The sequence below is a fragment of the Corythoichthys intestinalis genome, chromosome 3, assembly GCF_030265065.1.
Source record: "Corythoichthys intestinalis isolate RoL2023-P3 chromosome 3, ASM3026506v1, whole genome shotgun sequence".
NCBI lineage: Eukaryota > Metazoa > Chordata > Actinopteri > Syngnathiformes > Syngnathidae > Corythoichthys > Corythoichthys intestinalis.
Window position 1 is genome coordinate 39,164,386 of NC_080397.1, and position 144,179 is coordinate 39,308,564.

The 144,179-nt window shown below is 38.4% G+C and overlaps 4 protein-coding genes across 8 annotated transcripts; all 4 read right to left on the reverse strand.

The window, feature by feature from the left end:
• Window positions 1-4,564: 4,564 nt before the first annotated feature.
• LOC130912853 (vesicle-associated membrane protein 5-like) lies at window positions 4,565-13,522 on the reverse strand. Its single transcript, XM_057830939.1, has 3 exons — window positions 13,368-13,522; window positions 7,820-7,963; window positions 4,565-5,564 (listed from the first exon to the last, which is right to left on the reverse strand). The coding sequence occupies exons 1-3, from the start codon at window positions 13,368-13,370 to the stop codon at window positions 5,409-5,411; spliced, it is 303 nt and encodes a 100-aa protein (XP_057686922.1). The 5' UTR covers window positions 13,371-13,522; the 3' UTR covers window positions 4,565-5,408.
• Window positions 13,523-17,174: 3,652 nt separating this feature from the next.
• Window positions 17,175-44,383, reverse strand: LOC130913723 (vesicle-associated membrane protein 5-like). 2 transcript variants are annotated; one of them, XM_057832535.1, is made up of 3 exons: window positions 43,871-44,383; window positions 27,189-27,332; window positions 17,175-20,660 (listed from the first exon to the last, which is right to left on the reverse strand). In XM_057832535.1, the coding sequence occupies exons 1-3, from the start codon at window positions 43,871-43,873 to the stop codon at window positions 20,517-20,519; spliced, it is 291 nt and encodes a 96-aa protein (XP_057688518.1). In that variant the 5' UTR covers window positions 43,874-44,383; the 3' UTR covers window positions 17,175-20,516. The 2 variants fall into 2 exon arrangements, with proteins under 2 accessions (XP_057688518.1, XP_057688519.1); XM_057832536.1 differs by having other exon boundaries at window positions 17,186-20,660; window positions 27,189-27,329; window positions 43,871-44,373.
• A 26,299-nt stretch (window positions 44,384-70,682) lies between these two features.
• vamp8 (vesicle-associated membrane protein 8 (endobrevin)) lies at window positions 70,683-92,773 on the reverse strand. The gene is made up of 3 exons (XM_057832764.1): window positions 92,378-92,773; window positions 77,105-77,272; window positions 70,683-71,826 (listed from the first exon to the last, which is right to left on the reverse strand). Exons 1-3 carry the CDS (start codon window positions 92,390-92,392, stop codon window positions 71,641-71,643), a joined length of 369 nt encoding a protein of 122 aa, XP_057688747.1. The 5' UTR covers window positions 92,393-92,773; the 3' UTR covers window positions 70,683-71,640.
• A 9,911-nt stretch (window positions 92,774-102,684) lies between these two features.
• ncaph (non-SMC condensin I complex, subunit H) lies at window positions 102,685-116,764 on the reverse strand. 4 transcript variants are annotated; one of them, XM_057832088.1, is made up of 18 exons: window positions 116,617-116,764; window positions 115,865-116,079; window positions 115,437-115,527; window positions 115,244-115,336; window positions 114,981-115,098; window positions 113,525-113,664; window positions 112,977-113,166; window positions 112,767-112,849; window positions 109,025-109,215; window positions 108,665-108,810; window positions 108,299-108,405; window positions 108,106-108,225; window positions 106,256-106,363; window positions 104,398-104,535; window positions 104,189-104,299; window positions 103,985-104,061; window positions 103,159-103,234; window positions 102,685-103,076 (listed from the first exon to the last, which is right to left on the reverse strand). In XM_057832088.1, exons 1-18 carry the CDS (start codon window positions 116,617-116,619, stop codon window positions 103,017-103,019), a joined length of 2,067 nt encoding a protein of 688 aa, XP_057688071.1. In that variant the 5' UTR covers window positions 116,620-116,764; the 3' UTR covers window positions 102,685-103,016. The 4 variants fall into 4 exon arrangements, with proteins under 4 accessions (XP_057688071.1, XP_057688070.1, XP_057688069.1 ...); XM_057832087.1 differs by lacking the exon at window positions 116,617-116,764 and adding an exon at window positions 116,314-116,498; XM_057832086.1 differs by lacking the exon at window positions 116,617-116,764 and adding an exon at window positions 116,302-116,498.
• Between the last annotated feature and the right edge of the window lie 27,415 nt (window positions 116,765-144,179).

The following is a 144,179-nucleotide window of genomic DNA, read 5'->3' on the forward strand; positions in this document are numbered from 1 at the left end:
CCCTCTTTTTCAATGTTATTTCAATGCAAAAAACACTGTTTATATTCAGGCCAATACGGGAATAAAAATTGGAATAATAATATTAATAATAAACAAACCCGGGTCTAATGTGGCGGACGCTTTTTGATGTACCTGAACGCACCGCGTGGCTGACTTGACAAAGCCATTTTACTTTCGTTTCGTTCATTTACAGAAGCCTGTTGTGTTGTACAAGATGATGGAATAAATAATTAGAAACCTGACAAAGCTGGTGATTTCTTTGGCAATGTTACCACAATAATAATTGCCACCTTAACTTATAAAGACTGGCGAACGGAGGGGGACCCCCGAGTTCATAGACCGTCTACGGCTGTGTTGTTGAGCCATATCACGAATGCGCACTCCACGCTCATATTTTTCTGTCATATCCATCATATCCATCTTCATGTCACTGGTAAGCATCACTTTTTTCCTTTTTTTCACCACCTGCACTGACATGGTTGGAACCAATGTTGATTTCCCTCACATGAAAATATGCCCTGCGTCCGTCTTGTGGGCAAACAAAGAGACTGCGGTGCTGTCATAGATCGTCGTATTTCGAGCATGTCGTCGATGTAGAAACAAATGGCGAGTCAAATTTTACGTCGGATGTCGAAAAGATCGTGTGTCGAAGTGATCGTATGTCGAGGTACCACTGTATGTGCGGGCCCCTCCACTGTTTCGCAGGCCCCTCAAGAAGAATGTCCAACCCCACCTTATGCCCGCAAACCAAGTCCCTTGGGCTAGGTTCATACCACAGGTCTTAATACACTAATCCGATTTTTTTCATGTTTTTCCGACTCGAGTGAGGCATTAATTTGATGGTCTGAACGGGAGAAGTCGCATAAAAGTGGACCATTGCAACTCTGATCTAGGTCACTTTCGTATGCAGTTAAAATCCAATCTGGGCCACATTTTTCCAAAATGTGGCTGCGGTCTGAACTGTCAATTCACCCAAATCGGAATTTATGCAGCAATTACATCAGCAAAGAGCGAGACGCACGGAGGACCGTTGCGTTGGAGCTGTAAATTAGTGTTAGCGCCTAGCATAAACTTAGCTTTCTGGGAAGAGGCTGGCTTGACAACAGTCATGAAAAAATAAAATGGGGGTGAATCAGGATAAGCCTGAGAATGCTCGGTTTTCTGTCTGCGCTCCAAATGAGCAATACTGTTTTTGAAGATTGGTTACACGGCCAAGAGGCAGCTAAGATTTGTTGCTATTTCAGACTATTTATGTTGCCCTCCACCCTGCAGATCTCTCGCACACTCCCATACTGGATGTAACCCTTGACCATGGGTGTCCAAACCTGTCCTCAAGGGCCGCTGTGGGTCCTGGTTTTTGTTCCCACCAATCGAGCAGAGACAGTTTAACCAATGAAGTTTGTGCTAAAACAAGCAGCACCTCACTGCAATCAACTGATTACACTTGTGAGACACCAGATTGGTAAAAGGCTGTCCTTATGATGGGTTTGAACAAAAACCTGCACCCACTGCGGCCCTATGTGGAATAGTTTGGACACCACTGCCCTAGACCATGATTTTGCCACCACCAAACGTCACTGTTTTCTGAGTGAATCTCGGATCCATGCGGGCTCCAGTAGGTCTCCAGCAATATTTGTGGCGACTGTCGTGTAATTCAGTGGAAGATTCATCTGAAAAATCCACCTTTTGCCACAAAACAGTGAAGTTTGATGGTGGCAAAATCATGGTCTGGGGTTACATCCAGTATGGGGGTGTGAAAGAGATCTGCAGGGTGGGAGGCAACATAAATAGTCTGAAATATCAACAAATCTTAGTTGCCTCTTACATTCCTATCCATAAAAAGGGACAAATTCTGCAGCAGGATGGTGCTCCATCGCATACTTCAATCTCTACCTCAAAGTTCCTCAAGGCAAAGAAGATCAAGATCCTCCAGGACTGGCCAGCCCAGTCACTATACATGAACATCATTGAGCATGTCTGGGATAGGATGAAAGAGGAAGCATGGAAGACGAAACCCAAGAATGTTGATGAACTCTGGGAGGCATGCAAGACTGCTTTCTTTGATGTTCCTGATGACTTCATCAATAAATTGTATGAATCCTTGCCGAACTGCATGGATGCAGTCCTTCAAGCCCATGGAAGTCATACAAAATATTAAATTTGGATCCCATGCACCACTACTTAATTCGCTTAAGTTATGCAACATATTTTTGTATCTGAAGTACATTTTTTGTTCAATTTTCACACTACTTTCTGTAGGAGACAAAACTTTCTTGCCAAAATTCGACCTTTATATCTTCATTAAATGATAAATCTTTTTTCAGTGAAACAAATATATTTTTGAACATTCAACATCATTTGGGAGGATCTTAGCTTTCATATGAGCAATTTATGGAACCAATTGATTAATTAAATGTCAGGTTATTAGCAATTGTTTATACAAAATGGATAAGCGACAAGACTTTTGGCAGGGACTGTAGTAGTTCTTCTTGTCATATTTCACATCTAGGTCTACACTTCTATCATTCGTGAACTGATTTCTTGCATGGAGAAATATCCATCGACCCACATGCTGTTCTAACCTACAGAGGTTGCCTTCTATTGGTTAGCTTAATGGCGGATGGCAAGCAACTATCAGGTACATACCCCCACAACTGTACAAGAGTGTTCAGCCCCCATCTGAAGGCTTGCTGCTCTCCCTGTTATTTTTTTCTCGGTCAATATCTTTTTCGCCTGCCTAATCTTGCTTGTACTCATGTTGCTGCCTCTCGTGCTGAATTACAGTATAGTTGCACAGGGCTTATCGCTAGAGGCATGAAAACGAAACTATCAATTCACAATGAGAAATAAACAAGCAAAAGTAATGTGTAACACAGGCTAGGCAGCAATTTGAAAAGTGGTGCAGTAAAAAGTACATATACAGTGCCTTGCAAAAGTATTCGGCCCCCTTGAATCTTGCAACCTTTCGCCACATTTCAGGCTTCGAACATAAAGATATGAAATTTAATTTTTTTGTCAAGAATCAACAACAAGTGGGACACAATCGTGAAGTGGAACAACATTTATTGGATAATTTAAACTTTTTTAACAAATAAAAAACTAAAAAGTGGGGCGTGCAATATTATTCGGCCCCTTTACTTTCAGTGCAGCAAACTCACTCCAGAAGTTCAGTGAGGATCTCTGAATGATCCAATGTTGTCCTAAATGACCGATGATGATAAATAGAATCCAAATGTGTGTAATCAAGTCTCCGTATAAATGCACCTGCTCTGTGATAGTCTCAGGGTTCTGTTTAAAGTGCAGAGAGCATTATGGAAACCAAGGAACACACCAGGCAGGTCCGAGGTACTGTTGTGGAGAAGTTTAAAGCCGGATTTGGATACAAAAAGATTTCCCAAGCTTTAAACATCTCAAGGAGCACTGTGCAAGCCATCATATTGAAATGGAAGGAGCATCACACCACTGCAAATCTACCAAGACCCGGCCGTCCTTCCAAACTTTCTTCTCAAACAAGGAGAAAACTGATTGGAGATGCAGCCAAGAGGCCCACGATCACTCTGGATGAACTGCAGAGATCTGCAGCTGAGGTGGGAGAGTCTGTACATAGGACAACAATCAGTCGTACACTGCACAAATCTGGCCTTTATGGAAGAGTGGCAAGAAGAAAGCCATTTCTCAAAGATATCCATAAAAAGTCTCGTTTAAAGTTTGCCACAAGCCACCTGGGAGACACACCAAACATGTGGAAGAAGGTGCTCTGGTCAGATGAAACCAAAATGGAACTTTTTGGCCACAATGCAAAACGATATGTTTGGCGTAAAAGCAACACAGCTCATCACCCTGAACACACCATCCCCACTGTCAAACATGGTGGTGGCAGCATCATGGTTTGGGCCTGCTTTTCTTCAGCAGGGACAGGGAAGATGGTTAAAATTGACGGGAAGATGGATGCAGCCAAATACAGGAGCATTCTGGAAGAAGACCTGTTGGTATCTGCACAAGACCTGAGACTGGGACGGAGATTTATCTTCCAACAGGACAATGATCCAAAACATAAAGCCAAATCTACAATGGAATGGTTCAAAAATAAACGTATCCAGGTGTTAGAATGGCCAAGTCAAAGTCCAGACCTGAATCCAATCGAAAATCTGTGGAAAGAGCTGAAGACTGCTGTTCACAAACACTCTCCATCCAACCTCACTGAGCTCGAGCTGTTTTGCAAGGAAGAATGGGCAAGAATGTCAGTCTCTCGATGTGCAAAATTGATAGAAACATACCCCAAGCGACTTGCAGCTGTAATTGGAGCAAAAGGTGGCGCTACAAAGTATTAACGCACGGGGGCCGAATAATATTGCACGCCCCACTTTTCAGTTTTTTATTTGTTAAAAAAGTTTAAATTATCCAATAAATTTTGTTCCACTTCCCGATTGTGTCCCACTTGTTGTTGATTCTTGACAAAAAATTTAAATTTTATATCTTTATGTTTGAAGCCTGAAATGTGGCGAAAGGTTGCAAGGTTCAAGGGGGCTGAATACTTTTGCAAGGCACTGTACGTGATGTAAAATGTAGTGAAGTAAAAGTAAAAATTACCACTTCACATTCGTACTCCAGTAAAGTACACATACACAAAAATATACTTAAGGACAATAATGAAGTACTTTTACTTCGTTGCATTCCACCGCTGTGTGAAAAATGCATGTTTATCAATAGAAATCCCTGTCAAAGTACAACTTTAACAATATTTTCCAGAGCCAATTCTGCACTGCATCCTGGGAAAGTATTTCTATAGAAATGAGTGTCAACAGCAGAAGCAAACCCACCTGTCAGAAGAAGTCACGCAACACACACAAAGAAGTTACAGTGCATCTATTGCTTTTTAATGTTATGTAATTTTGGAATGTGTGCCGAAAAATCAGAAATTACATGCAGTTTACAGTTTATGCTTTGTGGGGTGCTAAAAGGCCAGTTTAATGCATGAGCGTGAATATATAGGCTGCTGTAAACAAGCAACTGGAACCTGCCTAATCTGGCAACATTGAAAGTGAGCAAAAATTTAAGATTTGGTTGTCTAAAATGTGTTTTGGTTTAAAACAGAAATCTTTTTCATTCACACATGCACACAATCAACGGATGTCCATACAAAATCATGTTCAAATCAACCAAAAAAAGGTTTGGCGCTGTTCAAATTCTTTAATGTGGGATGGATGCAGCATAACAAATTCACAATTTCATAATCTCTAACAAAGGAGTGAGACTGAAAGATGGTCCTCTAAATAGAGCTGAACAAATAAAAAGTACAGATTTCACTATTCATGCAATAACTTTTTTTTAATTTTTTTTTTTAATAAATGTTAGTACAGATTGTATAGTCCCAATAGTTTACTGTGAATCTATTCATGCAAGGTGGGTTATTTTTTTATGACAAAGGAACAGATGATTGCTACAAGTGAGATGATGACTAAAACAACTACAACTACAATGATAATGATGATCAACTTCTTACATTTTGCCTTCTTCATTCTTGATTCCTTCACTTGTCTGGTTGTCTTTTCAAAGACTTTGGACTGGATATACAAAGAGAAACAGAGAATATTACATTTATGACGCATTTTACTGTAGCATGCAAACTCGGTTAATAAAGAAACAAATGGTGCTGGAAAGGTTGTAAAAGCACAGAAGACGTGGGTTTGACCTAAAAGAGCTTCCTGTTGCAAACTTTAGTCAGAAACAGTCTAAGACAGTTCAACATGTTTAAGGCTTTATAGGGCATTCATTGAGTGCAATTGGGGGCAATCAACAGTGCATTAGTCTGTATTCGTTTTTATTTGTTTTTTAAAATTGCATTAGTTCATAATCTTATTATGAAATTTAAAAAATATATGTATACCCTACCAACTTTTGAGTCTTATTGGGTCAATGACTTCATCTAGATTTCATTTAAATTGTTTTTATTAACATTTTACCAAAAAAAAAAAAAAAAAAAAAAAAAAAAAAAAAAAAAAAAAAAGGATTGTAATGTTATAATTCATATCTATAAATTATATTATTATTTTGTATACATTAAATTATTATAGCTAATGATATATGGATGACTTTTTTTTTTTTTTTTTTAAATGAACAAAGACTTCATATAAAAGGTTCAATTGTGTGTATTAGATAATGAACAAAATGCTCCCCTGCCTTTTGAGGTTCCACAAGGTACCATTTTAGGGCCACTTGCTTTTCTCTTTAAACTATCCCAGGGTATACCCATACTTTTGCTTGCCCCTCGATACCTTGATTTAGGGGTGCTCCAACTTGCAAGGTCTTTGAGCAACAACCTGTTGCTTGGTCTTTTTTGTTGTTGTTTAATTGGCCATGAACATTCAGCCATTTACTGACTTTGACAAACAAACACCCAAATACCAAAATGAGACCACCCAAAAGGATCCACTTCAGGAAACAACAATCGGCCAGACATAGACTTTACAATGTATTGACGTGACACATTCGCCATTCACTGCATCATGCCTCCCCGAAGGGGGCCGTCCCACACTCCGCTTCATTTATTAGCAGTCGGTCACATGCACCGATCTAACGCCGGATTTAGTTTGAAAAAGTACTAAAGCTGTACTGCAGGGTTCCCCAAACTTTTTCCTGTGAGGGCCACATAACTTTTCCCTTCTCTGATGAGGGGCCGGGGTCAGTTTGTAACAGAAAAAGTGTGACGATTGCAGAAGTGCCTAAATGTAAAAATTTATTGTTTTTCAGAAAGCCACAATCAAATAACCCATTCTGTATTCTTCACGGAACAAAAGTAAATAAAATAGAAATAATAATATAATATAATAACACCATCAATTAAACAGATAATAACCAAATAACCCTCTCTGGGTTCTTCACAGAAAAAGCCAGAAAATAAATAACACTATTGAGAAAAAAAAAAAAATCAAAATGCTCTCTGGTATTGTTCAGTGGGCCGGACCAAATGTGGAGGCGGGCCGTATCTGGCCCCGCGGGCCGTAGTTTGGGGACCCCTGCTGTACAAACAGGAAGGATTGTCTCAGGAGTGGTTTGTTCGAGGATTCAAGGTAATTATTATATTTTTCGTACCATGCATGCATTCTGAAATGTGAAAAAAATCAATTGAAGAAATTAGCCGCTACAGCATTGGCATTATATTTCACAATATTTACGTAAAATAAATGCTACCTGCATGTTTTTTTTGTTGCTTTTAATCAAGAATCGAGACTGTCTTATATCCATATCCATTAAGAATTCAGGGATTTAAGCATTTATTCATAAGAATTTTCAACGGAAAAAGCTCTGTTTACATATGGCGGCCGCTAATTTCCTTACTGACTGGCCTCATAGTTCACAACATTTTTGTAAAATAACTGCTTCCTGCACGTTTTTTTGCTTTTAATCAAGAATCTAGACTGTTTTACGTCCATATCAATAAAGAATTTAGAGATTTAAGCATTTATTCACAAAAATTTTCAACGGAAAAAGCTCTTTGTTTACATATAGAGGCTGCTAATTTCCTTACTGACTAGCCTCATAGTTCGCAATATTTACGTAAAATTACTGTTACCTGCACGTTTTTTTTTGCTTTTAACCAAGAATCGAGACTGTTTTACATCCATATCTGAAAAAAAAAAAATTATTCACAAGAATTTTCAACAGAAAAAGCTCTTTGTCCGTCTTTCCACTCAGTCACCTTTGACGGAGATAGGCCCCCTAATGAATCGGCCCCGCGCCCCGTGTCCCGTCAATATGGGCCAGACACCTACACAGTACAAGCGGATCGATCCTCTAGTGTCACACCTCATGAAGGTACCTTTTGTAGAAGCGCTTCAGCTCTTTCATCCAGGTCATCCAGTTTCCAATGTCGCTCCTGCGCCTTGTTCATGTTATCCAGCATGATGGCCCCCACCTCCTCCGCATCCTCCTGAGCCTGCTGCAATTGGCTTTTCCCGTTGTGCTGTCCAAACACGCAGCATGGATTTTGACGCAAGGTAGGTTAGTCTTCTTTACTAGACAGGTTAGGCAACTATTAAGGTAGTTCGGGTAAAAAAATATTGGCATATGTTTCTTTCGTCCACATAAGGGTCATTCTAAAAAAAGTAATTGATTTTTTGTAGCAAACAAAGAGTTTCAGAATGGGGAGTTTTCGCATGATTACGATAAAGACCAAGACGAAAATTTTTATTTCTTTAAATGGAACCTCGGATTTAGGGACTTGTGGGCTCTAATAAGCCACAATTGTTCTCGTTTACTAAAATATGTTATGAGAAACACATAAAATATAACCATTTATTTAAAAATCTATAATATTTAGTACATGTTGTGACCTAGGGAGGGCGCTGTTTTAAGCACGTAATGGACGCTCGGGGTGATGACGTAGAATAATCAGTGGTGTCCAAACTATTCCACATTGGGCCGCAGTGGGTGCTGGATTTCATTCCTACAAAACAAGATGACATCTTTTCACCAATCTGGTGTCTCCCAAGTGTAATCAGTTGATTGCAGTCTGGTGCTGCTTGTTTTAGCACAAACTTCATTGGTTAAACTGTCTGTGCTCGATTGGTAGGAACAAAAACCAGGACCCACAGCGGCCCTTGCGGACAGGTTTGGACATGAAGATTGTCACTGTCAGTCAGTGTTGTTTTCGTCAACGATGACTATAATGAAAATATTTCGTCGAACAATTTTTTCATGACGATGACAAGACGATAGCGAGCTAAAAACGTGTCTTGGGAGACTAAAACACAATGACACAAATGCCAGTTTTCGTCTCACGAGACAAAAATGCGCCATAGTTTCAGTCAAATGTGTGACATTTATGTGTGGTTAGCCTGCATATTTGCAGTGTCTGGTTGTGTCACTCATGCGACGTGCTGCGACCCACCAACTCACCCACTAGTGTCCTCTTCAGTCTCCCCATTGATTGTTTTGAGACACACACGGTACAATTTCTCTTCTTATCTTGGCAAGAGAGAATATGCAATGCTGCTTTAGCCTTTAAAGGTCTGTGCTGAATGATCATCACACTTAATGTAACTTGTAGCATTAGCATAGCATGCACGTTCGTGTTTGAATTAGGCTATTGCTAATGGCCAGCGTCCTCTTAAACTCTTGGGCAACTTTATTTTACATACAGTTCGTGGCGTCCCGGTGGGTATAACTAATTGAAAATAATGCACTGTTTTCCTGCTGAGTGTATGTCATCACGTAATGGATTTGTCAATGCTCCAATATGTGCTTGACTGTCAATGTTCATTCAAAATAACTGTAAACCTTTTTTAGCTTATTTATATTGGAGCAGAGGTTGCGCTAGACCTTTTCGTTGTCTGTCATTTTGACTGACAGGGTCATAAAAATCCGGTCATAATCTATTTTTACCCGTCACTTAAATTTTTAACATGATAATAATGACATATTAAATAGTATTTAGTTTTCATTCATTTTTAATTAATATTGTAATGCTTGCTTGGCGGCGAAAAATTAGACAAGGAAGTCGTGGTATTTTTCTCCCTCTTTTTACTCTGCTTACCACCAGCAACACCAACAAAACAACAACTCCGCCCCCAAGGAAAAAGAGGCAACTATATACACAGGCGGCAATCTAGTCCACCAATTGGATGACGCGCTGGCACACCGGGTGCACCAATAAGAACCTTGCGTTGATGTGTCAATCATGGTGCCGCCGCCAGACCCCGGTGACGCTACAGTATTCTGTCCGAACAAGCTTAACAGAATCCACACCGTGCCATCAAGCATATGAATATGTAACTTTTTCTCTGCAGTGACAAAAACAGCTGACTGTGGCCCCAGTAGGTAGGCTACATATGGAACAATGAAATTAACAGTTCACCTGCTATGGCCTGAACGCAGTCTTCCTCCTGGTGCGCATGGACTTGAATTGCGTGCCCGCTTGTGCATAATCAAATGTCTCAAGTGGGATTCCTTCAGAGGCTATTGTCATGAGGTTTTGGACTTTTGCCTCGGACAGACGACTTAGTTCGGACACTCAGTTGCCTTGACATTTTTCCGAGTAAGGCCAACGACGTCATGCATTAAGAGAGACAATAGCTAATGAATATGCTCACTCGCCACCCTGTGGTCTGGGGTGTGAATTGCAACCTGTCAAAATGACAGATGGACTTCAGTTTTTTCCGTCACTGTTTTAAAAAACTGGTCAACGACGGAAAATATTCGGTTAACGCGACCCCTGTATTGGAGTGAAAATTTCATATTTTACAGACGAAAATATTGCATAAACGTGGACTAAAACTAGATGAAATTAGTCTTGAGTCTTTGTTAACAAAAACTAGATGAAGACAAACTCATTTTGAAATGACTAAAATAGGACTAAGACTAATAAGTATTATCGTCCAAAAGACTAAGACAAAAATTGAAAGGGCTGCTAAAAACAACACTGCTGTCAATCGACGAATGTTACCTGGTTACTGCAATTCCTTTTATGGGGCGAGACATCCAACACATGCGCTCATCGGTTAAAAGCGGCGAGAACTTATTATTCGTGTTTTTAATGAGTCTTTCATTACCTTTTCATTGCCTCAAAATACTTTTTGCATGTGTTTCCCTCTCATACTTTTTAGCATTCTCGTTTCTTGTGTTATTTGATCTTATGATGTTTAAGGCATCTTTAGTATGTTCTGTCTGTATGCATCGATACAAAACAAGCTGAAAGTGCACGGTAGTACTTTGGGTATCAAATTTGCCTATTGTAGGATATTTCGCCGGTATAGCACATTTTGGCAGAACACCGTTTTTTTCCAACTCTCGTCTCGTCTCATCCCATCTTTCCTGTTTATTTTGCTTTTGCTGTCATGCTCATCAATGTTCCTCTCGGGTTCAAATTGAAAGGGTTGAACAGATGACATGTTTATGTTGCTAGAGTCAAACTCTGGAAGCCTGACAGCATAACCATGTGACGTCAACAACAATGGTGACGTAGTAGTTAAACTAATTTTACAAATTGTATAAAACCAAAATCATCAAGAGGGGTTTCAATATCAAATTATTCTAACTTATAATAACGTTTGTCTTTTACGAACTACAAGTCTTTCTATTCATGGATCCCTTTAATTTAAGCGCTCAAGCTATCAATTGTTGAAAAAATACCAATACTAAAACGATGAAGCACATTCTTGATTGGTCCCTGATTATTGGTATACCTTGGTTGTAAAGGAGTATATTACTGCAGAGTAGAAGAGTGGATTGCTTCATCATCCTAGAAATCTGAGGTTCTGCAATCGCGGAATTTACAGCAGATTTCAATGCATTCAGTGGAAATCAAAACAGCTAGTGGAATATAGTGCCAGGTGCAGAATGTTTCATTTCACAGTAAAATAGCCCCAGCCACTCATCTGGCTTGTTTTTTTTAGTGCTGTAGCTAAAAAAAAAAAAAAAAAGGAAACGCTAATACATGTTTGGACTTGGAGGCAGACAAGAAGGAATTTAGATTTGGCATGAAAGACTCAAAGCAGTTTTCAAGCAAGTTGAGCATATTAAAATTTGTCCGATAACATCTCAGTTTCTCTTAACTCATTTGATCCCAAAAACATATAAAGACGTTGTATTTTTAATTTTTTCAGTGTCCCAAAGACGTATTTATACGTCTTTTACGTTTTTTTTTTCATAACAGACATCTCTGGGTTCTGATTCAACTGAGCTCCAAAGCACAAAGCGTAAAATCTATTTTAAAGCAATAAAACTGGCCACTGGAAGGCAGTAGCGCATTGGGTACAACCCGCAACCCGATTCAACGGCAACGAACGGCCGGGCAGTACGGCCGGGGCGCCAGCGGAAGGACTGAGCAGAACAACCAAGAGGACGCTTTAGAGGCCAGGCGCTGGACGACCGAGCAGAACGACCGGGACCACCAGTGCAGCGGACGATGTTGTTGAGTCCGTGCTGCTCGCCGAGCAGACACCGGAGAGACTCAAAAAAAAAAAAAAAATCCATCTTTATGAGACAGGCGGCGATGAGGGAAAAGTCAACCCGGCTGTTGCAGCCAAAACAGCGTCATCTCAGTTAGTTATGTGTAAATAAATTGTTACTTTGCTATCAAAAGCTCTATTTGTCTTGATGTTTATGTTATTTTGTAAAAGGAAAACATTATTCAGATGTTTGGGATGTAACTAAAGCAAAAAATAGCTGTGTTAAAGTCAAAGTTATGTTTGAAATGTATGCTTTCACAAAAAGCTCAATTTCTGTTTTTCCATCAGAAATGGGAAAACTGCTCAAACTAAGCTATTTTCTAATGCTGATTTCTAAAGAATGGAAAAAGATAACTTACTTTTTTTCCTGCTGAAAGAAGAGAGTGTAATCTTTTTTTTTGGTGGGTTCCATGTTGATAAGCAATAGAAGAGAATTTTCAGTTGGCCTTGCAAAATCAGTCAAAAACCAGTAAAATGGCCGGGAGCGAAGGGCCTTGCTCCGGTGAAAATGGCTGGGAGTGAATGAGTTAAGAAAATTTTGGCAATGTACAGTATACTGTATATGACTAAATCTCTGAGAGACGCAAGTTTGTCAATAGTTTGTGCAAATTAGGAAGTTAAAATGTAGTGGTTGAGCATACTCAACATTGGCAATAATACAGTGGCTGAGTGAAAGGTATTGTGTGAGTTTAAAATTTCGTGGGGATTAATTACGTGAATCCCTGTTGTTGAGAACCCGAGACAGTTTAAGTAGTACTTTAATGGCTGTGAGGTACTACAATCCCCTAAAAGACGGATGAGAAATGTGTATGGTCAAAGAATTGAAAGCATGTCATTGTTAGTGGAGTAACCTGCCCCCCCCGATCATTTATTTATTCGCTGTATGAGTTACCCAGTGAGGGAGTACATTCCCCATCTGCTGCATTGTTATAGGTGTCAGAGATATGGACATGTCACATCTGTGTTCAGAGGGAGTCAGTGATGTCCCAGTTGCAGGAGAGTAAACACAAATTTGGAGAATGTAAACATCAAATGGTTAACAAATGCTGTAACTATGGTGGAGAGCATTCAGTGATATTTGGGGTTGCGAGCTGAGGAAAAGAGCTGCTGAAAGCCTAAAAAACTGAAAACTAAAACTATTGTCTCTCATGCAGAGGTGGTAAAACTAGTCCAGTGGCAGTGCTTTTGACAGGTATTTAGAGGAAAGGTAGTGACAGAACAGAGGGCAGGTGGGCAGATAATTACATTTTAATAGTTGATGTCATGGTGCTTAGCGTTTTTCACAATAAAAAATAAATAAATAAAAACACGAAACACAGTTAACGTGACTTTCCCTAATTTCCCTTTTCACTACGTAGTACTAAATTCAATTAAATCTACAATCAGAATAGCCAATAAAAATTATAGTCTGCCACTCACCATTTTAGTCTGTGGATCTGAGGCTTTGGCAGGCAGCTGTCACTGGATCTGCTGCAGGTACATCTCACTAGTAGCTTTGCAAGAGCTCTGGGAACAGGAAGCAGCGCGCAAGACAAAGTTCTTCTGAGGTTTCACTTTGTCCAGGTGGTGCAGCAGCCTTCTGTCGTCTGAGGCTTGTGCATGCTTTTTGACAGGCGTGAGAAATTGGGCAATGCTTGTCCAACCTCCTCTAACCAAATACAGTATTACGCAGTAGAGTTTTTTAGTTTTGGTTTCATAATGCCACCATAATTTCACCACAGAAAGGTGGATACACTTGTATTACTGCATTTTTAGGACTGTAAGTCGCAGTTTTTTTTTCATAGTTTGACAGTTAGGTGCGATGTATAGTCAAAAAAACATGGTAATGGGGGACAAGTTAAAACGTATCATTTCCAATATGGCGGAAGATACCTGAAGTAAATATTTTACCCAAAAAACTCAAAACAACTGAATATAATTGGACAGAGATTTAGAAACACCAATAAAATTAGCCCTAGCTTTGTTGGGGATGGAGGGCTTTCTGCCATTTTTAGGGAATTAATCAATCCAAAGTGACTTGTCCAGAAATGAATGTAAATTTATAGGAAATTAGTGACCAAAACAGTAAATATTCAGGAGAAAAACTGTTTAAAGGGGCAATTTTCAGGTTTTTCAATCGCAAGGTATGCTTTGGGCATCTTTATTCCTTATCAGTATTAACAGAAAACAGGAATATTACTAGTCTATCGCATCAAATTAGCTTTCATTTGTGTATAAATCCTATGAAAGTATGATTTTGGATGTCAAAATAGAGGAATGTCTCTCAGCACAATGATTAAAAACGAAGACCAGTCTGTACTCGCAATGGTTACCTGTGACACGTTATCATGAATCATGATGCGAGGGTATTTCATGGTATTCATAATTACTGAATGCAACGACATAGTCTGTCCCACTCTCAGGTTATCGGAATTCAGAAATATTCAGTACTCAGAAACTGTGGAGTAACTTTTATATACAATAATACATACAACTAGGCCTGCAAGCAGGACTGAACGGGCCCTCGCAATCTAGCGCAACTCGGACGTCACGCAACGCGGACAGTGTGCAGGTCAGGGTGGTGGCAGATCGTCCTCTCCAATCATCTCATTAGAACCTAACATGCTTGAAAGTCGCCTCTTTACATTCACACACCTAAGAGATAAAAACCCCTATTGGAGAGAGTACTACAAAAAAGGAGCGAATAAAGGGTCGTCACGGCAACAAACAGAGACATGTGGACATGGGCCGTAAAATAAGTATTTCAAAAGGTCTTGAAACTACAATGACCAACCTGAAAAGAACTGGACATATATTAGAAAAATGAGTGACTTTCCATTGCCACCAGTTGGAGCTGTAGGGTTGATGCAAATGACCCTACAGGACCCTTCAGAGTATGACTCAACAAGCACGAGATGTTTGGCGCAGATATGTTGGAGAAGTTATGACTGTTCAAAACTTGTGGAGAGATGAAATGGCTTCAGTCATTTTCACTTCTCCTGTTGGACTCTTCTGCTTCAACCAAACCTCAGTATTTTTCATCAGGCACCTGAACACGTGTCTTATGGCTCCCCTGATGTAGGTTTCAGGTGAATATATTTCTTTTCTTGGAGGAGGAGCCTGTTTAGTAAAAAAAAAAAAAAAAAAAGGCATTTCCTGTTCCCAATAGGGGGCGCTAGGCCTAATGGGTAATGTTTCAATGCACTCGTGTTAAGGGTGGGATCCCGCACATACATGCCAGATATGAAAAAGATTGAACGTTGTGTCAAGGGGTTATTAGTCTTTTACTGAATTTGTCATTTTGCCGAAAAAATGGCCGACTTTGGCACCACGCCCAGGTCAGACCCATGAATGAAACTACACCATTTTGAAAATTTTAGATCTCCTATGTCTCCTGAATAGTCTCACCAATTTTGAAGATGATCCAACTAACTTCCTCTGTGACAAGGTCTCAAATGTGCACCCTGTTAATTGATAAAAATTTCACATTCGATCAAAATACCTGATTTCCTGTTGGGTTTGGAATATTATTTCAAGAGACTTTTTGGAGCAGTTTTGCACAAGGTATCGACTCCCCAAATTTCATTGCTCTACGTTAAAAAAACCTAATAGGAAACGCCTTTTTGAAAAATTCAAGGGGGCGCCACTGAGCCATTTTGTTACTTTTTTTGTAACGTCACAAGATTATCGAAATCCATGCAAAGCCGCATGTATGTGCAAAATTTGGTGAGTTTTCGTGCATGTTCAGGCCTCCAAATGTAAACTGTACTACAAATGGATAAAAATTTCACATTCGATCCAAAATACCCGATTTTCTGTTGGATTTGGAAAATGGGTGCAAGAGACTTTTTGGAGCAGTTTTTCATAAGGTATGGACTCCCCAAATTTCATTGCTCTACGTTGAAAAAAATCTAATAGGAAAGGCCTTTTTTAAAACTCCTTTCTGTCGCCACTAGTTGGCACGGTAGAGTTGATGCAAATGACCCCTATACCCTTCAGGGTATGACTCTCAACAAGCACGGGAAGTTTAACACAGATATGTTGTATACCTGCCGAGTTATGACTGTTCAAAATTTTTTGCGAGAAATTGTTGACGGTCATTTTCACTTTCCTGTTTGGACCCCTCCGCTTCAACGAAACCTCAATATTTTTCATCAGGCACCTGAACACATGTCTTAAGGCTCCCCTGATGCAGGTTTGAGGTCAACAGATCTTTTTCCCTTGGAGGAGGAACCGGTCTCGTAAAAAAGGCATTTCCTGTTCTCACTAGGGGGCGCTAGGCCTAATGGGTACATTTTCAATGCACTCCTGTTAAGGGTGGAATACCACACATACATGCCAGATATGAAAAAGATTGAACGTTGTGTCAAGGAACTATTAGTCATTTACTGAATTTGTCATTTTGCCAAAAAAATGGCCGACTTTGGCACCACGCCTAGGTCAGACCCGTGAATGAAAACGCACCATTTTAAAAACTTAAGATCTCATATGTCTCCTGAACAGTCTCACCAATTTTGAAGATGATCCAACTAACTCCCTCGGCGAAAAGGTCTCAAATGTGCACCCGGTAAATCGATAAAAATGTCATATTCGATCCAAAATAACCGATTTCCTGTTGGGTTTGGAATATGGGTGTAAATGCTTTTTTGGAGCAGTTTTGGACAAGGTATAGACTCCCCAAATTTCGTCGCTCTACGCTGACAGACCCTAATGTTATAGGCCAATTTTAACATTTCAAAGGGGCGCCACTGAGCCATTTTGTTATATTTTTTTGCAACGTTGCAAAATTATTGAAATTTAAATTTTTCGTCAATGAAATTTTTTTTTAATGATGACGTCACGATGACGCGCTGAAAACGTGTCTTGGGAGACTAAAACATAACGAGATGGATGCTAGTTGTTGTCTGACGACACGAGAAAGAGAAAATCCGCCAGAGTTTCTGTCAAAAATTCACAATGTTTGATATGTGAGTTAGCACGCATTTAGCAGTGTTTGGTCGTGTCACTCATGTGACGTGCTACACCTCCTCCCTGCCCCCCACACACTCATGCTTACTCAAAGGTGAGTAAGCCTGTGCCCCTAGATATGCCATGTTGCTTTAGCCTTTAAAGGTCTGCGCCGAGATATCCTCATAGACCGCACAGTTATGTGCTCGTCTGTCATGTTCATTCGAAATTGTTGGAAAGCTTTTATTTGTTTATTTAAGGACTATAAACTTTTGAAGTTTATCGACGAAAACATTTTGAGAACTGTAGACTAAAACTAGGCGAAATTTGTCTGTTTTTATTGACTAAAACTAGACGAAGACGAACACATTTTGAAATGACTAAACTATGATCAAGACTAATAAGTATATTCATCCAAAAGACTAAGACGAAAATTAAAATGGCTGCCAAAAACAACACTGCTTGGAAGCCGAAACTTAAAAGCGCCACATGCGTCTATCATCATTTAACTTGTTAAACTGTTGCTGTGGCAACTCATTGTGTGTAAGTGGGCAGCTTGAGCAGATTTGAGTGGACTCACTCAATGAAGCATTTAATAAAGATAAGCATTTTTCTACTTTATTCTTTTTATAAAAATAATTCGGTGGGACAGTAAAATGTTAAAAACATTATTATTACATTTGAAGAGCTTAAAAACCGTTTATTAAGATATGTTATAATAATAAATATTAAAATAATTATAATACATATATATATATTTTTTTTTAATTAGTTTGGGGGGGAGTGAAAAACAGGTCTTATATGTACAGTATCTCTTTTCAATGCTAAATCTCAATAAATACATTGAACACACATACAAATTTTTAAATTTTGTTTGGGGGGGGGGCTACTTCGCGTTTTTTACTTATCACGACGGGTTCTGGTCCTATTAACCACGAAAAATGAGGGATCCCTGTATACCAAAATCCTGCCTTAAAGATAACAATTCCCAAGTTGTACGTTTTATTTCTCCGCTTATTCAGTTGATATTGTGTGTAGAGTTTGCATTGAATCAATGTCGAGGGGGAAAATTGTATAGGTTTCCCTAATGTGCAGCTATTTATTATTATTATTATTATTATTATAATCTGATATTTATAATTTCAGGCAAATTCTAAGCCCGGCTTTAATGTCTCAATTTACCGATCTGATCAATGACTCCATTGCTATTTTAGTGACCTGCTATTTTGTCAGTGGCTAAATGTGCGAAAATGTTTATTGAGTTATTTTTTTTTTTACAACAGATGTTTCCTATTTGTTAGGCTTATAGAAAGTCTACACGACCTACAGAAGGTTAATGTGGTTTACAGTGTAGATGCAGCATGTAATAGAGAATTAATGTGGTTAGCAGTCAAACAGAAAGTTGCAAAAGTTGATGTGGTGAACAGAGTGAAATGGGAACTGGCAAAACAACATGATAACAGAACGGAATTATAGAATGATAGTCATTTTCGATTTGAATTGTCAAGGTGATGATCACTCAGATGTATGAGAGAGCTAATCTTTTCCCCTTCCCTCTAGAAAAGGGGTCCTCAACCACCGGGCCGGGGACATTTTGGAGGGAAAATGTGAAGTAATACTCAATTTGGACATTTAGGGATGCAGTGTCTAAGGGGTGTACTCACTTTTGTGGCCAGTAGTTTAGATATTAATTGCTATATTTTGACTTGTTTTGAGGGGAAAATAAATTAACTCTATTATATAAGCTGCACACAGACTACTTCTCATTGTGTCAAAGTGTCAGTCAGGGTTGTCCCATGAAAAAAATATACTTAAATATACGTATTATTTGTTTTTTCATATCCCCACAATAAACCTGGTGCAAGAATTTTCACTATTTGCTCGAACACTGTTTATAAGGGTAACACCGTTTCCAACCACCAGACGTCCTCAGACTCCTCACCCCACACCCAGGTCAAAGAGGAACAAAGTGCAGGGGAGCGGGGTTATGCAGCGGCTTAGTGGCAAACATATGGCTTTTTTCGGGGGTTTTTTCGTTTCTTTTGCTTTCGGTGTTCAAGTAAAGTACTTGGTGGCGTGTCTGCACAGTCGGCCAGAACACACATATGCACAACAACAACAAAAAGCCCAGTCAAAAGGGGTACTTTGGGCATGTAGGGGCAAAGGGGCAGGTGCTCAAGCACCCCCCCGACTCTGCACGTGCCTGTCGAGCTATGCTTCACGTCTAAAGGATGTTATCGTTGCAAAGGATGTTGTGCAAAGTGCCAAATTTATACATACTGTACCTAAGGTGTTGAATAATTTTGTCAATGAAATAATAACAGAGAGGCCGTAAATTTGAATATTCCAAAAAATATTTTTGGTTTTTCAGTTGTAGTTGTCTATTTGACATGTCATTAATGAATATGATTATAAACAAGATGAAAAATAAATGTCAAACTTGCAAAAAAAATCTACTGTGGGTGTTGGATAATTTTAACACTACTGTATCTCTTCGATGATGACGTTAACCAATCAACAAATTTGTCTTGAAATGAATTCCACTTGAAATATAATGCGTGAACTTGACATTTTTTGTAACTGCAGTAATGCTGAAGACAATAAACCTGTGACATGCTCGTGACCTAAAATCCTCTTTATATGGTGTCTTCATAACATTATACTAGTACATAAGCCTTCTGCTTGCATGATTGATCAACAAATTTTGTGTGTTTTTAGCATACTTAGCTAATAAAGATTCATTCTGAATTGGGAAAGTTACTTGACGTTTTGGGGTCGCAGTGGATATAATTCTGGTCAGCAACATCAGCATATCGATACATGGAAGAAAGGCCAATCTAAAAAGAGGAAAACAGATCAAATAAAAGCAAAAAACAGTTCAGACAGAAATATTAATGAAAAACATCACTTGCAAATCTACACAATATTTTTTTCTCTGCCATTTTGAATACGGTTTACTAAAGCAATCACAATTTAAAACCAACAAACTGCAATGCCATAAAAACACTTTTGAATTGTTGAAAATGGACCTTAAAAAAAAAAAAAAACTATTTTCATGTGGTTACCCAAAGCAGTAGGGCTCACATGTCTAGAATTTTGACAATTATGTAAAATGTAGAATGGTCATCAGCCAGCAGGGGGTACTGCAAATGTGTCCTCAAAATTTAACATAACTGGAAATGCGAAAAAAAAAACACAAAAACAAAGCAGGAGTTGGTATCAATATTTTATACAGCGATTCACTCGATAAATTACAAAACTCTCAGTAAAGTGAGTTACATTGAAAACAGAAATCTATTTTTTTTCCCATAGATGTAGACGAATGATTCAGGTTTATAACAAACTGTGTAAATTGACCAAAATGTGTTTGCAAAGTCAAAATAATAATAACACAAAAAAATCTTTCTTTTCCAATGTGGGCTGGATGCAACAAATTCTGGAAACAAGAAAAGCAGCTATTAATGGTACCATTATCTCATACAAAGGGTCGAGACTGAAAGATAGTCCCATAAATATTGCTAAATTCAGACTTCAACATTCAGGCAAAAATCATCCTGGATTGTTTTTTTTTTTTTTTTTTTTAAGTGTTAGTCCACATCAGGTTGTCGAGTCCCAATAATTGACTTTCCACACTGGAATCTGCTATGATGCAGTGAGAAAGATGATGAGTCCAACTACGACAAGGGCCACAACGACTGCGACTGCAATTAAAATAATTTTCATCTTCTTATTCTTCCATCTTTTTGTTTCCTTTACTTGATTGGATTTCTTCTCAAAGGCTTTACTCTGTTGGGGGAAAAAACAAAGCACAGCAGAATGTTAACTGTTATGATGCATTTTATTCACCATGCAAATGATCAATTAGTGCTAGAACACTTGCATAAGACTACAAGCTGGGCTTTTGACCAAAAAATGGCTTCCTATTAAAACTCCTAACCAGAAACAGTCCGAGTTCGTTGAAGGGAAATCAATTTGAACTTTTATGACCACTCAGACCAGGAATTTGTCCTGAATTGTATAGTTGAGAACCATGAAAAAGCTCTAGTGAATCACAGGACAGTATCATAATGTAGACTTATCAGCTCTTAGTTACAATTTGTGTTGCAAGGATACCAATACTCATATCGGCAAAGTATTGAGAAATAATGTGTTGATGCTGAGCAATTTGTACTTTTCACAAGAACGTAGGTTTGCATAGGGAAAGTCGGGACATAACACTACCAACTTTTCAGGGTGCTCAAATTGTCCCCAAAAACTTTTAAGCCAACTTATTTGCATTATATTATGAGTTCAGTTATATACAGTGGGGCAAATAAGTATTTAGTCAACCACCAATTGTGCAAGTTCTCGCACTTGAAAAGATTAGAGAGGCCTGTAATTGTCAACATAGGTAAACCTCAACCATGAGAGACAGAATGTGGAAAAAAAATAAAACCTGAAAATCACATTGTTTGATTTTTAAAGAATTTATTTCCAAATTAAAGTGGAAAATAAGTATTTGGTCACCTGCAAACAAGCAAGATTTCTGGCTGTCAAAGAGGTCTAACTTCTTCTAACGAGGTCTAACGAGGCTTCACTCGTTACCTGTATTAATGGCACCTGTTTTAACTCATTATAGGAATAAAAGACACCTGTCCACAACATGAATCAGTCACACTCCAAACTCCGCTATGGCCAAGATTAAAGAGCTGTCGAAGGACACCAGACACAAAATTGCAGACCTGCACCAGGCTGGGAAGACTGAATCTGAATCTGCAATAGGTAAAATGCTTGGTGTATAGAAATCAACTGTGGGAGCAATTATTAGAAAAAAGGAAGACATACAAGACCACTGATAATCTCCCTCGATCTGGGGCTCCATGCAAGATCTCACCCCGTGGCGTCAAAATGATAACAAGAACGGTGAGCAAAAATCCCAGAGCCCCACGGGGGGACCTAGCGAATGACCTACAGAGAACTGAGACCACAGTAACAACGGCTACTATCAGTAACACAATGCGACGCCAGGGATTCAAATCCTGCACTGCCAGACGTGTCCCCCTGCTGAAGAAAGTACACGTCCAGGCCCATCTGCGGTTCGCTAGAAAGCATTTGGATGATCCAGAAGAGGACTGGGAGAATTTGTTATAGTCAGATGAAACAAAAATAAAACTTTTTGGTAGAAACACAGGTTCTCGTGTTTGGAGGCGAAAGAATACTGAATTACATCCAAAGAACACCATACCCACTGTGAAGCATGGGGTTGGAAACATCATGCTTTGGAGCTGTTTTTCTGCAAAGGGACAAAGTCGACTGATCTGTGTAAAGGAAATAATTAATGGGGCCATGTATTGAGAGATTTTGAGTGAAAATCTCCTTCCATCAGAAAGGGCATTGAAGATGAGATGTGGCTGGGTCTTTCAGCATGACAATGATCCCAAACACACAGCCAGGGCAACAACAGAGTGGCTTCGTATCACATTGTTTGATTTTTAAAAAATTTATTTACAAATCATGGTGGAAAATAAGTATTTGTCAATACCAGAAGTTCATCCCAGTACTTTGTTATGTACTCTTTGTTGGCAATAACTGAGGCCAAACATTTTCTGTAACTCTTCACAAGCTTTTCACACACTGTTGCTGGTATTTTGGCCCATTCCTTCATGCAGATCTCCTCTAGAGCAGTGATGTTTTGGGGCTGTCGTTGGGCAACACGGACTCTCAACTCCCTCCACAGATTTTCTATGGGGTTGAGATCTAGAGACTGGCTAGGCCACTCCAGGAACTTGAAATGCTTCTTACGAAGCCACTCCTTTGTTGTCCTGGCTGTGTGTTTGGGATCATTGTCATGCTGAAAGATCCAGCCACGTCTCATCTTCAATGCCCTTGCTGATGGAAGGAGATTTTCACTCAAAATCTCTCGATACATGGCCCTATTCATGCTTTCCTTTACACAGATCAGTTCTATTTTGGTTTCATCTGACCAGAACACATTCTCCCAGTCCTCTTCTGGATATCCAAATGCCACTAGCAAACCATAGGTCATTCACTAGGTTCCCCCGTTTGGTTGTGGGATTTTCACTCACCGTTCTTGTTATCATTTTGACGCCACGGGGTGAGATCTTGCATGGATGTGTATGTTTTCCTTTTTCTAATAATTGGTCCCACAGTTGATTTCTTTACACCAAGCGAAGAGTTACAGAAAAGGTTTGGTCTCCGTTATTGCCAACAATGGGTACATAACAAAGTATTGAGATGAACTTTTGGTATTGACCAAATACTTATTTTCCACCATGATTTGCAAATAAATTCTTTTTAAAAAATCAAACAATGTGATTTTCTGTTTTTTTTTTTCCACATTCTGTCTCTCATGGTTGAGGTTTACCCATGCTGACAATTACAGGCCTCTTTTCAAGTAGGAGAACTTGCACAATTGGTGTTTGACTAAATACTTATTTGCCCCACTGTACATGCAGGTTATGCTGTTATATCGCCCCTTCCAATGTTGGGACCAAAACTACGACGTTGATTTTTCAAAATCTAGTTTCCAACCGCTGGTTGCCCTGGCCAAGATGATTGCCAGCGACGCACGCCCTCATTAAAAAAAAAAAAAAACTGCGGGGGGTCCCGGTGCCGGGATTGGTGGTGGGGCGGCGCAGGGTCGGTCGCCAATGGGCTTACACTCACTAGGGATTCACACGATTACTGGGTTCTATATCACAGAGATGATTTGTATGCACTCTACCCCTTTCTATCACTTAGCTTATAGACTCCCCGACCTTCTTCCCCCTCTTTCCCTGGTCAACAGGCCCCCCACATGGTGTCAACCGGAAATACATTTAGCTGACGTTAGCACCAACATATTAGTAGTTAGTGTAGTTAGGCGTTCAATGTATTTCTTGTTGTTGTGTTACTTCTCTTTCTTCTGTTTTGTTTCTTTTCTTCTGTTCCCCCATAACCCCTTCCTGTTCGCCGTTTTGTCATAATAAATGAGGTGTGTTGAATGATCACAAAGGGAGTATGTCAAACTCTCAATGTGAAACATTAAAACTGTTCAGACTATCCGGGCACTTAGACTTCCATTCTCCGTGTCAAACAGCTGAAGAGGACAGGTTAAAAAAAAAAAAAAAGATGATGAAAGGCCTTCAAACGTGTACTGTCCAATCATCATTCTGCTTTGAATTGAATTAAGTTCATTACTAGTAGACGTCCAATCCATTTGAAGCGGCAGCGAATAAACATTCGTTCATTCATTGCCAACCCTCCTTCTTAAAATGGATTGGACGTTTAGCGTCGTCAGTGACAGACAATTGGTTAAGCAGTGTCTGACCAAGCCATGATAGCAATTAAGTTTAAGCATTCAAGTGAGTATGAATTAATTTAGTATTATCGTATTGGCCCGAATATAAGACAGCCCTGATTATAAGACGACCCCCTCTTTTTCAATACTCAAGTTTGAAAAAAAGACTTTTTGAACACCAAATTAATTTTTATACAGAAAACAATTACAGTACAACTGAAACAAATGATTAGAACAATATATTTGAGAGAAAAAGCATGTTATTTTGCCTCATTCACATCTTAATATCTGAACATTTAAATATGTAAACTGAAGTGCAACCACATTCGTAAATGAATGGCTTCTGGTTTTTGAAATGTACATAATCCAATCTATTGTGATAAAACAACAAAATTGCAATAACTGCATTAACCATCAAAGTGAAGTCTAACTGTAGTCTTGAAAGAAATCTGAATAAGAAAAAACACTGCAATAAAATAACGCAAACTGGTTAAACTTGAGAGTAACTGAGATCGGTCATGACAGAACATCGCTTCAATGATATCCGGCGCCATCTAGCGTCGTGAATGGGTATAATGTCTAGACTGCGAATATAAGACGACCCCCACTTTTTCAGTGTTATTTCAATGCAAGAAACACTGTCTTATATTCGAGCCAATTCGGTATAAGAAAAAAAAACTTTTTCAACAAACTTAACTAAAAACTAAAGTACAAAGGATTTGCATTAACTATTTTAAAACTGTCTTTTTTCCAATATTTAGGAACAAATTCTGAGTTTAATACAACTCAATCCATGAGTACATTTATTTTTAACTAAAATATAAGCAAAACATTTGTGGTTGTACTTGCTGTGTAAAATTTTTGAGAACCACCATAAAGCAGAAATGTGTAGAAATATCTTATCTAAAAACGATGCAGAAAAATTAATTCACGCGTTCGATACATCTAGATTGGATTACTGTAACTCCCTACTTGCAGCTTGTCCTTAAATTCTCTAAAAGGTCTTCAGCTAGTCCAACACGCAGCAGCAAGACTTTTAACAGGAACTAATAGAAGAGAGCACATCACCCCCGTGCTCCAGGCCCTTCACTGGCTTCCAGTCGAGTTTAGAATTAAATTTAAAATCCTCCTTCTTACATTTAAGACCATTAATGGGTTGGGGCCATCTTATCTTTATCAGTCGTCTGAATGGTTCAAAAATGTGATTGTGTTGGGCCTGACCAACATTTAGTACTGCTGTACACGCTACTTGTCACGGTTTTGGAGGCACTGGTATACGTGCCTTCTGAATGTGGGTCGCTAGGAGACCCAGTGCTGTGTTATTGTCTTACTATTTCTTCATTCTTATTTTATTATTATTATTATTATTTTTTTTAATCGATTACTGTGTTGTGTTGTTGGACCTTGAGTCTGCTAATAAAAATCTATCTATCTCACCGATGCTCTGGTTCCATACCGCCCCAACAGAACACTCTGCTCTCAGAATGCAGGTCTACTGGTAGTTCCCAGGGTTTCTAAAAGTACTGTCGGAGCTAGAGCCTTTAGCCACCAAGCCCCTGTTTTAAGGAATCAGCTTCCAGCTAGTATTAAAGAAGCAGAGACAGTCTGCACATTTAAGATTAGACTAAAAACGTTCCCTTTTCGACAACGCTTATGGTCAGGCTAGTTGAAGTCTAGGACTAGACTCACAGTTTAGTCTAAATAGTAAATGGTGTTATACTTGTATAGCGCTTTTCCACCTTTCAAAACTGCACTAGAAGCTATAATGCTGGGGGAAGTACAGCCACTGAGTTCTCATTTTTCTCACTCTACCTACCACTTGTCTTACTTTATTTCTATTTTCCAATGTTAATATCTAGTTGACTAGTCCCTTCATCACTAGTCACCCGGTGTCCAAGGGGCTATTTTTCAGCTGCAACCTCCTGACTATCCGGACCCCTGGCTGGATGGACGTCCTCGTTGCCACCCCCGTATCATCTGGCTAGATGGACCTCTTCTTGTTCCTTTACTCTACTGCATCTTTACAAACTGTAACCCCGTCTGCTAATTCCCATTAGCAGTTCTGGTGCATCCTGTCTATCCGTCCTGGGAGTGGATCTCTCCTGACTGTGGTACTCCCCAAGGTTTCTCATTTTCTCCCAAAGAGCTTTTGGAGTTTTTCCTTGCAGACATGGAGGGTCCAAGGATGGGGGATGCCCAGGACTTGAACTTTATTTATTCATCTTTATTTACTTCATTTGCCGTTTCTGACTGTGTATCATATTGCCTCTGCAAAGCCCATTGAGACAACCTTGTTGTGATTTAGGGCTATACAAATAAAATTGAATTGAATTGAATAAAGTACTAGGTCAAAGTCAACTTTATTGTCAATCTTTCAGTCCCCACATTTAATGTATTGACTTAGCATTTTATTAAAAACATGTTAATCAAAAGCATTTTTTAAGCTTCAAGTTGGTGTAATACTTTCTGGTCATGTGATTATTGTAAGGCAATAATACTCATGAAGCAGAGTAATTGGAACCACTATTGACGGGAGTTAAAAAAACTAACTTCAGTGTGAACCCCAGGAGCAAAGATTTGTATACGTACATATGATCCAAAAGAATCTTTAAAGTAAAACCTGATCTTCCCTGTCCTATATAGTGACATAACATTGTCCATCAGAGCGATGTGGGAACGCCGTGACCCCCGCAATGACCTCCGGACAAACACTGGCCTCATGGCATGTCCTGCACTCGCGCGGTTATACCCAGGGACACCCGCTTACTTCATTCATCTTAGGAAACAAAAGGAAATACCTCTCCAAAAATAGCACCATAAAACACAATCAGGATGTAAATTGTACATTTGTTTTCCTATTCAGCTCCACCTATGGTGTATTTATAAATAATCAATTTGACATGTCCCTTTTTTAATCTTTGGATGACTGTGGAAGGAGCTCATTACTCATTAGGCCACTAACCGATACAAGTTCGTGAAAGAAAAATGGAAAAACTGAGAAATAGTGTGGAAGCCTTCCAATGCTCCATGCCAACCTTTCTCAGCAGCTCATCAGCTCTGTCTTCCAGGTCACCCAGTTTACCAGATCGCTCTTCCGCCTTGTTAAGATTCTCCAGCATGATGTCCTTCACCTCCTCCGCATCCTCCTGGGCCTGCTGCAATCGGCTTTTCCCATTCTGCTGTCACAACACACAGAATCGGGACAAAAAAACACAATAGGTTAGTCTGCTCACTAAATAAGTTACTATCCTAACTGTAAAGGTAGTAAACTTTTTGTTGAAGTCAACAACTTTAGAATTGAAAAAAAGCGGCATGAAGCTCTCACTCAAATCAGTGTTGTTTTCGTCAACAATGACGACAATGAAAATATGTCGTCAACGAACACTTTTTTCATGAAGATGCCGAGACGATAACGAGCTAAAAATGTTTTTGGGGAGACTAAAATGTAACAAGACGAATGCCAGTTTTCGTCTGACAAGACGAGAACGAGATGAAAATGTTCACAATGAGTGACATTTGATGTGTAGTTCGCCCGCATCGTAGCTGTGTCTGTTTATGTCTCTCGTAACATGTTGCACCCGCCCCCTTCCCGACTCATCAGTGTGTCATCTCCTGTCTCCATGAAGACTTGCACACACGATTTTCTTGGCCAAAGAGAATATGCAATGTTGCTTTAGCCTTTAAAGGTCTGCGCTGAGCGATCATCACACACTAAATGTAACTCGTAGCATTAGCATAGCATTCACGTTCACATTAGACTAATGCTAAAGGTGATTGACCGCTTAAACTCTTGGACACTTTTTTAAAGTTACAGTTCCTGGTGTCCAGATCGGTATAAGTAGTTGAAAATAACAGTGATCACTCGTTTTTCGCGGTTAATGGGGACGAGAACACGCAGCGATAAGTGAAAATCTGCGAAGTTGCCCCCCCCCCCCCAAAAAAAATAGTTTTTGTGTGTGTTCATTGTATTTATTCAGATTTAGCATTGGAAAGATACATATAAGACAAGTTTTTTCCACTTTTCCCCCAAAGTACTGTTTAACAAAAACAAAAAAAACTTATTAATATGTATATTTTAACAAATGGTTTTAATGTTTTTTAAGTTTTAAACATGTTGCTGTCCCACTGAATTACAGTGGGGCAAATAAGTATTTAGTCAAACACCAATTGTGCAAGTTCTTCTACTTGAAAAGATTAGAGAGGCCTGTAATTGTCAACATGGGTAAACCTTAAACATGATAGACAGAATGTGGAAAAAAAAAAAAAAAGAAACACAAAATCACATTGTTTGATTTTTAAAGATTTCCAAATTAGTGTGGAAAATAAGTATTTGGTCACCTACAAAAAGGCAAGATTTCTGGCTGTCAAAGAGGTCTAACTTCTTCTAACGAGGCTCCACTCGTTACCTGTATTAATGGCACCTGTTTTAACTCATTATCGGTATAAAAGACACCTGTCCACAACCACAGTCAGTCACACTCCAAACTCCACAATGGCCAAGACCAAAGAGCTGTCGAAGGACACCAGAGACAAAATTGTAGACCTGCACCAGGCTGGGAAGACTGAATCTGCAATAGGTAAACCTAAAGATGTCGTCGATCGATCGGGTCCGATCACGTCATTTTCAAAGTGTCGGAATCGGCAAAAATATATCAGACATTCCTTTTTTAAATATATAATTTTTTAAAAATTAAATCGTTTTCTAATTGTATTTAACATTGCAGACAAAATGTCTTACACTCATCCAGAGTCTTTAGTTTTGGCTTAGAGTAGGGCTATCAAATTTATCGTGTTAACAGCGGTAATTAATTTTTAAAAATTAATCACTTTAAAATATTTAACGCAATTAACGCATGCGCTGCACGACCTACTCACGCATTGTCGCGTTCAATCTATAATGGCGCTGTTTTACCTATATATAGAGCTAAAACGCAGCGTAATATGAGTAGAGTGAATTTTGGCAGTCTTTGGAGCCTTTTTATAATTGGCTAAAGCCTTATAATCCCTCTCTTATCAATTAGAAATATCGTAGGAAGCAATGTGGGGAAGTAAGGTAGTAGTTGATCCCAACGCAGAAAAGGTATATCAATTGGTGCCACTACGGACAGTCATGGTTGCACTTCCCATCATGCATTTGGGCAGAACAGTTAAATGGCTACAGTATCATTTACTGAAAGCTCAATAAATACACTAGATGGCAATATTTAGTCACAATATACAAAGTCACATTTATCCTTTAAGAATTACAAGTCTTTCTATCCGTGGATCCCTCTCACAGAAAGAATGTTAATAATGTAAATGCCATTTTGAGGATTTATTGTCATAATAAACAAATACAGTACTTATATACTGTATGTTGAATGTATATATTCGTCTGAGTTTTATTCATCTTTTTCTTAATGCATTGCCAAAATGTATATGATCGGGAAAAATTATCGGGAATGATTGGAATTGAGTCGGGAGCAAAAAAAAAAAAAGAAATCGGATCGGGAAATATCGGGATCGGCAGATACTCAAACTAAAACAATCGGATCGGGAGCAAAAAAAAACATGATCGGAACATTCATTCATTCATTTTCCATGCCGCTTATTCCTCACGAGGGTCGCGGAGGTGCTGGAGCCTATCCCAGCTAACTTCGGGCAGTAGGCAGGGGACACCCTGAATTGGTTGCCAGCCAATCGCAGGGCACAAGGAGACACACAACCATTCACAACCCTAGGTAAAACGCTTGGTGTAAAGAAATCAACTGTGGGAGCAATTATTAGAAAAAAGGAGGACATACAAGACCAATGATGATCTCCCTTGATCTGGGGCTCCATGCAAGATCTCACCCCGTGGCGTGAAAATGATAACAAGAACGGTGAGCAAAAATCCCAGAACCATACGGGGGGACCTAGTAAATGACCTACAGAGAGCTGGGACCACGGTAACAAAGGCTACTATCAGTAACACAATGCGCCGCCAGGGACTCAAATCCTGCACTGCCAGATGTGTCCCCCAGCTGAAGCCAGTACATGTCCAGGCCGGTCTGCGGTTGGCTAGAGACCATTTGGATGATCCAGAAGAGGACTGGGAGAATGTGTTATGGTCAGATGAAACCAAAATAGTACTTTTTGGTAGAAACACAGGTTCTCGTGTTTGGAGGAGAAAGAATACTGAATTTGCGATTGCTACACAAAATGTAACAATATAAATTACCCCCAAGAACGGTCAGAGATGTAGGACAACCAATGGATATAATACATAAGAAAGACAGTACTAGTGGTAAAGGATAGCTTGTTGAAACAGGAGAATGTCATTGTCAGTCACGTAGGAAAAAGGTGTCGATAAAAAAAGCTAGGTTATGCTAAGGTCGGCTCGTTTTTTGTTTTTTTTTTGTCTTTTTCAGCCCTCGACACTCAAGCCATCTCTTTAACTGAACATTTTTATGTTCTTCACATCTTTGCCAGTGAATTTGGCACCAGGGTCATCATTTTCGGAGAGAATTTGTAGGTTTAGCTCTGTAAACATCTCCTTCGTACACGATTTCCATTCATTTCCCATTGGGGACAAACGGTGGCGTGTTCTCCCTTAGCAACAGTAGCTAACGTCATGAATATTATTGAGCGGAAGTGACGTGTTGCTTGCGGTACGCCATTCCGCTCCATCTCCTCTCTTACACACAAGGAGTTGCCACAGCAACTGCTTAACAAGTTAAATGATTATTGACGCATGCGGCGTTTTGATGCTGAGGCTTCCAGGGATCTGTGGCCAGATCAAACAGAAGACGTCCATCAATCATCGTTAACTTTCATAAGCAACTCCAGTGCATTGCCTGAACAACAAAAAGCAGGGAGAGGGAAGGAGGGAGGAAGGGAAAGTGAGACTTCGTGACCGGCTCGGGACAGCGCATTTTTTTAATTGAAAAATCCGCAATGGACTGAGGGCGTAAAGTTTGAACCGCGAAGTGGCGGGGATCACTGTTTTCCTGCTGAGTATGTATTATCACCAAGTTGGCGTTGTCCTTGTAGACAGACGCTACAATATGTGCTCATCTGTCAATGTTCATTCAAAAAAGTTGGAAACCTTTATTTTATTTTTTTAGAGTAATTTTTAAAAAAGTTTTTACAGATGAAAACATTTTTTGCAAACGTCAACCCTAGACGAAATTAGTCTACAGTTTAAGTCAACAAAAACTTGACGAAGACAAACACATTTTGAGATGACTAAAATATGACTAAGAAGTATTATCGTCCAAAAGACTTAGACGAAGATGAAAATTAAAAGGGCTGAAGCACAGTGGCGCCACCAGGGGGTGGCCAGGGGTGGCCACGGCCACCCCTATAAATTGGTTGGCCACCCCACTGGCCACCCCGCTTCCCAGTATATCATTAGATTGTTGTAGCATCAGTTATGCATTTCATCCCAAATGAATGCATTTATTTTGTTTAGTCAAATGTAGGGCTGTCAAATTTATCGCGTTAACAGGAGGTAATTAATTTTTTAAAATTAATCATATGAAAATATTTATCGCAATTAACGCATTCGCGGTACGTCTCATTCACGCATTGCCGCAAACAGCCTACAATGGCGCCGTTTTACTTTTTACTATCCAGAGATAAGAGGCAGTGTCAAGTGAGTGCAGTAGATACAAGCATTCATTGGGGCCGTGCATTTAATTGGCAAAAGCTTTGTCATCTCTCCCACAGCAACTATAAATATTGTGTGAAGCGACATGGGGAACAATGACAGGAGTTGATCTTTTTTCTTAACACCCTGTAGTGTACCCAACGCAGAGAAGATATAGCAGCATTTGCAGCCACCACACACAGTCATGGTTGTACCACTTCCCATCATGCATTTGGGCAGAACAGTTAAGTCGCTACAGTATCATTTACTGAAAGCTCAACAAATACACAAGATGCCAATATTTAGTCACAATATACAAACTCACATTTATCCTTTAAGAATTACAAGTCTTTCTATCTGTGGATCCCTTTCACAGAAAGAATGTTAATGTTAATGCCATCTTGTGGATTTATTGTTATAATAAACAAATACAGTACTTATGTACAGTATGTTGAATGCATATATCCGTCTTGTCTTTCCATTCCAACAATAATTTACAGAAAAATATGCCATATTTTAGAGATGGTTTGAATTGCGATTAATTACAATTAATTTTTAAGCTGTGATTAACTCGATTAAAAATTTTAATCGTTTGACAGCCCTAGTTAAATATACACCTTATGCCTAATATATACATAACACAATAAAACAGAATTGTTGTGGAACTCAAAATGTTGTCTGGACAGTTATGGACTATGCATATTAAATCATTAATAACATCAAATATTACACAATACATCAAAATATATCAGTAGCTGTGTCCTTAAGTCTTTCTGATAGTTTTCCCCTGATCTTTTTACTGCAATAATATGATGTAAACCTGAAATTATGGCTTTTAGTTTTGGCGACCCCAAGATTTTAAGTGGCCCCATCTGGCCACCCCTATGAAAAATTTCTGGAGGCGCCACTGCTGAAGCACTGATACAAATTTTTGGCCCTTATAAAGCTGCTAAATTTCGTTGAATGCTACATCTTTATCTTAATTTAAGGCTTCTGTTACTTCCTGGCAATATACAGAAGTTGTTTACTAACAGAGAAGGTCATTACAGTTTGAGAGGGGAGCTTCACTTACAGCATCAGAGTACGGACTACATTAAAAAGCTTTTGTGTTTCTGTTCGTGGAGTAAGGCTGTGGAATAAGTTAGATGAGGGGCTCAAGCAATGTCCAAGCATGACCCAGTTTAGGAAGTGGTATAAACACATGGTTTTCACAGGGTATAGGGAAGAGGAAGGGTTTTAATATAGGGGGTTTTCACATATTTGTTATTGGCTGGTACTTTTTATTTCATTTCATTTTTATTTTGTCTTGCATCTTATGTATGTGGTTGCATTATTTCTTTGTTGATATGAGGCCTAATTAAATAAGGTGGACTGATATTATTGAGGAATAGAAAAGGGGGGTAGGTTTTAATAAGCAAATGCTTCATCCTACTCCTTTTTGGACAAAATGAATAAATTCTAATATTTATTATTATTATTGTCTTAAATATTGTTGCTGTTATCTCAAGCATTATAATTGGTTTGTCTATTTTTTTTTGTTTTGTTTTATTTGTTTATTATTTTTATTTACTCATGTCCAAAATAAAGCATTCTCATTCTCTTCTATGATATACAACAGCAAGTGACTTTAAAAATGATAGTTGTATTTTTTTTTTACACAAGTCCATTTAAAAACATGACAGAAAATGCTTAATAATAAAAGATCCTAACTAGTCTTTTCTCAGCTGCTTTCACCCTGCCTACTAAAAAATCTCCAAACAGAAGTTGATGTTACAACCAGAATGCAGACTTTTGCAGTCTATGAGCATGAGATCCAAAAGCTTTTTATTCTGTTGTTGCACTTTGAGTCACACACAACCATCGTTTGAAAAAACTGGATCGTCCCATATTCAGAAACAAAATTACGCCTCCCGTATTGAGCTTTCAAGGGAAGCGCTTTGTAGTTCTTCTCTGCGCATTATATTTTCAGTTATTGTATTATATCTTTGTGATCTGTCAATTTCATTCGTATTTCCACATACATTTGGAGTGATCAAATGTAGTTGCTGATCGGACTTTGAACCCGAAGTTGTTAAAAAAAAAAAAAAAAAAGTTTACCTCAGAGTTTGTTTGCACTTAAAAATAATAAAAAAAACACACACACACAAAGGCTCAGGGTTAAAGGGTTAAATTATGCAGTTTGAAATTTACCAGGACAGTTGTTTTTATTCTAGTATTTTTTCTTATTAAAAATACATTACTGATATTTTTTGTTTTTACATGTGCTTATATCACTTAAAGCAGCACTAGGTAACTTTTTCACCTTAATAAAATATTTTCATAACATTTGTGATGATATATTGACTGACTAGTTGAATGACACCTCTTTTATATCTTGAGGGGGTCTGTATCGCTTTTACCGGCACTACTTAACTTTGAGGAGGGTGGCAGGAACCCTGCCACACAAAAAAACTACAAATGTGCCGACTGCTTTACAGCATACGTCTCTTCCCCCTTTCCCGATTCATTACACAGACGGAGGTCGATGAAAGCGCAAATTCTGCAAAGATGGCAGAGCAACTAAAGAGACAAAAAGTTTTGTCCGAGGAGGAAAAAAAAAGGGCTACCAGGATATTCGAGAAAACATTGGCCCGGCTTTCACTCGCTGGTGTGACGAAGCCTGCCCCCCCACTCAAGCGAACTCCTCAGGAGGGGGGGGGGGTAGCCACACTAAGCCACACGGTTGCTATCCGTCATATTCTATTGTTTAGAAAAAACTGGATTCTTTGCCTTATTACGATTCATCCTTCACACAGCCGCTGGGTAGGTAGAGCCAGATAGATAAATTCCGCCAAAACTGAAAAGTTACATAGTGTTGCTTTAAATATGTACCCAATTAATTCGAGTTTGACAAATTATAATATAATAATGATTAATTAAAAAAAAAAAAATGTCACTTTTACATTGGTGCAATCATGTTCATTTTCTGACATGGCCACCATTTCTTAGGACCTTTAATCAAAAGCTACACCTTTAAAATGAAAGTGTCACTGTGTGTAGCAAGACGTCAAAATGAAGTCAAACCGGTTTTCTCACACCGCAACTCCCCCGCACGGTGTCAACAACAACTGTGACTTCCAAAAACCTAAGATCGTTGCACCGAGAGTGCAATTAGCATGATGACCCTTTTGACATTTGCATTGTGCGAAAGAGGGGAAGTCAACATCTTAGAAGTTGACAGTCACAGGAAACTAGAGCAGCAAAACACTTCATAATTCAATGTCATTTCCTGCTACAAAAAGGGGGGGAAAAAACGGAATTGACAACATGGAAACCCGACGCTTATAAAAGTCAGGATGAAGTAAATTGACGCCTAAATTGTGCCATTTTTCTGGATGATGTGATTACTGCCAAATGGTCATAATAAAAGAACAATAGCCTGTTTTAATTGCAGCTGGCAACTTCTTAACATAGGAATGAACTGCCCATTCCAGTTCCCTTCCTTGCTTCCTTCCTTTCCTCCGTCCCTTCGTCCCTCTGCCCAACATTACCTGACATTGAGCTGTGTATCCAGGGAAACCACACCCTCATCATGTTATTACATGCCTGGGTCAAAATGGAAAGTTACAATCTTTGCACAATTTATATCATCACTGCTATTACCTTAATAGTAAAAAGTGTTGAGTGAAGGCTCTCCCTTACTGACTTTAAGTAAACTACAGATAGCTTGCTTCAATTCCTGTACTTAAACACACGTTAAAAAATAACATGAAAGACCTTTTACTGTTAATGACATACAATAATACCATTTTGATAACCTGCTACAAGGTCACTACACACAAAATTCTTGCCCTCTTTTATTAACATCAGACAGAAATAACATGTTGTTAAGCGCTAGCTAGTGTTGGCTCAACTTTTATGCTAGCAAAAAAACACGTGCCCATAGCTTGACAAAAAAATGTTTCTTATTCAATTATACGAACCTCACTTTTTTTTTCAGATCATATTTGCCATAAATAGCTGACAACAACATCAAATATTATTTGCGCCACTAACTTCTGCTTTGGTCAAAACAGGTGAAATTACTTCCTTCCTCACCTGACATGACAGAATTGTAGTACAATGTATTTTATTTGACACAAGATGCCACAATAGACCACCAAAGATGAAAATTGCCAATGTGTTGGCAAAATTTCATGCTCATATATTTGTATTCGGCGGAAAACACCGACAGGGCTAAAAAAGCACTTTCTGCTCTTGCAACCCCTCTTTAAATTAAACTGTATTTTAAGCCAAAAGAACTGTTGTGTTTGATAGAACAATATTTTTATATGCTGCCATAGCAGTTTCATGACGCATTATGCCCCCGGACTATTTTTAGTGTGTCCATTTTACCCTGGAGACCCCAGTTTACAGACACTGCGCAACCGCTTTTGTTTCAACCCTGCCATAAAAAGAATATATTTATTAATCGAAATTTTTATCATTTCCAGCTTAGTATCATTCATTGATGTCTAATATTTAGTTGGAAAAAAAAAAAAAAAAAAGACTTTAAAAAATTATTCACTTGCATATTTTAAACTTTTACAAATTACGTCACAAAGAAAAAAAAAGTGTCTATAAATAGGTCACGGATATCTACCTCATAACTATCATTTAATTGTATTCTTTTTTTTGTTACTGTCGCATTTCCCACGACATTTTAGATGATAAATAATCAATCCAAACAAAGAAAAATAAAAAAAAAGAAAAATGTTCCAAAGGGTAAATTTTTGAAAAAGAAAATCTCGACCACTCCTTGTTGTCTTCTGCATCATGACCCTTGTTATATTACTGTGTTTCACCCATAAAATCCCCACAAAGTCCGGCTGTGGTCATTAATAGCTGTGTCTTGACAATCGGTGATACATGCTACAAGACGTTTTTGGATGGAACAAGGTAAGTACGCGATAATATCTCGTTAAAGTCACGGTGTCTTTAATTATGCTCTCACCTTGAGTTACCGGAAAGCCACAAAAAGACATACATTGCAGTTGAACGCTAGAATTATGGACACAGCACACCAGCTGACTAGCATGCTGTCCATTATCTTTTCGACCCTTGTTGCCATTTGGATTGCTTATTATGGGATGATATAGATGTATTAGATACATTAGATGCTTAAATCTAAAAGCCCAGGTCCTAGGCTTCAAGGCTTAATACAATAAATAGTGTTATGTACTCACACTTATATGTTCCCGTTTATGCATATGGAATCTTTTATTCTGAGTATTTTGCATTCACATTCCTTAAAAAATATTTTAAATGCCCACTGCAAAAATGAAAATATTATGGTATTGGAATTTAACCCCTAAAATTCCCCTGGAAATGTTTTTTCTTTGCAGATTAAAATCAAGCCAAATCAAAAACTGTATGCAGTAAAGTTATCATTAGCTATCCAGCTAATTCCCTGTTTAGCCATGTTTATTTACAAAATAAAACACAGGGCTACATTACATCTACATTTACTCACATACCAATTTCCTTTATTATTGTACACCCACACACGTGTTAGTGCATGCATATTGATTATCAAAGATTTGAGTAGACAAAGGGGGATCATCTTGATGTGTTCGTTATTTATTAGGTACTGGGATGAGAAATTTTAAGAAAACTTCAAAAGGTTTAAAAAAATGTCTATTTTTCACACACCTGATTTGACTTACTTTTAAGGTGTCAAAAAATGCCCTCGTGTTCAAATTTGTTTTCCCACCAGAAAAAACAGATTTTAAGCCTTCCAATGATCTACCACACATGCATATAGGACAATTTTGAAATTTGGCCACATTGGGGACTCTCAGATCGGAACTTCAAGTCACCTGAGTGTTTTCAACCATATAAATGAATGTATGAATTTACTTGTCAAATCACCCCGAATTTTAGTTAAGTTGATGGTTTGAAGCCAAACCAAAACTATCAATCTGTAGTTACACTATTTTGAGAAACAACTACAAGTTTTGTTACAGTGCTGGCCAAAAGTATTAGCAACCCAGCAATTCTGTCAGATAATGCTCAATTTCTCCCAAAAAATGATTGCAATTACAAATGCTTTAGCAGAAATATCTTCATTTATTTTGCTTGCAATGAAAAAACAGAAAAGAGAATCGAAATTTTTTTTTAACCATAATCATTTTACACAAAACTCCAAAAATGGGCCGGACAAAAGTATTGGCACACTTTGAAAAATCATGTGCTGCCTCTCTAATTTGTGTAATTAACAGCACCTGTTACTTACCTGTGGCACATAACAGGTGGTGGGAATGACTAAATCACACTTGCAGCCAGTTAAAATGGATTAAAGTTGACTCAACCTGTGTCCTTGTGTGTACCACATTGAGCATGGAGAAAAAGAAGACCAAAGAACTGTCTGAGGACTTGAGAAGCAAAATTGTGAGGAAGCATGGACAATCTCAATGCTACAAGGCCATCTCCAAAGACCTGAATGTTCCTGTGTCTACTCTGCGCAGTGTCATCAATAAATGCAAAGCCCGTGGCACTGTGGTGGATAAAGAACCTCAACTAACATCCAAATAAGTTCAAGCGGTCCTGCAGTCCGAGGGTACAACAGTGTCAATCCGTACTATTCGTTCCCGTCTGAATGAAAAGGGACTCGAGAGTAAGATACCCAGAAAGGCCCCACTTCTTACCCAGAGACATAAAAAAGCCAGGCTGGAGTTTTCCAAAACTTACCTGAGAAGGCCAAAAACGTTTTGGAAGAATGTTCTCTTGTCAGATGAGACAAAAGTAGAGGTTTTTGGGAAAAGGCATCAACATAGAGTTTACAGGGGAAAAAAGGAGGTCTTCAAAGAAAAAGACCACAGTCCCCGCAGTCAAACATGGCGGCGATCCCTGATGTTTTTCGGTTGCTTTGCTGCCTCTGGCACTGGCCTGCTTGACGGTGTGCATGGCATTATGAAGTCTGAAGACTATCAACAAATTTTGCAGCATAATGTAAGGCCCAGAGTGAGAAAGCTGGGTCTCCCTCAGAGGTCATGGGTCTTTCAGCAGGACAATGACCCAAAACACACTTAAAAAAGCACTAGAAAATGGTTTGAGAGAAAGCACAGGAGATTTCTAAAGTGGCCAGCAATGAGTCCAGACCTGAATCCCATAGAACACCTGTGAAGCAATCTGAAAATGGCAGTTTGGAGAAGGCACCCTTCAAATCTCAGAGACCTGGAGCAGTTGGCCAAAGAAGAATAGTCTACAATTACAGCAGAGCATTGTAAGAAACCGGAAGCGGTTGTTCGCAGTTATTTTCTATAAAGGTTGTGTGTCAGGTATTAGGCTGAGGGTGCCAATACTTTTGTCTGGCCCATTTTTGGAGTTTTGTGTAAAATGATAATATTTTGTTTCAGTCTGTTTAGTGTTTTTTCATTGCAAGCAAAATAAATGAAGCTATTCCTACCAAAGAATTTGTAATTGCAATCATTTTCTGGGAGAAATTGAGCATTATAGGACAGAATTGCAGGGGTGCCAATACTTTTGGTCAGCACTGTACATAACATTACAGATATAACATACTCTCATGACCTTGGCCACAGGATCTTTATGATTCAAACTCAAACAATCAAAATCGTAGATTTAACAAAACCGATTATATTTTAAAAAGAAGGACAAAAAAGTGGCCTAAAGATAGCATATTTCAAACGTAGTGTGGTGTCTATAAAAAAGATTCTAAGCTAATGTACAGACAGCTGAAAGATCTACTTTAGTACTACAGTTGCCAGAAATTATTATATTAAGAGTTGACTAATAAATCACCAATTAGTTTTGATTTTACCTGACTAATCGACTTGCATATAAATCGCTTGTTATTTCCTGTTAGATTACTCCGGAATCTAAACTCTGCGAATTTGGTCCAAAAACTATCCACAGAGTAAAGTTAAGATTATGCATATTACATAACTGAAACTGTATCATTGTTTTCCAAAGTAAAAGCAGATGTTTACAAATATCTTATTTTATTCATGACAAACTAAAATACTCAATCTGCTTTCAATGACTACAGAAATCAAAGAAAATTTACTGTTATGAGGTTCAAAGATGATTTGGACAAGTTTCAGGTAAACAAAATCTGCAAAAAAAATAATCAGTTATCAAAATAGTTGTTCATTTGATATTCCATTTGTTGTCAATTAATCGCGGTAGCCCCATTTAGTACTGTAAGAAAGTATTTTTACTTCATTACTTCCCACGACTGAATGAAAGCTAATGCTCAATATAACTACATGACACAACCCTTAGTGTTTTTTTTAAATTTATTTTTTACATTCTAGAACAGTAATTCTCAAAGCGTGGCATGAGTACCACTTGTGGGATGTGTAAGGTTCACTTAGTTCATTCATTCATCTTCCATCCTTGCTAACTATGGGCAACAGTTATGGGACACCCTGAATTGGTTAACAGCCAATCGCAGAGTACAATGAGACAAACAACCATTCACGCACACACTTGTATGGACAATTTGCTGTGTCCAATCAGCCTTCCCTGCATGTTTTGTGGATGTTGGAGGAAACCGGAGTACTTAGTGAAAGCCCACAAAGGTATAGTAGACATGTGCCAAATACCGGTTTCAAGGTATACCGTGGTATGAAAACGTCAAGGTTTCAAAACCGCAAAAATTTTTCAGTCATACTGTTGCTAAGGTATTAGCTATTTGTTATGTCCCAAAAATGCATGGAGAAATCCCTCGCTTGCAGCTGCAAGGCTCAACCCTCCCCCACCGGTTGTTGTGTCCACGAGTCAGCTGTGCTACTCTATGCTGGAGAAGGTGAAACTCCTGAAAATTTTTTCCCCCCATCGAAGAAAACGAAATCGCTGGTAGGGGAATACTTCGGCTACAGAAAATTTACAGACGGCCGCGGCATAGAGGAGGAGTGCCAACCGACATGTAAAACATGTTTGCTGAGGGTGGCTGCCGAGGAGGCAACACCTCCAATATGATTTCGCATTTATACAAATTTAAAGGTTAGTAAACACTGTAATGAATGTTTCCCATCAGCTTCAAGAGTTAACTCTAGCGTTTTTAGTAGAGGTGGAAATCTTGGGGCACCTAACGATTCGATGACGATTCAGAGGCTACAATTCTATTATAAATCGATTATTGATGCCCCCCCCCCCCATATTAGCTGCCCTTAATGTTTTGTACATTAGTTACAAAAATTGTAACTCTCAGGCTTAAACAAACGACTATTTCAGTGTCAAGTTAACTGTTCAAAACAGTAAATAAAATACTCAAGTCCCCATTCTGTATCAGCGGCTTTAAACTACATTCAATTAATTTAATGTTGTGAATCAACCGTTAAAGTTGTTAAAATTGCTCCCGTTATTCCATAATTTCCCTTCTGTCTACTTTCAACATATGAAAGTTTTAAAACTGTTTCATCATTTAAAGATAGATTCAAGTCAAGATTTCGCCGATTTAGGAGTATTTTAGATAAAAAGTTATTTAGGTTCATTTGGAAAGTTCACTACAACAGCCTTCCAGGGAAGTCTACTGCTTTAAGATGGCAGCTGTTTACTAACGCCGGCAAGTCTGTCATTTTGCATCAAGTTTTCTATACATGTGCTGCTAACGCCGCCGAGTGTCATTTCGAATCTAGTTCTATATACATGTGATATCTACCGTAGCATTATGTGGGCGTAGTTTGTAGCATCTGTCGACAGCAGTCAGGTATTATTGCTTTTTCATCTAGCAGAACGAGTTGAGCCAGAGCCGTGAGTTGAGCATTGTCATTACCCGGGTAATGACAAGCATTAAGTTTACTCTCTGACCGTTCCTCATTGCGTCCCGAAGACCGCGCCGACTGTGTTTTAGTTTAGTTTATAATCGGAATTTGGATGTTTGTGAATCGCGAATAATCCAAGAATCGGAAATTTCGCACACTTCTAGTGTTTAGTGTCTGGTACGTGGGTAGGCAGGTGGTGTGGACCCAATTGCAGGAAAAGAGAGAGGGTAGGCAGACCGGTAGTGGAAAATGATTTAATTAAGGCAAATAAAAAAAACAAAGTGCCAACCAATATTGTGGACATCCCAAAAAAACTAAGAAAAAAACAAAACGCAGGTCACTAACAAAAGGCATGGTATGAAAAACTTACTTCAAGGAACACAAGGGCTTGGACGGAGAAAACTGCTGAGAACAGACGCTGGCGTGCACGTGGACAATGACATAACAAGGAGTGAACAGAAACTTGGCGTTTATATACACACAGACAAGGGGTAACGAGAAAACGAGGAACAGGTGGGGGACACAGTAGGATGCAGGTTGGAGGATACACTAGGAGCAGACACGACAGGTGAAATCAATGGGCAATCACAGGGACACACTAGGAGGGAACCAACACAAAACTTAAAAGTGTCTAGCGGTGGTAAAATCAGGTGTTTTTTTCTCTCTGGTAACTGTCTGTGCTGAGAAAGAGAGTGTGTATAATGTAAACATGATTCGAGTCATACACGCGTGTTTTTAATGGAAAATAATTGAATTATTTTTGTTCTGATGGCAGTGGCGCCACTAGGGGGTGGCAGGGGTGGCCACGCCCCCCTATAAATTTGATGGCCATCTCACTGGCCACCCCGCTTGCCAGTATATCGTTAGATTGTTGTAGCATCAGTTACTGTCACATTAACATTGTGTAGGGAAATATCCAGTTAAGATATGATTGCCTCTGTACTTTCTTTTATTTGTATCTGCCAGCACCTGCATTTCCCCAGTAATTATTTTGTTTTGTTAAATGTACACCTTATGCCTAATATATATATAACACAATAAAACAGAATTGTTGTGGAACTCAAAATGTTGACTGGACAGTTATGGACTATGCACATTAAATCATTAGTAACATCAAATTTTACACAATACAACAAAGTATATCAGTAGTCGTGTCCTTTCTGATAGTTTCCCCCTGACCTTTCTACTGCAATAATATAGAGAAAACCTAAAATTATGGCTTTTAGTTTTGGTGTGCCACCCCAAGATTTTAAGTGGCCCCATCTGGCCACCCCTATGAAAAATTTTTGGAGGCGCCACCGTCTGATGGTAATAATGTTGAGCTATGGCTGTGGGTTTAGGCTCACCTAAAGGACTGCGTTTATTTTAATTTTATTTGGATTTTTAAAAAATATATATTTTAACTGAACATTATACTTATGTTCCATTTTGCTAATATGTTTTGAAGAATGAAAATACTTTTTTAAACCCAGATATCTCAAAGTAACACATTTTAGCAGTTACAATACCGTGAAACCCTGTTATTTTGGTTGAAGGTTAGCAAACCGTCAGAATATCATACCAGCACATGCCTAATAGAGAGAACATGCAAAATCCACATAGAAAGGTCAGAGCCCGGGATTGAACCCTTGACATCAGAACTGTGAAGCAGATGTGTTAACCACTCGAATGAACTGTGAAGCAGATGTGTTAACCGCTACAATCTACTGTGAATTAATTACAAAAAATACAACATTGAAATATTAAAGGATGAATATATAAATAAATACAAATTAAAATGACGCTTGGAGTTATTAATACAGAATGTTAAACTTTTTTTTTTTTTTTTTTTTTTTTAAATTCAGAGCAGCAACCGTTTCACTTTTCTTATGCAGTAATTTAAAAAAAAAACTGTTTTATATTCCCTTCTATTTTCTTGTAGTTGTTTGTATGTGACTTTTCAGTACAATGCAATTCAACCTAATCTTTAACCAATGCAGTTTCTTTTCAAACCCTTTCATTGAACCATTTCAGTACTATTTTTTCTTTTGCCATATTTAGGGCAGCATTATTGTTACGGTGGCTTACAACACTAATCAATATAGACTAGCACTAAGAAATACAGTAAAAGAGTTGACCTGTGTTTGCCATGATACCTGTAGTTGTTGTCAACTTATTTTAAGGTGTTAATTGTTGGAAAAAGTTTGAAAAGGTCTATACAAAACTGAGAGTTACAGTGACTTTGGAAATCTCTTTCAAATCAGCATTTAAACACCTAAGCATGCCGACAGAGTGAAAGTCATTCAGGTGACCTTTGGGACTGGAAAAAAAAAAAAAAAAGTAAGATAAAAAAGAGGGTTGGGTAGCGTCAAGTACTCACCATTTCGGTCTGTGCGTCTGTGGCTATCAATACTGGTGAGACAGGCAGGCAGCTGTCAACGGATCCACTGACTGCATGTACAACTCGCCACCAGCTTTATAAGAACCCTGGCAACAGGAAACAACGCACAAGCCTTCGCGTTTTGTAATGGTCGCGCGAGGTTTGAGAACTTTGTCTTGGTCTCTTCTAGTTTTTAGCTTCTTTTAGTTTGTTCGGTTCCCGCACGTCTTCGACAAGTCTGTGTTCCTTTAATAGATGAGTTCAAAGAGCGCAAGAAAATAGGATTTTTTTCCCCCAACGTGACTGTCCAACTGCCACGAAACTTGTAAATTATCAGCTAATTATGTGTTTGAAATTTCAGGTGTGGCCGTACAAACTAGTTCGGTTTATTCCAAGCACGATGTTGTTGAAGACTGTCACCCCGATTTAAAATCTAAATGTAAGTAGTCCGTCCTGACAACCCAAGAGGGTGGGTGTGTTGTGTTGCAGGCGTGACTCAGTGACGCTACAAACGCCATAAAATCGCGATTGACTAACTGAACACGTCACAGAAGGGTTTTGGTGGCCTTTCCCACTCTTATCTACCCTCTTCCGCACATAAACTGACAGTTTAACCAAAGCAAATGTTGACACGGGAATTTCCTGGGGCACACCAATGCATCAGTATGACATTCTTCTAGCACACGTCGTCTTCCTAACTCAAGATATGACACGCCACTTTACTACTACTTGTTTACTTCATCTTACTGGCTTGGCAAACTTTTTCATTTTTTTAAAAAACCCGTTATAGAGCACTCATTGAACACATTGGCTGCCATTGACGGAGCTAGACGTCCAAATTATTTTGACTGGACTGCACTTGCGCCATCAATGGCACTGAAACAGTCAGTCCTCCCAGTTTAAATGAATTGGACATGTATCGTTGTTATTGGCAGACAATGAAAAAACAAATAAGTTTTGATTAACAGATTTCTATTAACATTCCAATAATCTATACAGTAGTTTGATTTATTCATAACAAAAACTGGTATAAAAAATATCTGAACCTTTTGGAATTTCTCACATTTCTGCATTCAATCACCATCAAATGTGATGTGATCTTTGTCAAAATCACACAGATGAAAAAACTGCTTTAACTAAAACCACCCAAACATTCATAGGTTTTCATATTTAAATGAGGATAGTAGGAAAACAATGACGCGCGGGGGGGGGGGGGGGGGGGGGTAAGTAAGTGAACCATCACATTTAATATTTTGCCTCCCACTTTGGCAGCAATAACTTCAACCAGACGCTTCCTGCAGCTGCAGATCAGTCTGGCACATCGATCAGGACTAATCTTGGTCCATTGTTCTCTACAAAACTGCTGTAGTTCAGTTAGATTCCTGGGATGTCTGGAATGAATCGCTGTCTTTAGGTCATGCTACAGCATTTCAATGGGGTTCAAGTCTGGAGTTGGCCACTCCAGAACGTGTATTTTGTTCTTCCGAAACAATTCTGAAGTTGATTTACTTCTGTGTTTTGGATCATTATCTTGTTGCAGCATCCATCCTCTTTTTAGCTTCAACTGTCTGACAGACGGCCTCAGGTTTTCCTGCAAAACATCCTGATAAACTTTTGAATTCATTCTTCCATTAATGATTGCAAGTTGTCCCGGCCTTGAGGCAGCAAAACAGCCCCAAATCATGATGCTCCCTGTACCATGCTTTACGGTGAGGATGAGGTGTTGATGGTGGTGAGCTGTTCCATTTTACTCCTCTTGTGACGTTGTGTTTTACTCCCAAACAATTAAACTTTCGTTTCATCGGTCCACAAAATATTTTGCCAAAACTTCTGTGGAGTGTCCAAGTGCCTTTTTGCGAACATTAAACGAGCAACAATGTTTTTGTTTTTTTTGGTTTTTTTTGACAGCAGTGGCTTCCTCCGTGGAGTCCTCCCATGAACACCATTCTTGGCCATAGTTTTACATATAGTGGATGTGCGCACATAAATTTTGGACGGTACCAGTGATTTCTGTAAGTCTTTAGCAGACACTCCAGGGTTCTTTCTTACCTCTCCGAGTATTCTGCGCTGAACTCTTGCTGTCATCTTTGGTGGACGGCCACTCCTTGGGAGAGAAGCAACAGTGCCAAACTCTCTCCGTTTGTAGACAACTTCTCTGACTTTCGATTGATGAACATCCAGACTTTTAGAGATGGTTTTGTATCCTTTCCCAGCTTTACACAAATCAACAATCATTGATCACAGGTTTTCAGACAGCTCTTTTGACCAAGCCATGATGCACATCAGACAATGCTTCTCATCGAGACAATTCTCACCAGGTGTGTGTTTTATAGTGGACAGGGCAGCTTTAAACCACTCATCAGTGATTAGGCACACACCTGACTTAAATTGTTTGGTAAAAAATGGTTTCAGTTTGTTTTTAAGTCTCCTTAGGAAGAAGGTTCACTTAATTATTTTTCCCCATTCTGTCACTGTTTGCATGCTATCCTCATTAAAAGATAAAAACATATAAATTTTTGGGTGGTTTTAGTTAAAGCCAGGGGTGAAAGTGGTTAGAATTTCTTGCCGGAACTCCCCAACGTGAAGGTCGCTATGGAGCCAGAAATTTTATTCATTTATTCATTTATTCATTATTTTTAAAAAACAATTTGTGGGGGTGGGGCAGGGGTGGAGGTCAAAACTACTGAAATGCAAAGAAAACCGTTTTGGTCAGTTATTTCTATAACACATACAAAAACTGATTTTCAATGAAAATTATTTCATTTTGCAAATCATTAAAAAAATACAAACAGCCATAACCCCAACCTCCATCTCTTAATTTTTATTTTCCCTCATTTCACATACTAAATGCCAAATCTCTCTTTTTAAAAAAAACATTTTTTCTTTTTTTTTCTTTTTCTTTTCTTTTTTTAAAAACCTGTCCTGTTCAGCTGTTTGACACGGAGAATGGAAGTCTAAGTGCCCGGTTGGTCTGAACAGTTTTAATGTTTCACATTGAGATACTCCCATTGTGATCATTCAACATATCTCGTTTAATATGACAAAGCGGTGAACTGGAAGGGGTTATTGGGGCTCAGAAGAAAAAAAACGAGAAGAAAGAAAAGAAAAACAAACAACAACAAGAAATACATTGAACGTCTACACTAACTACAAATATGTTGGTGCTATCGTCAGCTAGATGTATTTTCGGTTAACGCAATGTCGGGGGCCTGTTGACCAGGGAAAGAGGGGGACGGGGGTGGGGGAGTCTATAAGCCAAGTGATTGAAAGGGGTAGCGTGTACACAAATCAGCTCTGTGATCTAGAACCCAGTAATCGTGTGGATCCCTTGTGAGTGTAAGCCCATTGGTGACCGACTCTACGCCGCCCCATCGCCTTTCCTGGCACCGGGACCCACCACCCGAGCGCGCTCTATCACATCCAGCCGCGAGCCCCACCAAGCGCGTGAGTTATGTCTATAACACATACAAAAAATGATTTTTATTCAAAATTGTATTTATTCAATGATTTGCAAAATAAAACAAACAGCTATAACCCCAACCTCCATCTCCTAATTTTTATTTTCCCTCATTTCCTCACATACTATATGCCAAATCTCAATTTTAACTACTTAAGAACATAGGATGTATATTAAAATTGAAGATAATGTAAACATTTACTCTTTGTTGTTTTTTTAAACACAAACATAAGTACAGTATACATATAAGTAACAAACATTCAGAAAAATAAGTACAAATGCAGAGTGAAATGGAATATATTTTGAAGATCGCGCAAACATAAAGTTTTTTTTTAATCATAAGGAAATGAATAAGTAGCTTAACATAAATGAATAAATATAAGTCCAAAGTGCACATTGACTGCTAAGATGTTCTGAACCTCCCCATCAGAGCAAATAAAACTAAATATGATAAATAAGCCTGCTTAACTCTTTCCTTGCTCTTACAGATTTGATCCATTTTCTGTTGCATTGCCCTTTTTTTGTCGCATCAATTCAACAAACTTTTTTTTTTTTTTTTGCTGTTCCAGAAAACATGCACATTTGAACCAATGAGAGCTACCTATCTCTGGTGATCACATGTCAGTATGTAAGCCAATTGAACGGATAAATGAGTCCAGGTGTTTTGCTTTGCTGCGTGCATTCGCACATTGACGTGACTCGTCATCATCAGACTCGGATAACTGCAGCAGCTTGGGAAACCTCCATGCCGTCCATGGAATAAATAAAAAATAAATATCGGTGGAAACAGATGACGCTACACAAGCACTTTATTATGCCTGTTGTTAACACTTGTGTATGTAAATCTGATGTTGGCAGATTGTATTCTTCTTGGAGATGAAATGCATGTGTGGCAGCTTTGTATTTTTTTTTTTTTCGTAACGTTTTTACACTTGCGGTCATATTTATGGAATCAAAGCACCATATATTGGAACTGCGTTCAGGCTCTGAATCTTGAACCGTAACTGCGTACCTGACCGTTCTGGCCCACTTTCACCCCTGGTTAAACCAGACACTTTTTTCATCTGTGTGATTTTGACCAAGATCAGATCACATTTGATGATGATTTTTCAATTCCAAAAGGTTCAGATACTCTTTCATACCACTGTATGTACAAATAATAATCATGATTGAAAAATACAGTGGTACCTCGACTTACAAACATCTCCACATTCACATTCACGCCGCTCCACAGACGTGGAGCGAAGTGCACATACTCGCTCACAAACCAAACAATTCTTGTGTCAAAATAAATAACTCAATCCATCCATCCATATATACAGTCCATCCATCCATCCATCCCTCCCTGCCTACATACAGTTGTGGTCAAAAGTTTACATACACTTGTGAAGAACATAATGTCATGGCTCTCTTGAGTTTCCAGTTATTTCTACAACTCTGATTTTTCTCCGATAGAGTGATTGGAACAGATACTTCTTTGTCACAAAAACATTCATGAAGTTTGGTTCTTTTATGACTTTATTATGGGTTAACATAAAAAATGATCAAATCTGCTGGGTCAAAAATATACATACATGGATCTGAAAAAGCGAATCATTGACTTAAACAAGTCAGGAAAGTCACTTGGAGCCATTTCAAAGCAGCTGCAGGTCCCAAGAGCAACAGTGCAAACAATTGTTTGTAAGTATAAAGTGCATGGCACTGTTTTGTCACTGCCACGATCAGGAAGAAAACGCAAGCTATCACCTGCTGCTGAGAGAAAATTGGTCAGGAGGGTGAAGATTCAACCGAGAATCACCAAAAAGCAGATCTGCCAAGAATTAGAAGCTGCTGGAACACAGGTATCAGTGTCCACAGTCAAGCGTGTTTTGCATCTCCACGGACTGAGAGGCTGCCGTGCAAGAAGGAAGCCCTTGCTCCAAAAGCGGCACCTTAAGGCTCGACTGAAGTTTGCTGCTGATCACATGGACAAAGATAAGACCTTCTGGAGGAAAGTTCTGTGGTCAGACGAAACAAAAGTCGAGCTGTTTGGCCACAATGCCCAGCAATATGTTTGGAGGAGAAAAGGTGAGGCCTTTAACCTCAAGTACACCATGCCTACCGTCAAGCACGGTGGTGGTAGTATTATGCTGTGGGGCTGTTTAGCTGCCAATGGAACTGGTGCTTTACAGAGAGTAAATGGGATAATGAAGAAGGAGGATTACCTTCAAATTCTTCAAGATAACCTAACGTCATCAGCCCGAAGATTGGGTCTTGGGCACAGTTGGGTGTTCCAACAGGACAATGACCCCAAACACACATCAAAAGTGGTAATGGAATGGCTAAATCAGGCTAGAATTAAGGTTTTCGAATGGCCTTCCCAAAGTCCTGACTTAAACCCCATTGAGAACTTGTGGACAATGCTGAAGAAACAAGTCCATGTCAGAAAGCCATCAAACTTAACTGAACTGCACCAATTCTGTCAAGAGGAGTGGTCAAAGATTCAACCAGAAGCTTGCCAGAAGCTTGTGGATGGCTACCAAAAGCGCCTAATTGAAGTGAAAATGGCCAAGAGACATGTTACCAAATATTAGCGCTGCGGTATGTATATTTTTGACCCAGCAGATTTGATCACTTTTTTCTGTTCACCCATAACAAAGTCATAAAAGAACCAAACTTCATGAGTGTTTTTTGTGACAAAGAAGTATCTGTTCCAATCACTCTATCAGAGAAAAATCAGAGTTGTAGAAATAACTGGAAACTCAAGAGAGCCATGACATTATGTTCTTCACAAGTGTATGTAAACTTTTGACCACAACTGTACGTACTGTGCAGTCATCCATCCATCCATCCATCCATCCATCCATCCATCCATCCATCCATCCATCCATCCATCCATCCATCCATCCATCCAGTACATACAGTCCATCCATCCATCATACATATACAGTACGTCATCCATCCATCCATCCATCCATCCATCCATCCATCCATCCATCATACATATACAGTACATCATCCATCCATCCATATACAGTACATCATCCATCCATCCATCCATCCATCCATCCATCCATCCATCCATCCATCCATCCATCCATCCATCCATCCATCCATCCATCCATCCAGTCCATCCATCCATCATACATATACAGTACATCATCCATCCATCCATCCATCCATCCATCCATCCATCCATCCATCCATCCATCCATCCATCCATCCATCCATCCATCCATCCATCCATCCATCCATCCATCCATCCATCCATCCAAATTTGTGTGCCGTTTCCGGCTCTCGAGCTGTACTATTGACACTTCTGCCCTGAAGCATTAAATAGGTATTACAAGCATTTGTAGACTTTATATTGGAATACTGATTCAAAATTAAATTTATAGTTCAAAATATATATACATTTATTGTAATTGTGTGTGATGTAATGAATATATGTCAAATAGGTCATTTTTTTCTTCCAAGTTTGATAAAAAAAAAAAAAAAAAACACATTATTGAGCCAATACAGTTTAGCATTATTATTTTTTTTAAATATTCTGGAATTTATTAATGTGATAGAGAGTTCATAAACCCAACATGTTCACATTAGATATGCATTTTTTGCTACAAACCCAGTTTTCTTGCTTTCTGCACAATATTACATGATGAGTGACCACTAATGGGTGTTCCCCGTTTATGAGCAGTGCAAGCTTGCCAAAGGGGTTTGTGACCCCTCCCTTCGGAGTCATATAATATCCCTATATAAACACCCACTGTGTCAGTGTTAGAAAAATTATGACTTCATTTTACCCTTACTGCTTTACTTTAAACACACACCATGGGTTTAAAGTATTCAATGACTGTTGAGAAATTATTAGAAAAATAAAAATAAATCTTGGCTTAACAAGTTGAGTCTAAAAATTTTCAATAATGATTGTGGCCGAAACTTAGCATGGCACTACTTCATTTTACCACATCTTACCACCACGTTAAGGATGCGCATTGTGAGGGATTAGTACATAAAGTATCCCATTTTCAAAACTGTCACCGAAGTTGCACAAAAGGGAGATTTTTTTTCTTGGAGCCCAAACGTGCTGGCAGCATAGAAAAAATTCAAATGATTTCCTGATGTCTTTTATTCATCCAACATGGGTTGTTGGGTAAGCGAAAACATATGCTATGAAGGACACATTTGGTACTGTTATACAACATTATTTTGTCATTGAAATGTTTGATTTTGTAAAAATCATGAAAATAAAAATAAGTATATTAGTATAATACGTGGAAATAGAGGTTCATCCTAATTTTTATGTGTTTTATTTATTATTTTATTTAAGTAAAACACCAACAACATTGTTAAAGGAATGAGCTGACCACTTACAATCATGTGAAAAAATTAGGACACCCTATGGAAGCCTGTGTGTTTTCTAACATATTTGGTCATATGGATATTTAATATCAATTTTAACAATCTTGAGAGATTCAAGTAATAGAACTAAATAATCAAACTGAAAAAAAAATGTTTTTTTTTTGGTTATAACTTTCTGTAAAATGTCATTTTAAATAAATGTTTAAATTTCTGATGAGGAATAAATTAGGACACCCCCATATTCAATCCCCCTTAAAATGGCTAAAATCACACACAGGTGTATCACATCAGGTGAACATGATTAGAACATCATTACCCAGTTTTTATAAGGATGCTTGCCTTATTCAAACCTAATTTTTAGCTTGGTGTGCCCCTGACTGTTGAAGTGAGAGAAAACACTATGGTGAGATCTAAGGAGCTGTCTGAGACCTTCAGAAAGAAGATTGTAGATGCCTATGAGTCTGGTAAGGGATTTTAAAAGATCACAAAAGAATATAAAATCAGCCATTCCACTGTCCAGAAAATAGTCTACAAGTGGAGGGCATTCAAAACAACTACCAACATATCCAGGTCTGGCCGTCCAAGCAAGTTCACCCAGAGAGCAGACCGCAAGATGCTAAAAGAAGTCTGCAAAAACCCTAAAATGTCATCACAGGACCTACAGCAGGCTCTTGCTACTGCTGATGTGAAAGTGCATGGCTCCACAATCAGAAAGAGACTTCACAAGTTTAACCTTCATGGGAGGTGTGCAAGGAGGAAACCTTTGCTCTTCAAGAAGAACATGAAGGCCAGACTGACGTTTTCCAGAGTGAATGTAGAAAAAAAACAGGACTCCTGGAATAATGTTCTTTGGACAGATGAATATAAAATTGAATTATTTGGACACCAGAACAGAGGACAAGTTTGGCGTAAACTCAATACAGCATTCCAGGAACAGAACGTCATACACACTATGAAGCATGGAGGTGGAAGTGTCACGGTATGGGGATGCTTTGCTAAAGCAGGACCTGGCCAGCTCACCATCATAGAATCCACCATGAATTCTATCGTGTATCAGAGGGTGCTTGAGCATGAACATGTGAGATCATCTGTGAAAAAATTAAAGCTGAGGCGAAACTGGACCCTGCAACACAACAATAACCCAAAACATAGCAGTAAATCCACCAAAGACTGTCTGAAAAGGAAGAAATTGAGAGTCGTGGAATGGCCGAGTCAAAGCCCAGATCTTAATCCCATTGAGATGGTGAGGGGTGACTTGAAACGGACTGTACATGCAAGAAACCCCTCAAACATCTCACAGCTGAAAGTATTCTGTGTTAAGGGGTGGGGAAAACTTTTTTTCAGACCGATGTCAAAGACTGGTAGATGGCTACAAAAAGCGTCTCACTGAAGTTATTTCAGCTAAAGGGGGTTACACCAGCTATTTTAGACAGTCCTAGCTATTAGAAAAAGACCAGGATTTGTGGAATAATGTTCTTTGGACAGATTAATCTAAAATTGAATTATTTGGACACTAGAATAGAGGACAAGTTTGGCGTAAACCCTATACAGCATTCCAGGAAAAGAACCTCATACCAACTGTGAAGCATGGCGGTGGAAGTGTCATGGTTTGGGGATGCTTTGCTACAGCAGGACCTGGCCAGCTCACCATCATAGAATCCACCATGAATTCTATCTTGTATCAGAGGGTGCTTGAGGAACATTTGAGATAATCTGTGAAAAAATTAAAGCTGAAGCGAAACTGGACCCTGCAACATGACAATGACATACCAGCAAATTCACCAAGGACCGGCTGAAAAGGAAGAAACGGAGAGTCCTGGAATGGCCGGGTCAAAGCCCAGATCTTAATCCAATTGAGATGCTGTGGGGTGACTTGAAACGGGCTGTACATGCAAGAAACCCTCAAACATCTCACAGCTGAAAGTATTCTGCGTTAAGGAGTGGGGCAAACTTTCTTAAGACCGATTTCAAAGACTGGTATATGGCTACAAAAAGTGTCTCACGAAAGTTATTTCAGTCAAAGGGGGTAACACCAGTAGTGTCTCCTAACGTTTTCCTCAGTTATAATATGCATTTCTGTTGATATATTTGGTTTAATGAGTAAAACAATGTTTTGTTTTGTTTTTTGTTTACCTACAATTAAATCACTTTCTTTTCCAGAGATAAACAAAAACAAGATCAGACATTGATTTGTGAACATGTCTTAATAAAGAACTGAATATTTTATGGGGTGTCCTAATTTCTTCACATAACTAATAGGCTGCCATTGATTGATAGTGATTATTGGACCTGTAGTGCCATCAATGGCATTGGAACATGATCACTCAGTATCAGGCATCACAGTTCAAATTGATATGATGTTTGTTAACGACAGTGAATGAGTTTAAAAATAAATAAATACATACATAAAAATGAGAAATTAGATGTAAATCCTTCCATTAAAAGAAAAAAAACAAAAACAAAAACAAAAATTGGGATAAGAATAACTTCAAGTTTGCATTAATAAAAAAAAATGAAGAACTCATTTAACTAATTAAATTGTGCTTTTTGGAATAGAAATGAGCACAATGTTTAAAATACGGTCTTATTGCATATTTGTTATTATTTCTACCCAACTTTAAAACTAGAGAAAATATTGATATTGCAGAATGACAATATAATACCGTACTCTAATAATATGATCATTTGAAGTACTACCATAATGTAAAAAAAATAAAAATGCATTATCACCTTACATATGTCACTGTTAATGGACTACAGTATTACATAAACAACAATATGCCATAGTCATCATCGCGTCATCGTTGCATATAAGCGGCTGATTTCTTATTCAAACAGAAGAGACTGAGTCTGTCTACGACTGACCAGGTCAAAGACGCGGCGAACAAAAGGCTTTTTCTGGGAAAAGAGGCAGAAACAAAAAGGCCATAGTCAGCATTCCGAGCACCATGTTTTCCCATAATTGTCTAATTGTCATCCATGGGTAGTTGACTGGCATCCGCATGACAGTCTGAGCGTGCTCAAAAACAAAAGGGCTCTTTTCCCCATTTCAGAGCTAGCGATATTCCCAAAACTCATGTTTTGTCATTAGTTAAAACCTTAAGCTTGACCATTTGTTGACTAAACAATACTTTCATAGTGTTGGGACGGAGCAGTTGGTTGTTGAATCAACAAACAGGTTGACTTGATTTCATTCGTTTCTCATTTGGGCAAATTTCTCTTTTGTCTTCACATTTGAATATATATGGCGGAATAACTCAGGTGACTTGAAGTTCCGTTCTGGGACCCCTAATTTGGCCAAATTTCAAAATTGTCCTATAGTAGTATGCATGTGTGATACATCATTGGAAAGCTTAAAACCTCTGTTTTCTGCAGGAAGAAAACGTTTAAGCAGGAGGGCATTTTTTCACACCTTAAAAGTAGGTCAAATCAGGTAAAAATAGACATTTTTGAGACCTTTGGACTTTAAGGTTCTCATATTAAAAAAAAAAAAAAAAGGTTTTGAACACCCATCCTGGTACATAATAAATAACGAACTCTTCAAGATGATCCCCTTTGTCTACTCAAGTCTCTGATAACAATATGCATGCACTAAGACTTGGGTGGATGTACAGTGGTACGCAAATTATTCTGAAATTTTGGGAATTTCTCGCATTTCTACATAAAACCACCATCAAATGTCAAAATCACACAGATGAAAAAGCAGCGTCTGCTTTAACTAAACCCACCCAAACATTATAGGTTTTAATATTTTAATTAGAATAGTATGCAAACAATGATAGAAGGGGGACAATATGTAAGTGAACCATCACATTTAATATTTTGTGCCCCTCCCCCAGCAGCAATACCTTCAACCAGACGCTTCCTGTCGCTGCAGATCAGTCTGGCACATCGATCAGCACTAATCTTGGTCCATTGTTCTCTACAAAACTGCTGTAGTTCAGTCAGATTCCTGGGATGTCTGGCATGAATCGGTGTCTTTAGGTATGCCATAGCATCTCAATGGGGTTCAAGTCTGGACTTTGTCCACTCCAGAATGTGTATTTTGTTCTTCTGATACAATTCTGAAGTTGATTTACTTCTGTGTTTTGGATCATTGTCTTGTTTCAGCATCCATCCTCTTTTTAGCTTCAACTGCCTGAAAGACGGCCTTGGGTTTTTCCTGCAAAACATCCTGATAAACTTTTGAATTCATTCTTCCATTAATGATTACAAGTTCAGGCCCTGAGGTAGCAAAACAGCTCATGATGCTCCCTCCACCATGCTTCATGGTGGGGATGAGGTGTTGATGTTGGTGAGCTGTTCCATTTTTCCTCCACACAGGATGTTGCGTGTTACTCCAAAACAATTCAACTTTGTTTTCATCAGTCCACAAAATACTTTGCCAAAACTTCTGTGGAGTGTCCAAGTGCCTTTTTGCGAACATTAAACGAGCAACAATGTTTTTTTAGACAACAGTGGCTTCCTCGGTGGAGTCATCCAATGAACACCATTCTTGGCCATAGTTTTACATATAGTGGATGTGTGCAGAGATATTGGACTGTGCCAGTGATTTCTGTAAGTCTTTAGCAGACACTCTGGGGTTCTTTTTGACCTCTCTGAGTATTCTGCGCCGAACTCTTGGCATCATCTTTGGTGGACGGCCACTCCTTGGGAGACAAGCAACAGTGCCAAACTCTCTCCATTTGCAGACAACCTCTGACTGTCTATTGATGAACATACAGACTTTTAGAGATGGTTTTGTACGAGGGGCATTCAAAAAGTATTGCACTCAAGTGCGTTGCTCGTACAGGATTTTACAAATCTTGTATATATTTGGCACAAACATGATAGGACACACCTTTTTGCGATTGTTATATGTGTTTTTCTTATTTTCTAATTTTTAAAGCTTTAGCTAGCTTCCAAAATGGCTGCTCCTCTTGAAGCTTGTTAGAAACGAAGAGCTGTAATCAAATTCCTTGTTCCAGAGAGAGACACCCCTCTGAGGATTCACAACCGGCTGGAAAATGTCTACAAGGATGATACCATAGACTATAGTACTGTAAAAAGATGGCGATTTAAAAACAGTACTGAAGACCATGAAGAGGTGGGTAAAGCCAGCATAGCCGATAAGCCCCGTAGTGGTCGCCCATCCACCTCTGACGAGCTTCAAGAGGGGCAGCCATTTTGGAAGCTAGTTTAAGCTTTAAAAATCTGCAAATAAGAAAAACACATATAACAATCGCAAAAAGGTGTGTCCTATCATATTTGTGCCAAATATAAACAAGATTGGTAAAATCCTGTACGAGCAATGCACTTGAGTGCATTACTTTTTGAATGCCCCTCGTATCATTTCCCAGCTTTATACAAATCAACAATCCTTGATCGCAGGTCTTCAGACAGCTCTTTTGACTGAGCCATGATGCGCATCAGACAATGCTTTTCATCAAGACAATTCTTACCAGGTGTGTGTTTTATAGTGGGCAGGGCAGCTTTAAACCACTCATCAGTGATTATGCACACACCTGACTTAAATTGTGTGGTAAAAATTGGTTTCAATTGCTCTTTAAGTCTCTTTAGGCACTGACTTATTTTACCACTTCTGTCATTGTTTGCATGCTATCCTCATGAAAATATGAAAACCTATACATGTTTGGGTTGTTTTAGTTAAAGCAGACAGTTTTTACATCTGTGTGATTTTGACAAAGATCAGTCACATTTGATGGTGATTTCATGCAGAAATGTGAGAAATTCCAAAAGGTTCAGATATCACTGTACAATAATAAGGAAATTGGTGTGTGAATAAATATAGATTTAATTTAGCTATTTGTTTTATTTTGTAAATAAACATGGCTAAATGGGGAGTTAGCTGTATAGTTAATGATAACTTTACTGCATACATTTTTTGATTCGGCTTGATTTTAGTCAGTGCAAAGCAAAACATTTCCAGGGGAATTTTAGGGGTTAAATTCCAATACCATAATATTTTAATTTTTGCAGTGGGCTGTTAAAATATCTTTTCAATTATGATCAAAGAATTTGAATGCATGACTGCTTTGTCTGAAAATAAAACGTTCCATATGCAGAAAGAAAACATGTGAGTACATAACACTATCTATTTATTGTATTTAGCCTTTATGTCTAGGACCTAGGCTTTATGATTTAAGCATCTTGTGTCAGATAATGATATCATCCCATAATAATCAATCCAAACGGCAACAAGGGTGGAAAAGAGAATGGATAGCTGGTCAGTTAGCCTACTGTGCCCATAATTCTCGCGCTAGCGTCTGAATGCAATGTACGTCGTTTTGTTGCTTTCCTGGTAACTCGAGGTGCGAGCATGAGTGAGCATAATTAAAGACACGCGGATTTTAACAAAATATTGCGTACCTACTTTGTTTAAACCCAAAAACTCCGTGTAACGTGTATCACGGAGTGTCAAGACATAGCTGTGAATGGCCACAGCCCGACTTTGTGGGGATTTTATGGGTAAAACACAGTTATACAGTATTACAAGGGTTGCAACGCGGAAGTCACGGCCAAAAAGGAGTGGTCGAGATTTTTTCTTTTTCAAATAGTTACTCTTTTAAACGTTTTTTTCTTCTTCAAATTTTCTTGGATCGATTATTCAAAAATACAATTAAGCGATAGTTATGAGGTAGCTATACGTGATCTATTTACAGACACTATCTTTTTTCATCGTCACGTAATTTGTTTAAAAGTTTAAAATATGCGAGTGACTAATTTTTTAAAGTCGTTTTTTTTTTTAAACTAAATATTAGACATCAATTAATGGTTCTAAGCTAAAAATGATTGACATTTCGAATAACATTACTTACCTTCTTTTTATGGCTGGGTTGAAACAAAAGCAGTTGCGCGGTATCCGTAAACGGGGGTCTCCAGGGTAAGACGGACAAATTAAAAAGTCCAGGGGCATAATGCGCCATGAAACTGCTATGGCAGCATATAGACATATTGTTCTATCAAACACAACAGGTCTGTTAGAGTCCCACTGCAGGCCTGTATGCCTTTTCCTTTTTTTCCCTCCCAGTCATCAACACTAATTCCACACACCTGTCCTGCACACCTGGTCATTGCCACAGCCTCCCCACTTAAAGAGCATACGACAGGAGAAAAAAAGTCTTAAATAGCATTATTATGTGAATTAGAATCATATTTTGAGACGATTCGACAATATACAACAATTTAGCAAAGCGCAGATGACGAGAAATTAGTTTTTTAATCTGCCGTTTAGCCACGCCTACCGTTATAGGGCTCTAGCGTCCCCAACAGGTGGATGACGTCAGCGGGTGAATGGGCTCATCAGTTTTACTATTCAGCCCATTGAGGGGGAATTATTCAGAACGAGGAAAACGCGACGAAGAGAGCCGCAAAATGTCATTGTTCCAGTCTCTCTACTCCAATATTTTTACAGGATATTCTTTTTATCCAAGTATTTTTCCCCAATAGCTAAATAAATGGCTTGAGAAGGACCACTCAGCCCGTCGAGGGGGAACTATTCACAACGAGAAAAACGCGACGAAGAGAACTGCAAAATGTCATTGTTTCTGTCTCTTTACTTCAATATTTTTACAGGATATTCTTTTTATCCAAGTATTTTCCCCAATTGCTAAATCGATGACATGGTCATGACAAATAACAGTCTTGTGCTAAATGGAATATAAAAAAAAATAAAAATGCACTTATTCAGGACGACATGGCAAAAGTACTCCATAATGGTCAAAACTGTCGACTTCACCTTTAACTGTCGCACCTCCCGAATGATATTTTATGACACCTAAATCGGACATATGTCATTTCCCTTCCCCGGCTTTGGAGAATGTAAACAAACCAAGAGGCTTGACAGCTAGCCGACATGCTAACCCGTACCGAGTCATGTTTCAAAGTCTTAGAAGCGGAAAATCACACATAACTAGCCTGGATTATTTGACATGACGACTGGGTTGTCGATTGTCTTCGCGGATCTGCAAACCGCCCGGCGGGGAGCAATTTACAGTTCGTTCCCCGGAGGAGGGCGGCTGCAGTTGTTGTGCAGCTAACGTGCAGCTAATGTGCACGAGGAGAGCTTTTTACATGCCTATCAATGATCAAACGTAAGTAGTCCTTTATTTAAAGAAAGTTTGTAGTGTTTACTTTGTAATCGCTGTATTAATATTTGACATAATACAAAACAAGATGTTTACTCACTTCCTCGTAAGTCCAATGGTCCCACAGTAGAAGGGCTTGGCCAATATCCACGGTGAATGGGAACCTTTTGAAACTCCAAAAAGGCGCACACGCCTCTCCCTCATAAAGCAAGATTTTTCTGCAGCCGTTTGGCTGGCGTGATGCGAAAAATAAACGTATTAATCCGCAAAATCAGATGAATCCTTAGTCCCCATACACAACAGTACGGCTGTTTAGTGAAGAGGACGCTTTCTCCCGTACACGTCACAGGGCCCTCCTCCTCAATGCAAGACCGAAGCCGGAAAATAAACATGCTTTTTCGTGTCACAAGCACTGTGCTTGTGACACGAAAAAGCATGTTTATTTCATAATACACGCGGTATTTTATGCTCCTGAATGATATGGACCGCTTGGATGTGTGTGGAAGCGATCGCTATATTTATTTAGTTTTTTGAATCCCGCGCCATGAAAATGAGTGACTTCCGGCTTCGGTCTCGCATTGAGGAGGAGGGCGCTGTGACGTGTACGGTAGAAGACGTCCTCTTCACGCTACAGTGTACTGTTGTGTATGAGGACGAAGGATTCAGCTGATTTTGCGGATTAATACTTTTATTTTTTGCATCACGCCAGCCAAACGGCTGCAGAAAAATCATTCTGTATGCGGGAGAGGCGTATGCGCCTTTTTGGAGTTTCAAAAGGTTTCCATTCACCGTGGATATTTACTGTGGGACCATTGGACTTACAAGGAAGTGAGTAAACATCTTGTTTTGTATTATGTCAAATACGAATACAGTGATTACATAGTAAACACTATAAAATTCCTTTAAATAAAGGACTACTTACGTTTGATCATTGATAGGCATGTAAAAAGCTATCCTCACGCTCATTAGCAGTTAGCTGTTAGCACGTTAGCTACACAACAATTCCAGCCACCCTCCTCCAGGGAACGAACTGTAAATTGCTCTCCGCCGGGCGGTTTGCCGATCCGCAAAGAAACTCGACAACCGGGTCGTCATGTCAAATAATCCAGGCTAGTTATGTGTGATTTTCCACTTCGAAGACTTTGAAACATCCCTCGGTTCGGGTTAGCATGTCGGCTAGCTGTCACTCCTTCTGGTCTGTTTACATTCTCCGAAGCCGGGGAAGGGAAATGACATATGTCCGATTTAGGTGTCATAAAATATCGTTCGGCAGGTGTGACAGTAAAGGTAAAGTCGACTGTTTTGACCATTATGGAGTAATTTTGCCATGTCGTCTTGAATAAATGGATTTTTATTATTTTATATTCCATTTAGCACAAGTTATTTGTCATGACCATGCCATTTATTTAGCAATAGGGAATGGGACGTACTACGTCATTGTTTGGACCCGCCTCCATGCTGGCAATATAATTCACTTCCGGGCCGGCAGAGTCAATGCGGATTGTAACGTGTGATAGTGCTAAGCTAACTCTTTCGGTGTTTTAGAAAGAAAATATGGGTGCTTTATTGTTGCGTTACCGGGTGCAACAGCGTCTCCTACGACAAAAAAAAGGGGTGAGGAAAAATGGACTCACTTTTCACCGTTTTCCTGCATGGAGGACCAAATATCAGATCACGAAGGTACGACGGATGGCTGGATTGCAGCGGTTCGTCCGAAAAGCATTTCTTATGATCATATTTCTGCTGGAATGAGAGTGTGTTCCTGTCATCTCTACTCTTGTAAGTTGAACGATTTATCCACTTTTGGTGTCAATACGTTTTTGTTTTTTTACACCGTTGTGTAAATCTGCCTCGGTAGCAATGCTCGCCTACTACGACTCCCCTACCTGTTGTGTTCCTAGGTAAACCTGCTGACAACACATCCCGATTGGTCACCATCTCTCTTCTTGGATCATTTGACAAAGAAAATTTGTTCAATGGAGTGGTTCCATTTGTCCTGTGTCGGACTCAAACAAGCCCCTGCAGCAGACGCCATCTGGGTCTGCCCTTCTCGTCGATGAACTGCGGGCTTTTAACTTGTGAAAATGCAAGAACTTTAATGCACATATTTATTCTGCCTGGCTATTTAACTATGGCCAGTGACGTATTTTTTTTTTTTTTTTTTAACCACTTTGACAAAGACACCTTTCATTGTAATGTTGAATTTATATATTCTATTATTATTTTTAAATTATAATATTCTTATTTGCACTTATGTAGACTTTAGACTGTCAATTCAAATAGTGTTGGAAAAGTTGCAATACCTAAAATAGAAATGCAAGAACTGTAAAGTACATATTTATACACCTTTATTTACCTAAGGCGACTGGATGTTTTTTAACTGCTTTGAAAAATACAGGTTTTGTTGTGATCTTGTATTTATATAGTATATAGCTTTTTATAATGTATTATGTATTATAATATTTGCTGCCCCCTGCCAGAGTGTGGGCCATTTTGTACTAAAATGATTTTAAACTGTCAGTTCAAATACTGTGTTGGAGACTAGTACTTGCAATACTTAAAATGGAAATGCAAGAACTTTAAAGCACATATTTATCCTGTCTGGCAATTTACCCAAGGCCAGTAAATAGTGTTTTAAACTGCTTTGACAAAGACACGTTTATTGTGATCTTGTATTTGTGTATTACTTATAATTATATAATATTTGCTGCCACCGTCAGAGGGTGGGCCTTGTTTGCACTAATTTAAAGATTTTAAACTGTCAATTCAAATATCGTATTGGAGAAATTGCATTAATTGAAATAAATCTATTGCAACTTATCAGTCCCAGTTCTTGTCTACAACACTGTCCAAAAATTGTCAATGCATATTCCAAATAGAATAACAAAATTAAGTCACCTGACTTTGTAATTATTACACCTGTTTATTATGAAGACCTGAAGTAGACAACAAGCAGTTACAGTTTGTCAAGAAGTTGTTCAAGTCATGTTTTGGTATTCATATTTTATTGACTTTTCATAACACTTGGGATCGTGTTTGTAAGAGCAGAGCAAACTGAAGTTTCAGCGTGCACTCTTCGCCTTTCCAACCTCTCAACGCTCCGATGTGGTGCGCTTGACCTCAGAATAACCCAAGAAGAGATATGGTGACCAATCGGGATGTGTTGTCAGCATTTCATATGCAGGTTTTCCTAGTAACACAACAGGTAGGTGATGAGGAGGAGTAGGTTAGCATTGCTACCGAGGCAGATTTACACAACAGTAAAGAAAAAAACAAAAACAAAAAACGTATTGAAACCAAAACGGATAAATCGTTCAACTTACAAGAGTAGAGATGAGGGGAATACACTCTCATTCCAGCAGAAATATGATCATAAGAAATGCTTTTCCGACGAACCGCTGCAATCCAGCCATCCGTCGTACCTTCGTGATCTGATATTTGGTCCTCCATGCAGGAAAACGGTGAAAAGTGAGTCCATTTTTCCTAACCCCTTTTTTTGTCGTAGGAGACGCTGTTGCACCCGGTAACGCAACAATAAGCACCCATATTTTCTTTCTAAAACACCGAAAGAGTTAGCTTAGCACTACCACACGTTACAATCCGCATTGACTCTGCCGGCCCGGAAGTGAATTATATTGCCAGCATGGAGGCGGGTCCAAACAATGACGTAGTACGTCCCATTCCCTATTGGGGAAAGTACTTGGGTAAAAAGAATATCCTGTAAAAATATTGAAGTAAAGAGACAGAAACAATGACATTTTGCCGCTCTCTTCGTCGCGTTTTCCTCATTGTGAATAGTTCCCCCTCGACGGGCTGACTGGTCCTTCTCAAGCCATTTATATAGCTATTGGGGAAAATACTTGGATAAAAAGAATATCCTGTAAAAATATTGGGAGTAGAGAGACTGAAACAATGACATTTTGCAGCTCTCTTCGTCTCGTTTTCCTCGTTCTGAACAATTCCCCCTCAATGGGCTGAATAGTAAAACCGATGAGCCTAGTCTACCGCTGACGTCATCCACCTGTTGGGGACGCTAAAGCCCTATAATTGTAGGCGTGGCTAACCGGCAGATTAAAGGACTAATTTCTCGTCATCTGCGCTTTGCTAAATTATTGTATATGGTCGAATCGTCTCAAAATATGATTCTAATTCACATAATAATGCAATTTAAGACTTTTTTTTCTGGTGTCGTATGCTCTTTAAACACCCATAGCCCTCTGCTCCATTGCTAGTTTGTTAGCCCTCACTGCAACATACGAGCAATCCTAGTTACCCTGTCTTGCCGGATTTTGATACTTTTTTACCTTGTGGATTTTTTGCCTCGAGCCTGCTCCGTGTCTGTACTTCTTCCTCGTTTCTGCGACCTGCTACAGGACCGGATCTGGATCGCCTCTGCCTGGGCCCTCTCCTTGCTCGTCCCCCCCTGCTCGAACAGCCCTCCGTGCCTCACCAAGAGCCAAGACTTCTTCCTCTCAAAATCATTGTCAATAAATCTGTTCTGAGCGCTGCATTATTGGGTCCGTTTGTTCCCTGATCCTTGTCAAGGTCATTTGGATTAAAATACAGCAGTTTATTTTAAAGAGGGGTGCAAGACTAGAAAGTGCTCCGGACACATGACAAAGCAGGGATAGGAAGAACATACCTTCCATAACACAGCGGCAACACAGCTACAAAAACACCCGGTCTTTGTGGTGGCATGAGCTTGGTTCCACATCTGCCTTATTGAACATGTTGTCCTCCCCTGTCGTGATGATGGCAGATGGATTCGGTATTTCCAAATTGTCCTTTTTAAGGGATTTTTATGAGTAATGTTACTCCAGCTTCACTGTTGTTTTGGATGGAGGAATTGTAAAACGGAAATTGCGAGCAGACATAAGGAAGTAAAGCGGGAAAATACCCCAGAAACGTTCCAATGCTAAATCTGAATACATTGAACACACACACACAATAATTTTTTTTTTTTTTTTTTTTTTGGGTGGGGGCGCTACTTTGCGAAAAACGAGGGATCACTGTATAGTAAATACCGTATTGGCCCGAATATAAGATGGTGTTTTTTGCATTGAAATAAGACTGAAAAAGTGGGGGTCGTCTTATATTCGTGGTCTAGACGTTATACCCATTCACGGCGCTAGATGGCGCCAGATATCATTGAAGCGATGTTCTGTCATGACAGATCTCAGCTACTCTCAAGTTGAACCAGTTTGCATTATTTTATTGCAATATTTTTCCTTATTCAGATTTGTTTAAAGACTAGTTACAGTTCGACTCCACTTTGATGGTTAATGCAGTTATTGTAATTTTGTTGTTTTATCCCAATAGATTTGTTTATATACAGTATATTTCAAAAACCAGAAGCCATTCATTTACGAATGATATTGCACTTTAGTTTACATATGTAAAATGTTCAGATATTAAGATTTGAATGAGGCAAAATAACATGCTTTTTCTCTCAAATATATTGTTATAATCATTTGTTTCAGATGTACTGTAATTATTTTCTGTATAAAAATTCGGTGTTCAAAAAGTCTTTTTTAAACTTGAGTCTTGAAAAAGAGGGGGTTGTCTTATAATCAGGGCCGTCTTATATTCGGGCCAATACAGTATGTGGATTTAGTGGCGCTTGCAACATTGGGACATTTATTTTTATTTCAACATTTCTTTACACATTTGAACAATATTTGTACTATTTTTATGATTTTAATTATTTCAATTTATATTTACACATTTCAGTTGTTATCAATTTTTCAATTTAATTAATCCAACATTTATTCAAATATTTCTTCATTCATTCAAATGTTGATCAATTAATTTATTTCAGTATTCATTTATTTATTATCGTAATCTATTCATGCCACTCCTGGTTAAATATCCTCCCTGGTCAAGTGAGACTTCTCAATTGGACTCTGTCTCCATCTTGTGTCAACATGATAAACACATATTTTTTGGATAAGTCATTGCATGATTTCATTTACTTCCTGTTTTCACATCAGTGGCAAATTAGGATAGGACAGATAAATAAGCACCAAACCTTCAGATTATATCACAGCGATGGCGAAATGTTTTCTTTTTTTTTTTGATGATTTAAACAAACAAACAAACAAACAAACAAACAAACAAAAACCTTGCTCTCATTATTTTGTAATACAAAAACCTAACAACTAGAGGTGTCAAACGATTAAAATTTTTAATCGAGTTAATTACAGCTTAAAAATTAATTAATCGTAATTAATCGCAATTAATGGCAATTCAAACCATCTATAAAATATGCCATATTTTTCTGTAAATTATTTGTGGAATAGAAAGATAAGACAAGATGGATATATACATTCAACATACGATACATCAGTACTGTATTTGTTTATTATAACAATAAATCAACAAATGGCATTACCATTATTAACATTCTGTTAAAGCGATCCATGGACAGAAAGACTTCTAGTTCTAGTAGTTCTTAAAAGATAAATGTTAGTACAAGTTATAGAAATTTTATATTAAAACCCCTCTTAATGTTTTCGTTTTAATAAAATTTGTAAAATTTGTATTCAAAAAATAAACTAGTAGCCCGCCATTGTTGATGCCAATAATTACTTACACAATGCACCCAAGCGCCAGCAGAGGGCGACAAAACTCCGAAAAACCCAACAAGTACACATTTCACTGTGCTGTCATTTTAATCTGAGTGGGGCATGTGCGTTAATTGCGTCAAATATTTTAACATGATTAATTTTAAAAAATTAATTAACGCCCGTTAACGCGATAATTTTGACAGTCCTACTAACAACACAACAGGGGTGTGTAGACTTTTTAAAATTTATTGAAAATGTAAATGTACTAGATAAAAAGGGGAATTTCAACGCGTAAAAACACAAGAATAGTGTCACAGGCAATTGTGAGCAAGGCCTCTCACTTTCATTTGAACAATATGCACTGTATGCAGTATATTATTGCTTAGGTTATACTGTTCCCGTTTTATTAGCCAATGGAATGATGGCGGAGTTGAAAATAATCTCGCTTAGCTTGAAGAGGTAAAATTTGTTTCCCACGACTCATGAGTACAGGTCAGGTTGAAAAGCAGAGAAAGAAAAACACTGCCTCTGACTGTGAGAAACACGTCTCAAATTGCCATATTTCATACATTTGTTTAACCCTTTATAGGGCACTCATTTTAATAAATGATCGCTGCCAACCCTTCCAGTCAAAATTGATCGGATGTCTAAACGTCAATGGCCCTGAAAGATGAGCATTCACAGCCAGTCCTGCCAGTTTAAATGGACGTCCATCGTTGTCAATGGTAGTCAATAAGTATGTTATTTGAAATTAAAACAAAAAATAATTTTTGACCTGACATTAAAAGGCATTTTGAAAATAAAAAAGCAGTAAATATTTTATTTAAAAAAAAAAAAAAAAGTTTAATTAAAAAAGTAATAATGAATGAAGACATAAAAAGTAACTTTTTTTTTTTTTTCAAACTTATTTTTAAAAATAAAATAAAAAAGCATCAACGTTTAAAGCTAGTCCTCCAAGTTTAAATGAATTGGACTTCTAACGTTATCAATGAGATGAATGAAATGTTAAGTAAAACAAAAACAATATAAACAGGAATACACCCTTGTTACGGTCAATGGCACGCTAAAGTTAAGAAATAATAAAATAGCATTAAGAACAACTCAACGTCATTAAAAATCGCTTTTTTTGTCTTTTAAATTTAAAAATGAATACATTTTAAGTGAATTAAGAGAATGATTGATTTTATCTTTTTTTAACTATTGAAAAAATAAGTTAAAAAAAAAAAGTATATTTATATAATATTATTATATATACGGTGGGGCAAATAAGTATTTAGTCAACCACTAATTGTGCAAGTTCTCCCACGTGAAAATATTAGAGAGGCCTGTAATTGTCAACATGGGTAAACTTCAACTATGAGAGACAGAATGTGGAAAAAAAAAAAACCAGAAAATCACATTGTTTAATTTTTAAAGAATTTATTTGCAAATCATGTTGGAAAATAAGTATTTGGTCTATAACAAAAGTTCATCTCAATACTTTGTTATGTACCCTTTGTTGGCAATAACGGAGGCCAAACGTTTTCAGTCACTCTTCACAAGCTTTTCACAGGCTGTTGCTGGTATTTTGGCCCATTCCTCCATGCAGATCTCTTTTAGAGCAGTGATGTTTTGGGGCTGTCGTTGGGCAACACAGACTTTCAACTCCCTCCTCACCCCGTGTCATCAAACTGATAACAAGAACGGGGAGCAAAAATCCCAGAACCACACGGGGGGACCTAGTGAATGACCTACAGAGAGCTGGGACCACAGTAACAAAGGCTACTATCAGTAACACAATGCGCCGCCAGGGACTCAAATCCTGCACTGCCAGACGTGTCCCCCTGCTGAAGAAAGTACACGTCCAGGCCCGTCTGCGGTTCGCTAGAGAGCATTTGGATGATCCAGAAGAGGACTGGGAGAATGTGTTATGGTCAGATGAACCCAAAATAGAACTTTTGGTAGAAACACAGGTTCTCTTGTTTGGAGGAAAAAGAATACTGAATTGCATCAGAACAACACCATACCCGCTGTGAAGCATGGGGGTGGAAACATCATGCTTTGGGGCTGTTTTTCTGCGAAGGGACCAGGGCGACTGATCTGTGTATAGGAAAGAATGAATGGGGCCATGTATTGAGCAATTTTGAGTGAAAACCTCCTTCCATCAGCAAGGGCATTGAAGATGAGACGTGGCTGGGTCTTTCAGCATGACAATGATCCCAAACACACAGCCAGGGCAACAAAGGAGTGGCTTCATAAGAAGCATTTCAAGGTCCTGGAGTGGCCTAGCCAGTCTCCAGGTCTCAACCCCATTGAAAATCTGCGGAAGGAGTTGAAATTCCGTGGTCCCCAACGACAGCCCCAAAACATCCCTGCTCTAGAGGAGATCTGCATGGAGGGATGGGCCAAAATACCAGCAACATTGTGTGAAAAGCTTGTGAAGAGTTACAGAAAACGTTTGGCCTCCGTTATTGCCAACAAAGAGTACATAACAAAGTATTGAGATGAACTTCTGGTATTGACCAAATACTTATTTTCCACCATGATTTGCAAATAAATTCTTTAAAAATCAAACAATGTGATTTTCTGTTTTTTTTTTTCCACATTCTGTCTCTCATGGTTGCTGTTTATCCATGTTGGCAATTACAGGCCTCTCTAATATTTTCAAGTGGGAGAACTTGCACAGTTAGTGGTTGACTAAATACTTATTTGCCCCACTGTAGTTGATTTAGATTGTCATTCCATATGTTTTAAGGATAGAATTGACCCTACCATCATTAAGTGAATTATTTTCATTATGGTCACTTTCATTTACCCCTTTTCACTTGCTGAATGTGCTGGTCCACTTTTTTCCTCACATGCACGTTTGATTGGCTGGTGACTTGCCACACACTACTTATACTAATACTTATTTGTCCCACTGTATATATTATATATATAAAATGATATTTATCATAAAGTCATCTTTGACAATAGACATCCAATCCATTTACACTGTCACTGATATCGACAGTACTAGATGTCCAATCAATTTTGACTAGGAGAGGCTGGCAGCTTCTCCCAGTCAAAAAGGATTGGACTGGATTGGAGTGGTGTTAATGGCAGTGCCCGATAAAGTGTGCCAAAACCTTTTCAGCCAGATTTCACTCAAATTTCAATTTTCTGGACAAGTGAGCGATGACATGTATTATTTGTTTGCAAGAGTCATTTAATGGCTTGATGCAGTCCTGTACTGCAATTGAATGATGCAATTTTGCTTCCTGGATAAGTGGTACACAAAATAGATGGATACCTAATTCTGACAGTAGGCATGTGCCGGTATGAAATTCTGACAGTATGATAACCTTAAGCATAAATATCACGTTACTGCAATTACAGCTCTAAAATGTGTTAGAGATACATGGGTTTAAAAAAAGAACAAAAAAAATCAATTGAACAGGATTTTTATTTTTCAAAACATATCAGCAAATTGGAAGTATAATGTTAATTTTATATAAACAAAAAATAACTGAAATATTCTCAATAAAATTAAAATAAATGCAGTCCTTTAGGTGAGCCTAAACCCACAGCGCTACATTATTACCATTAGAATAAAATAATTGAATTATTTTCAATAACAAGCACATGTGTATGACTCGTATCATATTTACATTATACACACAGTTTCTCAACACAGACAGTTGCCAGAGAGAGAGAGAAAAAATTTTTTTTTTTACCACCGCTAGACACACTGGAGTTTAACTCTTGTAGTTGGTTGGAAATGTTCATGCTTGTGTTTACTAACCTTTAATTTTGTAAATGCGAAATCATGTTGGATGTATTTCCTCCTCAGCAGCCTGCCTCCATGTCGGTTGGCACTCCTCCTTCAAGCCGTGGATGTCTGTAACTTTTCTGTAGCTGAAGTATTCCCATACCAGTTTTCTTCGATGGAGGGAAAAAGTTCAGGAGTTTCACCTCCTCCAGCCATCGTGTTGCACAGCTGACATATTGACACTGAGCAACAACCGATGGGGGAGGGTTGAGCCTTGCAGCTGCAAGCAAGGGATTTCTCCCTGCATTCATGGTACATTAAAAATAGCTAAAACCTTAGAGACGGTATGACGGAAAATGTTTGCGGTTTTGAAACCGTGACGTTTTCATACCACTGTATACCTTCAAACCAGTTTTCGGCACATGCCTATCTGAGAGACGATATTTTCTGCTTATCTTGCAGAACAATTTTAAAGAAAGAACCCTTTTTTTTTTAGGTTGTTGATCTGAATTCTGCAAAAAAGGGAACAATATGTGTCACCTTTGTTTATGGGGCAATTACAAATGAGTTTCAAAACGTTTTGACTTTTTCTAACCAAGCGGTTGGTTGTAATAAATGAAGACACACAAAATCGAGAAGTAAATGCATTTATTTCATCTAAGAAAACTAAAACCAACACATGACAATTCATTTTCAGTTGGAAAAAGCTGGATCACTAGTTTAGGTAGTCAAGGCTCAGGAGGTCATTATGACAGTAACAACAGGCTGAAGTCTCTTGAGTCAAAGGGAAGATAAATATAAATAAAAAAAATCACAGAATGACCACAAATTGACACCAAGAAAATGTAAAGGTTAAAATACAGACATTTTAGAAGGCATGTAAGGTTTTCTCACCTCAAAAATAAATGTGACGCGTGTCCCTAAATGTTATTTGCGACATAGATCATAATTGATTTTAAAAAAGCCTACTTACATCATAACGCATGTAATAAATACCCCTACATAACAGATATTCATTAACATATAGCTGAAAGACAGTCATATATACTGTACACAGATAAATGGAAAAATTTAAACTATATACAAGTTAGAGGGATTTAAATTGACCTTCAAGATAACAGTGCTGCTGCTCTGCCTATTGACACTTAACTAACATTTTATCAGTGAATTTTACATGGCCAACGGAAAACATTCTGAACAGTAGAATAAAGCGGAATGAATAGAATTTTGCAGAAAAGTTACACAGTTAAACACTCTAGTGTGATTTTTCAATTACATAATTCGCCAAGCTAATTTTAACGTCATAAAAGCATTGTCTTACAAACTATATTTCAAGAGACAATTTAAATGGATATTTAAATTGAATGAACAACTTTTTTAGACGGTCTGGCCGCAAAACCGCTACAAAACAAATCATGGGTGGAAAAAAAACTACCACATAAAAACTGAACTTAACCGTAACTGGTTTAGCCTAAAAAAGTTTCATAGGACAGCAGCTAAACATGTCCCATCTTTTTGTAACTGTGCAAGAAGAATGTGCTAAATGATTAAATTAAGTCTGTATGTACAATATAACTTCATGCGTGTTTTTAAGGCTTAATGGTGGGCTGCACAATGGGCGGCACGGGGGCACTGACGGGGATGACGCCTGTGGCCAGCAGGATAATGATGAGCACGATGATGAGGACGACCACCACGATGACAATGATCAGCTTGACGTTTTTCCACCAATAGGAGCGAGCCACTTTGTGTGATGTGTGTTTGAAGTGTTTGGCCTGGACAGAGGAGGGGGAACACCTGTCAGATGACCACCAAACTAATGCAGCTTTCACAACAAAGTCAAACGGTCGTGTGGAAATGCGTCACTTGCGTTGCGCCTGTCGCCAAAAGCAGTTTTGTGTTGGCACAGTCCTTCAGTCGCCAAAAGTCGGAGGCCCACAAAAAGAACTTACAGCTCACATAATGTAAAGATTTAAAAAAAATTATGACTTTTGTCTTGTAATATTACATTTTTTTCCTCGAAATATTAAAGGGAACCACGGATAGAAAGACATGTAGTTCTTAAAAGATAAATGTTAGTACGGGTTACAATGATTTGATATTAAAACCTCTCAATTTTTTCGTTTTAATAAAATTTGTAAAATTTTAAAACAAAAAATCAACTAGTAGCTCGCCATTGTTGATGTCACATGGCTACGCTGCCGTACTTCCACAGTGTCACTCTTTAACTATATAAGGTAGTGATTTAAATACACCACAAGGTACAGTGCCTTGCAAAAGTATTCGGCCCCCTTGAATCTTGCAACCTTTCGCCAAATTTCAGGCTTCAAACATAAAGATATGAATTTTTTTTTTTTTGTCAGGAATCAACAACAAGTGGGACACAATCGTGAAGTGGAACAACATTTGTTGGATAATTTAAACTTTTTTAACAAATAAAAAACTGAAAAGTGGGGCGTGCAATATTATTCGGCCCCTTTACTTTCAGTGCAGCAAACTCACTCCAGAAGTTCAGTGAGGATCTCTGAATGATCCAATGTTGTCCTAAATGACCGATGATGATAAATAGAATCCACCCGTGTGTAATCAAGTCTCCGTATAAATGCACCTGCTCTGTGATAGTCTCAGGGTTCTGTTTAAAGTGCAGAGAGCATTATGAAAACCAAGGAACACACCAGGCAGGTCCGAGATACTGTTGTGGAGAAGTTTAAAGCCGGATTTGGATACAAAAAGATTTCCCAAGCTTTAAACATCTCAAGGAGCACTGTGCAAGCCATCATATTGAAATGGAAGGAGCATCAGACCACTGCAAATCTACCAAGACCCGGCCGTCCTTCCAAACTTTCTTCTCAAACAAGGAGAAAACTGACCAGAGATGCAGCCAAGAGGCCCATGATCAATCTGGATGAACTGCAGAGATCTACAGCTGAGGTGGGAGAGTCTGTCCATAAGACAACAATCAGTCGTACACTGCACAAATCTGGCCTTTATGGAAGAGTGGCAAGAAGAAAGCCATTTCTCAAAGATATCCATAAAAAGTCTCGTTTAAAGTTTGCCACAAGCCACCTGGGAGACACACCAAACATGTGGAAGAAGGTGCTCTGGTCAGATGAAACCAAAATTGAACTTTTTGGCCACAATGCAAAACGATATGTTTGGCGTAAAAGCAACACAGCTCATCACCCTGAACACACCATCCCAACTGTCAAACATGGTGGTGGCAGCATCATGGTTTGGGCCTGCTTTTCTTCAGCAGGGACAGGGAAGATGGTTAAAATTGACGGGAAGACGGATGCAGCCAAATACAGGAACATTCTGGAAGAAAACCTGTTGGTATCTGCACAAGACCGGAGACTGGGACGGAGATTTATCTTCCAACAGGACAATGATCCAAAACATAAAGCCAAATCTACAATGGAATGGTTCAAAAATAAACGTATCCAGGTGTTAGAATGGCCAAGTCAAAGTCCAGACCTGAATCCAATCGAGAATCTGTGGAAAGAGCTGAAGACTGCTGTTCACAAACACTCTCCATCCAACCTCACTGAGCTCGAGCTGTTTTGCAAGGAAGAATGGGCAAGAATGTCAGTCTCTCGATGTGCAAAACTGATAGAAACATACCCCAAGCGACTTGCAGCTGTAATTTGAGCAAAAGGTGGCGCTACAAAGTATTAACGCAAGGGGGCCGAATAATATTGCACGCCCCACTTTTCAGTTTTTTATTTGTTAAAAAAGTTTAAATTATCCAATAAATTTTGTTCCACTTCACGATTGTGTCCCACTTGTTGTTGATTCTTGACAAAAAATTAAAATTTTATATCTTTATGTTTGAAGCCTGAAATGTGGCGAAAGGTTGCAAGGTTCAAGGGGGCCGAATACTTTTGCAAGGCACTGTATATTGATGAGTTTTAAATGAATTAGAATCAAGCCAATGAGTGCGTTTTGTCCCTTGACTGACGCCGTATTTTGCTTTTTCGTGCGGGTCCATTGTGCCTTATGTTCAATTGTATGTTGTCTTCACAACATACAAGACTCCTGATAAAGGCTCCCACCATCACAGAAGGTATATTGTGACTAAATATTGCCATCCAGTGTATTTGTTGAGCTAAACGAGTTGCTAAAATGTTTAGAGTTTGACTTAAGTCTTTGAGTAAGTTTTATGTGTATTTTGCGTATCTATTTTGATTGTGAATTTGTGAATGCCAGTTCTCTTTTCATTGTTGTTTAACTGTGTGAGAGTAAGGCCTCATTAATACAGATTGAAGCACTTTTCTTTTTGTGAGATATGAATATTATTTATGTTGTATTTTCACTATATGATACTTATGTTCAATTGCATGTTTTGAAGGAGTTGCCGAAGCTTATGCCAATAACGGCGCGGTCCGAGCTACGAATCTGAACGCCTGTGTCCACTCGCCTTTCTCTGCCTCTTAGATCTCAATGTGCAAAATAAGATGTCATTATAATCTGTTGGGCAGAAAATGATACGAATAGCCAGCAATCAAACTAAGTTTAATACATTTATTCGGTTTCCGTGTCGCTTATTCACCCGGAAGCAAGCTTCGGGAGCAACATCTGATAAATCTGATAACACTGGCAGGATGATCAATCTGGACATCTGCTTTTACGTGACAAAAAAAAAGGTAAGGCAGCTTTCTCTCGGTCACAGAGCCCCTTAGACGTCTCATTAGAGGCAAACTGATCAGCGTTTTCGTGTGCTGTGATGCACGGGCTATCAGCAAAAATAAACTGCTGTGTTTCACTATATACCCTAATCATATGGAAAGAACACAACAGCTCTGGATGCTAACTATCGCCATAATAATATTGGAATAAGATGTATCACACAATAGTTTACCATGAAGATCTGCAAACAGTTTTTGACATCAAACACTCTCCTGCTCTGCCACTAGAGCAGGAGAGTGCTGTCAATAGTGAACCTGACACATGAACGCTACTCGTTTCATCCCGTCTTTCCTGTTCACTTTGCTTTTGCTATCCCTCTCATCAATGTTCCACTCGGGTTCAAATTGGAAAGGCAGAATCGATGACATGTTTATGTAGTCAAAGAGTGACACTGTGGAAGTCCGGCAGCATACCCATGTGACGTCACCGCCCTGCGACGTCAACAACAATGGCGAGCTACAAGTTAAAATAATTTTATAAATTTTATTAAAACGAAAACATTGAGAAGGGTTTTAAAATCAAATTATTATGACTCGTACTAACATTTATCTTTTAAGAACAACATGTCTTTCTATCCGTGGTACCCTTTAAGATTTCAATCTTGTAGTATTTAGCCATTTAGCCGTTTTCAATGTAACAACTTTAATTCGTAATATTAGTTTTTTTGCAAAGGTTGCAAACAAAGGCTTCTGCACTAAATATTAGCAATTATTTTCTCAGAGGTACAAATACCGTAATTTCTAGACTATAAGGCCCACCTGACTATTAGCCGCCAACCACCAAATTTGACATGAAAACGGCATTTGTTCATAGATAAGACGCACTGGACTATAAGCCGCAGTTGTCCTCATTGTATTATGGGATATTTACACCAAAAGATATGAACTGGTAACACTTCATTTGACAATGGTATCATAAGACTGTCATGAGACCAAATGAACCACCATTAAGCTTTGAACCAATTGGCTGCAAAGCCTTATTATTTCTAAAAGCTTCATTTGGCCATCACTGCTCCCTTGGGGGAGACAGTCAACCTCTGCTGCCACCTGCTGTCAACACTGTTGTCATCCAACATTCCTCCTAGCATGCATTGTGGCACTACAGATGTAAAAAACAATCATGTTCTGTGCTAATTATTTCTCCAGTTACTGTTCCAGTTGTTTCATTAATTGCTAGTTATGGTATTTGGTAACATTTTCTTGGATAGTGGTGCCATAATAATGTCATAAGACAGTCATAATTATTACATGACATTGTCATAAGCATTCATGAATGCTTATAATAGATGTCGGTTAGTGTCATCTAGCAAATTATCCCACTTTTGAATGGACGTAAAAGATATGAGCTGGACATAAATGGAGTTAGTGACATAATATGCCACATGACACATATTGACATCTGTCATGACTCATAAGCATTCAGTACCCCAAGATAGTGTCATGTCATAATTATGATGTCCTTATGACAGTCTTATGATGCCGCTGTCAAATAAAGTGTTACCTATTAACCCAAATAAATCAACAAATAAGCCGCACTGGACTATAAGGCACAGGATTCAAAATGAGGGAAAAATGTAGCGGCTTATAGTCTGAAAATTAGGGTACTTCTCAATCCCAGTAAATAACAAATTATTGAAAAATCATACAATGTGAGTTCCGTATTTTTTTCAGATTATGTCTCTATAAGTGGAAATGCATCTATGATTGAAGTTCCAGACCTCTACCTATTTTCTAAGTGGGTGAACTTGCAAAATTGCTCCTCACTGTATCCATCAATAACAGATAATAAACTAACAAAGGTTTGATTAGCTCAGCTTAAAAAACAATGGTAAAATTGTTAAATGATTTATTTGGTGTTTACAAGATTTGGCTTGGTCTCAGTCACATTATTGCAGGTAACATGATTGCAAATATGTACTTATGTTAGCTTTTTTCTCTGGAGTATTGTCAGACCTTTAGCTAGCTGCTGTACAAGAAGACAAATTTACTTATGTAAATACTCTAAGTCAAGGATAATAAAAAATATATTGACTCATTCTGATTACATGTATAACAGGGTTGCATGAGGTGAGAGTGAGTCATTCAATCAATCAATGATAACCAACTACTTTATTAAATAAAGCTAAAGACATGAATTTGCTGCAACCATTCTTTTGGGAAAAACTGTCTGATGATGTCAAGCATAACGTATCACTGCTTTCGTCTTCTACAATCATAAAACGGTTATGTCAACAAGGTTGTCGAGTAGGCAACAAGGCATATCGTGGGACACACATTCGACGAATAATAATAAATGTTTGAAATGTGATGTTCAAAAAAACAAATGTTCCTATTTATTTTTCAGATGACCGTAATAAAACAAACTGACCCCATCTTGCAGATCCTCCGATTTGCCCATCAGATCATCCAATCTCTCTCCGCGGGCCAGGATTCGGTCCACGTTTTGCGTCATGATGTGTTTCACGCCATCTACTTCACTCTTTAGGGACTGCACTTTATCGATTTGCTGCGTTGTTCCAGCCGCACCCGCCAGCTCCTAAAGCACAAGGAAAAGAAGGTTGATGCATGGGACCACTTAATGTGTTGTTTATTCATTCAAAGGGTACTAAAGCATATCACTACTGTTGTTGAAAACATTACTGACCACAAGGTTGGGTAATTCCAATTTAAAGCAGCAGCATTTTTACACTATAGACTAGGGATGTCCCGATCTGATCACGTGATCGGAAATCATTTTCAGAGAATTGGAATCGGGTGAAAAGGATCGGGTTTTTAATTTATGCGATATATAATAAAAAAACATTTTTAAAAACTATTGTGCTGGCTAGAGTTGCCATGGTTTAGAGCAGTGGTTCTTAACCTGGGTTCGATTGAAGCCCAGGGGTTAACGCGAGGGGTAAGACACACAGGGCCCAATTTTCATATACTGACCAAAATGAAAAGTGTCATTTTATACCACTTTTTGGACTGGTTTTCCTCCAATTTACATGATTTATTCCATTTCTTTCAACTGAAGGACCTCTATCTAATGTGAGGCGAAACTGGTTTGCTCAGTGGAAGGTTGACTAGCCCTTGGTATTTGGAAGTATAACAGACAGGCAGTATGGACTGTGAGGATAATGGAGAAAGATAGATCAACATCCATCCGTCCGTCCGTGGGGGCAGCACTTTCAGCAGAGAAGCCCAGATTTCCCTCTTCATCCAGTTCTTCATGGGGGATCCCAAGGTGTTCCTAGGCCAGCCAGGGGAAAGCGACTCCCCAGCGTGTCCTGGGTCGGCCCCGCAGCCTCCTCCCAGTGGGATGTGCCCAGAACACCTCACCAAGGAGTTATCCAGGAGGCATCCTAATCAGATACCCGCGCCACCTCATCTGGCTCCTCTCGATGCTGAGGAACAGCAGCTCTACTCGAGGCCCTCCTGGATGACCGAGCTTCTCACTTTATCTCTAAGGGTGAGCCCTGACACCATATGACGACTGCAACGATTAATCGATTAACTCATGTAATTCGATTAGAAAAAAGCTTCGAATCAAATTTAGCTGCTTAGAGTATTCATTTGCCGTTGTAATAATTTTTTTAAGGGTTTGCATTTAGTTTTATTGATTTGGGTGGCTACACTGCCCTCTAGTGGCAACAGTGAATAGGTCATAACTCATGTAACATGGCTGAATCCAGCTGCTCCCTGTTAAGACCAACATAAGTTTTTGTTTGAGGTAATATGTTTTTTAATGCCATTCGTAATTTAGTTTATAGGTATATTTAGCTGTTTTAAGTGGGAATATGTGTTTGAGCGATTTGTTAAGAGCAGACGTGTCCAAAGTGCGGCCCGGGGGCCAAATGCGGCCCGTGGTCAAATTTCATCCGGCCCCCAGCCTCTGTCATAAGATCAATAACGTCTGGCCCGCACACAGACTTAATAAATTGGTCAGCAGTACTGCTACCAGCATATGAGGTAGCTTACACACTAAATACTGCTCCTCATTTAACCACTAAAAGGCACTCTTGGGAACATTACCCCATGTGTCCCTTGACTTCCAATTTTCTAAAATGGTGACAATCAACAACAAAAAAAAGTTGACTGCGACGGCCGACGCTTCAAGGATAGAGGAAATTTGACTATTTCTTCACTAAAATACGCAACAACTGTGTCTGCCTCATTTGCAAAGAGACAGTAGCTGTTTTTAAAGAGTTCAATGTAAGGCGATATTACCAAACAAGACATGCTGACATGTACGACAAGATTACGGGGAAGATACGCAGCGAGAAATTGAAGCAACTTCAAGCTAGTTTAATTTCACAGCAGCAGTATTTCGCAAGAGCCCGAGAGTCAAAAGAGAACGCCACAAAGGCTAGTCGCAAGATTGTTGAAATTATCAATTAAAAAAAATAATGAAGCTAATGTGACACACAGAATGGCTTGCTAAAATTTGCTTATATTGTTCTACGAAAAGGACGTCAGTCAAGGTCGGCCCCCCACATTTTTACCACACCAAATCTGGCCCCCTTTGCAAAAAGTTTGGACACCCCTGGTTAAGAGCATTGCAAAACAACGTTAGCATTTTATAGAATTTAAGCTAGCGGACTTTGCAACTAAGCCAATTGTTGTTTTGTTATCCTTAGGGTATTTCAATTTATCTTTAAATTAAGGTGCAATTCTATATGGTTTGAAGAAACACTCATGGAATTTTATTTTGTATTCACATTTAATGCTTTTTTGAAAGTACAATCTTAGCAGGCCTTTGTTTTACATCTCCTCAAATTTATTCTGCAACGCATTATATGTTCCTAATTATTACTCGATTATTCGAACTAACTAGTTGATAGATTAATCGACTACTAAAATAATCGATAGCTGCAGCCCTACTTATAGCTCAATTGAAGTGTAGTGTGTACATTGTATTTGTATACCAGCGTGTATTGTGCAGTTGTGTTGAATGCATGCATGTTTCTTTGGTACAGTTTCACAAACTTAAATGAATTACTTCATATAAAAACAAGAATCGGATCGGGACTCAGTATAGGCAGATTCTAAAAGTCACGTGACTCTGACTCAGGTGCAGAAATATGTGATCGGGACATCCCCACTGTAGACATTAGCTATACAAATGTGAGCCTTCAAAATTTAACCTTCTGGCATGTGGACAACGTAACAGGTATATTATCACCGGTTGTTGTCTCCGACAGGCCTTTTAGGTGCTTGCAAGACTGCATATGACAATCTAGTCTGGTTTGCCATCTTAGGATCAGCTGACAACCGGTAAGGTGGTGACCTCACGCAATTGTGGTGTGATTACACAGCAAGAAATATGATAGCAGTGTTCCTGAGTACACATACTGGTACTAAGTCTCATGAGTCTCCAATAGACTGTAAACATAGTACCTCGTCTCTAAGAAACAGGTTTTGCTAACACATACTTCCCTCTACAGCTTTCGCTCAATTCTTTACAATGATTCTATTAACTTGTATTGTTTTCTCATTCATGCCTTTTTATTATAAAACTTATAATAGATGACATTCTTCAGCCTTTAACATATATTTTTAATCTTTCTTTTGAAACTGGAACATTTCCGAATGATATGAAAATAGCAAAAGTCGTCCCCGTATATAAAGGAGGGGACGCACATGTATTTAACAACTATAGGCCTATCTCCATTCTGCCACAATTATCCAAGATCCTCGAAAAACTTTTTAATAACAGGCTTGACAAGTTCATATCAAAGCATAGCTTACTAAATCATAGCCAGTATGGTTTTAGAAAAAACCACTCAACTGCACAAGCGCTGACGGAGTCAATGGAAATTATTACTGATGCGATTGATCAAGGACAGTATTCTGTTGGAATTTTCTTGGATTTGAAAAAAGCATTTGAGACAGTAGATCATATTATATTATTTGATAAATAAGAGCGACTGGGAATTAGAGGACTAGACTGGATACGTAGTTATCTATCTAAAAGGCATCAATATGTGACAATTAGTGGGAAAAGGTCGGAAAAACTTGAAGTTACATGTGGAGTACCTAAAGGTTCTGTCTTGGGACCAAAATTGTTTCTACTATATATAAATGATATATACAAGGTATGCAGCATATTAAAAATGGTGCTTTTTGCAGACGACACCAATATCTTTTTCTCAGGTAACGACCTAAACAGAATGACCCGACAAGTGAATGAGGAATTAGGCAAGCTACAAGAAAGGTTCAATGCCAATAAACTGTCACTAAACCTTAGTAAAACTAAATATATGCTATTTGGCAAAAAAGATCTGAAAAAACATCTAGACATTCAAGTAAACCAGGTGGCTACTGAACGTGTTAGAGAACACAAGGTATTAGGTATAATACTTAATGATTCATTAACATGGAATGCACATATAAGACAACTGAAAAATAAATTAGCTAGGAGCGTCTCCATTCTTTACAGAGCTCAAAATCTACTAGATCACAGGGCCCTCCAAATAATTTATAGTGCACTGTTTTTGCCGTATTTCACTTACCATGCCGAGATTTGGGGAAACACCTACAAATCTCGATTACACTCTCTGTTGGTCATCCAAAAAAAAGCAATACGGATTATTCATAAGGCAAAATACACAGCACATACACATGAGTTATTCATCAAATCCAAGTTATTGAAGCTGTATGATTTATTAACTTTTAAAACAGGACAGATGATGTACAAAGCCTCAAATAATAGCCTTCCGTATAACTTGCAAAGTCGTTTCCAGGCTAGGGAATCGAAATACGATTTGAGGGGAGAAAATGTGTTTAAACTTAACTACGCTAAAACAACACTAAAATCATTTTCGGTTCCTTACTCTGGTGTAAAGCTTTGGAACAAACTAGATTCGGCAGTGACCAGCTCAGGGTCATTGGCTGTTTTTAAGAGGAGGTATAAACAAACCTTATTAAATAATTATGTTGCTGACTCAAGCTAACTCGGACTTAATAAGAACTGTACAAATGTTAAATAATGTCTGGGTGGCAACTCAAAGCTGGAAGCAAAACCGAGTGTACAGGGGGAACTCAAAGCCAATGCAAACAGAACTCACAAGGACATATCATCTGTTGGCTGTAAATGCACAGACAACTGACTTAAATTTTTCAAATTTGTAACGACATGGGACTGGTCGATTGGCCACTGTCCTGCCAGATCCTGGACAACGCTCCTGCCTGGAAATAATTTTAACATCTGGATAATGTGGAGGATAGCTGGGGTAGATGTCGGCCGCTGTGTCTGACCACACTCGAAGAGGAACGATATCGAGGATGTTTCCTTTTGGTGCGCTGTTGGCAGCTTCTGATTGTTCCAGGTGGGACAGTGATCGCTGGGACGGTCCTTCTGAAGGACCTAGCGACGCCAGTCCTCCAGGCCATGAGTCCACAACCGAAATGGCGATGCAACCTACTACGAAGCTACGCAACCTTGAGATGACTGTTCGTCGGGAGTCAGCAAGGAACGAAAACTGCGACGAGGATTAAGTCAACAAAAGGAGTGTGGCGGACACGGCCTACCATCGGTCCTCAGCTATTCCCTATCTTCTGGATCAAATCAACTGAATAAACTAAGCACTAAATTATGAACTAGTTTACTGGATCTAATCAACATAACGAGCACATCGATCGACTATGGACTATTGGGAAAATGAACCAACAGAGGGGATGGTTATTATAAAAAAAAAACAACTTGTGATCATTACGAAATCTGAATGTCAAAAATTTGATATTTGATATTTTCTGCGTCCTTTATGGTATACTGGGGACGGGTTTCAATAAGCTTCGGCTTCTCCCGTCAGCCCTTTTTGTTTTCGGGTTGAATTAATTGTAAACACATATAAATGCTGTATGTTTGTTTGGATGTGTCATGCCTGAAGGGAAAATAAATAAATAAATAATTAATTAGTCAGGGCAGAGACATTTTTTTCCTGCTTTAACCTTAATTGAGAACAATTGGCTCTTTGCACATAATCTCCGGCGCTGACAAATACAGCTCAGTAGCCTGGTCTCACTCAATTCATCTAATCACAAACACCTGACTTTGGACAGAGGTGTTTAGACATAACAGTTAATTGTGTTGCAACCTGCTAATGACACTGATCATAGTAGCCAGTTCCTCTGCTGGAAACCACGCCTTATGGGTATGTCACACTACACGAGGCGTGGTGACACCCCCCCGCACTTCAAAATGTCAGCCACGACAGTCTATGATTCTCCGCGACATGTCTGTCGGGCTAGAATCAGACTGAAATAGTGCTTTAGTCAGGCATTAGTAGTCGTCTCGTGATGTCAAAATGTGAATGGCATGATTGAAAGGACCTTGACTAAATTATGAATAACGACTGAAAAGGGAGTCTCATGTATCAAAAAACTCAAGCGGAGCTTGATAGAGAACAGTTAGCATAAAACATGCGAGTTATTCAAAATTCTCCTGTTGAAGTTTTACAGTACGCTTAATTTTATGTAACAACATGACAAGTGGCTGCCACTTTAGCCGAACTTTGGGGGTGAAGGATTGGAATGACCACCTCATAAAAATCCTTCATAACAATTAAATTTACGACAAAAAAAGCACAAAGCTAGGAAAAACACCATGTAACTGGTGTATACAGGTATATATAAAAAATATATAATATAAATAAATATAAAAGTGCTGTCATGCTCATTAATGTTCCTCTCGGGTTCAAATTGAAATGGTTGAAAAGATGACATGTTTATGTCGCTAGAGTCATACTCTGGAGGGCCGGCAGCATGATCATGTGACGTCACCGCCCGGCGACGTCAACAACAATGGCGACCTACTAGTTAAACTAATTTTACAAAATGGATAAAAACGAAAACATCAAGAGGGGTTTTAATATCAACTCATAATCAAGTCTTTCTATCCGTGGATCCCTTTAAACCCAATGCGACATAATGTGACACAAGAGGTTTTTTCCCTATTGAGCAAGAAAATAACTTATGGTAATTAGGGTTGTTCCGATCATGTTTTTTAGCTCCTGATCCGATCCCGATCGTTTTAGTTTGAGTATCTGCCGATCCCGATATTTCCCCATCTGATTGCTTTTTTTTGCTCCCGATTCAATTCGAATCATTCCCGATAATTTTTCCCGATCATATACATTTTGGCAATGCATTAAGAAAAAAATGAATAAAACTCGGACGAATATATACATTCAACATACAGTACATAAGTACTGTATTTGTTTATTATGACAATAAATCCTCAAGATGGCATTTACATTATTAATATTCTTTCTGTGAGAGGGATCCACGGATGGAAAGACTCATTCTTAAAGGATAAATGTGACTTTGTATATTGTGACTAAATATTGCCATTTAGTGTACTTGTTGAGCTTTCAGTAAATGATACTGTAGCCATGCCCAAATGCATGATGGGAAGTGCAACCATGACTGCGTAGTGCTACCAATTGATATATCTTCTCTGCATTGGGAAATAACATAGGGTGTTAAGAAAAAGATCAATTACTACCTTGCTTCCCCACATTGCTTTCCACGATATTTCTAACCTTAGGGAGAGGGATTGTAAGGCTTTAGCCAATTAATAAAAGGCTCCAAAGGCTGCCAAAATTCACTCTACTCATTTTACGCTGCCTTTTAGCTCTCTATATAGGTAAAACGGCGCCACTACAGATTAAGCGCGACAATGCATGAGTGGGTCGTGCAGCACATGTATTAATTGCTTTAAATATTATAACGTGATACATTTAAAAAATATATATATTAAATTACCGCCATTATCAGGGTAAATTTGATAACCCTACCTTAAGCCTAAACTAAAGACTCTGGATGAGTGTAACATATTATGTCTGTAACGTTGAATACAATTAGAAAACGATTTGATTAAAAAAAAAAAAAAAAAAAAAAATTTAAAAGGCATGTCCGATATTTTTTGCCGATTCCGATACTTTGAAAATGACGTGATCGGACCCGATCGTAATTAATAGTGACGTCCCGTTCTGATACTCAGTATCGGCATTGAAGCCTAATATGGTTATTTTTGGAGTACCGGACAGTATCTGATTTGGTCACAAGATCAGAGCCATTTCAGGAGTCGCCTATGTTTTCAGAATCATCGTACTTTTCAGCTGCTTTAACTCAAACCACTAGGGACTAGGCAAACAAGTTTGCTGAGTGCGACTACTTCTATTTAGAAACTAATGATAGTAATAAAGCATCATCTAATATTTGTAAATATCTGAAGCATTTCTTGAAGAGGAACTAGTAGAGCTCACTTTAATAAGCAAGATTTGATTTGTCATTTACTGGTGACTTTGTTTTTTTTTTACTGGTCTAAAAATATAGGCATCTGATTGGTATCTGCAAAACATCTTGAAAATAATCGGATCAGGCGCCAAAAAAAGTCAGCATTGGGACATCCCTCGCATTTAAAATATTTTCAGAAAGACTATAAGTCCCAACAACTAATGCAGAGTCTAAATTGGTAAGATTGCTAACTACTCGTGTGCTAACACAAACAACAACAATCACCAAATCCCTCGTTAACAGTCGCACTGACAATAAAAAAAGGACTCATCTGTTGTTGTGTTGCCTACAAGTGGATAGGATAGGCCAGCACATTTGAATATTGCCATTGCAATGTGTACAGGCGTAATAGTCCCATCGCAGGACGTGCGATTGTTTTATGTTTTATTTTTTTCATAAAAGCAGCAACTGTGCAGACATGGCTTTTATATAAACCAATCTTCATCATTTACAGAAAACCCCCTTAGCCTGGATTAAACACTATTATGTGGATACTAGGAATGTTCTGAGCACATATTTTTGCACCCGAGTCAGAGTCACCTAATTTTGAGAATCTGCCGATACGGAGTCCCGATCCGATACTGAAATTTATTTATTTATTTATTTTTTTTTTTTTGCATTGACGCTCACGCTGCCGAGTACAGCCTCTCACTTACACAATGAAATTCACTTCAGGCTATGCAGCAAGCTTAACAATAGCGAACACGTTTGTCCCTTTGATCGAAGAGCTACCGAGGCGTCTCATGCCAGATCAAAGCTACAAACCTGTCAATCATTGTGAACTTTGAGTACCAGATCCTCTGAAAAATGTCACAATTTACCCGATTTTTGATCAGATCGGGTCATCTCTAACGAATACAATGTGGTCATAGTGAGTCAACCAAAGTCTTCCCAAACAGAGCTATTCAAGTGATCTGGTGAAAATTCTTCTAGTTTTAATATCGCAAACCCCCAAAATGTCACTTTTTCCTATATCGTTCAGCCCTGTGATACGATATCAGATGTTAAGGTAAAATAGCACTTTCCAAAGTGCTTCACATTGCGCTCAATGCAGCAAGCAGTTGTAAACCCACTGGAGCGTGTTGCATTAAGGCGCAACAAGTAGGACAAATAAATGTTAAGCTTAAAGCTGCGCATGATGCAGGATGAGGCATTCACATTAAAAACTGTCCTGCATAAAGCAGTACATGTGGTCACGTGACACCCTGTCAGAATCAATAAAAGTAAGCTAATGGAAATAAACTACTTAAAAATCCCATTTGGTTTCAGAAAGATATGGTCACAAAAGTTTGCCAATGTACATTCGCATTTCCCTACACTTAAATATAGTCAACAAAATAACGCCATTCACTAATTTACTGCCATTGACGGTGAGAGATGTCAAATGCTCCTGTCTCAGTGCCAATCATAGGCGGAGTTTGACTTTTGGGGCAGGGGGGGCACAACATGTTGATGACCCCAAAACGCAATGTCAGCAATAAAATTAACTTACATGAATATTTATAATAATAAGTTGAAAATGAGGGTTTTTTGTTTCCAATCATTCTTGAGGGGAATTCTAAATCAGGCTGCTAAGGACAGCTATACTTTTCACCAAAATCGTCAGCTATTGAATATGGTACGCCCGCCCGTGTCGTGCCAATGTAGTTATCCCCGTCAAAAATTGTGTCCCCTGGGCGGAGCCATATGGAGGTAGATTTTAGGAGTGGGAACCTCAGGGCACCTCACGATACGATACGATTCGCGATACAAGGCTCACGATAACGATTATATCACGATACAGCGATTATCGATGTATTGGTCAGAAATTGGATACATGAAATTCTACGATACAACTGTTGAAACGGAAAAAAAAAAAAAGATTATTTGAAAATAGAAAAAAATACTGTTTAAGTCATTTATTAAACAGTGACACCTTTTCTGTGCAACATTGCTGTAAAATATAAATCTACTGCAAATTGTGCCCCTGCACATATAGAGGAAACCAACCACGACCACTGATATCGCTTGGAGAGATAAAAAAATAAATAAAAAGTGCCGTAGGTGTCAGCAGTTGAGCTTGGAGTGGGGCAATGATAAAATTGGTGGGTCTTTTCTTCGTATATGAACTTTGTTGCTTGGTTTGAGCACTTCCGCTATCTGCTTCAGCAATTAAGATGTCAGACTTGCTCAGTCACAGTCTTCCTCACCTTAAAAACAACAAAATAAAACAAAAAATATTAGCTACTTCATAGCGTTGAGTTGAAATCCTGATTTTTTTTTTTGTGTTGGAAGTATTGAATTAAAAAAAATATGAATTGAATGTATAGAAATTAAAAATTCAATAATTACCTATTTTTTAATATGTAGGCTACATCAATAATTACCTATTTTTAATATGTAGGCTACATTAATTATCATGCACATCACTTTATATATCTTGGAACCTATTCAAACCATTTTTATAGCTTATTGTATCAAAATGACAGTAATAACAGTTTGTGTAGTAAACTAGATGGAAATTGGTTCTCAAATAAATCGGTAAATTCATGTGGGCTTGTTCGATATTCATTTTCATCCAGTTTAGGGTCCTGGTTTATTTTATATCATTCAACACCAAATGTCATCAAAATAATACATGTAAATTAAAAAACTTTCTTACCTCAAGTGATGAAAGCAAAGCTCACAAACTCCAGTGTCCACTACGTCACCAGCTCCCAGTGAAACTTATTTTTCTTAGACAATTCTTGCATACAGCAAAGTCCTTGTTCACCTTGCTTCCTTTCTTGTTGGTGTAAAATCTAAAGTGTGTCCCCATGTGTGATTTTTAGCAATATTTTTCTCACTTTTTCCCTCCACCGTTCTCATGGAGCTTTTTTATTTTTTCAACCCACTTGGAGCTTCTCTTCTTCTCTAGACAACTTGTGCGCACTTTACCCTCACCGCCACTCCCGAGCGCCCCTAGTGGACCGCCAAGGAATTGCTCAACAAACATTGAGCAGTTTACAGCATCCATACTCCATTGTATGGCCAATATGTTAAATAAAAGTATCGATTCTTGGCGGGAGCATATCGATAACCCATCGGGTTGCAAAATATCGCGATATATCGCTGTATCGAGATATTGTCACACTCTTAGTAGATTTGTTTATTCATTATTTGATCCCCCCCAAAAAAGTGCTTCAATCAAAACAAAACAATATATATATATATATATATATATATATATATATATATATATATATATATATACATATATATTTATATAAAATATATATTTTCAAACAGATAAAAAGTCACTTCAATCAAAACAAATGTGTTTGAATGCAAAAATAAATTTGCAACAAAAAAAAAATTGCATTTGAAAGCTATTTTTCTTTGATTTTTTTTTTTTTTTTTAGATTGATTGAAGTGAAGTCAATTTTTTTGGGTTGAAGCATTTTTTTTTGGATTGAAATAATGTTGTTTTACGTTTGGGCCACATTTTGGCTAGGACATGTATGTCTTTATTATTCAATCAAAAAATAAGTTGCTTCAAAGAAAAAATATATATTTTCAAAAGAAAATCACTTCAATCAAAAAAAGAAAAATATTCAATCATAGAAAAAAGCTTTAGAATGCGAAAAAATATTTGAGACTTAAATATTTGCAATTGACATTTGTGTCTAAATCATTCAATCCCCCAAAAGTTGCTTCAATCCCAAAAAATATTTTCAAACAAAGAAAAAAAATCATTTGAAAAATAAAATTGCCCTCCCCTAATTTCTTTTTTTGTGTGAAAATGATATGCAAAGCAAATGACCGTCTAAGGTGCTCGTCACATGATCTGTTCGAAAAATAATTTTGACCCATTATAAAAAATATCTTTTTTTGTTCATTTCATTCAATTTTGTTGTTTGTTTTATTGCTTTACAACTTATATATATATATATACATATATATATGGCGGAAAACACAGACAAGACTGAAAAAGCAGTTTCTGCTCTTGCACCCCTCTTTAAAAAAAACTGCTGTATTTTAAGTCAAAAGAACTGTTGTGCTTGATAGAACAATATGTCTATATGCTGCCATAGCAGATTCATGGTGCACTAAGCCTCCGAACTACAGCAGGGAGAACAAGTATTTGTGTATCAGTGTATCAGTGTATCAAATACTTGTTCTCCCCACTGTATGTTTAATTTGTCAGTTTTACCCTGAAAACCCCTGTTTACAGACGTAGCGCAACCTCTCTTGTTTAAACCTAGCCATAAAAAGAAGGTAAGTAATTATATTCATTATCCAAAACGTCTGTCATTTTTAGCTTAGAATCATTAATTGATGTCTAAATTTTAGTTTATGGGGAAAAAAAAAAAAAAAAAAAACGACTTTAAAAAATTATTCACTTGCATATTTTAAACTTCTAAACGAATTACGTCACAATGAAAAATTTGGCGTCTGTAAAAAAGTCACTGATCTCTACCTTATAACTATCGCTTAATTGTATTTTTTTTTTTACTGTCGCATTTTCCCCGATATGTTAGATAATAATCGATCCAAACAAAAAAAAAATTGAAAAATAACATTTATTTTATGAAAAACAAAATCTCAACCACTCCTTGTTGTCTGCGATTTCTGCATCGCGACCCTTGTTATATCACCATGTTTCACCCATAAAATTAAAAAAAAAAATCCAGCTGTGGCCATTCACAGCTGTGTCTTGACACTTGGTGATACATGCTACATGGAGTTTTTGGATCAAAACAAGGTAAGTAAGTGATAATATCTCGTTAAAATTGTGGCGTCTTTAATCCTGCTCTCGCATGTTCTCGCCTCAAATTAGGGTTTTGCTGTTTAAATTTTTTTTTTTTAAATTGCCTTCCTGTTCAAAATGTTTGTTCCCCCAGAAAACTGAGATTTTAGGCTTTCCAATGATGTGTCACACACGCATTTCAGACAATTTTGAAAGTTGGCCAAATTGAGGGTCTCAGAGCAGAACTTCAAGTCACCTGAGTGTTTTCCGTCATATATATATTAGGGTGACCAAATGTCCTCTTTTGCCCAGACATGTCCACCTTTCACGTCGTGTCCCCGTCATCCGGCCGGATTTTATAAATTCATGAAAATGTCCGGTTTTTATGATTTTTCACGGGACCAATTTGAAGAGAATCCCTCCGGCCGCTGGGGGGCAGCGCTTGCCTGCGTCATCGTGGCTTCTACTAGTAGAGGCGGGAGAAGGAGTATAGTTTACCCCTTGTATTATGGGGCATTACCGCCATCTAGTGGGTTGACGGTTTGGCAAGAAAACAGGCAGTTACAGACTACAATAAGGAGTAGTTGTAAGAGACGTTTATAGTGCTCCGTACACCTTTCTGTAAGTTTATCTTCTGTTAATGTCGCTCATGTGTCTTCTGTTATATACTATACAATATATGGGTACAAAGAGATGCAGTGTGTTGTATTAGTCTTGTATTAATTGTTCTGCATTCATGTATTTGGTTGAATGTTAGTATTATATTCTAAGTGGGAGCGCCTGCACAGTTGTTAAGTTTTTTATGATAAATACGTAAATAATGGCAACTGTTGACTTCTGTCGGAGTTTTGTACTGGCGTGATCTGTAAAATCCCGTTTGGTGTCGCATCGTTGTGCTACAGATGATTGTAAACTTATATAGCAAAGTTTGATTTTGCCTCGTCTCCTGGTACTCGCTAATAGGGTAGCTATCAGTGAGCTAACTAAGCTGCACTACGCATTATGGGAAATGTAGTTTTGAACTGCTGCGTTTGGAAACATGCCGGTAGAATAGTTTGTCAGTTTATTTTAGTTATTGTTCGCGTGCAATCTAGAACATTGAATGAGAATAAAAATTGAGTGGGAATAACAATTTCTCAACGACAATTGTCGTGATAATAATTTATAAAAAATATTTATGTGGCACAAGCCTACTGTGTGTCTGTATTGACTGTTCTATATTTCCACGGGTCTGCATGATATTTTTTTGTCATTATTAAACATTTTTTTTGCATTTTTGTTTGTTTGTTTGTTTGATTATGTTTTAGTAAAAATAAAGCCTGTTGAGCCAAAAAAAAAACAACTTATTTACATATAGTATATAATATATACTATTTGGCTTCTTTTTTTTTTTTTTTTTTAAATAAAACTGAATTTTTCTGTCCAGATGGAGGAGGCACACTTTAAATATATTAAAGTGATATAGGCATCTTTGAGTGAACTTCGAGTAAAATTCAAGTATCTCGAGGCCGGTGTTGTGCCGAAAAATAGCCGACCCGCGTGAAGTGTCCCCCCTGACAGGAACGCTTATTTATAATGCTTTATTGAGGTGAAAACATCAAATGTTTTCATGGACGCTTTACAGTAATGGATTTAAGACTGTTAAATCAGTTTTAAATAAATTACACAAAATGCTAGTACTGTATTTTAGTAAAAAAAATAGTGGACTGGGCCACATAACCATCTTTGAACAGAAATGTATTAGTCTACAAGTATTCACGACCATATCCCAATGAGAATCACACAGGTATGACATTTATTAATTCAAGCAGGGTAAAATAAGACATATTCACGGTACAAGAAAATCATTTCCATGTCCATCGATTGGTAAGAAAAAGCTGTTCGAGTGACGTGTGGGCGCTCAATAATAAAATAAACGGACAAATAAATAAAATTAACGCTCAATAAAGCGTTATAATTAAGCGTTCCCGTCAGGGGAGACACTTCACGCGGGGCGGCTATTTTTCGGCACAACACCGGTCAAAGTGTCCTCTTTTTTGGAAATCAAAATATGGTCACCCTAATACATATAGGAAAGTCAATTACATGCAATGACACTTTTCGGGCCCCCCTTAAACTCCGCTTATGGTGCCAATGACGACAATAGACGTCCAATCTACTTGAAGTGCTTTTTTTATCCAAATTAGTTGAGAATAGTTCTGTCACACTGGATCAAGTTTAGTTGGGCTCGGCTATGTAGGCTACCGGTTAAAGTACGGAGGACAAACAATTCATTCAAAACGGCAAACTTTCGGGAATGTCATTTTATATCAGAATCACACATGGACATAGCATTTAAGATATATATATAGAAAAAATACTTTTACGACATAAAAAACGACTTCAGTGTGAGTTTAGCTAGATAAAATGGCTGTTTTCGACAAGGAAGTGAATCGTGACGTTCAACAGGAGCTGACGCGTACTCCTTTTAGTCTTTCCCGTAAAAGTTAATAAACAAGTACACCTGACTTCAGTACCTTTAAAAACAAAACATAAAACATACTTATTTACCAGAGATACGTTTTATATTCGTGAGTTGAGTTGAATATACAAATACGACATTTCAAGCATCCAATCACAAACAAAAGTCAAGCGTCGAAAAATATTCCTTACCGGGTCGTAATCCATCTTGTGGCCAACAGCACAATCGATAATTGACTTATTTTCGAAGTAGATACAGTTTGGCCAAGCTGTATCTCTTGTACGGGAGGAATTGAATACTGCACGGAAGACTAGTACGCTTCCTCTTGTTCAACTTCCTGGTTATTTTTTCCTCCCCTGACTTTCAAACTTCATTCCTTTGTGCCGTATGCCGTATGTTGGTCACTGACTGTTATCATACGTTGCTAGGGTATTTGCAAAAGAAAGTAAGTACCAAAATTCCCCTTTGGACAATGTCCACCCGAATCAAATAAATAATCAAAATAGTGTTGTCCCAAAACCACACGGTTAAGTACATTAGCTTGCTTGTTGTACTTTAACATTTCCAAAGTGGTAATTTAAACTAAATGGGTCCACGTTTAAAACATAGTATTTTATTTGTATCTTTTTTAAACATGTTTTTATCTTAAATAAGTCGTTCGTTAAGGTGACGTCACTGGTACCACCCGATAACGTAATGACTGGGCGTGTCCACCTGCGCTATTACCGTAGATATTAAAAACAGGTAGATACGCACGGCAACTTTACGGCAACGTAAAACTAGTTAGTGTCAAAAGTGTAACCCCCATTGAGGACGTCAATTAAAAACTAGTGTATGAGTACTAGTGTATGAGTACACCAGTGCTTTGATTTGTCTTCCACATCTTTGTCTTGTTGATAATATGTCCATTACTGTACAAACTGACGTCATTTCACATTCCAACCTGAAACCAGCACATGCCCAGAAAAACCGGTTCGTCTAATTTGAGAAGGTGCTGGTGGAGCGTTTTAGTACTGATGTAGGCCGCTCTGAGGTGACAGACAGTGGTGCCTCCAGAAATTTTTCATGGGGGTGGCCAGATGGGGCCACTTAAAATCTTAGGGTGGCAAACCAAAACTAAAAGTCATAATTTCAGGTTTTCATTATATCATTGCAGTAAAAAGGTCAGGGGAAAACTATCAGAAAGACTTAAAGACACGTCTACTGATATACTTTCGTGTTTTGTGTAATATTTGATGTTACTAATGATTTAATGTGTATAGTCCATAACTGTCCAGTCTACATTTTGAGTTCCACGACAATTCTGTTTTATTGTGTTATGTATATATTAGGTATAAGGTAGGGTGACCATATTTTGATTTCCAAAAAAGAGGACACTCAGACCGGCCTCAAGATACTTGAATTTTACTCCAAGTTCACTCCAAGATGCCTATATCACTTTAATATATTTAAAGTGTACCCCCTCACTCTGGATGGAAAAGTGCAGTTTGAAAATAATGATAATAATAATAATATATGAATATAGAATGCAGACCCATGGTAATATAGTCCAGTCAATACACATACACACAGTAGGCTATGTGCCAACTTAACATTTTTATAAATTACTATCACGACAATTGTCCTTGACGAATTGTTATTCGCATTCAATTGATATTCTCATTCAATGTTCTAGATTGCACACAAACAATAACCGAAATAAACTAACAAACAATTCAACCAGCATGTTTCCAAACGTAGCAGTCCAAAACTACGTTTGCCATAATGCCTAGCGTGGTTAAGCTTACTGATAGCTAGCTGAGGCAAAAATCAAACTTTGCTATAAAAGTTTACAATCATCGGCAGCGCAACGATGCGACACCAAACGGGATTTTACAGTTAAAGCTCCGACAGAAGTCAACAGTTGCCATTATATACGTATTTATCGTAAAAAACTTAACAACTGGGCAGGCGTTGTGGACAAATCGTCAACCCAGTAGATGGCGGTAATGCCTCATGATAGGGGTAAAGTGCCAAAAAAAAACTAGAAGAGCTACCCCTTCCCTCCCTACTACTACGTGCCATGTCATCGCAGGCAGGTGCTGCCACCCAGCGGCCGGTGGCATTCTCTTCAAATTGGTCCCGTAAAAAATCATAAAAACCGGACATTTTTATGAATTTATAAAACCCACCCGGACGACAAGGATACTACGTGAAAGTAGGACTTGTCTGGGCAAAAGAGGACGTTTGGTCACCCTAGCAAAGGGTGTACATTTAACAAAACAAAATAAATGCATTCATTTGGGATGAAATGCGTAACTGATGCAACAACAATCTAACAATACTGTATACTGGCAAGGGGAATGGCCAGTGAGGTGGCCAACAAATTTATAATTTAACCCTAACCCTATAATTTGGCCACCCCCTGGTGGCGCCACTAGTGACAGAAGCTAAATATACAAGAAAACAATTGTTCATTCCGATTGTCCAGGAAATACAAAAATTTTCTGTTGACCAACCGCCGTCTTGAGATATAGGCCTAATGCCTCAGTCTTTGCACTTCTAATTCTGTATAAATCTTTATTTGATCTACATGTGAAATACTGTAATATCATCAACAGCATAGGTTTGCATAGGGACTGTAGGGACATAACACTACCAACTTTTCAGGATGCTCAAATTGTCCCTACCAATTTTTAAGCAACCTTATTTGCATTTTATGATGAGTTCAGTTACGTATATAGGTAATTTAGATTGTCTTCCCATATGTCATAAGGATAGAATAGGCACTACCATTATTAAGTGAATTATTTTTATTATGTTCAGACTTATACCGTATTGGCCCGAATATAAGACGGCCCTGATTATAAGACGACCCCCTCTTTTTCAATACTCAAGTTTGAAAAAAGACTTTTTGAACACCAAATTAATTTTTATACAGAAAATAAATACAGTACCTCTGAAACAAATGATTATAACAATATATTTGAGAGAAAAAGCATGTTATTTTGCCTCATTCAAATCTTAATATCTGAAAATTTAAATATGTAAACTAAAGTGCAATCACATCCGTAAATGAATGTCTTCTGGTTTTTGAAATGTAAATAACCAAATCTATTGTGATAAAACAACAAAATTGCAATAACTGCATTAACCATCAAAGTGAAGTCTAACCATAACTGTAGTCTTGAAACAAATCTGAATAAGGAAACACATTGCAATAAAATAATGCAAACTGGTTAAACTTGAGAGTAGCTGAGATCTGTCATGACAGAACATCGCTTCAATGATATCTGGCGCCACCTAGCATCGTGAATGGGTATAATGTCTAGACCGTGATTCATAAGATGACCCCCACTTTCAATGCAAAAAAACATCGTCTTATATTCCGGCCAATACGGTATTTTCATTATGTTCAGATTTATATTTATCCCTTTGCACTTGCTGAATGTACTGGTCGTTTGATTGGCAGATGACATTAACCCCCCCACCCACCGCCATACAGACACACGCACTCACACACAACCCCGACGGATTCATGTCGACAACATGCCGCCTCCTCCGCTCCTTCAAAGAGGAGGGATACAGTGGGGCATATAAATATTTAGTCAACCACTAATTGTGCTAGTTATCCCACTTGAAAATATTAGAGAGGCCTGTAATTGTCAACATGGGCAAACCTCAACCATGAGAGACAGAATGTAGAACCCCCCCCCCCCCCCCCCCCGAAAATAACATTGTTTGATTTTTTAAGAATTTATTTGCAAATCATGGTGGAAAATAAGTATTTGGTCAATACCAAAAGTTCACCTCAATACTTTGTTTTGTACCCTTTTTTGGCAATAACGGAGGCCAAACATTTCCTGTAACTCTTCACAAGCTTTTCAAACACTGTTGCTGGTATTTTGGCCCATTCCGCCATGCAGATCTCCTCTAGAGCAGTAATGTTTTGGGGCTGTCGTTGGGCAACACGGACTTTCAACTCCCTCCACAGATTTTCTATGGGGTTGAGATCTGGAGACTGGCTAGGCCACTCCAGGACCTTGAAATGCTTCTTACGAAGCCACTCCTTTGTTGCCCTGGCTGTGTGTTTGGGATCATTGTCATGCTGAAAGACCCAGCCACGTCTCATCTTCAATGCCCTTGCTGATGGAAGGCGATTTTCACTCAAAATCGCTCGATACATGGCCCCATTCATTCTTTCCTCTACACAGATCAGTTGTCCTGGTCCCTTTGCAGAAAAACAGCCCCAAAGCATGATGTTTCCACCCCCATGCTTCACAGTGGGTATGGTGTTCTTCGGATGCAATTCCGTATTCTTTCTTCTCCAAACACGAAAACCTATGTTTCTACCAAAAAGTTCTATTTTGGTTTCATCTGACCATAACGCATTTCCCCAGTCCTCTTCCGGATCATTCAAATTCTCTTTAGCGAACCGCAGACGGGCCTGGACGTTTACTTTCTTCAGCAGGGGGACACGTCTGGCAGTGCAGGATTTGAGTCCCTGGCGGCGCATTGCGTTACTGATAGTAGCCTTTGTTACTGTGGTCCCAGCTCTCTGTAGGTCATTCACTAGGTCCCCCCGTGTGCTTCTGGGATTTTTGCTCACTGTTCTTGTTATCATTTTGACGACACGGGGTGAGATCTTGCATGGAGCCCCAGATCAAGGGAGATTTTCAGTGGTCTTGTATGTCTTCCATTTTCTAATAATTGCTCCCACAGTTGATTTCTTTACACCAGGCATTTTACCTATTGCAGATTCAGTCTTCCCAGCCTGGTGCAGGTCTACAATTTTGTCTCTGGTGTCCTTTGACAGCTCTTTGGTCTTGGACATCATTGAGTTTGGAGTGTGACTGACTGACATTGTGGACAGGTGTCTTTTATACCGATAATGAGTTAAAACAGGTGCCATTAATACAGGTAACAAGTGGAGCCTCTTTAGACCTCGTTAGAAGTCAGACCTCTTTGACAGCCAGAAATCTTGCTTGTTTGTAGGTTACCAAATACTTATTTTCCACTCTAATTTGGAAATAAATTCTTTAAAAATCAAATGTGATTTTGTTTTTTTCCCCACATTCTGTCTCTCATGGTTAAGGTTTACCCATGTTGACAATTACAGACCTCTTCTAATCTTTTCAAGTAGAAGAACTTGCACAATTGGTGGTTGACTAAATACTTATTTGCCCCACTGTATATTTCAATCTATCTGCTTTCTACTCCTCTTGTGCTTTATCTCCATTGCTGATTTCAATTGTAGTAGTATTTTTTTATTCTAGTCGTGATTAAATTTGATTTTTAGGTATAATTTTATTTCCCTTTTCGATTGTCTTTGTTTTTATGTTCTATTGATTTAATGTGATTTTTATGATCTTCATTTGATGTAAAGCACGTTGAATTTCCTTGTGTTGAATTGTGCTGTTTAAATAAATTCGCTTTGCCTTGCCTAAAACTGTTAAAGCATTCCTTGGAGAAAAGACTCATCCAGTCAATGTCATGGCCTGCAAATAGCCCAGATCTCAACTCAATTGAAAACCTGTGGTGGAAATTGAAAAAAATAAAATAAAATTGGTTCACAGCAAGGCTTCGACCTGTAAGGATGATCTGGCAACTGCAATAAAAGAGAGTTGGCACCAAATTTGATGAAGAATACTCATTAAGTCCATGCCTCAGAGACTGCAAGCTGTCATTAAAGCCAGAGGTGGTGCTACTAATTACTAGAGATGTGTTGTGATTGTTAATTGTTTCTCATGATTCCATGTTTTTTTCCTCAGAATGGATTCCATATATGGTACATTCCCCTGCACTTGCTCTATAAAAGTAACATTTACTGACCACAATGTTTTTTTTTAATTCATTTCTTTTAGTGTTTCTGAATGCTAGAGAGTTGCACTTTTGAACTAATTCATTATTTTTTCAAGCTTTTTATCCGAGTTTGTTCTACATGATAAAATGTCAGAGTGCTTGTCTGAGACTGGCGATTCCATACTTTTTGCTAGGGGTTGTACATGTGGGTTTTGCTGCTATATCATCCCTACCAATGTTGAGACCAAACCTACGCCCTTGAATATCATATACTGCAACACATTTCAAACTCATCTAAAAAAGCTTGAAATACACAGAAAAAAGTTATACGTGCCCTAACATGGTCTGAGTTCAATGCTCCAACTAAAATTCACTGCCACCACCTTTTGAGGCTTACAGAGCACAATTATTTGCAAAATGCTTGCGTAATGTATCAGATCATCCATGAACTAAACCATAAATTAGGTGACCTCATCCCAATCTGTACTCCTCAGCACATATATACCTCCAGAAGAAAAAAAATTAATCACTGGGAAAAAAGAAGGCTAAAGTGTACAAACTTTGGCATTGTGTGCAGAGGACCAGATTTGGAATGAACCTGACAAAACACCTAAAATGTCACACTCCATCTCCATCTTTAAGGTAAAACTCAAAACCCATCTAGCAATGTATGTTTAATATGCCGATTCCTTGAATAACATTACTAAGGTATCTCATATCAAATTCAATGCAACCAGAATTTTTAAATTGTGCAAAATTAATTGTATGTCTGTGCACGGGTGTGTGTATGCTGTCCAACAAGGCCCCTACTAAAAGCTTTAAAGAGCTTCTTTGGAGTGTCCTTTTCGCGCATCTTATATGAACTGCTTGTATATGACCATCTACTGTATATCTTGAATGATGTGTGAATAAACTGCCACAGAATTTCAGTGCTTTCCTTGGTAGTGTATCTTTTTGTCAAAACACCAAAAGGACTATTTAAACTCACTGGTTATACTTTTTGAAACTGGGGTCCAACTCATGCAATTGTGTCAGTGCTGCAACGATTAATCTATTAATTTCATTAATTCGATAAAGATTTGGATTAAATTTTGCTGCTTCGAGGATTCGTTTAATTAAAGTGGCGTTGTTGTGTTTGCATTTACTTTTGATTTGGGTGGATACATTGCCCTCTAGTGGCAACAGTGAATACGATATAACTCATTTCACATGGCAGAATCCAGCTGCTCCTTGTTAAGACCAACATAAGCTAAGTTTTTGTTTGAGCTGTTTTTTTTTAAATACTGGATTCGTAATTTAAAGGTATATGTAGCCCTTTTTTGTAGAAATGTGTTTGAACCATTTGTTAAGAGCATAATAAAGAAAAAAAAGTTAGCATTTTGTCACATTTAAGCTAGCAGACTATAACAATTGTTCTTTTGTTGTACTTATATCCTCATTAATTTTTTTTCCATTTGAGGCTCAGGTATTAATTTTTTTGTTCCATATCCGATTACTCAATTATTGGAACTAGTTCAATTAATCAGCTACTAAAACAATCGCTAGCTGCTACGCTAGTATCAACTCACACTCCATAGTAGCGTTCACCCCCCCCCCCCCCATTAGTTTGATATTTGCTCGAAATGGCAGGGACTATTTTAGAGAGAGAAAAACAAAACAAAACGATAAAAGTCAACAAACACAAGGGAAAACAAAAATAGGATATGAAAAACTTAAAAACTAACATGAAAGTATAATAAAAAAAATAAAAAAAATATCCAAAATTTTGACATTCTCACAACTTAGCAAAAATCACAATAGCTTGCACATACATTTTGAAAATTGGCAAATCACAAGGAAGTTGGGAGGGAATTTCACACTTGGTTATAAGTGCAGAATTCATAAAGACTCCAACTGATTTTTTACAATTAGAACAAATGTCACCCAAATATCTGCTTGTTGCACATTTCCCTCTTGCAGAAATAAGTCATTCATTGACAATGAAAGACATTCAATATCTGATTATCGTAATTATTTTTACAAGTACACAAGAACATGCTGCGGTCACTGTCATGACTATAGGAGCCGGAAAATTTACTATTACTAGTACAATACTGATGAAATATATGACTCAAGTAAAGGCTATATAAATTAGGGGTGCACGATATCCATTTTTTGAAACCGATACCGATAACTTCCTACTCCTCAAAGCCGATGCCGATAACTGATAATAAATATATAATTTTTTAAATGTATAACCTGAGTTTTTGAACACCTGTGGCCTATACTACGAAGCCGGTTTTTTGGCTTAGCAGGGTAACTTCGAGAGTAACTTTATCACGTGCGACGTAAGTTCGCGGCTATGCGAGACTACGAAAGGTGGATATGTTGGAACCGAGAAGTGTTGCCATGGCAACACACGCCACACGCCAAACCTGGTCGTGTCAGAGTTAGATCTTGCTTAACATCAGGATTCCAATTAACCACGCTCTATTTAAACAGCACTCCTCCGCGGACGTGTCCTCCTGACAATGACAGCGTACTTGGACGACCCATACGACATTGGCGCGCGGATTGTGAGGGGCTCTCTCCGGAGGGCACGGGTATTTCGGGACCGCCAGAATCCGCTGGCGTACCCGGAAGATGTTCTCCATGAAAGATATAGATTTTCAGCTGAGGGAATTCTTTACCTGTGCCAACTGATCTAGGCAGCAGACGTCACTAATGTAACCCGCCGAGTCAGGCCCTCACAACTGCGCAGATTGTGTGTGCCTGTCCGTGCGCTCTTTCGCCAGGGACAATATATGTATTCCATCGGTGATGCTGAATATCTGCGTAAGAACACTGTATGCCGTGCGATTCGGAGTGGGGTATGGAAACGCTTCAAATTGATGCATTTATAATAATCATAGAAATATGTAGACTATTTAAACATTGAGAAAACTTGCGTTTTTTTCTGCCAACTGGAGGAGATTAAATTAAATGTCAAATCCACTGATAGGACAGACGCACAAATATAAAATATAAATGTTTATTGAATATGCATCTTACAGTCTTGTTTAACTGTGAAAAATCGCTACAAAAGACGGGCTTTTATTTACGCAACAACGCATGGCATCCCCGCATTTCCTTCTTCTCCTGAGTCCTCACAAATATAACATAATTTTTTTTTTGGGGGGGGGGGGGTTGTCGGGCTCGGGCCTGCAAATTAAGTTTATTGATCGGACTCGGATTTTTTAGGCCCAAACTAAAAAAAAGAACATACGTATTCGTACAGTTAAGGGGACTAAACATACAATCATCCTGTTTCGTGTGGTGATGCGTGACAATTATTTCTTACTGTTAATGTACCAAATCTTATTTTATTGTCCTGACAGCAGGCTTTATTTCTTTTCATGGACATAAGTAAACTGGCATATTGACGCATTCACAAATCACACGATCTGTAAATTCGCTGTCAACAGACCCGTTGCGCTCTACTCGCCGAAGCGGTGTTGGATTTCGCGGTGAGGGTGGATTTTAATTCCTCATAATTCCGCATGATCATCGCGCATTCCTCCTCCGTGAAGTAAGGTGCCCGTGCCATCGTCACAAGTAGTGTTTGACTCTGGTCACCGCCCCCTTTTATGTGAACGCGCAGTAACTCTGACTGGGTTGACACAGGTTCGACTAATCAACCTCATAATCAGCGTCGTAGCACCGACTGACCACAAACTAGACAACCAGGTTTTGTCAACTCTGGTTACCCGCTGGTAAACTGGATTACTTCTGGGGAGGTTGAACTCGGTTCGTAGTATAGGCCACTGGAGGTTTAAAAAAACAAAAACAAAAACAAACTAGTGGTGGATTCAACAGATTTGCCTTTGATCTCACCAGATTTTTCATAATGACATGAACAAACCAGTGAGTTTCACTTCTGCACTGCCCGACATCCAGCATGAATGAATGCACTTCCATAAACCACAAGGCTTGGTCTTTTCTTGCTTTTATAGGAAGATACTCGCCTTAATATTGTGAAAGTACAACAGAAAAATACACATATTCAATACTCAATATACAACAAACTGCAAAATACACTTATACACACAACTATTATATGTATAGCATAGCACACTAGCTTGAGCTATGAAAGCATTGGCTGGCTTCTATAACACAACTTATGAAGTTCTGTACATATGACCCTTCACCACAGAAGTAAAAATATATTGCACATCCATATGTTATAGTAAAAATAAAATACTTACATATATTTCCGAGGCGGAAACGTAACAGAAAGCATTCACGACTGTCAATGCTACCGCTAGACACCGCAATGTGTACGTGATTGAACCAAACTACTGTAACAAAAACAAGATGTAGTGAATTAGTCTGACCAGCAGGTGGGAGCAATGCCCCGCAAATGGTCAACTGATTTCCCATACTAGTGTGTAAAATGTAAAGCCAGAACAGTACATATTATCGGTCCTATTATAAATGTTATTGGAATTATCGGGATGACGTCCTAATTCCTATTATCGGATCGATAATTATCGTGTACAAGTAATATGATTGTAAGTATATGTGGACATTTTTACATGGCTTGTTCCCATTACGTAGATTCAATTGTATGTGACAGCACCCCAGGTAGAGCTTCCACTGATTCACAATAAAAGACCACTTTAAAAACCAGATTAGGAAGAATAACATTTTATTAAGATTTACAAGATAGGGGAACTTGGGAAAAAAAAAAAAAAAAAAAAAAAAAAAAAAAAGCCAAAGTAAACTATACACAATCTGTAGGTGGCATGTTATATAGTAATACAGACCATACCAGTATGTGTATGGTTTTAGCTTCCAAAAATTATGCATGGACTTAAGGAACATGGAATGATATTGGTCTGGTTTTGTGCGAAGCGAACACTTCTTCAAATTGCAACATGCTATCGCATCTGATTATATTTCTCGGACATGCATGGAAACAAACTAAAGCTTGCTGCTAAGAGATATAAGATATACGCATTAAAGAACATTAAGAACAACAGAATTCCAACAGAATAGAACATTTTTCAGTTTCATATAATACTTTTCTCCTCAATGGCCTTGCCTGATGATGATGTCTGACATGTCATCAACCTTCATTAGCTCCAAATTCTATAAAGACATACAGATGAACGTGACTATTGGAATGCCTCATGGTTATATTTGTACAGTATAAATCTCAAAGAATACTCACCTTTTCATTTGCAAGATGGAGCAAAGCAACAAACGCCAAAGGTACTGACAGGTTCTGAGCCATTGTGCTGGGAAGTCTAGAGCGACAGAGTTTCAATATTTAGTATTTCATTTTGCGGATACAGTATGTTACACAAAGGCAGATTGCATACTGTAATGCATTGTCTAGTCTAGGGGTGGGAACCTCTGGGTACCTCATGATAAAGACTAACGACAACAATTTTCTCACAATTATCAATATATAGGTCAGGACATCAATCAATATTCTACGATAAAACTTAAAGAGAAAAGCAATCCATTTCTAAATGGAAAAATAAAATATGTTCTGGTACTTTTACGTACAGTCTGTCAAAAACTTTTTTCTTCCTCACAGACGAGAAGAATATTTCTATAAATTAATACAGCAACACTATATTATTGCAACATTCCTGTAAACAAATAGTGTCTTTCTCAACGAATTGCCCGCCACTGACAACGATGGACGTCCAATCCATTTAAATAAGGAAGATTGACATTCAAAATGTAATATTTCAAGAAAAAAAGTTGTAAGCTTACTTAGCTTTACGTAACATTAAGAGAAAAAAGTCATAATATCAAGAGAAAAAAAAATCTCAATATTACAGGTTACATTTCCAGATGTTTTTTGGTTTCATGGGCTTTGACTTTTGGCAATGTGAGGTCTGTGTGAACACAAAACAGCTTCTGGCGATGGGCATAATTCGAGCAAGGTGTTGGTGCTCGATGATTTAACTTTGGTGTGAATGCATCTTTTGTCAGTGATTATTTTCCCTCTTCTTAATGCAAGTGAGCTGCAATAGGTCTGCTACCTTTGAAGTAGTGTCTTTGTGGTCTGGCTGAAGACTTTGTCCCCGCAAACCCCAGGGTTTTCTGTAACATCCACCTCCTAGATTGAAAATGATTTAAACATGTTAAGAAGACATGCTTAACTGAGGGAAAGCATTTACAGTTAAACACTGCTACACGTGCTACATTCCAAGTTAAACCATAGGTAATCTATTTAAATAAGTTACCTTTGTGGGGTTTTCTTCACTTTCAGTAAGAAGAGTCCATATGCTGCTCTTGAGCCTCTTCATGTCCATTTTCTTGGCTGTCTTGGCATAGTTGATCTCAATTTTGTTGACCTTTGTGGAAAAAGAAATCAAGTGATTAACATGCCTCTTGCAGTTTAATACGACCAATGACTCTGGCATAAAAACCTTAGGCCATCGAGGAAACATACCCTATATGGTTCAGGTACGAGATCTTCGTCGCCGTAGGTCGAGACACCTTCGTGTGAGGGAGGTGGAAAATTTTCACCTGAAGGTTGTGTCTCGTCAGAGTCTGGAAACCCTTCCATGTCATCGTCACTGTCGGCAGCCTGAAGGGGATCATTGGTTAAGACGATTCATTTGTTGTAGGAAGTGCTCGCAAATATGTTTCTTGTGTAACAGTAGCATGGCGTAAAGTGTAAAAAAAAAAAAATATATATATATATATATTTTTTAAACTGTGCCAAAAATATATTTTATCTATTGGCCATGATTTATTCAAGGGCCTTGGATCAATTTAATAAAACCCTTTAATACACATTGAACACAATCTTTTACTTTTCAGCTAAGAAAAGGAAAAATGCAAAGCCACTATTTAGCAGCCTTGGTACACCGCGAGCCATTTCATGCTGCTTATAAAAACTGAAGCAAGAAAGACTGGACAGTACCCACATCCTTTGTCTTAATGTCTTGACTATTTGACACCAATCATGATATACCCCCAACATTTTTTTTAATTTTCTACTAACATACCCACAAATGTTCACACCAACATTACCACATGCACCTTTAGCACTAATAATGGGATTGTTTATTAGCGTATTGCTAAACTTTCACTAATGGAACGACAAAATTACAATTGGCAAGAATATTAATTCGTTTTCAACCTATGGAGAGGGCTAGCCTTTCTCTAAATTGCTGTTCAGTATTTTGGAGGCTTTGGTTCATCATATAGCTTAACTCTGGGTGCCGTTGACAGCAATAGATGTCCAATCCATTTTAACTGGGAGGGGTTGGTAGTGTTTCCAGCCCCTTCGACTTGAATTGGATTGGACGCATATTGCTGTCAATAAGGGTTTTCAAAATCAATTTCCCTCTTTTACGAACAACCACAACACATATTCTGTGACCTGCATGGCAGTGAACACAGTACCCCTTCAGACCTAAGCATGCTGCTGAAGGACATGACGCGTTCACGTCTCTAAACCAAATAATACACTGAATTTAGTTGTGATTGCAACTTCTGGAAGATGATTGGATGAAACTTTACCTGTCTAAATCAAATAAGGTTGGCTTGCCCTCGTTGTTATTTTTGGCTCTTTGAAAATGGCTGACCAAACGCAACTTCAAAAAGGATAACGTAAAGTGCTCATTTCTAATTAAAAACACATTAACATGAACATTAAAAAAAAAAAAAAAAAAAAAAAAAAAAAAAAAAAAAAAAAAAAAAAAAAAAAGCATGAAATATTCCTGACCCAAAACCTGCACTTCGTTCTGGTCTGAGTAAAAAATCAGCGCAGATTTTTTTTGCCTTTCAGAAAAAATGTGGGTCTGAAGGGGTTGAGATAATCATAACTTTTGAACTGTGTCCACTGGAGTGACCACTGTCCCTGAAAGGGTTAAAGAACTGTTAGCTAGTTATCTGGTGAACATGCTCAAGGAGGTTGGAATACACACAAAAAATTAAAGATGGAAAAAAAAAATAGATACTTTGCCAGAGCAACAAATACTGTATCAATTTGATTCAATTTGGCAGAAAACATTCTCAATTGAAATGTTGACCTGGCAGCAGAAGCAGCCAGACTAAAAATGCAAAACTTGTCTAAAGTCTAGTCTGGACAGTGTAAAAGGAGGAGCTAGAATTCAAAATAATTATATTATTGTATTACTGGCCAATAGTTTCCAATAGCACGTTTTGTTTTGTTCCTGTACATATCAAAAAGTGTTAGTATAGAACCCTGAGCGACATCTGTCAGAGGTGGCTATGTCTCTGATAAAGAAGTAGGGGCTTTTAGCACCAATTTAAAAATCAAAATGGGACAAATATACCTGAAGACCTGGACAAAAGTTGTTTTTATCGTTGGCATTGTTGTAATCATAGTCGCCAATGCCTTCCGTAAGCTCTCCAGACAGCCTCTTCTGCGCTTCCTGGCATAACTACAGTTAAAAAAAAAAAAAATTACAATTATTCATAATTTCATTTCAGTACAAAGATTGTTGCATTAGGTATCGTAAAAGACAACTGTTTTTGATCCCAGAGTAAAATGGTAAGTCACAACACATTACACGCAGACATTTTACTTGTAGTTATTGAATATCAGATATCATTGACAGCTGACTAGGCCTGTCGCGATAACAAATTTTAGTGTGCGATAATTATTCTCATAAATTATTGAGATACGCGATATTATTGCGCCCCCCCAATTTTTTTTAACCAATTTACAATAACACAGTGCGAATACAGTATATATTAATAGATCAAGTACACCCATTTAAACACGATAAATATTTACTCTTAAATTCAAATATACTTTTTAAGAAATCACAACTAAAAACACTAGACCCTGCCTCTTAAGTAAAAAACAACAATATTGATACCGCACAGAAACACAGAATAAATGTGTTAAAAAAAAAAAAAAAAAAAAAAAAAAAAAAAAAAAAAAAAAAAAGCACTTAATAACTTAAGCATTTCGGAAAATGAAAACATTTCCCGTCATAGCTTCTGCAATGGTGTTCCATAGGGATGCAACGATACAGTTAAGTCATGGTTCGGTACGAATTTTGATACGGGGACACGATTTTCGATCCGATTCAATACATTTAATGCTCTGTAAAAAAAAAAAAAAAAAAACAATTTTTGTTTCTTTTTTTTTTTTTTGCTAACGAGCAAAAATTAAATTGCCATCATATAAACATGCATTTTAGTTCAGAATATTTACGTGCTTACTTCTTGCTGATATGAAAAAAATTTGTATAAAAGTCCTGAGAACAATCTTTACTGTTTATAAAGTGAGGCAGGGCACACCGTTGATTGCTACAGCTCTCTTAGCAGCCAGGTTTACTACATGAGCAAGACATCCTATTTATGGTCCGAATCCATCTGTGTCACGTACTGAATTAACAATATTTGCAACATTATCTATAGTCACTGGTATGGATTGATTTGGCCTTCTTAACCTCATGTGACAAATGACAGTTTAGAATTCATCGATGTAGTATATGGACTACATGTCCCATAATCACTCTGGGCTCACGTAGCCAATGGCATGGGCCGTAGCACATCTAGTTTGCCATTTCATGATATCTAGTGTGTGCGCGCAACCGCGCATTAAAAAAGTTAGCAAGCGCCGCTGGAGTCACGTCTGCTCATTACTACACCAGCATATGACGGCTTTCATAAACAGGACGGGTTTGAAGCACAGCGCTCTTAATTTCATTCTACTGTTCGTTGTCAAAGTGAGGTTATTCGTAGCAGCCAAGTCGGTAACAATGTTTTGGCGGACTTCGTTGTAAATATCCAGCGTTGTGCCGAAAAATAGCCGCCCCGCGTGAAATGTCACTCCTGACGGGAGCGCCCACACGTCAACAACACCGGCGCGCCATAGATGGTCCACAGTCACTCCGGAGCACTGACGCGGCCGGTATACGTTGAACAATAGGATACAATGGGAACGATTGGCTCTGGCGCTAGTTTTTGCCGGAACTGGAACGAAGATGCATTTTGCGCAGTTGGTAACGAACTTTTAACAGCACGTCTGCCGCACGCGCGCACACACGTGCACGCGAGGCGATAAATCGCAGCGGAAAAATTACCGCCTTCATTTTTATATATCGCGCGATAAATGGAATTATTGCATATTGCGACAGGCTTACAGCTGACACATGCACTCTAGTCTCACCGACACTGATGATTTAAGGCTGAGTTGGGAGAGGCTTTCTGGGGGAAACTGGAAGTCTGCTGGGAGAATTGTTTTTTTGTTGTTGGAACTTAGGGCCGACTTGTTGAGAGTTGTGGCGGCCTACAAAGGAAAGCAGTTGGATGAGACACAGTAAACATTTTTAATATTAATAATAAAAGAAAAAAAAAGTTACTCTTGTGGTACGGAAATAGGTGTCAAAGTTGACATCAGCGTTGAAGTCTATTTCGATGGTTTTTTTGGGCTTCTTTTTCCGCGTCTCCTTGTCAGGCAAATGATCCACTGACGGGAAGAATAAAATACAGTCATTAATTTGGGTATAAAAAACTTGCCATCCCTATATTTAAGGTAAACAACTCTAGCAATAATTTGATGTTTGATCATGAATTTACTACAACAAGTCGATGATTGAGTCAATGATTTCACACCAAATATAAATAGATGGCTTGTCAGAGCTTGATCATGGAAAATTAGACAGTATATCTGGTCACATAATCTTTTGATTATGTAGACATTTATCCCCCGATTTCAAATGACTCACACTTATGCTTTGGCTTGAACTGCCAGTAGCCTGGTCCGGCCCATGTGGCCATTGTCCTTGGACTGAAGTACGAATACTCTCTGGGCTGAGAGGAAAGCTGCAGACACATAGTTGTGATATCGCCTTCTCCAATGGGTATCACATCACTGGAACATCATAGAAAAGTTCATGGAATGTTTTCATAGAGCATGGGCAGTCAGATGCAACTCCACAGTATGAATGTAAATAGATATAAAGGCAAGTTACAAATACAGATTAAAAAAAATATATATATGCGGCCCACATCTAGGCCGTTGGTGGTGTTTAAACATGGCTATTTCACAGTGTAGAATACCAAAATGTTTGCTATGTTGTTCTCACCGTCCTTTTCCAGAGCTTGAAGCTACACAACCATCTTTATGTTCTCTTGGCCCTTCTTTTTCACCCTGTCCCTCCTCGTAGTCGCCATCAAATTCAGGGTAATCATCTTCTTCAACTTCTGGTTCAGGCTCAGCATTGACATCAAAAACGTGTTCACCCTGCTTCATTTTCTCCAAAAGTTGGTTCATTGTCTGAAAGAGAATAAATGCAAGTCATGTTCAGACCAAGACTGCATATATGAGGTGTCAAACTCCTATCCTAGAGTAATTCCATTGTGATCCCTCTTTTATTTCACCAAATTGAAATGAACTGTATAAAACAGAAGCCTTTAAGCAGCAACTTCATTTGGTATAATCATATCAGACTAATATAATTGCACTAGAGACGACTTCTGACTAAGTAGCTGTTGAGATAATTATCGGGGTTTGATTTATTAAATGTTTGCTTGATTGGTTGATTGAATATTTGCTTGTGCTCATATATACCATAAATAATAATTATCGGGGTTTGATTTATTAAATGTTTGCTTGATTGGTTGATTGAATATTTGCTTGTGCTCATATATACCATAAATAATACATATTGCCATATTTTTCTTACGTATATAACCAGTAAATGATTATTGCTTGCTATACCAGATTGTAGTATAATGCTTAAGTGTTACAAAGTGTAGAAGAGGGTCGGGGTGGCTTCATGGCCGCGTCGTTGCGTAACTAGACCTTCCAGGCATCCTCAGCACCTGGGGTTTGGACTTTCGCCTAGCCCTTCGAGGACAATTTTCCATCCGAGGACATTTTCCAGGGCCACAGCGGTGCATAACTGGAAGTGTTTGGACTATTTTGCTGATTGTTTAACGTTGCATATCTAAAAGTGTCTGCATTATTTTGACTGTTTATATATTATTTTGACTGTTTACATAAGCTCTTGCTCCACACACGTGTATCACTTAATTCCACCTACATGCACACACATATCCAATAAAAAACCACATGGGTGTCGCCAGCTCGCTCCCCCTCCCCTGAGGGCGGCCCCAATCTTGTTCAGGGAAAACCCCTAAATAAAATACCAAGGAGGTTTTTTGTCCTTTAGATCAATCTTGGTGGCTCACGAGTCACATGTTTGACCTCCTTGGCCAAGAAAACAGTGTGTTCTCTCCTTATTTTTGGGCAATTTTACAATGTCTACCTAAGGATCTAATTTTGAACTTGACAGTAGCCAAATTCAAAGCATTGCCATATTTGCGACCTTTAACCTCATTACCCCAAAATGTAATCACTCGAATAATTCGAGTAACTCGATTTTAAAAATGGATCAAGAAATATTCTCTGCCTCGAGAAACCATTTAATTTTGCCAGCTCTAAGTATGACGTTTTGCCCGGACTACTTTCAGTGCCGGGCAACACGCTGACGTCACGTGTGTACAGGAAGAAGTCAGAGGAGACGGATATAATTTATTTCAACCAAGCATGAATATAGCGGTAACTATGAAGACGCAGACGAGGAAGAGAAAGGCATCGAGAAAAAGCATAAAATGTCAAAAGTGTGGGAGCATTTCAAGCTGGACATCAAGGCGAACACCTTTTCATGTATTCACTGTAAGAGCGCTTGCATACCAATACAGCAGGTCTACAGTTCCACCAAACGCACAGTTTACTCCGAAAGTAGAGGACAGATACCCGAGACAAGGTAAAAGTTAACGTAGCGCTAATAAATAAGATTAACATAACAGTACCTTGCTAACGTAACATTAGCCTGGCGGAGGGCTAGGTTTCTATTAATTATGACTACGGTAGACTCATCTTTCATATAGGCTTTATTTTATCTGAAAAACACTGTTTTAGAGTGATGAGGGTGTAGAATAAAAACAAAGCTAACAGTCAATTTTAGCTCAGTAGTCGTTGATGGATAAAACACTAAATAGCACTGGTGCCTAATGTGCTCCAATACAGAAGGTATCATGCATTTATTTTGAAAACAGGGTTTCCCCTACAAATAAAAGATTGTGGTGCATCGCCACACCAAAATAAAAGCCGCTACGCCTTGCAAATGAGATTTTTTTTTTTTTTTAAAGATCCATTGTAATTTAGAATTTGTATAATTTAACATGACGTCTAAATGAATATGAAACTAATTTTTCGCGCACTAGTCGCAGTAAGTCGTCTGAAATAGGTCAAATACAAATTGTTCTTTCAACACGCTCTCTTTTTTTTTTAAAGCGCATCAGTTCTACTGAAAGCTTGTGCCTGAGTATGTCTGTGCGGAGATGGAAATCAGGAGAAAAATCCACAAAAGGTATTTGAAGTTAATGAATGTACTTCTGGTTAAAGACTTAGAAAAACACCTAAATATTGACATTGACATAACGTTTAGGTATTTTATGGCTTGTCTTTGACCCGAATCGTCGCGTCCTAGAATAGCATTTGTTCGGCGCTGACGTCACTTGTTGTAATTTCAGATGAGTAATTTGAAGTACAGTCTTTTGGAAAGAAAAAAAGTTCAAGACGAGGGTCCGCTAACAAAATGACCATTATTGTTGAGGTGATCTAGACTCTCACGTTCCGAAATAATTAGAATCTGAGGCTAATTAAATATTTCGGAATGTGAGGCTCATGCTCCCGGGTGCCCTTCAGAAATAACCAAATTGTTATGGCAAGCGTTGTGTTTAAATGTTGAGACAGAGTAAGACATTTGGTCGACTGTACATTGTACAGAACTGTACAATGTAAGTTAGAGATGCTTGAGTGTCTTCATTTCCTAGATGTTTTCTTTCTTATTCTTGTGTAGTTGAAGACAGACTTGAGATTTTAAGTCCAGGAAAATCAAGTGTTCCCAGGCAGGATGCAAACTTTGCAATTACTGTAGATCTTTGTTATGGTTCTTGGAATAAAATAGATGTTGTTAAACAAAAATCTTATTAGTCATGATATGAAACAAATTAGCTGCGGCACAACATGATGGGGTTGTCCAACTCCGAGCAGCCCACCAACACCACAGCTTCAAAAAATCCGAGGAGAAACCCTAGGACACTGCAAAAACTCAAAATCCTATCAGGACTTACAATTTAAACTCACTTAAAATTTAACTAGAATTTAATAAATAGCTTGACAAACGGAAATTCAATTGAAACACTTGTTTTGGGCCTGACTTTAAAGTGATTTGTGTTATCAAGCGTAATGACAATTTTAGGTAAGAGAGTTTTTAAATAAGATCTTAAGTTTTTTGATTGAAAGCAGTACATTTGTTTTGTTTTCCTAGTCACATCTGAGATGCAATTGTTGGCTGTTTTCAACTATGCACATCTAAAATAAAGACAAATTGTCTAAAAATAGTTCAATATTTGGTGAAATGTCTTGTTTCATTATGTATATGTATAATTGCTCTTTACCTTAAAAAAACATGTTTTATCCTATCCATTAATTGATGGAATTTTCAGTAGAATACTCGATTACGAAAATATTCGATAGCTGCAGTCTTACTGCAAATCCTCTCAGTTCAAATGAATTGGACACTTACTAGTCACAAACTAATTTAAACTCACAGCAGACTGATGAAAAGAGCCACATGATTGGATGTCTATCATAGTCAATGGCACTGAAAGAGGTAATAAACTGGTGATAATAAAACATTCTTTGTCTCAACAATACTTTTCACTGTAGTTGTTGTTAACAGTAGAGTTGAACTTCATTACCAACTGCGACAACAAATATATCAAATTTTATCCATGTCAAACAAGTTCTCCAACCTGCTCGGGATTCCAGCTTGTGAAGGAAAAGTCCTGCAGAGAGGGGCAGATGTCACTTTTCTCCTGAGATCGCTGCAGTCCAGCTGTCAGAAACAACACATGTTGTGAACCACACAAACGTCAACATTATAAACATGTAAAATACCGAGCACGCACAAACAGTAACCACACAGTTAGTCACCCGAGCTAATTCTTTTTCTTCTAGCTTACACATAAATGGCAATGCAGGGACCGCCATTGCAGGCGGTGGAGAGTATGAGGGTGTGGACTGAAGAAGGATCATGCTTGAAGGAAAGAGCAGCTCGCAGCGACTGTTTTCACTGAAGAGGACAGATAAGAAGACCCCAGCCGTGCTACTCTCGTCAAAAGATGACGCCATGCGATGAAGCATGGGGTCAACCTGGTGGGGAAAGAAGAGCCAAGCCCCCAAAACAATTAACAGCCATAATGTACACAATCTTTGGGTTGATTTTAAACACTGGTGGCAGTTAAGTGACCTACTCAATGTGTTAAGCTCCTTAAGACAATGTCAGTTTTGAATTATGACGCTACAGAAAATATAGTCTTGGGGACTCAAGTGGAAAAAAAAAAAAAAGCCTATTATAGGATTATATTCAGTTTTTGAGTTGGAATTTCAATAAATTAAATAAGGCAAACCGTATTTATAAATACACTCACAAGTTAAGTCAAATCTCCCGTTCCAAACACTTCAAGTTGAACATTTTAGAGAAGGATTTATTAGAAATGACAGTACGTACTTCACATTTCCTCTCAGACTCAGCACAATTTAAGTTGCTCGGGTTCTGCTCCACTGTCTTCTTTGGAGGTCGTTTCTTCTTTGGCTGTTTGGCAGTCACCTCAGTGTCTTCATTTTGCTCTTCATCTTTTATTTCATGATCTACAGTACCACACATATACCAGTCAGAGGTTTTCCATTTTAAAAGACAAGGGAAGTCTGAAGCATACGGTCACGGGCGTGGTCATTTAACAATAATTCACAATACGATAGACATGTGCCGGGTACTGGTTTCAAGGTATACCGTCGTATGATAAAGTCAAGCTTTCAAAATGGCAAAAATGTTCCATCATAACGTCCCTACGGAATTAGCTATTTTTCATGTCCCAAAAATGCCTGGAGAAATCCCTCACTTGCAGCTGCAAGGCTCAACCCGCCGCCACTGGTTGTTGCTTAGTGTCAGTGAGTCAGCTGTGCTACACGATGGCTGGAGGAGGTGAAACTTTTCCCCCCCCATCGAAGAAAACGAGATCGCTGGAATGGGAATACTTCGGGTACAGAAAAGTTAGACGGCCGCGGCTTAGAGGAGGAGGGCCAAACTTCAAGTCAAGATTTTGCCAATTTAGGAGTATTTTAGATAAAAAGTTATTTAGGTTCCTTTGGAAGGTTTTGCTACAACAGCCTTCCAGGAAAGTCTACTGCTTTAAGATGGCGGCTTTTTACCAAAGCCGGCAAGTCTGTCATTTCGCATCCAGTTTTCTATACATGTGCTGCTAATGCCGCCGAGTGTCATTTCGCATGTAGTTCTTTATACATGTGATATCTACCAGAGCATTATGTGGACGTACAGTAGTGTGTAGACGGTGTCGGGTATTATTGTTTTTTTTATCTAGCGGAATGAGTTGAGCCAGAGCCGTGAGTTGAGCATTGTTATTACCCGGGTAATGACAAGCATCATGTTTACTCTCGGTCCGTTCCTCATTGCTTCCCGAAGACCGCGCTGTGTTTTAGTTTCGCTTTACTTGACATATTTCAATAATCGGAATTAGGATGTTTGTGAATCATTCTCGAATCTTCCACTGCTGAATCGCGAATAATTCAAGCATCTGAAATTTCACATACCTCTAGTAAACACTGTCATGAACGTTTCCCACCAGCTACAAGAGTCAACTCCAGTGTGTTTAGTGTGTCTAGCGGGGGTAACGTGTTTTTTCTCTCTCTCTACCCATGCTGAGAAAGATAGTGTGTGTGTGTATATAAAGTAAACATGATACGAGTCATACAAACACATACTTTTTATGGAACATAATTATTTTTGTTCTGATGGTAACAATGTTGAGCTTTGGCTGTGGGTTTAGACTTACCTAACCACTAGAGCTGTAACTGTAATACCGTGAAATTTTGGTTTATGGTTATCATACCAGCAGAATCTCATACCGGCACATGCCTAATGTGTGATTACAGTGATTAAACTTGACCTTCTCCTGGTTTGGTTTCTGCGCCAAGACCACCAAGAACTCTGTAGGCATCAGCATGAACTGCATCAACCCGAACAGCATAGATCTTGGTACTGGCATCAAGTGTCCCAGCTGCCACCTGTGGATACATTAACAAGACCGCAGCAGATGTTAACTAAATTCATATGAGCATTCTCATAATCATAAGAAATTAGGCATGAAATAAATGAAGACAGCAACCCACAACCCCCACAGCAAGATTCCACATCTCCAACAGACTGTACCTTGAAATTTGTGAGTTCTGAATCTTTCTGCTTAAGAATATCAGCCATGTAATCAATAAGATGTAGACCAAAGGCATTTTTGGTTGTAATTTTCTATAGAAAAGACAAAAAGAAAACATGTTAAAGTGATACCATCAATATTGAGTAATTTCTCAGACCTTATAAGGCATGCACAAAAACCTGCTCTACTTACATTCTCAGTGGAGAGTTTGATACAAGTCGAGTAATGCTCTGAGATTTGAGCATTGGACAATTTGGGCACAGCAGCTGGTGTCCCTGCAGGACTAGACACAATTTTTATCTGGTCAATCTCCCTCCTTTAGTTTAATCCTTCAATTTCTTTCAAAAACCGTGATGTGACAGCTACTAATCCAGGGGTCTGCAACCATGGTCCTCAAGAGCCGCTATCCAGCTTGTTCTCCCTCCTTGAACACACCCGATTCAAATGATCAGCTCATCAGCAAGCTTGCGGGAGCGTGATAACGATCCTGATTATTTGATTCAAGTGTGTTAAAGAAGGGAGACATGGAAAACAAGCTGGATAGCGGCTCTCGAGGACCTGGGTTGCAGACCCCTGTAAAAACTAATCCTTCAAACATGACCAAATATTAAATCATATACCTATGATGTCCAGATTCATTCAAGGAAGATTCCGTAGCAGTTTGAAGGTCAATTACTCTAGACCTTCTGCGCTGACGTCTCTCCTTTTCATCATCATTGCCAGGGAAGGCGGCAAGCAGCGGTGTACTACATGCTGCTGGTGCCATGGCCTTATTCTTCATAGATGACATCCATGCTTGGCTCATACGGGAGACAGGAGTGGAGGCAGCACTCATCTTAATTCAAGACAGAGCACCTATTAGAAGCCATGCTTTCATAATAACATGGCTACCGTAAGTCAAATGATCAATGATACATCTTATTTATCTTTTTCAGGTTATTAAATGAATCGTAAAGTGAGTATCTTGTTCTCTTTAGAGCTAATTTATTTCTCTATTAGAGTCTAGTTACACTATATTTAAAGACATAAACCTACATTAAAAAACTAACATACATACGAAAACTTCCACCTTTGTTGCAGAGTACAATTTCATGCTGTAAATCCACTTCCAACTCCTCATTTGGCAACATCTTAATTCAACTCAAGAGACGTAAGCAATCTCAAATTGGATTATAAAGGGATATCAAGTTGGTAGTTGAACCAGTAAAATTGTAAAGACAAAGTAAACGTGAGTTAAAAACTATAGTGACTTCAAAGATGCTTCGGTTACGCACAAAGCGTTAGCATAAAAATGCTAAAGTTTAGCATTGCAACCATGGACGCAGTCTTTTATGGCTGCCCATTTAGCAGGATAACTTCGCGTAACGCTTACCATAAAATGTGTTAATCTTGCTCAAAGTGTGCTGATGTATGTAAAATCCAGAGTTCGTTTTTGATATAAAAAGTTTGTTAACAAAAGACCAACGCTCCTTGTTGCGAAGGGTTTGAATTTTGCGCCGAACCGTTTGCGTGACGTAAACTATGGAAATACGTCACATCCGTCCAGTTAATAGATATAACATTTGAGCCTCGATGCATAATGCGCGCTGTTAGCCAACCGGGATGGCCGTTATAATTAGTCCGTCGTTTTGTGTCAGTGCCATTCGATAAACATAACGTTACAGTCAATGGAGCATGTTTTTAAAGCTATAAATTGGCCAATTTTCAATAAACGCTAGAGATTTAATAAATCAATTGCATATTTAAAAAGATGCCATACATTTACTGCGCACTTAAAACATTAAAGCCACGTTAATTAGTAGGTGATGGATTACGAAATTTAATACCACCGTCACAACTCGATGACAGATGGGTTTGTAGTTTTGGCCACGTTCTGATTTTCATGTTGAAGAATATGCAATATTCACACAAATTCAATCGCTAGATGGCGGTAGAGGATAAACAACCTGTAAACTAGAATACACTAACCTAAATTCACGCGTTCCAGTATTACATAGTTGTACTGTATTCTACTTTTATTTATTTATTTTTAGAAATTGTTACTTTAAAAAAAAAAAAAAAAAAAAAGGGTTTTCTCCCCAGTGTCAAATGGCAAAGTCTCGAATTTGTTAAAATCACTGTTCAAAAAGAAAAGGAAATAATGATTTGCATGATAATAGAGAATGAATTAATAACATAATACATTGTGATAATTAAAATAGTACCCAGCAGGACTACAGACATACAATATAAATATAAACATGCAACAAAGCTAGCTGTTCATGCAACAAATCAAGCTGCAACAAGAAACAAATTAAAATGCCGGCCTTGACAGGGATGCACTAAAGGACCCAAATGCTCGACAGTTCTATCCAAACAAAGATTTATTTTCCAGTTCATAAAGTTCAAAAAGGGAAGATAACAAAAATTCACAGCAAAGGCTGGATATTAATCAACAAAAATTCACAGCAACAGCTGGACCTCAAACAACTGAGTATCGTTCACTAGAAACAAAAAGGCATTGGTTCAAAAACATGAATCGTTCTCAAAAAAGGGGTTTACACAAGGACGTGGCGTAGGACGTGGCAGGATAGCAGACAAACTGACACTGGGTAAGTTTGGAAGCAGGCTATTTATACAGAAGATGACAGGTGGACGCGATCAGCCTGATTGGCAAGGGCAGGAAGTAAAGTTAACTCTAGGAGGCATGCCAGTACCAAAATAAAAGAATGACATGAATCAACACAAAACATTAACAAGACTTCCGAGACGTTACAGGCCTTAAATTATCATCAGCCCAGAGACATGATAAGCACACCCGAAAAGTGCGCATTCCCTCTACTGAGAAAACTCAGAACCTACAGGCAACAATAAGTTCACACATTAATTAAGCAACACTGAAATTAAAAAAAAAAAAAAAAAGAAGAATTGTGCTCTGAGGATTGATGTGTATAAATCCAAGGTATATACCTACCAAATTTCATTCGGACCTGTCCACAAAAAATTTCAGACACCTGTACGCTTGTTAAAATTTTTAGATACGGTTCAGTTGTAATTAATTTTCAAGTACTGCACAATTGCAATTTAATAATTTAGAACTGTCTGCAACACACACACCCTATAGACAAGGTTCGGAGGTACTTCCACTTTACTTCCGCATTTCTGCTCCAGACACCCGTTTTACATGCCAATTTTGACCGCCGTTTTACATTTTCTCCAACCAAACCAACAGTGGAGCTTGAGTGGCATTTTTCACCAAAATCCCTCAAAAATGACAATTTCGAAATGCCGCATCCATCTGCCATCATCACTACATGGGAGGACAACATGGAGAAATGGCTAAGAGTTGCCACAACCAAAATAGTTTTGTATTTTATTGATTTAATGGCAGTAATGGAAACGCAATCAGTGACCTGGAAAGCGCCTAAGCATCCAGTTGAATGTGTTCTAATACATTAATATAGGAATTTGGTGTTCATGAAGGCAGATGTGAAACCAAGACATTGCCACCACAGCACAATAACAGGTACAATTATGTTCAGGGGTGCACATAATTTTTTTGCCCAGGTTCTCAGAGGAGGACCTGGAGATGTGACTTGGTCCTCATTGAGCTTGAGAGCCGACCCGCCTGATGCGATAAATTTATGACAAGCTTTACTTAGAGCCAATTAACTTTAATTAATTATATTAACAATTAATGCTTGATTAACATCAACTGGCACAACAAAATTGGCATTACTTTGAAGTGAAATGTAAAGAAATAAACATAAAAGCACCAATTCAAAATAAAGGGCATCATGCGGCTCCCACATTAACTCCAAGCCTTTTTAAAAGTGGGATGTCCTCCTCATAAGACCTCATTGAACGCGCATGTTTAGCTTTGTAAAATGCGAGCAAAAACACGTTTGTCAGTGCATGTCGCTGTTCATTACCTTTATTCCGCGACTTGTCCATAGGGCGAGTGGGGTCCTGTTTGACATCGATAGTTTGCTTAATTGCCACATGCTCTCTGTTTTTTTCGTGCTTTTCAAAGTTTGGATGGCTGAAATTCTTTGACCCTCCATAAAATGCGCTGCTCTTATCGGCGACATTGGGATTCTCACGGCACATTTTGTACCGCATTTCCGTGCGAGTCGCCACTTTTCAGCAAAAGTCCTTTTTTTCGGTAGCTCCGGTGACGTCTCTGTCGTCTGTCTGTCTTTTGACGTGGGTGGGGGAACACGGAAGTTATTACTCAGTGTGGCCTGCCTCTTCGACATTTTGAGAAGTTATTTTCTTGTGTCCGCCGCAAATACAGTGGTCAGCCATTGGTACGCAAAAGCGTATGGAAGCCGTTGAGGGCCAGCGCGTTTGTCTACGTCCAGTACGCATGCGCGCATGCGGACCACTTATGTGCATCCCTGATTATGTTCAGTTTGACTACAATTTTGTGTTGCGTCACAGACATCATAAGCTTTGCATTAGCTCCAACGACAAAGAATGGAGAAAAACAATCATCTACTACAAGTCATACACGGGCTTTTTACCCTGAATGTATAAATTCAAGTGTTACACTTTTTTTGTCCGTTTCTTTACAGATGGAAAACGCTGTTAGGCTAGAGCAGGGGTCCCCAACGACGGGGTCGCAGACCGGCATCAGTCCGTAGCGCATTTGGTACCGGGCCGCGCAGAAATAATAAGTAACTTATTAACGACCGAATTCTCGCAGATTGACTTTGGCCTGTGCCGCTTAACACACCAAATATCCCTGTCTACTCTAGATATACAACTACAGGATAGGAGGTTTTCATAGAAATGCATTGATTGGACTGTTAGCAGTACATCTTGTTTTGTATATCTATGTGCACTTGGCCTCGATAATGTATGACGTAGGTTGTTGCCCATCACATTTGTTCCCGGAAATAATTAGTCCCCACACTAGAATGATTGAAAAACAGACGTCTTTGAACAGATTTTTTTTACGGGGAAAAGGGAACCTGACAAGCCAGAAGATGAGCCTACTACCTCGAAGAAAACAAAATCTACGCTACTTCCCAATCACTAAAGACCCACGAACTGCCAAGGAGTGGATTCGTGACCCGTATGTGAATAAACCGAGTGATTCGAGCATGTCTGTGCAACAGGAATATCAGCTTGTAGAGATCGCAAATCACAGCGACCTTAAACGTATATTCGAGACAACAACTGTACCGAAGTTCTGGATGAAAGTCATTTCGTAATATCCTGACAGCGCTAGGAGAGCACTGCAAACTGTGCTACAATTTCCAACATCGTATCTTTGTGAAGTGGGCTCGGGACCATCTAGTCGCAACGAAACAAGCTCAGGCCTCCCACTGATTCAGCTGGTGAGTTGTATTTTCCCTGCACTTAACACGACGGGGCTATAAACAAATGTTATTTTATATTTGCTGCATTTTTCTGCCACACATTGCCGGTGTTCTGACAAATTTGGCATGCGCGTAACGTTAAAAATGACCACGAATGCAGCGATTCCAAAGTACACAATACAAACTTTCTTTAAAGAAAGGAATATTAACTTACGTTTGCCATGATAGCTGCACACAACAACTGCACACAGCTCTCTCACTTAACGACTTTGCCGTGTCGTTAAGCATTCATTTACGCCATTTTCGTGTTGCACATGTATGTTTATGATGTAAATAGTTATTTAGCACCGTTGGATAAAATTGAGAGTCCAACTGAATATAAAAGAGGGCTTTTTTTTACCGCCACAAAAAGCTTTGGGAGCAAAATTTTATTAGGGTGCAAATTTGACAGAACACTGTTCCGTGAAAAAAAGACCCAAATCACACCAGTCCATGGTGCAAAAAAGGTTGGGAACCCCTGTAGAGTAACCAACTTGATGTGCTTCACAACAACACTTACGCTAATAGACATACAGTTGTGGTCAAAAGTTAACATACACTTGTGAAGAACATAATGTCATGGCTCTCTTGAGTTTCCAGTTATTTCTACAACTCTGATTTTTCTCTGATAGAGTGATTGGAACAGATACTTCTTCGTCACAAAAAACATTCATGAAGTTGGTTCTTTTATGACTTTATTATGGGTGAACAGAAAAAAGTGATCAAATCTGCTGGGTCAAAAATATACATACAGCAGCGCTAATATTTGGTAACATGTCCCTTGGCCATTTTCTCTTCAATTAGGCGCTTTTGGTAGCCATCCACAAGCTTCTGGTTGAATCTTTGACCACTCCTCTTGACAGAATTGGTGCAGTTCAGTTAAATTTGATGGCTTTCTGACATGGACTTGTTTCTTCAGCATTGTCCACAAGTTCTCAATGGGGTTTAAGTCAGGACTTTGGGAAGGCCATTCGAAAACCTTAATTCTAGCCTGCTTTAGCCATTCCATTACCACTTTTGATGTGTGTTTGGGGTCATTGTCCTGTTGGAACACCCAACTGCGCCCAAGACCCAATCTTCGGGCTGAAGACGTTAGGTTATCTTGAAGAATTTGAAGGTAATCCTCCTTCTTCATGATCCCATTTACTCTCTGTAAAGCACCAGTTCCATTGGCAGCAAAACAGCCCCACAGCATAATACTACCACCACCGTGCTTGACGGTAGGCATGGTGTACTTGGGGTTAAAGGCCTCAAATTTTCTCCTCCAAACATATTGCTGGACATTGTGGCCAAACAGCTCGATTTTTGTTTCGTCTGACCACAGAACTTTCCTCCAGAAGGTCTTATCTTTGTCCATGTGATCAGCAGCAAACTTCAGTCGAGCCTTAAGGTGCCGCTTTTGGAGCAAGGGTCCATGGAGATGCAAAACACGCTTGACGGTGGACACTGACACCTGTGTTCCAGCAGCTTCTAAATCTTGGCAGATCTGCTTTTTGGTGATTCTCGGTTGAATCTTCACCCTCCTGACCAATTTTCTCTCAGCAGCAGGTGATAGCTTGCGTTTTCTTCCTGATCGTGGCAGTGACAAAACAGTGCCATGCACTTTATACTTACAAACAATTGTTTGCACTGTTGCTCTTGGGACCTGCAGCTGCTTTGAAATGGCTCCAAGTGACTTTCCTGACTTGTTCAAGTCAATGATTAGCTTTTTCAGATCCATGTATGTATATTTTTGACCCAGCAGATTTGATCACTTTTTCTGTTAACCCATAATAAAGTCATAAAAGAACCAAACTTCATGAATGTTTTTTGTGACAAAGAAGTATCTGTTCCAATCACTCTATCGGAGAAAAATCAGAGTTGTAGAAATAACTGGAAACTCAAGAGAGCCATGACATTATGTTCTTCACAAGTGTATGTAAACTTTTGACCACAACTGTATACAGAGACGACTACGCACATTCTACCTTGATGATGGAAGGTTGGATTTTCTGTATGCTCCATCTTGTTAATATTTTTCTAATAATTGTATAAATTGTGTTTTTTTTTTTACCCTATTTGCACATGAACCAATTGTTTTAAATAAAACAAGAAATGGAATCATGTTGTTCAAAAGTTTTATTGCAGTCTCTGCAATAAAAAAGAATAACATACTACGTATTTGTGTTTATATATACAGTACTGTGCAAAAGTTTTAGGCAGGACACCTGCCTAAAACTTTTGCACAGTACTGTATATATATTTTTTTAATTATTACATTTATTAGGATCATGGAAGCTTCCACTTGGGGAAAATATATACATACAGTATATCCTGTATATACATAATATAATAAAAATATACAGTACTGTGCAATGATCTCATAATACCATAACTATAACCTAACAAGATGAAAATTACCTGATCGTATTTCCTTATAACAACAAAATCCGTGTCAGCCCTTCTGCATTCAGCAACTGTAATATTTGTAATTTCGCCTCATTTTGGTCACTGAAGTGGCTGGTGTAGCAGCCTACACCCCATGTTAACACAGGCTGCACAGATTGTTAGAATTTTGTCCACGAACAATCAACAAAGTGATAGGAACAAACATGCAATCTTTTAGGTGGATCTCTCAGTGTTAAAACTATGAGCCAAATCCTTAATCTGCTGCTGGTTTCAATTTAGGGCGTATGGCTAAGTAGATCCACACTGACGCTTTGAGGCTGGACGCTGTTCAAAACGTTCCACTTCCAAGCTTATATATATATATATACTTCCATGAATTCACACAACCAAGCACAGCAGAGAAAGTCCCGGAGTGTCATCTACGTCACGCTGAATCCATTTATGGAGAATCTTTAGGTTCCTCTGGTTTGATTTGGCAGTTTTAAACTTTGTCTCCCTAAACCGCAATTCATGGTGTTCTGTCAAAGTCCGTAGCAGAAAATGTCAAAGATGGCGCCGCCCATGTTTCACTCAGCAAACTTGTTTATAATTTTGATATTCAATTTGGGCAACTTTTAAAATGCATACGAGTACACCAGGGAGAATTCAGGTAACTTTCAGTGTGTATTTCAGTAGAAGAAATTAAAGATGATACCCTCGTATAATGTATAATTCCGGTATGAGTCAAAACTTATAATGAAATTGCAAATTGAAGGAATACTTTTTTTGAGAAACTGTTGTTAATCAAACCCAGACACAAGAGACAGAGAACAGGTTGTTTTCCATTAAGACTTGCGAGGAAAATTATATATTTGAAGTGTGATGAGAAATAATGATTACCTGTCCATCTAGTTATCCATTTCTGTTTCTGTGTTTGTCCTTGTTTTAGCCAGGGTTCCCAGAGAGGCAGGGTGGACCCTTAAATTGATTACCAGTCAATCACAAGGTGACTTAATGGCGCATTGAAAAGATAACGAGCCCAGGTCAGATGTACAATGATGACCAATGTCCTTTGCATACAGTATACACTGTAATGCATCAAATGTGTTTTACAGTAAATGCAACCTATCAGAATCAGTCGGGTACTCATAGTTTTTGGCATTTGCAGACAACTAATGGTGACTGAAAATACTTTACAGGAAAGCTTATGTGGCCCATGCCCTATAAGCCATGTTTCTTCTCTACTGAAGAATGTGAGGTCAATATCCACTCAATAGAGAACTCTATTGATCCCGTGAGGGAAATATTACTCCTTTGCAGCTCAATAAGGACACAGTGTTTACAAACACCTTTGTGCTTAACTCATTCACTCCCAGTCATTTTCACCGGCGCAAGGCCCTTCGTTCCCAGCCGTTTTACTGGATTTTGACTGATTTTGCAAGGTCCACAGAAAATTCTGTTCTATTGCTATATAAACATGGAACCCACCAAAAGGAAGATTAGACTCTCTTCTTTCATCAGAAAAAAAGTTAATATCTTTTTCCATTCTTTAGAGATCGGCATTAGAAAATAGCTTAGTTTGAGCAATTTTCCCATTTTTGATGAAAAAAAAAACAGAGAAATTGAGCTTTTTGTGGAAGCATACATTTCAAACATAACTTTGACTTTAACACAGCTATTTTTAGCTTTAGTTACATCCAAAACATCTGAATAATGTTTTCCTTTTACAAAATAACATAAACAACAAGACAAATAGAGCTTTTGATCGTGAAGTAACTATTTATTTACACATAACTAAACTAATGAACTGTTGAACTATTTGCGCACATAACAACGGGGAAGGCTCTCGGCTGCTCCCGGTTGAATGAGGTGGCTCCCAGTAATCTGATGAGTCTGGATCAAGATTGGTCTCACCTTTTTCATCATCTTCATCGTTGGTTTGAACCTCGGGCTTAGGAGTAACGCAACGTGAGCTCCGCAGAACGCGTGTGGAACCTGACGCTGTTGTGGCTGTCACCGTCTGTCTCATCAAGATAGATTTTTTTGAATCCTTCTTTGAAGATGGCTTCATTTTGTTTTCAAAACACTCCTCCGGTGTCGTTTGCCTTTTTTCCCCTGATTGTTCTCCACATTTTTCTCAAATTCTCACATGTCTTCACAAGATCCCTCCAACTTGCGTTTCCTGACTATTTTTTTTACTTCCTTTCTTGGCCTGAGATGAGTTACTACTACTGCCCTCCAGTGGCCAGTTTTATTGCTTTAAAATGAGTTTTGAGCATTGTGCATTGCAGTTTAGGTGCAACAGAACCTAGAGATGCCTCTTGTAAAAACAAAACAAAACAAAAAAAAAAGTAAAAGACGTGTAAACACGTTTTTGGGACACTGAAACGATTAAAAATAGAACGTATTTATACATTTTTGGGAGCAAATGAGTTAAAAAGGTATCTACATAATTAAGTCGGTTAACCACTACCTGAGCTATGTTGTCTGCTAAACACAAAGATGCCAAAAAGACTACGTAAAATTCATCAACATTTCATTTTAGGCAAGTTATCAAAAACTTATCCTTTACAGATCACACAAAAAATATGATCGTTCTCATCATTAGGTGCTAATAAGTTGCAGAATCTCCAGTGAACAACTGGAAGTTTGGCTGACCTGCAGGATTAGAAACTTGGCTGAAAGACAAAATGTATTTTGGTGACAGTGTGTCTGTGCCCTTTTGTGTCTGGCTTGCCTTCTGCGAAAATGTGTCAAATGAATTATGCACACAAGTGTTCTGATTGAATGCATAATGTCTATTATTTTTAGATTTTTTTTTTTCCCAGTGCACTGACTATATAACATTGTCTATAATTTGTTCGCTGTCCAACATGACGTTGAGAATAAACTGGCCTAACTATGTAATGTACCCAGTCTGTTCACTCGTCTCCATCTTAATGACCCCCGTGATGCCATGAATACAGATGGCTCATATCCATAAAACAAATGGCAGAATTCCAAATATTGATCTGATTCCTTGATCTACTGTTTAGTGTAAAATCATTCATGATTTTCAAAACTGCTGCAAAATTATTACTATACAACCTGGGTGGACTACTTGCTTTTAAACTACCTTACCTCATTGGTGCTCAAGATGCCCAGTTTTGTGATGCTGTTGGAATCCATTACGTGTCCATCTGCATCGTATAGTTTCTCATACTACCTGCGGCTTATTGCCGATATCGGATTATGTTTCTGAAATGCACCAGCCTGTAATACTATTATGTTGTTCTTGTGTTGTTACAATAACATTTCAAGGGATTGTATGTTTTTAATATAATATGTGCATTACATCTCCTCAGGAGGTCATAGTCCCACTAAAGATTAAAATTGTATTGACCAATAATGGCACAGTCACAGGGCAACATCAGGGAAAAGAAGTAAAGCTATTGCAAAGCCCTTTGGTTATGTCTTTGATATAATGACATTGATACGTGGGGAAAGAACATTATAACGGCTTTTATGTGCAGCCTCCCACCATAGGGAACAGTTTTAATCCTATTCAAGTCACAAACTATAATTGTATACGCTATAGGTTGCCCCTAAGGACTGAAGTGCCCAGTAATGTGGTCCTGTTGAGGAAATGGTAACCCATCAACAAGGAGACCATAGATTAATACCTGAATCTCCCATTGCGTCAATCATTAGTGATAAGATAATTATATAGATGCTTATTAAATATTTGCTTTTAACAATGATTGCTTACAATAAAGTCAAGTTATTGATGATTGATTGCAATAAAGAAATGTTTTAGGGATTGATTGCCAGAAAAACACAGATCAAGGGCGTTTGTTTGGTCTCAACATTGGTAGGGGCAATATGTCAGCATAACCTGCATGTACACTTTTTGCTGGGAACGGGGCATCAACAAGACCAAACAGATTGGTTGAACGGGGTTTGGTCTACATTTCTCACAAATACGAACCTAATTAATCAGCAGGCTAAATGATCAATGCAAAATAAATCTGTATTGACATATAATAACTGTCATGTATATTGATTCAGGTGATACACCGTTATCGCGGAAGTGAGACATTATAGACATGCCCTCGCATACAATCCATGTTATTCCTGCATTTTTTCTCCGGTAATCTTTCAAAAAAGAACATGCCAATCAAACACTGCTGCGCTGGAACTTGTAGAAACGACTCTTGACATTTCGACATATGAAAGATGTTTTCTTCATACGTTTCCCGAAATCAATAACTCGGAGGAAAAATTTTGAAGAATGGATCAACTTGGGCAGACGTCCAAAAGACCAGTTTAACGCCAGCAAGGTGAAGCCATTCACATTTCATATGCAGAAAACATTTTGTAGGGGGCTCCGGTCCTACAGAGGACGAAGAGGTGAGCCATTTTGATATTTTTACTTATTTTTTAGCGTGGCATTTTGCCGTGCTGCTTCTCTTTGACAATGATGACCTGAAAAACATTAAAATGGTAACTGACTGCCACTGTTAACTTTTCTGTTGTTAAAAAAAACAACTTTAGTCAGGGGAAAGTGTAAATAAAAATAGAATTAATATTTGTTATGAATGAAAAAATTAAAAGTGTTTGTTGGCTGTCAACGAGTATCATTTGCGATCGCTACACAAAAATAGCAATGCAAATTGTCCAAAAGAACGGTCAGAGACGGAAGGCAACCAGAAAATATAATATATAAGAAAGACAGGTCATATGGTGGTAAAGGATAGATTGTTGAAACAGGAGATGTCATTGTCAGTGGCGTAAGAAAAAGGTGTCGATAAAAAAGGTAAGGCTAAGCTTAGGTCGGCTCGTTCCTTTTTCCGTCTTTTTCAGCCCTTGACACTCAAGCCATCTCTTTAACTGAACATTTGTATATTCTTCCACATTTTTACCAGTGAATTTGGCACCAGAGACATCATTTTCGGACAGAATTGGTAGGTTTAGCTCTGTAAACATCTCCTTCGTACATTATTTTCATTAATTCACTATTGGGACAAATGGAAGCGTGTCCCCCCTTTAGCAACAGTTGTTAACGTCATGAATATTAACAAGCAAAAGTAATGTGTTGCTTGCGGTTTGCCATTCAAACCTTTGTTTTCAAAAACTACAATTTTTTTTTTTTAAATTGGCAACTTCCAGAATAAATATCTGGATTTGATTTATGGAACTTCATGTTAGCCTTCATTGTCCTTCATCACAAAAGTAATACATTGCTTTATTTTGTTGTGTCTTTCACCATCTTCTCCCTTGTTTTCATCTCTAAAGCGCATGAGTGTGTTGAGAAAGTATGGAAAAGACTACATTTCTCACAGTTAATGAACGTCTATAGTAGAAAACACTTCTCTCTAAGCAGCTTCCTACTCGAGTTTTGCAGGTTAGCAAGTTCATACAGTTTAATGTTCTGCTAAATCTGATGCAGGTCGGACTTTCAGTAGCAACATTAGTGGTGTGTTCCCCACCTCCATGAGATTGACGTCTTTTAACATTACTTACAGTGGCTGCTGCTGGCCGGAAAAATCTTCTAATATCCCTCCTCTTCGAAGGGAGGAGAGGAGGCAGCATGTTGTCGACATATTTATGTCAGGGCTGTGAGTGCGTATGTGTGTGTATGGAGGGGGCTGTAGACATCAGCCAATCAAAAGTGCGTTTGGGGAAAAAAGACCAGCACATTCAGCAAGAGAAAAGGGGTAATTGTAGGTTTGAACATTATGAAAATAATTTACTTAATAATGGTAGGGTCAATTCTATCCTTACAACATATTGGAAGACAATGTAAATTACCTATACAACTGGACTTATTATATAATGCAAATAAGGTTGCTCGAAAGTTGGTGGGGATAATTTTAGCATCCTGAAAATTTGGTAGTGTTATGTCCCTACCGTCCCTATGCAAACCTACACCCTTGATATAGATAGACATGTTTTGCTCTCAATAAAACTGCCTTGTCATTTACATCGGTTCAAACCGGCCTTCATTCCACAGGTCAGCCTAGAGACAAGCCGCGGACATTAAGAAATCAAACTGTCGCATTTTATCCGTTGCCAAATGCATATTGCAACATGAAATGTTTTGACACACATGTATCTAAATCCACCTACATACATACACATATTCAAACAAGTTCAAGGGGTGTCGCCAGCTTTCTTCCCAAATTCCCTTTTAGGGCAAAACACCCATTGTTGCTAGGGCCAACCCAAATAAAAAGAAAGGTCACTGGAGGATGAGGCTTAGAACGATCTTGGAAACCGCATTATGTAGAGTCTTATTGCACTGTATAGTTCCCTCCGGTTCTCCTAGTTTTGAGGTAATTTTGAAAAATGTCACCCTAAGGATTTATATTTGAACTTGCCATTTAATTGGTCCTTTGAGCCGGATTGCGAAATACCCAGGGTTCCCAGAGGCAGAGTTGACATCCAGTCAAGTCCGTGCATGGCCTCGGTTTGCGGGGTAGTGGCCTCACATCCGCTTCTGTGGACCGAGAGTTGGTGCAAAGCTAAAGGACTGAAGGCATCTCAAGGTAGGACAGTCACTCATCCAAATGTACGAGTGATACGATTTGTGCGACTGACTAATTTTAAGGGCGACGTGTCCTGTACGTACTTAAACTCCGTAAATACTGTAAAAGACACACTCAAAGAAATGAAGCATAGTATTTTGAAGCTTAAAAAATAATGTAGTATTTAAGCAATGCTTGTTACCCGTTTAGAAAGTTTAAATACTTATACAAGTAGACTAAACTAGATGAAGCCAACATGGTCTTAAACATGACTCACGGTCTGACTGTATATGGGAGATTATTAGTCCAGTAAATTCAACACGCTGTTTCGTTAAAGTGGATATTTGAGTTCGGTATATGTCAATGTCAGCAAATGAGCTCTGAAACAGATTTCTAATCCAACAAGAACTTCTACTTTTTATTTCCCGACTTTTATTTTTGGCTGTTCAATTTTATATCCACCTGTTTGATGTGTTTCTCTGTACTGAGCACATTTCGATGCTGTCTCTTTATTAGGAAAATCACAACATGGTTATTGTTCCAGTGTAATCCATTCAGTGCAGATCATTGCGATCCGTGTGTCTCTGAAAGTAGAAGGATTAGTGAATGCACCAGGGACTGTGTTGCCATGACACTTTTATGTTGTTGTATAAACACCACCTGTTAACCAGGCATCATTTCCAAAATGATTTGTAATTGTGTGGTTCTAATTTGGTTTGACAAAATAAATATAAATAAATGTTACTGTATATACGTTTATCAGGTCTGAGCTGTGTTGCACCCCAATATGGGCATTGTACTGCTAGGGGAGTGATGTGTTAGGACAGCAGAAAGGAGAATGATGACCTGCAATACAATGTATACCTGCCTTTTTACAACTGAGTCTAGACAAGAATAAATTTGACAACGAATGTTATAAAACTTCTCTCGAAATCTGGGAGCTGATCACATCATCCCCCAGCACATCGTAAACAACAGACAAACAAGGTACACCACCTGGTACAACTCTACTTGATTCACAACCTTAAAGGGAACCTTGGACTTAAAGACTTATAGGCTCTAAGCCACAGTTGTTCTCTTTTACTAAAATAAGTTATTAGAACACATAAAATATTGCCATTGATTAAAAAATCTATAATATTTATTACCGTAATTTTTGCTACTTTTTTCCTTCATTTTGAATCCTGCAGCTTACAGTCCAGTGTGGCTTATTTGTAGATTTATTTGGGTTAATAAGTAACACTTTATTCAACGGCCGCGTCATAAGACTGCCGTAAGACCATCATAATTATGACACTATCATGGGCATTAATGAATACTTATGACAGATGTTATTAAGTATCATCTGGCAAATTATGTCATTAACTCAATTGATTTCCAGCTCGGATCTTGTACATCCATACAAAAGTGAGATAATTTGCCGGATAACACAAAATTACATTTGTCATAAGCATTCATTAATGCTCATGGCAGTGTCATGTCATAATTATGATAGTCTTGTGGGAGTTTTATGCTGCCACTGTCAAATAAAGTATTACCAAATACCATAACTAACAGTTAATGAAACAACTGGAACAGTAACTGAAGAAATAATTAGCACAGAACATAAATTTTGATTGTTATTTGCATCTGTAGCGCAGCAATGCATGCTAGGAGGCATGTTGGATGACAATAGTGTTGACAGCAGGTGGCAGCAGAGGTTGACTGTCTCCACCCAAGGGAGCATTGATGGCCAAATGAAGCTTCTTGAAGCAATGAAGCTTTGCAGCCAATTGGTCCAAAGGTTCATGGGAGTTTATTTGGTCTTAGACAGTCTTATGATGCCGCTGTCACATAAAGTTTTACCGGTTAATATCTTTTGGTATAAATATCCCATAATACAGTGAGGGCAGCTGTGGCTTATAGTCCAGTGCTGCTTATCTATGAACAAATGTCATTTTAGTGCCAAATTTGGTGGGTGGCGGCTTATAGTCAGGTGTGCCTTATAGTTGAAAATTATGGTACATGTTTTGACCTACGGAGGGCGCCATGTTTTTTTGCAGGCAATGGAGGCTCGGGGTGATGACGTACAGTGGGGCAAATAAGTATTTAGTCCACCACCAATTGTGCAAGTTCTCCTACTTGAAAAGATTAGAGAGGCCTGTAATTGTCAACATGGGTAAACCTCAACCATGGGAGACAGAATGTGGGAAAAAAACAGAAAATCACATGGTTGATTTTTAAAGAATTTATTTGCAAATTAGAGTGGACAATAAGTATTTGGTCACCTACAAACAAGCAAGATTTCTGGCTGTCAAAAAGGTCTAACTTCTTCTAACGAGGTCTAACGAGGCTCCACTCGTTACCTGTATTAATGGCACCTCTTTTAACTCATTATCTGTATAAAAGACACCTGTCCACCTGTCAGTCACACTCCAAACTCCACTATGGTCAAGACCAAAGAGCTGTCGAAGGACACCAGAGACAAAATTGTAGACCTGCACCAGGCTGGAAAGACTGAATCTGCAATAGGTAAAACGCTTGGTGTAAAGAAATCAACTGTGGGAGCAATTATTAGAAAATGGAAGACATACAAGACCACTGATAATCTCCCTCGATCTGGGTCTCCATGCAAGATCTCACCCCGTGGCGTCAAAATGATAACAAGAACGGTGAGCAAAAATCCCAGAACCACACGGGGGGGACCTAGTGATTGACCTACAGAGAGATGGGACCACAGTAACAAAGGCTACTATCAGTAACACAATGCGCCACCAGGGACTCAAATCCTAAACTGCCAGACGTGTCCCCCTGCTGAAGCCAGGACACGTCCAGGCCTGTCTGCTGTTCGCTAGAGAGCATTTGGATGATCCAGAAGAGGACTGGGAGAATGTGTTATGGTCAGATGAAACCAAAAAAGAACTTTTTGGTAGAAAGACAGGTTCTCGTGTTTGGAGGAGAAAGAATACTGAATTGGATCTGAAGAACACCATACCCACTGTGAAGTATGGGGGTGGAAACATCATGCTTTCGGGCTGTTTTTCTGCAAAGGGACCAGGACTACTGATCTGTGTGAAGGAAAGAATGAATGGGGCCATGTATCGAGAGATTTTGAGTAAAAATGTCCTTCCATCAGCAAGGGCATTGAAGATGAGACGTGGCTGGGTCTTTCAGCATGACAATGATCCCAAACCCACAGCCAGGGCAACAAAGGAGTGGCTTCCTAAGAAGCATTTCAAGGTCCTGGAGTGGCCTAGCCAGTCTCCAGATTTCAACCCCATAGAAAATCTGTGGAGGGAGTTGAAAGTCCGTGTTGCCCAACAACAGGTTGACATCACTGCTCTAGAGGAGATCTGCATGCAGGAATGGGCCAAAATACCAGCAACAGTGTGTGAAAAGTAAAGATACACGATAATATCGGTCGCCGATAATTATCGGCCGATAATGGCAATTATGACGTCACACAGATAATCCAGATAATAAAAAAATTCAACCGATAATGCAATCCGATAATTATATACTTGATTTAGCCTCCAAATGTACACAACCGAAGAATTCAGCACGCCGCCTCCTCAACCCCTCCCCTCTCTGAAGCCCCTGAGGGAGGAGGGGTTGAGGAGGCGGAGTTACACGACAAGAAATAGTTGAATATTATGGCGGCTGTTACTAAAAAAACGACGCTCTCGCCATCTGCAGAACGTACCGCAGAAGTTCCACGAGGCCGAAAGAAAGCGTCCTCATTCAAAACCACTAACCCAGCTTCCATTTAAAACTGCATCACAAAGTTTTTTGGAACGAATACGAGGCTGCTGCTCGCGGGAATGCTAAAGCTATTGTAAACACTAAGTTAAACTACGGGGCTTGTGACGATACAGAGTCGGGTTGTTTGGGAAAGCAGCCCAAGGCGGGTGGTAAACTCGCATCTAAGGCTAAACACCGGCACGACTGGAGACCGATAGTCGGCAAGTAGCCGTCTTCCGAAGGAGCCCGCCGCTCTGGCCGATCCAGCAGGCCGCCGCCGCCTCGCCGTTGGTGGGGCGGGCAGAGCCCGGTTCCCCGGCTTCAGGACCTCCGGCGAACACCCCGGTTTCTCGAGCGTTCCATCATGGCGTGCGAGCAGAGCCAGGCCCCGAATACGCCACGGCGAACCGGCCGGTGCTGGCGGAATATCCGGTACGAACGTAGCCGCCGCCGAGACGAGACACGATTTTTTTTTTTTTTTTTTTACCGAAATGACCCGAGAGCCAAAGCCCTGGATAAAAAAATAATGCAGTTTATACGACCACCACTCTTCATGAAAAACATGCCAATCACATTTTCACCACGTACATTTGGAAAAGTGATGTCCAGTAAGCAAGCTTATCATGACGGCACAGCGGTTACATGATAATTTAAACATGGAGAAAACGAAGTCAGCCAGTCAATAATGCATTCAGTATGTAAAATGACGAGCGGTCAGATGACTTTGTAACGCTGCCTTTATTTTCGGCTTAACAAAACTCAGGCACAAAACAACATGCACGAAGATGCGAGCTCCAACTCCATCCAAATCGTACTGCCGTGTATCAGTTTAGCTGCTGTAAACCAAATGTCGTGAGTGCCGCAAATGTAAACAAAGCGCTGCAGTATGGGTACATGACATCTCACTCTTTTCACAGTGTGCAACAAAGCATATAACATTAGCAATCACTTTTCAAATTAATTTAACTTATTTGTCTGCTCAATTACAGTCACAGTAGATAATCAAAACTTATTGGCACTTATTAACACTTACCAATTTAAATATGCACATTCCTGTTGTAATGAAATAACAATAATATTCTGTAGCCACAAATATTATTCAAAATCTTTTCTTCTTCCAAGTTTTTTTTTTTAGGATGAAGTATAATAATGTATTGCTTAAAATAAGGCTGTTAAGATTATTTTCAGCTAGCTATTTTTCTTCCATGAAATCTGAGCGAAATACACTTGAAGCGCTGGCAGATAATTTCCCTTATTTCCAATAGATTTACACTTAAAACTGACTAGTTTTAAGGAGGTATATTTTGCAGTGTATTAATGTTATATGTGTTAGGAATGGCTTACTTTTAAAGGCATTTTTATGCAACTTAGGTATTTACTCTAAGTAATTGTTGCCAAAAGTTTACCATTACACAATGTCAGACATTCTGTCATTATTTAGATGTTGGAATTGACGACTTGTTCATATTCTATGTTGAAAAAAAGAGCAATAAATTATATTTTTGCACAGTAATATTTTCTTTTGTGTATATTTTAAAAAATTTACATGAATCTTTTAATAGAATTATCGGCCTGACATTATCGGTTATCGGTTGGAATGAGGAGGAAATTATCGGTTATCGGTATCGGTTGAAAAATGTATTATCGTGCATCACTAGTGAAAAGAGTGTGAAAAGTTACAGAAAATGCTTGGCTTCCGTTATTGCTAACAAAGGGTACATAATATAGTATTAAGATGAACTTTTAGTATTGACCGAATACTTATTTTCCACCATGATTTGCAAATAAATTCTTTAAAAATCAAACAATGTGATTTTCTTTTTTTTTTTTCCCACATTCTGTCTCTCATGGTGGAGGTTTACCCATGTTGACAATTACAGGCCTCTCTAATATTTTCAAGCAAGAGAACTTGCACAATTAGTGGTTGACTAAATACTTATTTGCCCCCCTGTAGATTGTCACTGTCACGAGACGAACACTACCGGGTTACTGGAATTCCTTCTACGCGGCGAGACGTCCAACACATGCGCACATCGGTTAAAAGCGGCGACTACTTACTATTTTTGTTTTTATTGAGTCTTTTATTTCCTTTTCATTGCCTCAAAATACTTTTTGCATGTGTTTCCCTCTCATACTTTTCAGCTTTGTGTTTTCTTATGGTAGCTTTAAAGTAGATTGTTGATCTGTTGACCACATTAGTCACGCCACCCTTATTTGATATTACTACATTAAAGCATCTTTAGTATGTTCTGTTGGTATGCATGTAAACAAAACAAGCTGAAAGGGCACGGTGGCACTTTGGGTGTGAAATTCGCCTCTTGTAGGACGTTTCGCCAGTGTTGCACATTTTGGCAGAAAACTGTTTTTTTTTTCTACTCTCGTCTCGTCTCATCCCGTCTTTCCGGTTCATTTTGCTTTTGCTGCTCTTTTTGTGAAATATCGGCGGTGCTGTCATGCTTGTGAATGTTCCTCTCAAGTTCAAATTGAAAGGGTTGAACAGAAAACATGTTTATGTCGCTAAAGTCAAACTCTGGGAGCCCAGCAGCGTAACCATGTGACGGCACCGCCCTGCGACGTCAACAACAATGGCGACCTACTACTTGAATTAATTTTACAAATTGCATAAAAATGAAAACATCAAGATGGGTTTCAATATCAAATTATTTTAACTCATAATAACGTTTACCTTTTAAGAACCATAAGCCTTTCTATCTATGGATCCCTTTAAGTGTGTATTCTCTATTTACATTTTCCACCTGTTCTCATTTGTTCATCAAGCTATTTGAGTAAAACTAATATTGGATACTGTACTTACAACATAAAATTAGTGTTTAAACGACTTCTACTCACGTTTTCTATAAGCACCATCAGAATAATCACTTCCGAAAATAGGGCCTGAAAGGGAAAATAATGAATTGTTGATCCATCTCACCTTTAATTATTTGTCATGTCTTATAATTTGTTCTTCTTAGCATTTTTGCTGAATAAATGATTCTGCATTCAGTCAAGCGCGGTTCTCGCCTTTGACATTTAGAAGGCTTTGTGAAAACCAAACCGTAATCCATCAAGCAACTATTTCCTCCACCCTCAGAATGAGGGTATATAAAAGTCACGGCGAGTTACCAACCAATAATTATTTTGCTTGTAATAGCTTCAATAAAGGTAAATCACTAAGAAGAGAGTAGGTCCATTTTGATTATTCATGGCTATTTAAAAAAGAAAACTTTATGTAGCAGTTGTCCCCTGTGAGTGTGGTTAAGGTTGTACAGGTACTGCTTTATTGCCATGGAAAACCAATTTGGTCTTTCACTAACACACTTAAAACAAAATATAGTACACGTTACCAGGCTGATGCACCACATAAGCTTTGAATGCTCTGCGTGTTGGGCTCCCACTAGATTTAAGGGCGCAACTACAAAAGTATAGGGGTAGACTATAAATACAATTACTAATCAATGCATTAAGAGGTGGTGAAAACACATTGCCACTGCAATTAAATTTGGAAAGAATTAGCTCCGATCAAAGACATTAAAAATGTAATCATTATTTTTTATTTTATTTTATTATCTTTTTAAGGCAACCGCAAGGCATCCTGGGTGACAGGGAGAGAACACAAATAAGCTAAAGTTAAAGCTCTTGTTTGGAAAGGTGAACAAGATGCATTCATAGACTGTTTGACATAACAGGAAATTTCAAACTTGGACAATAAATTGTGAGCCATCAACGAAATGTCAATAGTTACGATTATTAACCTTTTCATGTATGAACTATGTTTTTGTTTTTTCTACAGGGCACTCATTGAACTTATTAGTTACCATTGACAGCTGTAGATTTCCAATCCATTTACACTGGGAGCGGCAAATGAACAATTAGCTGTTCCCAGTCAAAATGGATTGGACGTCTATTGCCGTTAATGGCACTGAAACATGAGCATTCACAGCGAGTCTTCCCGGTTTAAATTAGGGTTGGGAATCTCTGGCATGAAGCCGATTCGATATGTACCTAGATACACAGGTTACGATTCGATTCAAAAACGATAAATTTTTATGGCCGAGCGATTCGATATGATTCGAAACAGTTTAAGAAAGATACGGTTCGATACAGAGTGAAAATCATACGATAGTAAACATTTGTTGTGTGTGTGTTCGTACAGTATTTTAAACATATAAAAGGACCACATTTCTAATAGCAAAATTAAACAATAAAATTTCATACCAATGTTATGTTTTATTTTTTTATGAAAAAAAAAAAAAGGCTTACTATATGACCGTCATTTTGTTGGATGGGATTCAATGCCAGTGACGGACAACAATAAAGTGCGTTAATTCAATTACTGTATTTCCTGGTGTTTTGAACACAAGAGGTAAGTAATTTAAGTGCAAACTTTCAACGTAAACATCTTACAAACAAAAAATATTAATTATATGCAGCAGCTCTAGAAAAAAAAAATTAAACCTGCAATGCTATTATAAATAAATAATAAATTATGCTTTACCACTGGTATAATTGGGGGAATAAAAATATTGTATTTTAGACAGACAGGTCAATAATCATTACTTTAACCTTATTCACAGCAAAGTCTCTTACTTATGCCTGTGTTTCCACATTTTTTACTCCTTATCACTGTCCATATCTTTTTTGAAGGGCAGATTTTTTCTTGAGGAAGATCAACTAATCCACATGTTCATGCTTAAGTAGACTGCAATAAAATCTCCAGAGGGTTGTGCTGCCCTTTCCACCATTGTAGTGGGTTATTTTTCAGGGTTAAAAACTCACGACCTCTGTACCGCTCCACACTAGCTCTGTCCCATGCGAACAGATCTGGCTGCCTTCCTCACTTCAAAGTCCAACTTTTGTTTTCCTGGGTGCGATGAAAATCAATCGCTGGACCTCACTGGCGTCGGTGCTCAAACTGTCCATTGTTTTAGCATGTTGCTTCACTGCCACTACTAGTTTCGTTTTGGGCTGTGAAGAAAACGCTACGAAGCGTGCGTTACAGTGGTTTTGTTAGCTCTCGCGTTGTTATGACACGCCCGTGACGATCGGGTAATGACGGCGACTACTAGCATTTCTGCCGAAATAAATGGGAAGTTGAGGCAACCACGACGGCGGTCACAATGTAAGTGAGCTGAGTGGTGAATGACACAAGCGCAGCATGTGAGGTAAAACCTAAATTATTATCATATTAAGCAATGGATTGAACTAGGCATTAGAAGCAGATTCTTGTGCTCGCGATAGCCGTATTCTATCTCTACTATTGGTTCATTAAATATTTAATGGCTAATTACTGTCGAATGGTAACTTTACTATCGCTACAGCTGTATCTCTCACCTGTAAAACCGGATATTCGGTCGTATCGGTTTATCGTTCTCAAGATTAGTTTAAATGAATTGGATGTCTTTTGTCATTAATGGCATACAATGAGTTAAATACTGTACTATTAAAAAAAGTAAACTTTAGAGTTTCACTTTGGATCGTAACCAGTGAATTTCTGTTTTCATTTGTTTTCATTTAATTACCGTAATTTTCGCACTAAAAGCACCGCACCTGACTATAACCCGCCGCCCACGAAATGTGACACAAAAACGGCATTTGTTCATAGATAAGCTGCACTGGACTATAAACCGCAGCTTTCCTCACTGTATTATGGGATATTCACACCAACAGATATTAACCGGTAACGCTTTATTTGACAGCGGCATCATACGACTGTCATAAGACCTATTGAAACACCATGAAGTCTTGAACCAGTTGACTGCAAAGTTTTATTGCTTCAAGAAGCTCCATTTGGCCATCGCTGCTCCCTTGGGGGAGACAGTCGAAATGTCTCCTATGTAGTAAATGCAGGGGTGAAAGTGGGTTTCGGTATAAGATTCGGGGCCGGAACGCCGTTCTGGTATATGGTGCTTTGATCCTGAAAATCTGAAGGCAACTGTCAAAACGCTATGTTAAAAAATAAAAAACTGAAAGGCTGCCATGCATGCATCTCATCTCCAAGAAGAAAACAATCTACCAGATTTGTATTTACCAGATTTACATACACAAGTGTTCACAACACGCATAATGAGGTGCTTGAATAACGTAACCCGTTTCCACTGATATTTATTGTTTCTGTATTCCACGGACGGCATGGAGGTTTCTCCAGCTGCTGCAGTTATCGCACGCAGCAAAGCACACCGCCCTGGACTCAGCTGTCCGTTCAATTGCCTGACATACTGACATGTGATCAGCAGAGATAGTTAGCTCTGACCGGTTCAAATGCGCATGTTTTCTGGAACAGCAAAAAAAGAAAAGAAAAAAAGACGAGCTTATTGAATTGATGCGATAAAAAAAGGGCAATGCAACAGAAAATTAATCAAATCTTTAAGAGCAAGGAAAAAGTTGAAGAGGCTTATTTATTATGTCTTTTTTAATGTGCTCTGATGGGGAGGTTCAGAACATCTTACGTGTCAATATGCACTTTGGACTTATTTTTGTTCATTTATGATAAGTTACTAATTAATTTTCTTATAATTAAAAAAAGTCAATGTTTGTGCCGTCTTCAAAATATATTCCATTTCACTGTGCATAATATAAGTCATTTTCAGAGGTGGGTAGGGAAGCCAAAAATTGTACTCAAGTAAGACTAGCGTTACTTCAAAATAATATTACCAGGGGTGAAAGTGGCTAGAATTTCTTGCCGGAACTCCCCGACTTGAAGATCGCCACGGAGCCAGAAAATGTATTTATTTATTTTTCATTCAAAATCAAATATTTCAATTAATTTTTATTAGAGATCACGTCATTTTCAAAGTATCGGAATCGGCAAAAAATATCGGACATGCCCTTTTTTAATATATATATATATATGTTTTAATTAAATCATTTTCTAATTGTATTTAACGTTACAGACATAATATGTTATACTCATCCAGTCTTTAGATTAGGCTTAAGGTAGGGTTATCAAATTTATCCCGATAACGGCGGTAATTAATTTTTTAAAAAATGTATCACGTTAAAATATTTAATGCAATTAATGCATGCGCAACACGACCCACTCACGCATTGTCACGCTCAATCTGTAATGGCGCCGTTTTATCTATATAGAGAGCTAAAAGGCAGCGTAAAATGAGTAGAGTGAATTTTGGCAGCTTTAGGAGCCTTTTTTTAATTGGCTAAAGCCTTACAATCCCTCTCCCTACGATTAGAAATATCGTGGGAAGCAATGTGGGGAAGCAAGGTAGCAATTGATCTTTTTCTTAATGCACCCTATGTTATTTCCCAACGCAGAGAAGATATATCAATTGGTAGCACTACGCACAGTCATGGTTGCTAAAGGCGTGGTGCATCCACCCATCATGCATTTAGGCATGGCTACGGTATCATTTACTGAAAGCTCAACGAATACACTAGATGGCAATATTTAGTCACAATATACAAACTCACAAGTCTTTCAATCAGTGGATCCCTCTCACAGAAAGAATGTTAAAAATGTAAATGCCATCTTGAGGATTTATTGTCATAATAAACAAATACAGTACTTATGTACTATATGTTGAATGTATATATTCGTTCGAGTTTTATTCCTTTTTTTCTTAATGCATTGCCAAAATGTATATGATCGCGAAAAATTATCGGGAATGATTGGAATTGAATCGGGAGCAAAAAAAAGCAATCGGATCGGGAAATATCGGGATCGGCAGATACTCAAACTAAAACGATCGGGATCGGATCGGGAGCAAAAAAACATGATTGGAACAACCCTAATTTTTATCAAATATTTTTTCAATAATTTTCAAAAATAAAAGTTAACAAAAACAGCAATAACCCCAACCTCCATTTCCTATTTTTTATTTTCCCTAATTTCCTCACATACTAAATGCCAAATCTCAATTTTAACTACTTAAGAACATAGGATATGTATTAAAATTGAAGTTAATGTAAACATTTTCTTTTTTTCTAATAATAAAGACATAGGTAACATACATTCAGAAAAATGAGTACAAATGACTTATTTAATGCAGAGTTAAAATTTTGAAGATTGTGCAAACATTCAATTTTGTAAATCATAAGGAAATGAATAAGTAGCCTAATATAAATGAACAAATATAGGTCCATCAGAGCAAATAAAACTAAATATGATGAATAAGCTTCCTAAACTCTTTCATTGCTCTTAAAGATTTGATCCACTTTATGTTGCATTGCCCTTTTTTGTTGCATCAATTCAACAAGCTTTTTCTGAACATTTGAACCAATCAGAGCTAACCATCTCTGCTGATCACATGTCAGTATGTCAGCCAATTGAATGGATAAATGAGTCCAGGCGTTTTGCTTTGCTGCGTGCATTCGCACATTGGCGTGACTCATCATCGTCAGACTTGGGCCATGTCCACACCTAGCAGGGTTTTTTTCAAACCCGAGGATTCTGCCCTAATACTTTGGGATAAAATAATTGCGTCCACTCATGCACGTTTGTAAAAAAAACAAAAACTTCCACAGCTAACCACTTTCATTCTTTTTAAGTACATTTATAACAATAAAATAATTGTCCATAATACCATTCTTTAATTAGAGGCACAGCAAGAGAAAAAATGGAAGGAAAAAAAGCATCTGTCTAATCTAATCCAAACTTAAACATTGGTCTCATGTGTGACATGAGGACACAGTTTGTCGCAGTCAGTGACGTTTCCAGTCAAATCTTCGGTTATCAGTGTCTACATGATAGCGCCACAAACACAGAATTCACATTTCTTCAGTTTCCCCGTCGTTCTTAAGAACCCTGGTATAAATATGCGTTTGTATGATAGGCCAAACCGTAGAAAATTTTCTTCTTTTTGCTAAATATCCTGCTACGTGTAGACATGGCTCAGATAACTGCAGCAGCTGTAGAAACCTCCATGCCGTCCGTGGAATTAAATTCAATAGTAAATATTGGCGGAAACGGATTACGCTACACAAGCACTTTATTATGCTTGTTGTTAACACTTGTGTATGTAAATCTGATGTTGGTAGATTGTTTTTCTTCTTGGAGCTGAAATGCATGTGTGGCAGCTTAGCATTTTTTAAAATTTACATAGCGTCTTGACAGTTGCTGTCATATTTTCGGAATCAAAGCACTGTGTACCGGAACAGCATTCCGGCCCTGAATCTTATACCGGAACTGCGTTCTGGCCCTGAATCTTATACCAGAACTGCGTTCCTGACCGTTCTGGCCCACTTTCACCCCTGGAGATGAAGCATTATTCGTCCAAAGAGCATGAGTGTCCTCTAGTGTAGAAATAGTTCCTAGTTTGAATAGTAAATACTAGTTCCTTCATAGTTACTAGTATGAAATTAAAAGGATCATATCTCTGGTTTTCCGTGGTCATTCGGTGCCAAAAAAAAGACTGGGAGAGAGGTTAAAATCTACACTTTCAATTCATGTTGAGGGCAGCACGCCATGTCAAATACTTCAGTTTTTAATGGTGCTTGAAAAGACACCACGTTATTGAACAGGCTGGCGTGATCATAGAACGGCAAGCTTGCGCCTGATTGGTATAATGGAGTCATGTGATTATTGTCGCGACGTCTCTTTGGTGAAATTGGCAGAGCTACTCTTGGCATCGCTGGAAAAAAAAATCTAATATGTAGAATAAAGAGGAAAAATGTAACGACTTTACAAATCTACTCAAGTAAATGTAAAAAGTATGGCTTACTAAAACTACTCTTAGAAGTACATTTTTCTCAAAAAATTACTCAAATAAATTTAATGGAGTACATGTAACACGTTACTACCCACCTCTGGTCATTTGTACTTATTTTTGTGAATGTATGTTACTCATAACTTTATTATTTAAAACAAAAAAAAAAAAAACGTAAATGTTTACATTAACTTCATTTTCAATGTACATTCTATGTACTTAAGTTGGTAAAATTGAGATTTTGCATTTGGATGTGAGGAAATGAGGGAAAACAAAAATTAGGAGATGGAGGTCGGGATTACTGCTGTTTTAACTTTTATTTTGCAAATAATTGAAAAATTAAAAATTTGGATGAAAATAGTTTTTTTTAAATGTGTAATTGGAATAACTGTGCCAAAAGCAGTTTTCTTTGTATTTCAGTGGTTTTAGAAGGTTCGACCCCCCCCCAAATAAATAAATAAATTCTGGCTCCGTGGCGACCTTCATGTCAGGAAGTTCCGGCAAGAAATTCTAGCCACTTTGACCCCTGAGTAAATGCTAAATGTAATATTTAATTAGAAATAGAGCTTGTTATGTTTTGTCATGGCAAGGTGGATTTCATTCGGTGCCTGAGAAAAACAGGGAAAAAAAGGGACACTCTCCCCTCAAGATCCATTTAGACGTGAGTTTAATAGCGTGTGACCTGTCCCAATGTCACCTGCCATGTTTGGAGGCAGTGTTGTAAACCAAAGCGCCTGCATTTATTTAGGAAGTATTTATAGAGCACAGGCTATGGTGTCATTATTACGCAGTTACTGGACCCCCTGGTGTCAAGATTTCGGCCCACATTATGGCCATTAATTCAGACTCGTTTTCAGTTAGTGTTAGATATTTGTGAAGTTGAAGGGCTCCAATTTACTGGCCTGTGTGTTCCATCACAGCATTTTCTTTCTTGCACATGGCGTCTTTCTGTTGATTTCTACTCATGGGAGCGATTCTCAGAACTTTGAGGTATGTTTCAGATTAGCACCTTCAAATATGAAGCTGTGAACTGAGCAGGAAAAAAAAATAAAAGGAAAAAAAAATGGTATGATAAATTTGTGCTTTCATCTACAGTGGGGCAAATAAGTATTTAGTCAACCACTAATTGTGCAACTTCTCCCACTTTAAAATATTAGAAACGCCTGTAATTCAACATGGGTAAACCTCAACCATGAGAGACACCCAGAAAATCACATTGTTTGATTTTTAAAGAATTTATTTGCAAATCATGGTGGAAAATAAGTATTTGGTCAGTACCAAAAGTTCATCTCAATACTTTGTTATGTACCCTTTGTTGGTAGTAACGGAGGCCAAACA

What these genes read in the sequence shown, in the direction of transcription:
- vamp8 (XM_057832764.1), bottom strand. An exon ending in CGGAGGATCTGCAAGATGGG is followed by an intron (nt 71,827 to 77,104) that starts GTCAGTTTGTTT and finishes TCCTCTGTCCAG; the next exon opens with GCCAAACACTTCAAACACAC.
- LOC130912853 (XM_057830939.1), bottom strand. An exon ending in CTGAAGCGCTTCTACAAAAG is followed by an intron (nt 5,565 to 7,819) that starts GTACCTTCATGA and finishes TTGTATATCCAG; the next exon opens with TCCAAAGTCTTTGAAAAGAC.
- LOC130913723 (XM_057832535.1), bottom strand. An exon ending in CTGATGAGCTGCTGAGAAAG is followed by an intron (nt 20,661 to 27,188) that starts GTTGGCATGGAG and finishes TTCCCCCAACAG; the next exon opens with AGTAAAGCCTTTGAGAAGAA.
- ncaph (XM_057832086.1), bottom strand. Translation starts at nt 116,364, where the DNA reads ATGAGGAGTTGGAAGTGGATTTACAGCATGAAATTGTACTCTGCAACA. An exon ending in AATGAATCTGGACATCATAG is followed by an intron (nt 115,528 to 115,864) that starts GTATATGATTTA and finishes AATTGTGTCTAG; the next exon opens with TCCTGCAGGGACACCAGCTG. An exon ending in AGAAACCAAACCAGGAGAAG is followed by an intron (nt 113,665 to 114,980) that starts GTCAAGTTTAAT and finishes GTGGTACTGTAG; the next exon opens with ATCATGAAATAAAAGATGAA.